At 36.2% G+C, this 131,066-nt stretch overlaps 12 protein-coding genes across 25 annotated transcripts in view; 5 read left to right on the top strand and 7 right to left on the bottom strand.

Moving 5' to 3' along the window:
* Positions 1 to 499: 499 nt before the first annotated feature.
* On the bottom strand, positions 500 to 7,876 carry LOC113067557 (sterile alpha motif domain-containing protein 3-like). Its single transcript, XM_026239929.1, has 9 exons — positions 7,722 to 7,876; positions 6,887 to 6,977; positions 3,924 to 4,053; positions 3,563 to 3,751; positions 2,810 to 2,897; positions 2,265 to 2,408; positions 1,147 to 1,344; positions 890 to 1,052; positions 500 to 660 (listed from the first exon to the last, which is right to left on the bottom strand). Exons 2-9 carry the CDS (start codon positions 6,972 to 6,974, stop codon positions 500 to 502), a joined length of 1,161 nt encoding a protein of 386 aa, XP_026095714.1. The 5' UTR covers positions 6,975 to 6,977; positions 7,722 to 7,876.
* Positions 7,877 to 9,940: 2,064 nt separating this feature from the next.
* LOC113067786 (uncharacterized) lies at positions 9,941 to 18,876 on the bottom strand. The gene is made up of 11 exons (XM_026240250.1): positions 18,774 to 18,876; positions 18,402 to 18,437; positions 17,718 to 17,990; positions 17,520 to 17,648; positions 17,190 to 17,294; positions 16,992 to 17,093; positions 15,480 to 15,545; positions 13,242 to 13,346; positions 12,819 to 12,914; positions 11,444 to 11,539; positions 9,941 to 11,308 (listed from the first exon to the last, which is right to left on the bottom strand). The coding sequence occupies exons 1-11, from the start codon at positions 18,802 to 18,804 to the stop codon at positions 11,211 to 11,213; spliced, it is 1,137 nt and encodes a 378-aa protein (XP_026096035.1). The 5' UTR covers positions 18,805 to 18,876; the 3' UTR covers positions 9,941 to 11,210.
* A 6,368-nt stretch (positions 18,877 to 25,244) lies between these two features.
* Positions 25,245 to 35,218, bottom strand: LOC113067765 (uncharacterized). Of its 7 annotated transcripts, none has more exons than XR_003279439.1 (19): positions 34,934 to 35,216; positions 34,522 to 34,863; positions 34,080 to 34,430; positions 33,587 to 33,694; positions 33,394 to 33,489; positions 33,146 to 33,238; positions 32,499 to 32,573; positions 30,779 to 30,874; positions 30,249 to 30,359; positions 29,896 to 29,976; positions 29,204 to 29,308; positions 28,800 to 28,877; positions 28,388 to 28,456; positions 28,108 to 28,203; positions 27,780 to 27,878; positions 26,643 to 26,766; positions 26,107 to 26,493; positions 25,929 to 25,965; positions 25,245 to 25,846 (listed from the first exon to the last, which is right to left on the bottom strand). XR_003279439.1 is itself a non-coding variant. In XM_026240224.1 (19 exons), exons 1-19 carry the CDS (start codon positions 34,989 to 34,991, stop codon positions 25,790 to 25,792), a joined length of 1,857 nt encoding a protein of 618 aa, XP_026096009.1. In that variant the 5' UTR covers positions 34,992 to 35,215; the 3' UTR covers positions 25,245 to 25,789. The 7 variants fall into 7 exon arrangements, 4 of the variants coding, with proteins under 4 accessions (XP_026096009.1, XP_026096008.1, XP_026096006.1 ...); XR_003279440.1 differs by having other exon boundaries at positions 26,676 to 26,766; XM_026240224.1 differs by lacking the exon at positions 26,643 to 26,766 and having other exon boundaries at positions 26,107 to 26,125; positions 34,522 to 34,593; positions 34,708 to 34,863; positions 34,934 to 35,215.
* Positions 35,219 to 37,542: 2,324 nt separating this feature from the next.
* LOC113067805 (28S ribosomal protein S7, mitochondrial) lies at positions 37,543 to 40,105 on the top strand. The gene is made up of 5 exons (XM_026240274.1): positions 37,543 to 37,699; positions 37,936 to 38,124; positions 38,356 to 38,419; positions 38,917 to 39,084; positions 39,414 to 40,105. Exons 1-5 carry the CDS (start codon positions 37,656 to 37,658, stop codon positions 39,633 to 39,635), a joined length of 687 nt encoding a protein of 228 aa, XP_026096059.1. The 5' UTR covers positions 37,543 to 37,655; the 3' UTR covers positions 39,636 to 40,105.
* A 1,024-nt stretch (positions 40,106 to 41,129) lies between these two features.
* LOC113067793 (MIF4G domain-containing protein B-like) lies at positions 41,130 to 54,600 on the bottom strand. 2 transcript variants are annotated; one of them, XM_026240258.1, is made up of 6 exons: positions 54,219 to 54,600; positions 42,444 to 42,533; positions 42,249 to 42,358; positions 41,947 to 42,102; positions 41,455 to 41,547; positions 41,130 to 41,357 (listed from the first exon to the last, which is right to left on the bottom strand). In XM_026240258.1, exons 1-6 carry the CDS (start codon positions 54,391 to 54,393, stop codon positions 41,130 to 41,132), a joined length of 852 nt encoding a protein of 283 aa, XP_026096043.1. In that variant the 5' UTR covers positions 54,394 to 54,600. The 2 variants fall into 2 exon arrangements, with proteins under 2 accessions (XP_026096043.1, XP_026096044.1); XM_026240259.1 differs by lacking the exon at positions 54,219 to 54,600 and adding an exon at positions 43,333 to 44,360.
* Positions 46,811 to 53,327, bottom strand: LOC113067762 (uncharacterized). The gene is made up of 2 exons (XM_026240218.1): positions 48,450 to 53,327; positions 46,811 to 48,347 (listed from the first exon to the last, which is right to left on the bottom strand). Exon 1 carries the CDS (start codon positions 51,729 to 51,731, stop codon positions 49,107 to 49,109), a length of 2,625 nt encoding a protein of 874 aa, XP_026096003.1. The 5' UTR covers positions 51,732 to 53,327; the 3' UTR covers positions 46,811 to 48,347; positions 48,450 to 49,106.
* Positions 54,601 to 58,828: 4,228 nt separating the features above from the next.
* Positions 58,829 to 72,788, top strand: LOC113067773 (sterile alpha motif domain-containing protein 3-like). Of its 2 annotated transcripts, none has more exons than XM_026240234.1 (7): positions 58,829 to 60,480; positions 60,672 to 60,872; positions 61,954 to 62,960; positions 63,080 to 63,113; positions 63,479 to 63,548; positions 65,345 to 65,522; positions 68,330 to 68,487. In XM_026240234.1, exons 2-7 carry the CDS (start codon positions 60,683 to 60,685, stop codon positions 68,345 to 68,347), a joined length of 1,497 nt encoding a protein of 498 aa, XP_026096019.1. In that variant the 5' UTR covers positions 58,829 to 60,480; positions 60,672 to 60,682; the 3' UTR covers positions 68,348 to 68,487. The 2 variants fall into 2 exon arrangements, with proteins under 2 accessions (XP_026096019.1, XP_026096018.1); XM_026240233.1 differs by lacking the exon at positions 63,080 to 63,113 and adding an exon at positions 72,198 to 72,788 and having other exon boundaries at positions 58,831 to 60,480; positions 68,330 to 68,495.
* A 3,328-nt stretch (positions 72,789 to 76,116) lies between these two features.
* Positions 76,117 to 83,671, bottom strand: LOC113067764 (uncharacterized). The gene is made up of 16 exons (XM_026240220.1): positions 83,488 to 83,671; positions 82,681 to 83,034; positions 82,234 to 82,590; positions 81,589 to 81,690; positions 80,470 to 80,556; positions 80,201 to 80,293; positions 79,935 to 80,003; positions 78,782 to 78,874; positions 78,264 to 78,416; positions 78,053 to 78,133; positions 77,634 to 77,729; positions 77,349 to 77,432; positions 77,029 to 77,124; positions 76,852 to 76,950; positions 76,687 to 76,715; positions 76,117 to 76,546 (listed from the first exon to the last, which is right to left on the bottom strand). Exons 1-16 carry the CDS (start codon positions 83,534 to 83,536, stop codon positions 76,397 to 76,399), a joined length of 1,992 nt encoding a protein of 663 aa, XP_026096005.1. The 5' UTR covers positions 83,537 to 83,671; the 3' UTR covers positions 76,117 to 76,396.
* A 3,938-nt stretch (positions 83,672 to 87,609) lies between these two features.
* Positions 87,610 to 93,800, top strand: LOC113067783 (somatostatin receptor type 5). 2 transcript variants are annotated; one of them, XM_026240247.1, is made up of 4 exons: positions 87,610 to 87,764; positions 87,852 to 88,071; positions 89,792 to 90,940; positions 92,549 to 93,800. In XM_026240247.1, exons 3-4 carry the CDS (start codon positions 89,849 to 89,851, stop codon positions 92,627 to 92,629), a joined length of 1,173 nt encoding a protein of 390 aa, XP_026096032.1. In that variant the 5' UTR covers positions 87,610 to 87,764; positions 87,852 to 88,071; positions 89,792 to 89,848; the 3' UTR covers positions 92,630 to 93,800. The 2 variants fall into 2 exon arrangements, with proteins under 2 accessions (XP_026096032.1, XP_026096031.1); XM_026240246.1 differs by having other exon boundaries at positions 87,610 to 88,071.
* Positions 93,801 to 96,877: 3,077 nt separating this feature from the next.
* LOC113067775 (nuclear factor 7, ovary-like) lies at positions 96,878 to 102,508 on the bottom strand. The gene is made up of 6 exons (XM_026240237.1): positions 102,013 to 102,508; positions 101,790 to 101,885; positions 100,302 to 100,532; positions 100,205 to 100,227; positions 100,006 to 100,127; positions 96,878 to 99,851 (listed from the first exon to the last, which is right to left on the bottom strand). Exons 1-6 carry the CDS (start codon positions 102,406 to 102,408, stop codon positions 99,367 to 99,369), a joined length of 1,353 nt encoding a protein of 450 aa, XP_026096022.1. The 5' UTR covers positions 102,409 to 102,508; the 3' UTR covers positions 96,878 to 99,366.
* A 1,921-nt stretch (positions 102,509 to 104,429) lies between these two features.
* Positions 104,430 to 110,132, top strand: LOC113067808 (lipopolysaccharide-induced tumor necrosis factor-alpha factor homolog). 5 transcript variants are annotated; one of them, XM_026240277.1, is made up of 7 exons: positions 104,430 to 104,578; positions 105,616 to 105,876; positions 106,454 to 106,486; positions 106,571 to 106,603; positions 106,688 to 106,720; positions 107,531 to 107,678; positions 108,830 to 110,132. In XM_026240277.1, the coding sequence occupies exons 2-7, from the start codon at positions 105,627 to 105,629 to the stop codon at positions 108,933 to 108,935; spliced, it is 603 nt and encodes a 200-aa protein (XP_026096062.1). In that variant the 5' UTR covers positions 104,430 to 104,578; positions 105,616 to 105,626; the 3' UTR covers positions 108,936 to 110,132. The 5 variants fall into 5 exon arrangements, with proteins under 5 accessions (XP_026096062.1, XP_026096065.1, XP_026096064.1 ...); XM_026240278.1 differs by having other exon boundaries at positions 104,490 to 104,574; XM_026240280.1 differs by lacking the exon at positions 106,454 to 106,486.
* An 11,155-nt stretch (positions 110,133 to 121,287) lies between these two features.
* LOC113067789 (probable G-protein coupled receptor 139) overlaps positions 121,288 to 131,066 on the top strand; it is a 14,502-nt gene continuing 4,723 nt past the window's right edge. Inside the window, exon 1 of the mRNA XM_026240253.1 lies at positions 121,288 to 121,591. Within this exon, the coding sequence (XP_026096038.1) occupies positions 121,468 to 121,591 (124 nt within the window). The 5' untranslated portion in view covers positions 121,288 to 121,467. The remainder of the gene's footprint in view (positions 121,592 to 131,066) is intronic.

The raw sequence follows: 131,066 nt of genomic DNA, 5'->3' as shown, positions 1-131,066 counted from the left end.
TCGGTGAAGTGCCTAAGGGGAAGTGAGCCCACTAGTGGACACCCAGGGAAACAGAGACTAGACAGCGTGACACAAACATGTGTTTAGGTTGCCAAGAGTGGTTGCTATGGGTGTTGTAGTAATATAGAGAACCATTGGTTGAAGTGTTCATAGCCGTTTTATCGTGCAATAAAACACAGCTATTGACCAATCAGAATCAAGGATTGGAACTAACCGTTTTATAATTATAAAGACATTGATTTTAGCTAATAATACACTTAAACTACACAATGTACCTTTAAAGTAATTAAGTCACAGGTATATGTTTGTTGAGTAATTTACAACGCTTAACCAATCAGAATCAAGGACCGGAACTATCAGTTTTATAATTAATTTTAACTCCTGTCATACAACTGCTCATACTTTTGGCCATTAACTGAAAATTAATGTAATTTTCTCTTAACTTTGACAGCATAGTTTGTGTAGACCAGCAAACAAAAAACTAATGTTTGCATTGAAGTCATTTGCACAGCAAAATGAGCAATAATTGTAGTGCTTTAATTAGACTTGCTTTACACTCAGTCAACTGTTGTTCATGCCTCACCTCAACTTCAAACAGCAACCCCGGGTCCTCCTTAAACAGTGCAGGCAAGAGCAGAATAGCTGCTTCCAACTGTAGTCCTTTAAATAAAACAAGAATTAGGTTAACATAACATGGGTGGATGCTTTTATCTAGTTTTCTTTGTTTTTCAATTAGTTACCAAGACAGTAATTATTACTACCTTTAATAAACTAGAAATTAGTCTTTATTATTACACAAGACAGATACATGCAGGAACGTATGATCTCAGGCAGATATGGGTGTCAGACAGTGATACACAGAAAATCTAAGCAGTGCAGATTTAATTACCTTTTTTCAGTCTGCCATCTTCACAGTCATCAACCACACACCTGAACTTCTCCATCAGGGGACTCCGTGAAACTTGAAGGATTTTAGGTGCCATTACCGAGAGCTGAGAGAGAATCTGTTGGTCCACATCAACGTTGGTACGGTCTCTCAGATCCCAAAGGAGCTTATGTTAAGATGAAGGCAAAGTAGAAAGACAGTCATAACTTGTTAGTCATAAGTCATAACTATGGAGGAAATTAATACACTACTGTACTTACCATTTTGGCCAGTCTGAAACATGGAAATTTAGAGATAATCTCCTCCGTGCTGTGGTTAGACACAAAGTGTCTCCGGTAGATTTTTATCAGCGCCATCCTTTCTTTAAGAAGCTCCAAGTTTGGTCTAAGCTTCTCGGTTTCCTCCTTTATTACTCGGAGATGTTCCCTGATGCTTCTTTCATCTTCTCCTGCATCAACCTATTGGGGTAGTTAAATTGTTACAAACTCTCAAACTACAACATTGGGAGCAGCGACTTTAAAAATATGAGGGGAAAAGGACCAATGGTCATTCTGCATAGACTTATTTATAACTACAAAAAAGCCAAAATATTCTCAGTTGAAATTTACAGTGACCAATCAACTCGTTGGAACCAGGTTCGAGTTAACTGTAAATTTTGGCATGACATTGGCCTGTAGTCACAAATTACACTATATACACAATACAATCATTTCTTTAGTAGAACATAAGATGCATCTTATTATACTATTAGCTTCCCATTTTGGAAAATAACATTTATCAGGGTTTTTGAAGGCCAAAATGATTGTCCTCCTGGAGAGTATTGGAGTCTGGAAAAAGGATGCAGCACAATGCCAAGTTTCTTAATAATAAAGCAATCAGTGAAAGTATGGCCTTTAAGATGCACGTTATGTTTAAATAAGGACTGAATGCAAAAAAAGTTAATTTAATAGGTGGGTATGAATAATTTTTTTATGGCAATACATCGTTAAAATTATTATTTAGTGTTTTTTTCACATTAAAAGAGATAATGCTATAAACAGCCAAATGTTTTCGTAATAGCAGAAGGATCAGGTATAAGCAAATCACAAGTTTTATTTTTCAAAATGTATCACTGTTTTAAGTATAGATAATGCCATTGAATAATACTTTTCATTATGTCTAAATATTGATTTCCATATAATATTGCTTTTCATATTTCATGTGATGTTCATACTGTAAAACTGAATTAATTTCAAGGGCTGAAAATATGAAGACAGGATTTGAACAGATATTTTGCAGGCCTTGCCATTTTTAATCCTTTAAAATGACGATGATGCCCATGGATTAATCGCAGAAATTGCAATTATACAAAGTTTACTGCCAAATTCAAGATTTTTACCATGGTACTTGGATAAGCTTCCGCTGTCTGAAGAGGTCGCTTCCTTCTTGCCCATCTCTCTTTCAGTCGCTGTATTTCATTGTTGGCAACAAGAGGCTGCCTTTCCTTCTTAAACTTATTTCTGAGTGATTCAAGCAGGGCATCCTTGAAACAACAAGAGATTGTAGTTTTTAATGAAACATTTACCTTCATGCTAACAGTCAGCCTCATTGCAAAAACCTATGGAGCAAGTTTATTTTGTTGTATACACAATTATTTGACCAGGTGCATTTTGGGTATATGCATACTTGCAGTATGTTCTTGAAAAGTTTGACTTATAAATTTAAAAGCCTTTTAGAATTTCCTAAACGCATCATGAAAATACAGAGCTTTCTTCCTCATAAAACAGTTTACTGCCATGAAATAAAATACCAAATGGACCTACTAGAAAGTGTATTCTTGACAAAAAAACTGGTATCCCCAATAATTCATTTCTAATTATTATTATTCATTTGAAAAAACTATGAACTCATTTTGAAGAACATTACATACAATTGAAAACTTACATATCCAGACCCAATACTTTCCCTTAGATATGGGTAATCCATTATCACATTTGACAGAAGCTCAATGTATTGAAGATGAGTTGGGTACCTAACATTAGAAGGAGAAAAGCATACTAGTTGTTAGTAACTATACCAGCCATAGCAACTACACACTGAGAATTCTAAGGTAAGGGAACATTGTCACAAATATGCTCTGTCTAGTCTGTACCTGTTCTCATTAGTCACTGATTAGTTAACCTTCATCCACCTGTGTCTGGATAGTTTCCTCATTTCCTCAATTTGCATTTAGGCCATCCTTAAAAATATTATTGCTTGCCGTAACAGGTTCGACCATGTCAAATTTAGTCTGATCGATTAAGTTATTGCATTCAAGTAACTAGTACAAATCCAATAAAGTAATATTAATTTTAATTTAATAAGTATTGAGAATATAAATTGCCTAGGCCTAGATACATACACAGGCAACTTTCTTTCTTTTAAATAAAAACCTGTGGCGTCATCTATGATTATGTTTACAATGTTGGTTTAAACATGACACATAGTATGGCCTGTACGTTCACTTTTTTTCACACTAAATATGCGCAACCAGGCAACCAAGAAAAAAAACAACAACAACAACAGGAGATTTCTACTATTTGTTACATATAACCCTTATGTACGTCTGGCAAGAATCGTGTATTGATATTGTATTTGTTGCAGTGCAATTAATCAAGCATTTATCAAGCTAGAAAGGCACAAGTAGTAGCAACTTACATTGTTTTCTTACTGAGGTGGTCAAAAAGAGACTGGATCAGTAGACTCCGTAGTTTTGTTTTACTTGCACTCTTCAGATCAGAATCTCTTCTGTCTATGGCCATCCTCAGCACTGTTGGAAAAACTAAAGAGGTATCTGGACCGGACTGTGCTTGGCTGGAGTTATCAATGTTTCTTGGAGGGTTCTCTCTACAGAGAAATAAAATTGAGCAAGAAAAGGGAAATTCAATAAGAGACTTATCAAATTCATAGGTGTGATTGGTAAAGGACAAAAAAGCAGGAAAATATACGGCGCACCTACCAATGTAAAAGAGTGGGCACAGTGATTGTGTTTTGGCGTATGGGATACCATTCTGATTACCTGCTCATTGGTGTGCTTTTAAGTTTCTCCAACTGGGTCAGAAACAGACTCTGTTTGCGAATGACCGGAAAGAGCCTCTCAGACATCCTCTCTGAGATAACAGCAAGAGTGGCTCCATCTATCTCATGTTCTAGAATCAAAAAAGCATTTCATTAAGAAGGAGAGGTTCAATAAATAGCAAGCATTGTTATGAATTTACCAATTAGACCTTGCCTTGCTACATTCCAGGAAGTGACAAAATCTTGTGAAAAATGTGTATTCTGTTGATCAATTGCTGCAATCAAAGCTAAATGAAACATGTTGTAGCTTATCAAATTTATAACCTTGCAACTCTCCTTTCAGGAGACCATTGGAAAAATATCATGGTATAGGTTGAGTGGTATTGGTTAATCACAAATTAAAGCTTGACTAGCACATTGCATCGCTAACAACAAGATTCTGATTCTGTTCATCACTGAAATCCAACAAATCATTAGCCTAAATTTAAATCAAGTTGAAATTACAAATAACTTAGTATATCTCACAGGGCGATGAAGCAGTGTGATGAACAGGTTGTCCTCTTGATCTGTGTATGCGTCAAGGGCATGGAAGTCAGTTTCCTCCCCAGGTGTAATGGCCACCCACAATGGAGTTGTTGATCGGACACCATAGGCATGCAGATGCTCAGAGAAGCACCAAGTTTGGTAGAGTCTTCCGCACAATTTCCACTGACTGTGGTACTTAACAATATGTAGAACTTTCAAAAAAACTGGGATTTCCTCAGCATGCACAAGGTCAAGGATCAAGAAGTCTCCAGTGGTGTATTTGACTCTGTCATATATCACTTGTTTGGTTTTCCAGAGTGTATCATTCAGTTCAGCAGAGTCCTCTGCAATAATCTCTCTAAGCTGAGAGGGTAGTGCATTCAAACGTATCTCTATTAAAGAGTACGGGACATCTTCCGAGACATGGTGTCCAGTTGATTGTGCTTCCCAACACTGGCGCATTTGATAGCGCTTTGCCAAAGTCTTTGCAATATTCTGGTAATTGTTTACAATTGATGAAAGGCGTTTAAAGTACAGGTGTTTGGCCTCATACCTGAGACACCAATGTGCTCTTAGTGGACCATGTTGTTTGATTAATCGAGGATAGTGAACCAGAAAGTGAATCTTTGGAGTGAATTTGTCAGGGAAAAGCTTCTGAAAATTCTTCAGAAATTCTGTGATGAGAGCAGACAATGGACTCAACCAACTTGTTTTGATCACAGGTGCCAGTACTATGTCACATATAGATCTAAATAGCAAATAAAGAGCCCAGTAAGTGTTGTCCTGAGGGATGGAGCTTCCAATTAAAAAAGGTAAGAGTCGGAAAAGGGTCAGTTTTTCAACAGCTTTTCCTGGGATGGCACCTTGCTGCAAAGCAGATGGCTTCAGCAAAACAGGCCTGTGAGTTATATCATTTTGTCCAAAGGGGAACTGTTGTAGCTGGTCATTAAACTGTTGCACTGTTACCAGCCTTTCACGGGTAAGATTTAGCAAGACTAATTTCAGAACCTGTGGGATGACACCTTCAAGAATATCATGCATCAAGTCAGGCGGAAAGGATTCAGTAACCTCAAAATGAGGCAGTTTATCAAAAGGGCAGCGTCCAGTAACACCATACAAAGTTTTACCATCTGGCACTTGTTAATGTCTACAGTGTGTGTCAGGAGTCCGGAGAATACACTCACTTTCCTCAGTTTTGTTACCAATGTCACGGTGGTGACATAGACAGAAACGACAGATCCGTCCTTGACTAAAGCAAGTATTGAAACCAGCCAAGGAATGGGCTGATAAATTGTCAGCACAAATGGAAATCACGGAGCCTTTGAAAACACAGGACTTGTCATCAATGTCAACTGATACACCACGGCACTGAAGTTCACAAAGGTCACGAAGAAGAGGATCCAAAATTTGCTCGTAACTATACTTCTGAAGCAATCGGTTTCTGACAAGTACAGCCACATGTATATTTTGAAGACTGGAACGATACTTCAGAGGAATATTTCCAAGAACAAAGTAGACACTATTTTGTGGATCTGCCTTTTGGATCCTAAACAATTTACAATTTCAAATTCATCAGTATATAACTGGAGCCTCAGCTGTGTCTCAGATCCATCAAAAAAGGCGTGCTGCTGAAAAATTAATCCATCTGTGAAGTCTTTAAGTGTTTCACCATCAAAAACTGTGTCTTCCACAACATAAGGAAAAACATCATCTCTTTTCAGAATATTTTTTAAAACTTCCAAAATGGGAATATACTGGAAAGTCTCTTTTCTTCCTGTCGAGTCAAATCCGAGTAAATACTCTACTGGTTCAATTAACCCAAACTCTCTTATACAGTATCTCTCAAACTGAAAGTCTGATGCAATAACATCAAAACACTTCCCAAAAAGGTTGTCTTCAACCAAGGACTTCAAGTTTGAATGATTGTCAATATTGATATTTGTTTCTTCTAAACAGAACTTAAGAAGGTCCTGGGACTGTTCATTAAAAAGTTCAATGAGTATTTTCACTTCATGAGTAATAGTATGCCGAACAGTTTTTGGGAGGATGTGCTTTTCTTGAAGTTTTAAACAAAACAATGCAAAATGTCTCTCAATTAGTGATCTGAAACCACATATTTTTTCAGAAAAAGAGATATTTGGTTCTTCAGAATCAAAAGTTTCCTCGAAATCATTAAAAGTAGGTGAGGTGCCTGGAATCTCCTGATTGTTCTCTGAATCCTCTGCGTCTCTCACGATTTTATGATTCCGAAAAACATGGACACGTAAAGAACTTACTCTTTTGTACCTTTTTTGGCACCCATCGTGGCCACATACAACAAAGAAATGTGGCTCATTCTCATGGAAATACTGCAGGTGTTTGAGGTATTTGTTGTAAGAGACTGTTCTTACATGGCAGTTAGGGCACTGGTGCATTGATCACAGACTACTTGAAGCTCACCCTCAAAAGTTTCACAGAATTCCCCCAAGTCAATATCTTTCAACCACTGGCAAACTTGGACAGAAGTCCAACCTGTGAAGTCTGTCATAACCTGAAGAAAGACACAAAATAACAAAACAAACAAATTAAAACACTAGGATGAATGTAAGCCTATTACCCATCTACAGCAGCCCAGTAATGACAAACATTAATAATTAAAAAATTTAAGCATGTTGACAGTATTTTATGATTGGACACGGACATTTGAACCTTATTTGAACATTTTGATAGTTGGTTGCCAATAAAGTCTGAATGTGTATCCCTCAAAATTTTTTATTTGTTTTCCACTGAAGAAATAAAGACATGGATATCTTGAATGACATAGGGGTTAGTAAATTATCAGGACATTTTCATTTTGAGGTGAACTAACTTAATCCTTTAAATGGACTCTACACTATCAGGCGAGACACTAACGTTACAAGACTACACAGTATCCATGGTAACGATGCAGCTAGCGATACAGCCCGCCACTTTTCGCTATTAGTGATTTGAAAAGATATTAAACGGTAGTGTTATAACTTTATATCTGGAGAAAGTCAAGAAAAGAACGACCCCAGTTAACTTACACTTAAGTTACTTAACTTAACATACAGTTCAGTGTTTGTGAAACAACATATTTATTAGCCAACACGGTTGGTCAGGCTCCTCAGTCAACTAACAGTAGACTGATACTAATCTTAGCATTAATGTCACAAAACACGGTAAAACTTTTGCAAAATACAATGAAAAGTTTCCCCTGACAAGTAACTTAACGTTTATTGTATATTTCACTCCCAGTATGCGCTATGACACTCACCTCGAAAGATATCTTCCGTCTCTTTTTAGAAATGTGTTCGTCGTCGTCGTCCTGGTTTTGATTGACGTCGAGTCCAACGGTTTTTCTAGAGTGTTCTTTGAGGAATGCGGCGCTCGCCCTCGCTCACGTGCACCTGAACTGCACAGTGCACGCTATTCGGCGCATACAATATATTTGTTAATTTAATTTAAATGTTATATATATATATATATATATATATATATATATATATATATATATATATATATATATATATATATATATATATAATAAAAATATATATAATATATTATATAATATATTTGTTAATTTAATTTAAATGTTTTATATATATAACATATATTTATGGAAAAAAAAAATATAGTTTTTTTTATTGAACTTAAAAAATTCTTGACACATTTTCACATTTTGTAAGTAGAAATTGAAACACGTTTTTAAACATTACTTCTCACTTATTTTAGGCTAATTATTTGAGGCCTATACCTACACAAACAAAAAGCATTGATGAATATGAATATACGTTTTTGTTGAAGTTTGTGACATAATTTCGGTATATATCTGACTTCACATCCATACCAAAAAAATTTCTGTGGTCAAAAAGTCTTGTGTGGAGGCCTTTGATATGTGCCTTGTGTTCAGGAAAATCACAGTATTTTAATGTAATTTTTCTAATCCTATCACCAACTAAAGCTAAGACACTTAGGATATTAGAGAACTAATATCACTAAGAATTAGGGGCTTAACAGGTTATTTGCATGGCAGTGGTGCCATATAGCACCATATCCACCGCAAAGAACCGCTGAAGAACCGCTGAAAAACCAAACTGGGCTTAACAGGTTCTTTAAATGGTAGTGGTGCTATATAGCACCATATCCACCACAAAGAACCCCTGAAGAACCGCTGAAGAACCATTATTTTTTAGAGTGTACCGTCAGTACCGCCGCTCCGTATATACAGAGAGAGTATACAGTTTGCATAGGGCACCAGCTCCCAGGGAGGCACCATCGCAGTTGATCAAAAACAACAACAACAATTTTTATATTCATATTGACATACTTATACGTAAATAAACATAAACATATCCACAATTATAAAAAAAATGTGTTATATGGTGAAGACTGTAAACAGGCTAAGGACACGTCCACGCCCATGCTCGCTCTCATCTCATGTTTGCGGCTGACAAATGATCATAACTGATGGACACTGTAGTTTTACTGTAGTGTCAAATGTATCTCCATTTATAGAAATCACCCATATGTTAGCCAATCATAGCATCACAGCGTTCAGATCAGAGGTTAAAATCAGGGTAGATCATTTGAAACAATATCTGATGTAATCATACTATAAATGCACCTCAAGAAACATTATCAAATAATTAAAAAAATGCAGTTCATGACCCCTTTAAGTGTACACTGCACCAGCACCATTCTTTGAAAAAGAAGAATGATGCATGTATTTGTGTTAAAACTGATTAGCACTATTTGGACAAATGAATGCATTCATGACAATTTTAGTAAGGATTAAATCAGCTCATAATATTTTTATTAAAATTAGCCTGAGAGGGTGATTTCTGCGTCATTGTGACATGCAAAGTATTTCTATATTCAGTCTCTCAGTGTTATTAATACATGTTTAAAGTATATATATACATTGAACTTGGAATATGGAATAAACTACACTGTTGTTATTATTTAATAAAGAAAAAAAGAAAAGTGTTTTGTTTACTCACCTGTTTTCCGTATCAGTTCAGTCATCAGTGTAACAGAGTTCAATAAAACAACACCAACTGATCCAAACACAAACACAGGGACAATACACTAAAAATCTGCAATGCAAGTTTAATCATTGGATATGAAGTTCAAACAAAAAAATATAAATGATTGCATCAGGTGGCATGACCATTTATAAATATATACCCATTAAAACAAGGTTTTCAAAAAGTTCAAGTTCAGTTCATTTTTTTTTTATACATAGAGACAATGAAGGTCAAAACAGACAAAGAAAAGATCTTAGTGGATCTGTTGAATGACATCATTCAAATCAGTTCGATCTTAATGAGTTTGGTCTTAGCTGAATATATCTACATTGTTGCTTCTGCAGCAGAGAAGAGACTGAGAATGGCTACTGCCAATACATCCACCACCGACATGCAGATGTCAGCATGTGACAAATATTGCTGCTGTACATATATATAAAAAATAACCCCCCCCCCCAAAAAAAAAAAACAGGAGACACAAGAAATGAGAATTACATTTATGCACAAAACAAACCACATACATAGTTGTATGTCAAATACAAAATCATGTAAGTAACTGGTGACAGAAAACCAAACCCCCTTGCTTGTTGAGACTTTGCTCAGCCTAAAAGATCGGTCAGAGTGCAGGATGTGGCTTATTTTGCACAGTCTCATTTCGGTCTCTTTGATTCACCATTATCAGATGAAGACAAATTTTCCATTTCATGAGTCTCATGCTCTCTGTTCAAAACAAGAAATTAGCACGTACATATCTGTACTCTATACTAAGATGACAAACCTTATCCAGCAGATCAGCTGATATATTTTTGCATAACCCTTAGATGATGTCAGTGACTTTCATCTGAATTATATACATTGTGTGCAAATCTGTGTCAATATAACAGGAAAAAACACAATTACATGCCAAATATCCAACCTGTTCTCATGCCAAAAACGTACTTGTGGGAACTTTTTTGCAAGATGCGAAATACATAGCGCCATGTGTGTTTCGTGACATATTCAATGTAAAATGTCCACTGAGTGAACATATACAGTATATGGTGCATTTTATGTGATGTTGGTTTTGTACGTCGACGCAGTTCTGCCATGAAATGTCTGTTAAGTGGCACTATAACTTTAATAGCATTGACGTTTTAAAATAGCGTATCTGCACTACACCTGTCCTAAATCTACCCGATAGTATAAACAAAAGCAAATGTGATGTAAAAACGCAATCACATGGTGTTTTAGCTTGTTTTTTGATCTCTCATCTTTCAGCTCATTCATCGTGAGTCATGTTTTTGACAGGGTTTGGAACCAAGGATTCTGCATCCTAAGTTCAATTCTCTGCTGGCTGAGCTACCAAGCAAGCTTGTTATGTTCAGAAAGCCAAACATATGGAGCTGTAATCATAAACGATTACAAATGCTTGCTGTTTTACCACCTCTAGTGCTCATTTCTGTTGGAAACTGCAGTGATTTATACTTACTGAAAAAGTTCCCGCAGGTACATTTTCATCAGCTATCAATCTACACAGTTTTTTCTAGAGGATAACAGTTTTAAAGAATAAAAAATGGAAATTACTCAGGCCTAATCTTCACTATATGACAGGATGCATTAGAAAGAGAGAGAGAAAAAAAATAAATGCCATGTTACCATATTGTAAAATATTGAATGTCAAAATATTTAGCAAAAAAAAAAACAAAAAAACAAAACAAAAGCTGAGTCTCCATTAAAAAAATATTATAAGATACTTAGAAAGAACGGAAGTTAATTATCCAATATAAAGCCAAAACACATTCACAGGGGAAGACAATGATTCTTAGATCCTTAATGATACGCCCCCCGTTCCCTAAGCATTAAAATAAAAAAAATTACATGAGGATAAAAGGAAGATTCGGACATTTGCAAATAAAATGGTAAAGATTTGTTATAATGTGAAATTGTAAATTTAGTCCAGAGCCTCCAGACAATGTGACAAACTTACATGTTTCCAGGATCAGTTCTGATGACAGTAGTCCAGAGTTCAACAAAACAAGACCAACTGTTCCAGATGCATACATGGTCATATGAGAGGGATGCACTAGAACACAGACGTCAAATGGTTGCACTAATTCATGAAACTATTATGACAAAATTATATTCTTACTACTATACTAGAACTACTATAGAATATTGTAAAACTATTAGTCCTGTTGCATCAATACAACTATTTATATACCTTTTTTTTTTAAATTGTTAAGTCAAGAACATTGAACATTTCTTAAAGTGATTATTTTTAGCAAAGAGTGATTACATGATTTCGATCCTGCCACACTACTAAATGTTCTGCCTCTGTGTGAGAACAAATCTGAAGTGATTCAAAAGTCAAAATGATGAGCAGAATATGCATTTATCCTTGGATTAGAGCACACAACAAAATATAATAAAAACAACTCTGGCTGTCATGAAGTTACTAAGACTGAATATTACTGTCACATAATGTCTTCATTATGGTCTATTAGTTGTTTCATATGTTCAAGTGTTTTGCACACCCCTGTGATAAATGGAATGAGTTGCACCAGTTTGGGCATTTCCTGTGGGCAGCCATTTTAAACAGGAAGTGATGTGGAAAATGTGTAGTGGAAAAGAAAAAAAAATCCTGCATCACAGCTATCTTATTTTCTTTAACTAGTTTGTAGTATAGAGCTGAACAGACTTTCCCAAAAGAAAGCCATTACAAAATGTTCATATGAAATAAATTTTGAATTAGATCTGTACCTGCTATGTAAAAAAATAAGATAATTGTAGTGGCACCTATTTGCTTCTAATTCTTCTGTACAACTTTTTGAAGTCAGTCAAATTATAACCAGTATTTGAAACACGAGCAAACCACGATCTTCATTTGAAATGTTTACTTCCAAAACATAAAATAAATAACGTTACATGGTATGCACGGTCAAAAAACTGTGTTGCTTCCAACGTCTCTAACTTCAAACTAAAACTAAACACATCCAATCGCTTGCATCTACACATTACTAAGTATGCATTTTAAACCAAAATATTTCTTAGGAATTTTAATAAAATATTTTCTTATTAATTTTACTAAATTATTATTTCAGATGAACTAATCTCTATATGGCTCTTACAATAATAATATAAAAATATTTATTTATTTATTTAATTATTTTTTTTCAAACAAGACATATGCCATGATAACATCTTCTCATTGCCCAGGGGTTCTAAAACAAAGATGTTGAAACTGCTGGGAAAAAAAAATATTGTAGTCTGTTTGAATATGGGGGACTTATTCAGACAAGTTTTTGTTATTATGGCTCATGACAGTTTTCAGTTTAACACACTACACACTTAATCTCACTTACCTGATTTGAGAAGGCCACATAAGGAAATGTGTTCGACAAAGAGTGCCAAAGATAGAAAAAATGAAGAGATCCAATTAAACTGCATCCGACCAAATCCTAAAAAAAAAAGCCTTATTACATCTTTTCTAATATTTAAACAACTATTTTGCGAGAACCTTCTGTATGCAAGTGGATATTTATCTAGTGGTAACACTTCAGGTGTATTTGTAATACTACTACTACTACTACTACTACAGTATGTATAATAAATAATAATAATAAAAATTGTTAGGTGAAATATACTTATTGTGTGCACACTGAATGGCATTTCTTCAGCTATTGATACAGGTAAGGTTAGGGACAGGTTTGGAGGTATTAGGTGTCACACTAACATGCGTTAATCTCTTTTCTAAGCCACTATGATAACTAATGAGAAACTCTTACCTCTAAACAGTTTTAGACAGAAGACCGCAACACATCCAAAGCATATTCCAAGAAATAGATGTGCCATGTTCCTAAAATGTGCACTCTTTTCATTGATATAAAAAACTGTCAGAGGAATAAAAAAAGAAGAAAAATAAATATTACTCCACATAAAATAAATATTGTTACTGTGCAAAATAAATAAATAAATAATCAAACTGGAATTACTATGTAATATTTGTCAATGTATTGTTTCAATCAAATGAGGCCAGTTTACATCATGAGAATTAAAGGGATACTCCACCCCAAAATGAAAAATTGTAATAGTCCATCTGCCATCAGTGTTTTAAACATAACATTATGAAGCGACGAGAATACTGTTTGTAAGTGAAGAAAACATAAATAATGACTTTATTCAACAATTCCTCTCATCTGTGTCTCTCCAAATCACTCAGACGGCCTATTCTCTTCTGTGTCAGCCACTCCACAAGGATGCACTGTTTTCTTTCAAATCAAAGCATAAATACAGGTAGAAACAGCGCATCCTTGTGGTGTACCTGATACAGAAGAGCGTACGCAGCATACAGTGATGTGGAGAGACACAGAGGAGACTGTTGACAAAGGAATTGTTGAAAAAAGTTGTTATTTTGTTTTCTTCACTTACAAACAATATTCTCGTCGCTTCATAATGTAATGTTTAAAACACTGATGGCAGATGGACTATTCTGACAATGCTTTTCATACTTTTCCAACTTTGACAGTGCTACTTACTTGGAAGTCTATGGGACAGTCACAAGCCTCCCGATTTTCATCCAAAACATCTTAAATTGTGTTCTGAAGATGAACAGAGCTTTTACAGGTTTTGAACGACATGGGGGTAAATGATTAATGACAAAATTTTCATTTTGGGGTGCCACCAAACTCCCTCACAAAAGAAGAAATCCGATGTGTTTACAACTGTGAGGACGACCGATTATCAGGATCAACTAAACACTGTATTTTGAAATGTATATGAAATATTTAAAGTTCATGGCATAGAATCTTTAAAATATGTCTGAGAGTTTTACATAACGGTCTGTTATTGTGACGACAATTCCACGCCTCGAAACGTGACACAGAACGAAACAAACTCTGATTAGTTGTTTTACATGTCAGTCAAATGGCCTCATGGGCGGGCCTTGACCAATGAAAGCTGCCATGAATTCCAGACCTTCATGATGGTCTGGCTACACAAGACTAAGTTGTCATTGATGTCAGACTGTACAACAGTCAAGGGGAAGTCATGGAGAAGTCATGGTTAGAGAGTCGGGCTCATAACCCTAAGGTTGCAGGTTTGAGTCTCTTACCAGCAGGGATAGTCGGTGGGGGGAGTGAATGTACAGCACTCTCTCTCCCACCTTCAATACCACGACTGAGGTGCCCTTGAGCAAAGCACTGAACCCCCAACTGCTCTCCGGGCGCCGAAGCATAAATTTCTGCCCACTGCTCCGGGTGTGGGTTCACGGTGTGTGTGTGTGTTCACTGCTGTGTGTGTGCACTTTGGATGGGATAAATGCAAACCATTAATTCTGAATATGATTCACCATACTTGGCTTCATGTCATGTCCCTTTCACTTTCAAGACAAGTATTCAAGAAAACTTGTCCAGAGTTTTACCTTATCAACCCATACACGTTCAGTGAGTGAGCTGCATTGCACACGGGGCTGTAATGTTGACTATCATTAAAAGTATATGAATGGCGACAATGCCGGCATATTCAAAAAGAATCGTGTAAACTTCACTACACACCCACATGAAAACAGCGGTGCAACCAGTGTGTATCATAGCAAAAGCAACATATCATATGAATTCAGTGAGCAGAGGATGAGAGCACCAGTGTATATGCAGTTAGAAAAAATCATTATTTCTGATCATGGCTTGTCTTGAAAAATAGAGACAGTTTTATGTTTGTCGTAGGAGAAGTCACACTGCAGGACTGTGCACCAAATCTTCTTCCACTGCCAGAAAAAGGCAGTGGGTTACATATTCATACTAAAAGACAAAAAACTTTCATTTTGATTTCATGGGGACTTTAACAAACAAAAGAGTGATGGTAAGTAACTTTAACCAAGTGAAATCACCCAGTCTCACAGTTTCAGCTAAAAATCTTCTTCTGTACTACATCTTGGATGGCCTGGCTTGAGTAAATTAATTATTTTTAGGTGAATTCTCCATTTATTATCCCCCCGAAAAAAGAAGAAGAAGAAAACCTTTACATACCTGTAAGATACATAACAGGTCTCAGAATATAAAGAGCACAGCAAGTGATTATCTCACTATCAAATCCTGGAACATAGCATTCAAATTTTGGATATAAGATGACATGACAAAAAATTGTGTGGTGATGGTGATGAAGAATTACATCAAGAGAGAATAAACAAACACAACATATCAACGCAGTAATATTAAAGGGTTAGTTCATCTAAAACTACGACTTTATTCAGCATTGTCTTCTCTTCCGTGTCTGTTGTAAGACAGTTAAAAACAAAGCAGTTTGTGATATCCGGTTCGCGAACTAATCATTCGATGTAACCGGATCTTTTTGAACCAGTTCACCAAAACGAACTGAATCGTTTTAAACGGTTTGCATCTCCAATACGCATTAATCCACAAATGAATTAAGCTGTTAACTTTTTTAATGTGGCTGACACTCCCTCTGAGTTCAAACAAACCAATATCTGGAGTAATGCATTTACTCAAACAGTACACTGACTGAACTGCTGTGAAGAAAGAACTGAAGATGAACACCGAGCCGAACAATAGACTGACTCGTTCTCGAGTCAAGAACTGGTTGCATCAGTTTTCGTTTCACCAGTAGTTCTTTCGGACAGTTCGATTCAATAAACCGGTTGAAGAAAATGGTTCACCGGTTCTTTTGCGCTCGACGTAATGACGTCATTTGCGATGATTGCCCTTGATTCAAGCCTTCGGTTTACCCGCGCTCATAACACTAGCACAGAATCAGTTCAGAATCAATCACCAAAAGAATCAGTTCAGTTCAGACGCTCTGTGTGTCGGACTGCTTCACGCTGAATCACACATGTGCAGTATCATCAGCTCCTCGGTTCACGAATTAGACGTGTCTGACAGAAATGGTTCATGACTCAAGAACGAGTCAGTCTTTTGTTCGTCATCTGGCTCGGCTCGGTGTTCATCAAAGTTAACAGCTTAAGTCATTTGTGGATTAATGCGTATTGGAGATGCAAACCGTTTAAAACGATTCCGTTCATTTGGTTCCAAAAGATCCGGTTACATTGAATGATTCGTTCACGAACCGGATATCACAAACTGCTTTGTTTTGAACTCTCTTACAACACACACGAAAGAGAAGACAATGCTGAATAAACTCATAGTGTTTGCTATTTTTGGACCAAGATGTATTTTCAATGCTTCAAAATATTCTAACTGACCCTCTGATGTCACATGGGCTACTTCGGAGATGTTTTTCTTACCTTTCTGGACATGGACAGTATACCGTACACACAGCTTCAATGGAGGGACTGAGAGCTCTCGGACTAAATCTAAAATATCTTAAACTGTGTTCAGAAGATAAACAAGTCTTACTGGTTTGGAACGACATGAGGGTGAGTTATTAATAACATTATTTTGATTTTTCGATGAACTAACCCTTTTAAGTCAGTGATGAAAAACTCTTGCATAATACAAAGAAAAAGAAATACTATTGTGCTTTAGTAATTTCATTTTTGTAAATGTATGAACTACGAAACTTACCTTTAGAAAGACCCCAGAAGATGAAGGCAAAAAACATGCAGATGTTTGGACAAAAGACAAGTGAAACCTGAATTGTCCAGAAGTTTGTTCTGCTTGAGAAAGCTGTGCAAGCAATGAGCAAAACACTTACAGTAACACATGCTGAATTTATTACAGGAAATATGAAGTATGGAAATATGGCTCTTCTTATAAACACACCTGTGCTATTTGATGGGCAGTAGATCAGACAGCAGAACAGAAGCACAGCTCCAAATGCAGAAACAATGCAGAGAACCAACACCATTATTTTCAAGAAAGAAAAATCTGTCAAAAACAGTTAATCAGTTACATCTGGTATTAAGTCAGATTGTTATTTTTGTTTTTTTTCTAAAATAATTAGAAAACAATAATTTTTAATTGACGCAATTGATTCTTTAATGGATTATCTACATTCTTCTTTTTTTTTTTCTTTTTTTTTTTTTACTCTGTAAAATATTTTATGAAACCAGTTCATCCAGATAATACCACTTGAAACACATTATATCTTACTTGATGAAACAGTACACCAGCTGAATGTCCAGCCTGTAGAGGAGCCTTTAACCTTACAGATCAGAGTCACCGGATCTCCTTCAGGCAACCACTTCTGTGGAGAACCACTTAAAACTGCCTCGGGTCTATCTGAAATAGACACATCACTCATTAACATGTTAAACTTGTTTGTGTATGTGAAGAGATGATCAAACTCACCAGATACTGTCAGTGTAACTGCATCACTCTGTTGTGATCTCAGTGATCCTTCTCTCTCTGCTCCATCACAGGAGTATTTACCTGCGTCAGACTCAGTAACAAAACTGAATGTTTGTTCCTGTAGTTCACTGAAAACACTGTCTGAACCGTCTTTATACCAGCTGTACTTCCAGCTAGAGACTCCTTCACCATCAATGTCACATCTGAGAGTGACTGTCTCTCCTCTGAACACATGATGATCAGGTTTAATGCTCACTTTGGCTTTTGGTTTTTCTGTACAATGACAACAATTCACAATGAAATTTTAATGTGCTGGTGCTTTTACTTTCTAGATGAACACAGTGACTTGATTGTAAAACATAAATCAGATGAGGCTGAAGTGTTGTGCTCTATAACTGTTATAGTCATTTATGAAAGAGCTGTCAATGTACAATCAATGGGAATTTGAAAACATGAGTTGTTTATGTTTTTCAACAAGTCTTCCAGCAGAAGATCTTGTTTCTCTCTGTAAAATCTAAATGATTACAGAGTGAATGTAATACATATATATGTTGTTTTTGATAGACTTATGTTTTTTGGTGGGGTTTTTTTTCACACCTCCTTATAATCATAATTAAGTTGGTTTGTAACAGTTACTGTAGAATCAGTCGTATGTGATGAAATACATGAATCAAATTCACTCACGTTCAGTTTGTTCAGAGTGGATGTTTGAAATCAGCACTAAAACACAAAGAGAAAACTCATTACAGTGTGAACATGGTCAAATGTGTATATTACAGCATCTTATAACTGATCTAGAGTTGATGACTGAACAAATACACTGATCTACAACACAACAGAGTGTATTCCTCTTCTCAAACAGCACTAACTGCACACTTCCTGTCTCAAAATCATCTCTCACTCTTACAGTATATCTTTGAATAGATCTGGGTTTGAAACTCGTATAGCAGCGAGAGAAAAAAAATCCAGAAACACTAAATAACTTGATCCTTTTTATAATATAATAGTAATCACCATATTAAAATACATGAAATAGATAGATATAATAATACTCACAGAGCACAAGAGAAAGTTGCCTGAGCTCCATACTGACTGAATGATGACAGACAGGTAAAGACACAGACTGTGTTCAAGCCTCAAGACTTCCTGAAACCTGCGGTCAGATCTTTAGAAACAACAGCACAGATTAAAGGCATAAAATGTGCATCATGTGTGACAGAAAAACTTTCGATGTTTTTGATCATTTTGTAGCATGTTTTCACTAAATGTCCAACTTTTTCTAATGATTTTCAACAGAAATGTTGTAAAGATTCAGTATCAAATTGAACAATATTAATTGCCATTATGAAAAATAAAATTCTGGTGTGTTTTTAATTGTAAATTTTGATTTTAAATAATAATGACTAATTTTGTTTTTATCATATTTTATATATAATAGTGTATAATTAAGTGTATCACAATTATCTAACTTATGCTTTTTTCCAACAGCATTTTAATAAAATATGAATATTTTTCATTCAAACAAGACATATGCCATGAAAACATCTAATTTTCCAGGAGTTCTTAAACATAGATGCTGAATTTGTTGGGGAAAAAAATAGTATTTTTAAATATGGGAGACTTACAGTATTCAGACAGGTTTTGTTATTATGGCTTATGACAGTTTTCAGTTTAACACACATTTAATGTGACCTGAAGGCCAAATGGACACCGCCACATCGTTTCACATGGTTCCTGTACACTTCCTGGTTGTTATCTGCCCATAACAACACTGATAAACCTCTGTACACACGAAATATCCGAATAATAAACCCGCGATAACGATAGTAAAGCTTGGTATGAGATTTTCTTGAAATCTGGGGCATTTTTATAAAAAATATAAGAAATTTACATCTGAAATGCTAACTCGTACAGCAATGTAAAAGGCTATAAATAGCATATTTTTACAACAGTAAACAACCAAATTCCACCTGTGATCGCAAAAGGATGTTATTGCAAACACTCGATTGGGGATGAAAGTGAGTTTTGAGTAAAAGTGTACTAATAATTTCATAAATTGTCTGATGTAGCTTGATGCTAACGTTGGCTCTAATGCTACTAATAGCAGGTGCATTTCTTCTTCATAATGCATTTCTGTCACAATAATTCACGTAAGGTCATAAGAAAATGTTCTGTTTAATTTTTATAGTAAGACTTTTGATAAGCCTTTGATTAGCCTCTAAAAACGAAGGCTTTGGTAGACTTGTGGCTTTAGCTACACTGTGTTTCTAAAATAACATCCTACATCAACAAATTTTTTTTACCACATTTAAAAAATATGTTTTTAATATTTGTATTTTTGTTTTTATGTTTGAGCTTATATATCTCTATTATCATAACAGTCTGAGTAATTCTGATTCCTGAACAGTAAACTTTGAAGTGTCAGCTTTGTGAACAAATGTTGATTATGTATCTAGTCAGAAAGAAAAATGAGCAGAAACCTTTTTATTTTGGGTATGTCATTTCTTTCTCCATGCCAAAATGGGGGGTGACTGGTAAGGGGTTAAAACCTCAACAGCAGACTTTTGGTCACATGGGCTAGTTCCAGTGCTGTAGTTGTGCATTTGTGGCCACACATTGTTGTTTTCTGTTTTTCAAGGCAAACTTGGGAATAAAACAAATGACAATAGGGGATTTTTTTTAAAACGTAAAAAAAAACATACATTAAGCTATTAATGACATCATTTGGATTTTCGGGTAAACTATCCCTTTAATGAAAAAAAAAACATTAAAAGCTTAGAAGCTTTTTGTGTGTGTGTGTGTGTGTGTGTGTGTGTGTTTTATTTATTTATTTATTTATTTATTTTTTGCTCATAACTATAACACATAAAACAAAAATAGACGCCATTATTTAGTTTCTCCAGATGAAAAATAGCCCAAAATCACTATAATCCATCATTATCTAAAGATATTCCTCATGAATTTATAACACGCATAAAACTACACAGGAGACATAAGTTTAGCAAAAATAAAGAAATAATAAATAATAATAATGATCTAAGGTATCTGTAATGGCGATTTTGTTCGTAACCTCATGAAACACCATATTTCAGAGGTTTTCAGAGGTTGCACACCTGCCGTTTTAGCTCGTAACGTCGCCAAACATGCATATATCTTGAAAAATGGATGGATGGATCATAGATGGATATTATAGTGCGGCATGATAACAATGATTTGGCCATTTTCCCTAAGAATAATACATTCTCAAGGGCTAAACAAAACTACAAAAGTTAGAGTAACCATTTCCCCTAATATTTTTGACGAATTTTTTGAGTTTTCTACTGATATAGGCTATGATGCAACCTTATTAGTCTTTACCGGACGGATACCCAAAATGTATTTAATAAAATAAAATCAATAATAAAAAGCTTAAAGAAATAGGAAAGTGGACTGCATGACAAATCTAAAAATCCATTTATGGCCACTCAAATCTTATGATAGCTTATGATGCTGCATCCACACTGATAGATGCCAATATAATATACTAAACCTTTAATGTGAAGTTATAGGTCTCCTGATATAGCAGGTTAATTTATTAAATATGATTTTAATAAATATGATACTAACCTGACATGGTTGAAGACGTCTCCATCCCTGTGTGTATTCAGAAATAGTATAAAAATAAATTTACAGGATTTGATATCAGAAATCATTGATCTCAATCAAAAAAATTTACAGTGAATGACCACACACACAGAGAGAGAGAGAGAGAGAGAGAGAGAGAGAGACCTTTAACACACCTTTATTTGTAAATACATTATATAGACATACCTCAACCAATATTCACTTATAACAAATAAATAATAAAATAAATTTAAAACTCATACAGTACATATATTCCTTTTTCCCAATACACATGCATATATACCCACACAATAACCTTAAAAAGATTTACTTATGTTAAGCAAATTATTAACATTTTAAAAATATATAATCCTCATTTAAACCACTTTAACAGTCACAGAAATATTTTTTTTTAATGTAATTCCAATTCATTTTCCTAATTCACTGTGCACAAAACATCATTCAAAGCCCAAATTTCAATAAATCGGTCTAGGTTATTAGTCAATTTCAAATGTGCAACGGTTCCTACTTCCCCATTTCCTTTCAATTTTATTTTCCATTTTAACTATATTGCCATCTTTGCAATTCTATACATAATGGTTTTTTCTTCTTCTGCCTGATGCAACATATTTTGGTCCAAAAATTAATTAATTATTAAAATCTAACCCACAGGGACCTCCAGCAGCAACTAGGGGATGAGTCTGGGCCAAACAAATCTGAACACTTTGTCTCTTTGCAATCTTTGAGTACGTTGTAATGCAACACTTACACACAAATATTGTATAGTGCCTTTTTGAAACGGTCTCAAAACCTTCAAGCACAAGAGTCCTGAAATTTAGAATAGACGCTTCCACTGGCTCTTCATCCAAAGACTCCCTCTGTTCTGTTCAAGAACTTCATTTTCCTCTAGGCTTTGTTTGAAGACAGACGGTAAAGCTGAAACAATTACATTATTCTCTGTATAACCCTTATAGACTTGATGCCTGTCATATTGCACATTTCTTCTGGACTTTTCCAGTTTGCACCGTTCTTTAAGTCAGTAATTTCTGTACATTCTGTATGCTCATGGACTCCAATGGCTGTGCTGGTATCAACGGGTTATTAAAAAGAGGTTAATTCTCTGTCCAAATCAAATATTTGAAAGACCCCTCTTAACTTAAAAAAAAAAAAGTTTTTTAAAAGTCTGTGCTCTCAAAACTGTTTTGTAGAATGAGGAGGCATCCCTCAAGTCCATGTCAACCAGTTTAATCAAAAACAGATGCACATCATACTTGAAATCATTTTAATTTAGGGAACTTATAATTTACCCGATTTTCTGTAATGTCTTCTTTAAATCTGGCTTACATGAGCAAATGTAAAAAATCCGAGATGTCAGATAGGTTGCTATAACTTATAGGACTAAGTAGGGATGTGACATGTTATGTTAATCTTGTTAAGGGGGGGGGGGGGGGGGTGAAATGCTCGTTTTCACTCAATCTCCTGTTAATCTTGAGTACATATAGAGTAGTACTGCATCATTCATAACTCCAAAAAGTATTTAGTTTTATTATATTAATAAGAGAAACATAGTCTGTACCGATTTTTCCCGGAAAAACACGACCGGCTGGAGGCGTGACGTGTGGGCGGAGCTAAATAATCACGAGCGCGAATAGGCTTTTGAGTTGAGAGCGTTTGGAAGCTGTGACATTATCGTGAGGAAAAAACCATCATCCAAAACAAACCATGGCTTACAGTCAGATTCAGCCGTTTATTTATGATCCAGAATCAGATCCCGAGGCTGAAACTGAACGAGAGCAGCAGCAGCAACGACTCGCTCCGAGCGGGGCACGAACCCGGGTCTCCGGCATGGGAGGGGACGCACTAACAAGGAGGCAGAGATATTTGAAGCAGTTTTACTCACCGCCTGCAGTTCCAACACACGATCGTGACCCTTTATCGTTGGGATTGCATTATCCTTAAGAAATAAACGATACGCAAATCCGTCGTCAAACTGGGCCTTGTTTGTAAAACAAGCATCTTCGAAATGCAGGGAACAAACACAAACACTTGCACAACTCCGTTGATGCTCTGTAAAAATAAACTCCGTCCACTGGTCCCTTAATGCTGTTTTTTCTTTGATAATCTGTGCAGGGTTGTCTTGCCCTGGCAACCAAAAACACACTTCTTTTGTGACATTTCGCGACGCTCTCGCTCTGATCAGTGAAGTCTGTTGTGCTCTCAGTGCTCTGCTATACGGGAGCGCGCGCTCTTCTGGCAGACGCGCCCTTAGCACCCATATAAGGAAATTCCTCTCCATCTAACGTCACACAGAGCCATACTCGAAAATAACTTTCCGAAACTTGTGACAAACCGGAAGGAGTATTTTTGGAACAAAAATACTCCTTCAAACGTTCAACTTATTTTTTGAAACTTTGTCCATGTTTAGCATGGGAATCCAACTCTTTAACAGTGTAAAAAACTCAGTATGCATGAAATAGCATTTCACCCCCCTTTTAACGATGGTCTTTCTCTATGCAGGCGACTCTTTGACCTTTCACAATGGTCTGAAGTTCCCAACCTTTGACAAGGATCAAGACATTGATGATAACTGTGGCAAAATGCTTTTCAGGAGATTTTCCTATAGAGCCACACGTCACTATACAAACCCCAATGGTGTGTACTGATGGGGAAGAGATGACACTATAGCCAGTATTGGAAATATTTGGTACACCTGGGAGAACAGGTGCTGTCACCATGAAAACCATCAGCATTAAGATCAAACCTGTGTCTTAACATTATTATTATTAATATAATTATTAACCCTATGTGACCATTGAGAAGATTTATGCTTTCTCTTTTATCTGTGCAATAGAATAAATCATGTCAGTCAGAATGACTTGGTAAATCTTTAATAAACTCCAGCATCGAAAGCATTACAGTGCCTATAGAAAGTCTTCAAACCCCGTCATTTATTTTCACATTTTGTTATGTTACGTTAAAATGTTAAACTGCTTTAAATTATTTTCCCCCTCATAAATTTACAACCGAACCAGATTTATCACAACTTTGCAAATTTATTAAAAGGAAACACTTAAAAAATTACATGTCTTCATAACCAAAATTTGCAATTGCTAAAAAGAACATTATTTTGTGTATTTGGTATAATGTAATGTATTTATGTGGTTTAAGTTTAAAAAAAACACATAATTTTTCACATCACATACATTATTGTTGCTCCTCTATGTCCCGTGGGGTGTGCTGTGATTGGCCAGCTATCCAGTGCATTGTGATTGGCTGAATACCTCAAGTGTGTGCAGAAATGTTTTACACCTTAACATATTGTGATGCCGTGTCCCGGTGCGACGAGACAAAAACAATAAAACCCATTACAAACAAGGCATTTGTATCATCCAGTGACCTGTATGAGTGCTAAGTTATTTGGCAACTTGTTTACAGTCTCTTGAATGTTTAAATTGTCAGGACTTTAAAACATGCATCATTATATTGCATGCATTGCCTCTTATAGTGACCGTTCGGTCAACTTCAGTGTCCTTATAATGTTAATCCAAGAAAAAGAAGATGATATAAATCACTGACTGCTCTTTAGCTAGTAGTCTTTTTTCCCTTGTAGAGACTCTCCATAGGCATAATGGTTTTTCTACTGTACTGGTCGTTTATTTTCTTTATATTCCTCACAGGAAACTTTCTGCGTTTTTTGGTTTAAGTCCGCACCAGGATAGAAAACCAGACACAAACACTTTAAACATTGTTCAATTTGTATCTTTGTCTTATTTATATATTTGTGCTGTTTACATGATTGGCCCGCAAACCCCAGCTATGACCCTGCCGGGGCTCAGAAGATAACGTCATGCATCATATATTACTAAGGACATCAAATCAATGTCATTTAACTAAAGTCAAATTAAAGAATTGATAAAGCTTTAGTGGTCTCATGATTTTTATTGTGATATGATGATTATATCTCATAATCTTGGAGACTTCAATAGAAAGCACTCTCGGCATTTATTATTATTGAAATGCACATACAAATAACACAAGCTAAAGCAATTAAGATACCATACAAACTGCTGGAGTGTCTTAAATGTTACATTAATACATTTATATAGATTTAAATGTTGTACAGATCTGTTAAACTTTAATATTAGCTGAAACAGAAAATACGTGGGCTTCAAACCACTAATGCAATAGATTTACTAAACATGTTCAGCTCCCTCTTCTTTAACTGAATACTCAAACATGAATAAACATATATTTTTAATAACACAACACATAATAGCTGTACGTCAATCTGTTTATGAAGAAATGGTTGCGTTTTGTTAATAAGAATTATTAGAAGAAACTTATAACAGCATTTACTTTTGAAAACGTGTACCAGAATGTCACCAAACCCTGTGATTTACAATGTAGTGTTCGGTCTCAGTTTGTTACAGGATAAATGTACACAAGTTGGTTTCTCATATCTGTGTCTGTTAAACGTCAGGATCAGGTGCAGACAGATTCTCCGTTTCATGATCTTCTGTTGTGCTCTGTGTTCAAAACAAGACATTGTTGTTTGGCAACTACACATCTGAACTCCATCATCTGAACCAACATCTATGTAATTATTACCCTGAGATGACTTCTGTGAGGTAAGTTCTGTGTAAATCTGCATTAGAAAAAGAGAAATACAGATTTAACATTGATATATAAACAGTTGCATGTACTGCACACACACACACACACACACACACACACACACACACACACACAGAACATAAATACGGTGTTGAATAAAATCTGAACTTACCCAGTTGTAACAATCTTCCCTGTGTGACAGGAGACATTAGAGAGACTAAGTTGTTAAGACTGTTTGTAATTGGTTCAGTAAAATAAGAACGACTGTATAAAAGGCCAAACTTAAATAATGCAGGCTGCCACTACTGGTCACTTTTTGTTTGTCACTTCGACGTTTACCTCACTTTTAGCAGCACTGACCCTCCTTCACCTCAATAACTGTTTGTATCCAGGGGCGGACTGGCCATCTGTGTGCTCTGGAGAATCACAGAACGGCCGGTACTCCAGGACGGCCGGCCCACCACCCGCCACGCACGCAGTCACCTGTTTTTTACCCACTAATCTGTTTCACACTCCAGTACTGTAGGTGGCAGCAATGCACCTTTAAGTTGGATGCCAGCTGCACTGGCCATGGCCGCCAAGTAAGGAGAAGAAGAAGTGGAAGAGTAGGAAGAAACAAACAGCAAAGACGTTAGATAGAAGAAGCATAGAAACAAACAAACAAACAATATGAATAGATACTGAAGCTGCTTAATGTCGCAAACTAACTGAAATATTTAGCAGCACAGCCAGCAGCAGCACCTCGCAGTTAAATATTAGCAGCAGTGAAGAAGTGAGCCAGACAGCTATGCAGCAACATGCCACCAGTGATGATGAGGGACAGAAAGATGAGCTGGTTCCACATCCAGATCCAGATCCAAGTATGGAACATGAGAGGAGAAAGAGAGGTACTTGTTAGGGATGATGTTAAGAAGTGATATTCAGTTTGCTACATTTTTAATGACTGCAGTAGTTAAAACAGCTAAACTTCAACATTTTCGCTGTAAAATGACACATGCAGTAGCTAATATTAAGAAATATGTTGTGTTTTTACTTTTAAAAATGTTGGTAACGTTACAGTTAATGCTTACAAACTTTGAAGATTTTGAATACAGAAGTTACATTTGTAATGGTGTATTTCCATTTAGATGTCGTATAATTATTTGTGCAGTAAGATTAATTACTGCATAAATTAAGATTATAAAGTAATAAATTCATTTTTAAGACAGCATTTATATGTGAGTATTCTAGTTAATCTAGAATAATATGCTTTTAACACAGCATCTAGTCAACAATAGTGCTATTGCTATAATTTGGATGATATAGTATCATGAGCCACAATTAAAGTTTTGTGACACTCATGCCAGGCGTTATTGTTGTTGTTGTCGAATTTCAGCGCGCCGATTGCTTTGGGCCAGGCCTAGTCAATGTCCAGGGCCGTTTTTTGGTCCCAGTCCATCCCTGTTTGTATCTGTTACAAATCAGCATTATAGATACTTGCAAACAAATCTACCATATTAGGCTAGTACTGATAAAATATTATTATCCACAAACTGATTACAATTGTATGTATTTTGAAAAGGTTCACTGGCTTTTGGCCACTTTTTGACTAAGAACAAAAAAACAAAAAACACCTGCACGCACATGATTCACACAAACAATCCTGAGTTTGACTCATTATTGAAGTCCTTATTTTTAATGTTCACTGCTGGTAGATTTGACATTCATTTAAGTCTCTCTATTCTTTGACAATGATTTTGATCTCTCACTCTCTCTCCCTGAAAATACTGTCACCACCGTACTTGTTTTGTGTAATAAAATAAAAACAATAAATTCCAAACAAAAAAGATTTTAAAAGATACTTACAGTAAGCATGCATTTGTAAAGCCAGCCAATACAAGGCAAAAACACATTCAGAAGGGAAGACAATGACTCCCAGATCATTCAAGACACGCTCACCATTTCCTAAGAATCAAAATGAAAGAATAACATTTAACAGACAGATGCATGGGACACATGAAAGTGAAAATGTACATTTTCAGTATGTTAAACGTAACCATGCTGGGTTTTGTTCATTTTCAGCGAGATCTTTGTGCAAAAGTGCTGTGATGCTACACACATGCACATATAATTATATACACACATATAGAGACAAACCTACAGTTATTTGCAGAAATGGGAAATATCCACTCACGTGCTTTCAGGATCAGTTCTGCAGTCAGTGTAACTGAGCTCAGCAAAATAACACCAACTGCTCCAAACATGTACATGATTTCATTACAGCGGGACACTGTAACACACAGACAGACAAAACAGGCAAACAATCAAATAGTTGCAAATATTATGCAGGACTCTTTTCATAGCAATACTATCAACTGGCTTTATGCCAAAGGGCATAAATACAATAAAGCTTACACTAAATTGTGAGAAATAAAAATATAAATATATATTAGAATTTAGCAGTGAGTAATTACATGAATTTTCTCCTCTGTGGCTCGTTTCAGTTTTTTCTCCTCGTCTCTGGACTACTACACATTCATTCACTGTTAAAACAAAAAACAGACTAGATTTATGGGGTAAAGTTAGCTTTCGTTTTGTGAATTGGTTGTTTAGTCCCACTTCAATGAACACAAATGTGACTTAAGTGTAAGTCTTACGTGTATATCTATGTATTAACTGATTAATAATGTAACTATTTATGCATTTATTTACAAACAGCATGGTGTTATTTCAAAACAAAAAGGTGCTCTATTTTTTTTTATTTGCATCTGTAAGACAAAGCACATCATTTCTACTTCAGCACCATATGTGTATGATCTTTTATAACTACAGTATTGGGTAATAAAAGACATACAGTAGCAAACACAAGACAGAGATGGATAATACCTTGCACATTTGCTTTAAAGATCACGATCAGCTTCAGAACTTCTATAAATAAAATGACACGGATCCATTCCCAGCACTCTGTCAAATAAAATCAAGTCATTTTGATCAGCTCAACATGTCTTACAAAAACAACATTTTGTGTGTATTCTAAAAATGTCAAATTATTAATTTAGTTATTATGTGAGCCATCATTTATCACAATGATCAAGAAAATACACATTACTCACTGTCCCAGGTCAAGATGATAATAAACTAAATAATAGTAATAATAATTGTCCATACATAAAAGACAAATCTGAGCTTTCCCACAACAAATCTACTTAAACTTTTATCTTTACAAATCTATATATGCTTTTTTAACAATGTGTTTTAATATGAAAAAATTAAAGATAAAGGCATCATACCCTTCTCTCTTTCCAATATGGCTCGAAGAACATAAATCAATAGGATGAAATCCAGGAGTGTTATTGTTATTATCCCAAATAATGTTATCCATCTGTGGCGGAGAACTATGAATATAAACATGGTCATCAGCATTCGTTAAATTTCACATCACATACTTAAATTGATCTCAGATATGATACGAATCAATTCATGTTGGCATGAATTTAAAACTAATCCAATTAATGTTCTTAAGAAATGTTTTTGGTGCTCAATTTATTCTTGCATTTCTTTTTGCACTTTTATTTTTACCTCGCAATCTTAAAAGGAAACAAAATGTCATAACTACCTCCTCTTATGAATCACCTGATGTCTATGATACAACATGATATTCTGGGCATGCAGCAGTTAAGCCAAAAGCACGTAGGCCTTTAATCTGGTAAACACAACTCACTTTTCAGAATGCAACCAAAAACCGGTGGATAAAAAATTAAGTCACATCCAATTATTATTATTATTTTTTCACAGTAGTTTCTCTCATAAATACATCACAGTTTGGTAGTAAAATGGGCGACAACTTCTGTTTTATACCAACTTAAGTACCGTACATATTATAAAGTTTGTATTTCTATTCATAAAATGAATATTTTTGAGATTTACTCTTTCCACACCTATACAAATACAATAATAAGAACTTATTTCAGCATGTACTTACATTTGAATTTTGCTTGCAGACGAGGTAAAAAGAATATAAAGATCTGCAGTAGTGACAAAACCATTACCACAATGAGATGTCCTAAAATAAGAGAATAATTAATTAATCCGTTACTTTCCCATCCAAACAAATCACCAGTTAAATATCATTAAAACACATGACATGATTTGCTCAGAACACTGAATGTACTTTTCAAGTTCTACATCAAGGTGAAACTGGCCGAATTATATATCTTTTTAATTTTTATATTAAAAAAATATATTTAAAAAGCATATAATAAAGAGACATTTTTACAAACTACTTTTTGCATATCAGTTTCATAAATTATGAAGGGATCAGTATATAGGTGTTACCTAAAGAGGGATATCCAAATGAGTACATCAGAAACAACTGAAACAACTGAAACAACTGAAAAGGAGAACATAAATAGACGCAAACTAAAATCCACCTTTGGTTTTTAAAACCTAAAGAAGGGAGAGAGAAGAAAGACAAACGTGAATGGAAAATGTATTAGAAGATTCCAGATAGTCTATCACAGTGTGGGATACTTTTGATTAAACTTCTTTCTAGAAGTAATAGTACTTTGCAACTCTAATAACTCATATTGGAGTAAAACACAAAGAATGTGTTCACCACTCTTGACTTGGACGACCTTAAGACATCAACTAGAAATCAAATGTACCAAACACAGTTAGGCCTAAAAGGAAACTGTCTGCATTTTCTGTATGTATTTGATTATATTTTTTTGGTAATTGCAGAATTAAATTTTTTTAAATGAACAAAACCATTGGTAATAAATCACCTTAATAAATCTTTGCTTACATACTTAGCATGTCACATATCTTCAGTAATGTAAGGAATCAAATCATACTGAAGCTCTTACCTCTACTCAAGATGAGACAGAGAAGCACAACAATTCCAAAGTACACTCCACTCCAATCCAAGTGTGCTCTCTTTCTCCAGCCATATGTAAAAATAACTATAGAAATAAATAAACATTATATGTCACACAAGACAGATGATGTCCTGTGCAAAAACAGTACATATGTTAAAGATGTGATGAACTTAACAGTATGCATCAAACAATGTTGCTTGAATTACCTGAGGTCCGTGTAACACTTTGCAGTTCTTTGTTCAATTTGCAACATCAGAATTAACCAAATGAAAAATTGGCTTCAAACTTTAATTTTCCATTTCTTTGGAATAATTCACAAACGGATAATTGTTTCTCTGTTTAATTTTCAATTCAACAAGCTTGGTCTGATTTTTGAACAAACATAAAAAATTACGGTCCGTGTACACTTTGATCATTTCATTTGCTATTTAGAATGCAAATCCCGAGAAATGGAAAAACGTTTTTGAATAAATTCGAGATTTTGGCTCGATTTCCTATTTTTTCATTTGAGGTTTAAAAATCGTTTTATGGCTTCAATATTTCATTCGCACTTGTGGGCGGAGCTGAAACACTGCTTTCATCTGATTGGTCGAATCTCTCCACCTTCAGCTCAGTCTTTTCATTCTTTCGGCAGAATAAGAGTCAGTGCGCGTGCGGCACTGTAATGTCTGAAACCACTGCTCACTGTTAATTAGCATAATATTTGAATCAGATGTAGCTGGACACATAAGTCGCAATGCTGCAACCTGCAAGTGACCCCTTTAAATTATTTCTAGTCTATAGTATTGTATGAATATTGTCCCACTGATAAATAGAGAGCAAATAGTTCTGTCTCCTGGGATAAAAGTGAAGCAGAAATAAAAATCAATAATAGACTGAACAGTTCCATGATAACATGTCTGTAACATTTACCACTCTCGTATTTTAAGTCTAATGCACTGTAGGTGTGTGTGACATTACTTAATAATTGTGAAAATTAATATAGTTAAATTTATTAAATAAATTAGTAATATTAGTTTTATTACATACTAAATTGGTTGATGTTTCTCTTCTTAGTCTTCTTTGTTGGGCTTGAGAAAGCCAACATTTATTTGAACATTATTATTATTAATTATAAGAATAATTGACACCGACTAGAACTTTAATGTTTAACCAAATTCAGCTCAGATCTTCTGACTCCCGTTGCTGTATAACTGGTCAGACTTAACTTCCCAAAAAATCCTAGTGGCTTTTTTTATCTGACCAATGCTGTCCACTAGAGGGGGCGACAGGTTTAAAAAAATTCCAGTCTACTCTTTTTCTGTTTACATCAGTTTAAATGACAAATAAATACATTAATTTATGTGTACGGCCATGAATATGCCATATATTTTAGTATAACATTACTTTTTTATAATTTAAAGAAGAAACCAATCCGATGTATATTTGACATTTGAGGTTTAATACTATAGAAAAGCACTAGAAGTTATTCAGTGTTTTCAGCTTGTTTATTTTCATATAAAAATACGGCATACGGTTGTTTCAAACCATGGTATTAGCATTGTGATAATCGTATTTAATAATCGCAATTACAATTTCAAGGGAACAATCAACAATTATGATTTTTGTCATAATCGTGCAGCCCTATGCGATATTCTAATTTTGTGCTTTAGTTTCGAGGGAAACAAAGCTAATGTCAGAATGTTGCGTGAAATGTGCATTTACTTACCTGAATAAAAAACGACTGTAAAAATAGCAAGCTCTCTGGTTATTTTGAAAAACTTTATCCATGTTTTAAGGATGTCTGTTGACAGAAAGGGTTAAAAACATCAAATTCATATTTTGTAACACACAAATGCACTGTCATGGTATTGATATTGCCATTAGTATATCTGTCTATAAAGAACAGCATTTTCTTACTCCCAACATTAAAAATGAAGCATGGTCGTGCATCACACTGCAGATGCCAAATCCCTCAGATACTTCATAACCAGGTTTCTTAGGCATGCATTCAAAATATTTCTGTTAACAAGATTCATGGCACTATTATGCATCACATATTTCTTCTATTGCTTGTACTCAGCATTTAAACAGTATTATGTTTTGGGTAGGACAAAGTGGATTATTTCACTACAAATCCTACAATGTTCCTGACACATTCAACATTGCTGCCAAAAATATAATTAGAAAATAATCTTGAGGCTGAGTTTGTGGTTTAAAAAAAATGTCATGCTTCATTAATTGACACTTGAAAGGTAAAGGAAGTAATGACTAACAATATTGTAACGTATCGTGTTAATATGTTGCTACAAAATGCATTAACTGATCTCCTTAAAACAAAAAGTAATAAAAAATAAACTTTAAATCCTAACATACCTTGAAGATACTTTAAATAAGGCATGGCCCAAATCAACATAACAGGCCTTAGAAAATAAAGAGCACAGCAAGTGATGGTCTCACTCAGAGATCCTGAAACAGAACAAAAAAAACAGTGTCATGTGAAAGTAGCATACCAACAAGTGTGCTACATTATTGAGATTATATTAATATTACTTTATGTATCAATATTATAATCATTTTATTTTACTATTTACAAATATAACAAAGAACACTAAACCACTCACCTTCAGTAAAGCCCCAGAGGATGAAGGCCAAGAACATACAGATGTTTGGACAAAAGACCAAAGAAAGCTGAAGGTTCCAGATTTTGTTGCTTGTAGCTGGAGAGAAAATGCAGAATAATCACAGTTAAATTAACAAAACACTTATTTTGTGGCATGCAGATTTAAATAACAATATATATAGCCATTCACTTACAAACAGTGTTATTTGATCTGCAGTAGATCAGAGAGAGGAGCAGAAGCACAGCTCCAGAGCCAGCAGTGAAACAGAAGAACAACACGGCTATGTGCCAAGAAGAGAAACCTGTGAAACAAACATCAAATATAACATTTGCATCTGCCCTGAATCAACTTGGTGCATTTAATCATTGATTCTTATATAATTAGGATGTTTGAAATCAAGACAACTCATTCTTTAAATAATCTTATTCAATCATTTTAGCAGTTATTTGCACCTTACACTGTGTGGTTGATACTGTTTAAAACAAGCAGTTTTAACAAGTATCTTGTTTACACCAAGTGCAAATGATGACAGAGGCAATGATTAAATTGTGTCAACAGAACAATATTCAAATTATTTGAAAGGTGGGTGGAGTTTACAAAAAATGTCCATCGCCAACGAAGTTGTCTATTTAAATTTGCCACAAATAGACATTGTTTTACTTCCAACAGTATGTTTGTGGACTCACCCAGTCTCTCCAGTACAACAGTTGCATTGGCTGAAAGTCCTCCAGCAAACACTTTACACATGTAAACTTTTTTATCCTCAGTTCTGACACTCTTCAGTCTGAGAGAGAAGTTTCCTTTGGGGATTTCAGCAGTGAAGAACTCGACTCTGTCTCTGTATCTCTCATGTGATGAATCTGGAAAAGTCTTGTTGTTTTTAAAGAGCAGAACCAGAATACCTCCATCTGTTCTTATCCATGAAACCTTTTCAATGTGTTCAGGTGTGATGTGAGAGTCTACAGAGCAGTTCAGAGTGACGTCCTCATCATCATATGCAGACACAGACCGATCTGATCCGGATACTAGCAAACGCTCTGAAAGAATAAAATATGCCTTAAATTCCATCAGATAAAATAAATTCATGTCTTTAATATTTTCAACAGAATTCAGGTGGCTCTCACTCACCATGCTTTATTTGAACCACAGTTTCTCCAGAATCCTTCTGACTGTAAACTTTACAGGTGTATTTTCCCTCATCTTCAGGCATCAGATTGTCCAGACGGAGAGAGAAGTTTCCATGTTGAATCTGATCAGTAAAGAAATGAGCTCTATCATGATAATCCTGATGCTGGGACTCTGGTCGACTCTTACCATCTTTATACACATGAACCAGAGTCTCTGAGCCTTTTCTTCTCCATTCTACCTCCAGATCCTCCATTGATAAGAGTTCATCAACATAACAGGGCAAAACCACTGAAGATCCCAGAGGAGCAACCAGAGGACCAGAGGGACCGTGAACAATCAACCCTATCAAGAAACAGACTAATTAAGTAATGTGTTAAAAATCGCGTATAAACTTAAAAGTGATCATACTTACCATCAGCGACCATCATAATAAGAAGTGGTCTTAAAATACAGGTAAGAATGTCCATCATGAATTAAAATTAGACAAAGCTATTATTCACGGGAAGAAAGAAACACTTTCGCTTAGTTTAATTATGCGCGCATCAGGACGCGAGATGAACCGATAAGAACGGAAGCTGAAGATACGGTTAAAATATCACTGCCCCGCCTAGAAAATTGGCATCCTTCTATGCTATTGACAGAGCCTTGAAAAACAGAGTTGCGACACTCCCATCGACTGCCATAGGAACTTTGGAATGCGGAAGTAACGCGTGTCGTGGAGCAACCAATAGTTCCAAACACTGATAGTTCCAGCGCTGAACTCAACACATTTTCAATGTTTCTGAAGTACGCTCGCTGGTAAATTGATGAAATTACTGTATTTTCGACATTTTAACGCATTAGCCGACCTCTCATGAATCTATATAATAGTTGTATTTTATGTAGCCAGCTTTATTGATGTTTATAGGAGCCTGAGTAGACTCTTAATCGCTGCTTAAGTAACAAACACTTAACTAATATTAGCTACCATAATCTGATGATGGGCTACATTTACCTCAAATTTTCTTCAAGTTCGTTGGCATACAACGTTTATCGTCGGTTATTAGATTTGTTGTTAAAGTGATTAACACTTGTTTGAGATCGTATTGGTACACCTGATTACAATTAACTTTAGCTAGTTTAACTAGAATTTTTGTTTTTTATTTATTTTTACTTGCTCAACTAGATAACATCGCTAACTTGTATCTTGCAAGGATATGTAGCATAAATGTGGATGATCCCAGCAAATAAAAAGTATAATTGCAAAAAGAAAGATTATTAAATCTATTTTTAAATTGAAGAGGCTGACATGTGAAACCATTTGAGACTGACTGAAGTCATGATTTTAATAGTTGTTATTTATAATACAGTGAAGAATTTCAGCTGCATAACTCATGTTCATGGCTCTTAAATGTTTTGATGAAAGAAGCATATACAGTGCTGCTCTGGAAAATGTATCAAGGAGAATGTATCTACCCTCTCACAGGATGTAATGTTTAATTAAATGTTTTGTTGAATGCAATTGGTTGCTTTGTATATTTTTCACTTTTGACATTTGTTCTTGACTTAAACTGAGCAGCTTCTGGCATTCATTGATATTCACTTGTTGTGCATGTGTATATATTTATGTGAATGTGTCTTAACATAACTTTAGGATGTTAGTAATTATGACCATAGAAGCACAAGAAAAATATATACAGCACATACTGTACATTATTAATTAATCCAAAATTAAACGCACACAAAAATTAATTCAATTCTAGGGGTTTTATTGGCATAAAAGTTTTAAGAACATTTCCAAAGCATCAAAATGAAATTTTAAATACACACAATATATACAGTAATGTTAACATTAACAGAACTGGGTGAGGAACAGCCAAACTCGGCTTTAAAAAAAAAAAAAGACATATACCACGGCAAGACGAAGCAACCAGACTCAAGACGGATGCACTGCTTCAGATGTGCTGCCCAAGCTCTGCTGAAGAAGCACAAAGAAATTGAGGACTGGTCAGCAATGTCACCCAAAGAAACTTACTGCAGCAGATGAAAGGCACATCATGCTTACTTGCATCGCAATCGGAAGATGTCCAGCAGGACCATCAGCTCTGAGCTGCAGAAAACTGGGACCCTAACATCCATCTATCGTCTGGAGAAGTCTGGTCCAAAATGGCTGGCCAATTCCTAAGAAGCAGGTTTTAAGACAAATTTGATTCACTATTTTGATCCATTTCTAATTTCGACTACTCTATATTATATAAACATTTATTTAATTATATGTGTGTGTGTGTGTGTGTGTGTGTGTGTGTGTGTGTGTGTGTGTATACTATACGTGTACACACAAACTCACTATATGTAAAGTATGTGTGTTTATGTAAATATGCATGTGTGGGTGTGTGTATATCTATCTATCTATCTATCTATCTATCTATCTATCTATATATATATATATATATATATATATATATATATATATATCATTTTAAATTAATCTAAAGTTGTCCTAAAACCTTCTTATTAGGACAAATTAGTTCTTAGGAGATAACTTTTTTTTTTTTATGTGACGTTATGTGTATATATATATATTATTAGTATACAGACATACTGTAGGTTATTATTAACAGTACACTTATGTTTAGGGAAGGTTTAGCCTCTGTTTAGGGAAGGATGAAGGGGTTAACCATACCGAAATGAATCCCGTTAACGGTAATGTTATGGATCGTATTTAGGAAAAGAGAACACACTTTAAGTGTAGTAAACATAGTAATCAGTTCATACGCGTTAATATTTGCCGGGAAAATGCTGTAATATAGTCGTTGCTGTAAATGTATTTAGCCGCCCGATCTTCCCTCCAAAATTAATATGGTTAAAATTCCCTCCTTTACAACAAGAAAAACATGTTTACAGCCTGGTGCAAAAAATGATTTTGGTCTCTAAAACTAATTTTTGCCCTTCGTGACATAAAGGGAATGGCATGATTTTACTCAGGCAATATTTTAGGACGCATTCCTTCATCTGAGGTCCTTCACGGTCGCGTCAGAGTGAGTTTGGTTTAACCGCTGATCTGAGATCTGTGTTTGTGTTTGTCCTCTAACCGTGGATATAACAGTTTGGTCATCCAAGCTGATCTGAGACAACCCGATTAAACGGTCCTTAAGATGGCAGCCTCCGTCAGACATTTACTGAAACCTTGGACACCGAGGTACATTTAACTAGTTTTCTGTATTTATTTTTTTGCCAGGAATGTCCGAGATAAGATCTAGGTCACACTAGCTTTGCTGTGTAATTCATAATCTGTATGATTTATCGTTGATTCTATGTTGTTCATCGCAAACTGAACCATGTGCATAAGTGTGTCTCTCAATCCACGACTCTTCTGATTTCTCTGTGTTACAATCATATCGAGTAACGTTCGTCTACTCTGCATCTGTCTCTCAGTCTGTGTTTGGTGAGATGGAGTCGGTATAATCCATACTATCTGGATCCTGATCCCAGTAAAGATGCTGTTGTCCCAGAATCAGAGCTCAGTCCTGAAGATAAAGAGCTGCAGGAACTGAAAACAGTGAGTCCGATCAAAGCAGCTCTGTCCAGCGACACCAGCTCTGCTTTCAGTGACCCTCTGATCAGGTAACATCAGAACGAGCTCAGAAACATTATAGCTCTGTGACCTGAATGTAAACCGAGTGGGGGCCAAAAGATACACTGAAAATCTAGAATATAAAATAATTTAACCAAAACCATTGTATGTTGATTGCTTATATTATGCTTACTATCTGAACGTTGCTGTGGTCCCAATATTTTGGACCCCACTGTATATGGATCTTTCATAAGCACAGATTATCTGTTTTACTTCAACAGTAAGTTCATCAACATGATGATGGAAGATGGAAACAAAATCCTTGCTAGAGGAATCATGACACAGGTTTTTATCAAATCTCATTACATCAAACGTTTGGTGTGATTAGTTTTAACTGCTCATCAAGGCTGCTTTTATTTCACCAAAAATTCTGTAAAAACTGTAATATTGCGAAATATTAGGACCATTTAACATAACTTTTGTTAAAATATATTTTCAAATGTAATTTATTCCTGTGATCAAAGCTGTATTTTCAGCAGCATTCCTCCAGTCTTTAGATTTTTTTATATTTCTGAAGATCATGTGACACTTGAGTAATAATTCTGAAAATTAATCTTTGCATCACAGGAATAAATTACACTCTACAGTATCTGACAGTTAAAGTTATTTTGAATTGTAATCTATATATTGATATATAAGATATAAAATCTTCTAGTTTTTCCATGAATTTTTATTTATAAACAACAGCCTTGTTAGCATAAGAGACATCTTACACAAGTATTCAAAAGTTGTTTGTATGAGTCTCTTGACATAATTTTTGCTTTGATGTTTTGTGTCTTTAGACATTGGAGACCATAAAGAGAAAACAGGTGGAGAAATACCACAAATCTCCAGCAGCTAAGAGAGAAGAGATCGAGTGTAATCCATACACCGTCTTCCAGCAGGCTCTAGAGAACTGCAAACCCATCATTGGACTGGCCAGTGTCCAGAAAGGAGGCAAATCTTATCAGGTCAGTGAACAACCTTTAACATTTATTTCACAACTCTGAGAGGATCTAGTCAGATGTTTGTAGATATGTAACTCAGAATCAGTGTTTAATCAGTGGATTAGCAAATGGCCAACACTTTTTTTCATTTAAAAAAGTGAAAATTATTTATCACCATAAACATTATCATAATAAGCACCATGTTGTTTCAAACCGGTATGTCTTTCTTCTGTAAAACAAAAGTAGTTTTCAAAATCAGATCCTTCTCATAAAACGAACAGTACAGTTGAGCAAGAGGAAACACAAAGCTCTATAAGATAGATGTAATATTTAATCGTACTCCGTTCCTGCAGGTGCCCGTTCCTCTCACAGATAATCGACGGCGTTTTCTGGCCATGAAGTGGCTGATCACAGAATGCAGAGACAACAAGCACCGTCGCACACACATGTACGAGAAACTCTCACAGGAACTGCTGGCCGCCTTCGCTAACGAGGGAAATGTAGTGAAACGCAAACACGACCTTCACAAGATGGCCGAAGCCAACAGGGCATATGCACACTACCGCTGGTGGTAGAGAGAGGACGTCTGCGCTCCTAGTTCACCCACAGACGTGACAGCATCAGGAGTTTGGGATGGATGCGCATCTCAAAAAAGGACATGACAAAGTATCTTATCTCGTCTTCGTGTAAAAGTAAATAAACCTATCAAAAGTCACATTTCCATTTTTGCCAAGGATTTTTTAACAAGTTGAAAAGTGTTACAAAAAAAATCTACAACACTTTTTTTTCCAGTACAGACTCGTAATCTTGTGCTTAAAAATATTTCATTGTTTCTTTATTGAAAACAACTGTACAAGTCACTGGTTTGGCCTGAGGAATCAGTGAGGCCGAAACAGCTGCACAGAAGCTTCATTTTTGACTTTCAAATACAACATTTAGTTATATCACCTGACTACATGTTAACATTTCAGACCAGTGGATCTCATCAGATTGAAGTGAATTAATAATAAGAAAAAATAAATATTAACGTAACTGTTTGAATTTATGCAAGCTTGCCTGTAGAAGTTTTTTTGATATACATTCACTCTTCTTTTAGTAGTATAAAAATATTAGCTTGTAAGGAAACATTATATTTAAATATGACTCTTATAAACCGTTTCTGGTTCATTAAAAACAACAAATATATGAAGTAAAGTAATATTTCTATACAATAGAAACAGCTGTTCTTCTACAGAAGCAAATATAACTTGTTAGCTTATTTAAGAAAATAAAATACTTAAAAAAATATTAAATATATCCCTCCGTCTCTATTAAATCAATCAATCAATCATCTCTAGTGTTTAGATTAAAGCTCTTGACACTAATAGAAGACCTAAATCAAATGAATCATGATTGTAATGCTCCTATTCTGACACTTCAATGATCAAACGGAGATGTACTTCAACTTCATTCACTTTCAAACTGATTAACTACAATGTCTTAAGATCTGTGACCAACGATAACTAAATATACTGTGATTTATAGCCAAAAAAAAAGCTTTAAAAAAGCTTTTTTCTATAACTTTCTACTATTTTTCTACTTGATTAAAAAGTATGTTTAACCATGAGTGAACTGCATTATCGCACATATTATTATTTTGTCCTGGGGAATGCTGGGACATATTTCTAACATTACAACATGGGCTATTATTTGCAGATTGGAAAAAAAACTGCAAGAACTAATTGGGGAAATGCTACCAGCACCCACTGATTAAACCCCAAGTGGCCTTGGGTGTCATTTCAGAGATGATAAAGTTATAAAACTTTGATCTAAATAAATTATGAATTGTGTTTTTTTTCTAATAATATGAATGAATAAAACTATATTAAACCAGGAATGAGTATTAAAAAAGTATTACAAATATGATCAACTTCATGTCACTTCAAGTCAACTTCAAAACCAAAACCCAGTACTGCAACGAACTTTGACAAATCGGGACAAACCTCATGCCTAGCTAATCTCCAAGCCTTCATCAAAGGTAAATATACAAATTTCATCCTGCCTTCTTGTTTCTCTGATTGGCGGAGGCCTCAGTCCGTCACTTCGCTGTAGTAGTATTTCTGAGCCATTTCGTCGAGAGTCCAGCCTCCTGCACGAAACTCAAGGATCTCGAGCAGGAGCAGGCGACCCATGGAGCTCAGGTCCTCCTGCAGGAGAAATCCATCCCTCAGGAGATTGAACAGCTCATCCATGAGCTGCAGGTTCATCTTCTCCAGCTGATCTCCAATACGATGCAACTGTAACACCAGACAGTCCACCTGAGAGACAGAGAGAGGGATTTTGTGATCCATTACTAATTTACTCTATTAAAAGTCTATCCAGTTCGATCAACCAGTAATAATGCTGAAGATTAACCTCCTCCTCGTTCTTCAGGGCATCAGATTGGGCCAGTCTGAACAAACAGTCATAGACGGGGTGCACCAGGGCCATCATGGGCATGTTGTTCACCTGCAGCAAACACAAGAAAGTTCAAAATTAAGCACTTCAAATAAATTTGCATATGCAATTTTATGGATTACGGAAATAACATTTTCAAGTTAGAAACGTCTTAATTATGGATTTGTTTCTTATAAACATGGAGCTTTTCGCTTCCCTAGATTTTAGTTGATGGACTGGATTGGTGTGGATTATTTTGATGTTTTTATCAGTTGTTTTGACTCTCATTCTGACGGCACCCATTCACTGGAGAGCATCCACTGCTGAACAACTGATGTAATGCTAAATTTCTCCAAATCTGTTCTGATGAAGAATCAAACTCCTCTAAATCTTGGTGAATAAATTTTCAGCAAATTTGCATTTTGGGGTAAACTATTCCTTTAAGTTTTAAAACAGAAGGCAGCTATTCACCTTGAGGTAGTCAAAGACGTTGCAGATGAAGGACACAAGGCAAACCCACTCCTGAGTGGATCTCTTCCGAATCTCTTCTCTGGCTTTGAATTCCTGCTGCAGTCGGTTCAGAAGGTTACGCCGAAACACGTTCCCATTGGTCTGTTTGGCCTCTGCCTGAATCAAGTGAGTCAATTGATTACAACTCAATCCTAATAAACTACAAGACAAATGTGAGCATTTTTATACATTGAAGAGAATGCAAAATGCAAACTTTTAAGTGTTCTGTATTAAAAACATGAGCATGTGGTGCATTTATTTACCTGGACAATCGTGTAACAGATGCGTCCGGCCTCTCTGCTGAAGATCAGGTCCTTCAGAGACTGGTCCACTATTACACTGGACACTTTCTCCAGGTCAACTGAACCTGGATCTGAGGGGGGAGAAGCAACAACAACATTCGTGAGCCCAACTGTAAAATACGTCGTGCAAAATCACTGCAGATTAAGAACAATGACCTTTCAAGGCAGTTTTGAGGAGCTTCTGTGTCTCCAAATCAAACGACTGGATCGTGTACTCTTCTTTAGAGGAGTTCTCCATTCTGTTTACTATGGGAAGACAGGGAAATCAATCAACTAATCAATGAATAACCAACCATCACGCACATGAGATGTTTTTCTGTGAAAAGAACTGCAAATATACCAAACAATGTGCATTGTGTGGTTGAACAATAAGGAAGAACTAATTAATTTGAGCTACAATTAACAATCCTGTTACAGACAAATACTGTGTAGTCAAATGTCTTGTCTGCAAACTTTTAGAAAGAATACCAATTTATTTAATGGCAATGCCACTCGCATCTATAACACACGATCTCCACATTGTCACTGTACTCATGTGAAACACGTGATGTGTGAAATATGTGCAGTCATCATCAGTCTTACTCTCAAAGGGAATCAGAGCAGCTCTGTGTTAAACAGGGATAAACGGATTAGGACAAACACCAATGACACTCAACAAACGCAACAACTTCACGATAACCGACTCAAAACTACTGATTATTATGGACCACAAGCACTGTTTTCTAAGAGCGATAGCAACTGTAAGTAAAGTTTACAGTCGATTTTGAAGGCTTAAATATTTACTTTCCCACGTGCTGTCGAAGAGTTAGCGAAGAAATTATGTATTATTATGGTTCAAAGCACATAAAACCACCCAATAAGAAGTAAAACTACATTTAGACAGTCAGCGGCAAACTAAAATATTTATAAACAACAAACCAGGAGCACACCTAACCGTTTACATGCCAGCTTGATACGCTAGAAGCGGATTTCAGACATTCAACAACACTGCGAAATGCATATAAAATGTTTTATACTACTTAAAAAGCGACAGGGGTAATATTACATGTTTAAAAGGACATAAGGCAAATGTTTTTCACATGTCCTCGCTCTTTTCCTGCGGTCTCCCGGGTAAGCGAATCTACGTTGGACGGCTGGTCTTATGAATTTCAATTACGTAATGTGACATGTGACGTTGTCTCGGTTGACGTACCTGAATGGCTGAAGAGAGCTGGTTCTATTTAAAAAAAAAAAAAATTCTTATCACAATAAACAATGCAAATATCTCACAAAAAAGAAGAAAAAATAAAGAATATTACAATCCTCAAAATGTACAATATAAATCTTATTGTATCATAAACTAAGAATCACACCTCCAGCAAATCATCTGAGAAAACATTTTCTATGCTTTTCACATGACAAGGGAGAACAAACTATATTGAAAAACAAAAACAATAAAAAATAAGCTAAAACAAAATAAATAAAAAAAGACAAACAATATAAAAGGGACTCAGCATATCTGAAGTGTAAATGTTTATGCAATTTTTTAGCATGGGCATTCTCAACCTTTATGAGACAGTTTTGGAACCGCAAAAGTTCATTTTTAAGTGCAGACCATGTGGGGGAGGACTTAGCAAATCGACATTTATGTATATAATATTTTGTTGCTATAATTAGATTATTGACCAAAAATTCATCATTTTTATTTTGTAGAATTACACCCATCTGAATGTTTTGATATGAAAAGAAATCTATGTTTATAGATCTGGAGGACAACAGGTTGTGAAGAGATTTCCATAAATTCTGAACCGGTTGACATTCATAAAACAGGTGTTCTGTTGTTTCAACATTAATGTTGCAGATATGACAATTGGCTACCTCAAAATTGAATCTTTTCTTTAAAAATTCATTAGAGGGATATATATTATTTATAGTTTTAAAAAGTACTTCCTTAAATTTAGGAGGAATTGGATATTTTAGGAATTTTGTTCTAATTGAAGATATTTCAGATTTGTTATAACCAAGAAAGAATAGAGTGCTTTTTGTTCTACCCGGGTACAAAATGTTTATAAGAGTTTGCTTAAGGAATTTATTATTACATTTTGTATCTACCAGGTCCACATAATCGGTCCACATAATTAATTTTGTGTAGTCTTGGTGATGCAATGTTTAAAAAATTATTCTTTATTGCTTGAATAAGGACCTTTGGAATGTTCTGTATTACTTTGTTGTAATCCACAATTGAGCAGTTAATATTATATTTAGAATTAAATTCCTCCAATTCAAGAATATTACCATTTTCATCCAATATGTGAACAATTGACCATATTTGCTTTTCCCACCAGTCTTTCAGAAACATAGATTTCCTTCTACACAATATAACTCTGTTGTTCCATAATGGAACATTGTGGGGACTGAAGTTATGTTTAAACATCAGTTTTCACTGTAACAAAACCTGCTGATGAAAAGTTGAAAGTTTTATAGGCAATTTAGATATTTCAAAGTCACATGTTAATAAAAATGTAATACCTCCCACTTTATCAAAGATATATGCCGGTAAGGAGAACCATATCTCTTCACCATTCCTCAAAAAAGATTGGAGCCATTTAATTTTCAATATTCCATTCATAATTTCAAAGTCGATTGCTTTTATACCACCTTCCTCATAATTTTTTAACAGATCCCCTTTTCTTATATAGTGATGTTTATTTTTCCAAATAAAATTAACATTTATTCTATTAATTTCTTTAATTAACTTTGGAGAAATAGCAAGAGAGTAGGATGGATATATCAGTCTGGAAATAGATTCAATCTTGGTCAACATCGTTCTCCCAAATAATGTTAAATCTCTTTGTAGCCAACTGTTTAGTGTTTTTCCACATTTATCAATATTATCTTGGATATTCTTTTTTTCACTTGTTTCTGATAATTTGGTAATCCAAATACCTAGATATCTAATGTCATTTTTGACTGGTATATTATATAGTGAGGATTCAGCGCAGTTATGAATGCTCATCAGTTAACATTTACTCAGATTCAGATATAGGCCCGATGCTTGTGAAAACAGCTCTATTACCTTTACAGCCACTGGTATTTGTTCCTTATTTTGTAAAAACAGAGTTGTATCGTCAGCGAGCTGACTTATGAGTAACTTATGGTTGTTTATCTCTAAACCTTTAATATTCAAATTTTTTACCTCAATTGCTAGTAGTTCAGTCACTGCAATGAATAAAAGAGGAGAAATACTAGAGCCCTGTCTTATTCCCCGTTCAACCTTAAATCTAGGACATGTACCTTCTGAGAGGGAAACACAGCTATTAATATCTGTATGTAACATAGTGATCATATCAAGAAACTTATTTCCAAAGCCAAAGTGTCTCAGGGTGTTAACAATAAATAAATGTTCCACTGAATCGAATGCTTTATGGAAATCCAAAAAAAAGATAAAACCATCTTCCTTAATTAAATAATTATAATCCATAAGATCCAGGACCAGGCGGATGTTATTATGGATGGATCTTCCTTTAAGAAAACCAGATTGTGTTGGGCTGATTAATTTAGATATACCCGTCTTTAATCTTTCTGCCAAAACTGTTGTTAGAATCTTGTGGTCTGTATTCAGTGTAATAGGTCTTAAATTATTTAATATTTTCTTATCTTTTCCAGGTTTTGGAATCAGTTTTATTATTCCTTGTTTCATCATTTCCATCAGTTCTTTTTGATTAATACATTCATTTATAGCCTGAAACAATAGGTGCTTTAAATCTTCCCAAAAGTGTTTATAGAAGTTAGTTGTAATACCGTCTGCTCCTGGCGAACGATCAGACGCCATTTTTTTATAGCATAGTCAAACTCTACAATTTTTAGTTCCTCATCACAAACTTCTTTAAAATTTTCATCAATAATAGGAATCAAGTTGTTAATTTTATCAAAAAAAGATGAGGCATCTTGATCCGAGTAGGAAGATTTATAAAGATTCCTATAAAAACTGAAAACTTCTTTTTCAATGTGTTTGGGTTCTGTACATTCCTCTCCATCAACCGTTAGACTACAAATCGAATTATATTCTTGTCTGCGTTTTTCTAATTTGCAGAAGTATGCAGTATTCTTTTCTCCTTCTTCAATCCACCAGGCCCTGGATCTAATATATGCACCTTTAGCTTTATCTATATACATTCTATCCAATTTGGATTGCAAATTACTTATTTTTTCTTTGTCCTCTTCACTCCAATCAGATTTACTATAAAGTTTCATGAGTTCTTTAACCACTGTTGCTTCTTGTGCTTTCATTTCTTTATTCACTTTTTTACCAAACGTTATTGAATGCTTTCTAATACTAAATTTCAGAAATTCCCATTTTAGTATAGATGTGTCTAATGTATTATCATTTTTTATATCAAAAATATTTTTTTTAATGGAACGACAAAACTCTGAGTTTTTTAGTAACTGAGAGTTAAATTTCCAATAATCTTTCAGTTTGTTATTTTTATTAAATTGGAAATTTGTTTCCAATTTTCAGGTTAATAATACAATGATCACTTAAAGGACAGTTAGCAATTTCTGTTTCTGTGACATTATCTGATACTGAGTTTGATATCAACCAATAATCAATTCGTGATTTGTTTTGACCATTAGGTTTATGCCAGGTAAACTGTTTCACCCCACTATGTAAACTTCTCCAGATGTCTATCAATTGGTTATTATTAGCAAAAGCTTCCAAAATTGTGTTTCTATGTTCTCTCAATAACTTGGAAGGCCATCTATCCATCCACTCATCAGGAGCTAAATTGAAATCCCCTCCAACAATAATATGATCTGTGGGGAATTTGGCTTTTAGTTCTATGATTACTTCTGATATCTGATGTAACAAATTTTTATTTTTCTTATCGTTGTTATAACCATATATGTTAATTAGAATAACGAGATTAGTATCAATTTCCAAAACACAGGTTACCCAATGTCCCTCCTTGTCTGCTTTTTCACCCAGAATCTTAACAGGGCATCTGTTGAAACATATGGCAACTCCAGCCGACCGATTTGTCCCATGACTGAAGAGAATTTTATCTCCCCATTGTTGTGACCAAAACTTAACATCAGATATATCAGAGTGAGTCTCTTGAAGAAAGGTGCAATGTGCTTGTTGCCCTTTGCAAAACAAAAAGATAGCTTTTCGCTTAACGGAGTCTTTAAGTCCCCTTGTATTAAAGAAAATAAAAGAAAAGTCAGTATTTAACTGAAATACAGAACACATGAACAAATGAACTTTTTGTGAAGGAAAAAAAAAATGTAGGGAGGTGGAGTAAAAACGTTGAGGTAGAAGTCCCATCACCTGATCTGTCCACTACGTATTCATTTAAGCTTTAGTCTCAGCCCCTAACTTAAGTGTCCTCCATAATACGCTTGCCTTCGATGAATCCAAACGGGCCCCTGAAGCCTGCAGCCTTTCCTTCCTTTCTAGCCTGGTCGATTTTGGGCCAGAGAGCCTGTCTGGAACGCCAATCCTCTTGAGTCAGATCTTCAGTAAAGCAAATCCCCTCTTCTTTGCAGATTGGAGAAGTTTTTGTTCGCCTCCATATGTCATCTCTCACTGCTCGTCTCACAAATAAAATGATTATTTGTCGTTGCCGGTTGTCAATCAATCTTCCCACTCTGTGGACAACGTCGACCGCTTCATCCATCTTTACCGCCAGGTCCGGTGCAATCCTACGAAGAAGCTCCACCACCTCCGCTCTTATGTTTTCATTGGCCGTTTCTTTTTTCCCTTTGATGCGCAGGCACCACCGTCTTTTGTATCTGTCATTGTTCAATACCCGACCCCTCATGTCTTCATTTTCTTTAGTCAGTGTCTCCACTTTCTTTTCCAGGTGTTTTATTTTCGTTTTACACTCTTTTAGCTCTTCTGCGTTGAACTGCACCGATTTAGCAATAGAAGCTAGCATGGAGCTGTGCTGTTGCAACTGCGTACTAAATTCTTCCATGCGGTCGTCTACACTGTAACTACTCGCTGGTCATTAAACAGTCCATGTTTCCAAAATACTGATGTCCATTTGTTTTATTTATAGATATGGAACACCGTGAAAACTACATACAAACAGAAACACAAAAAATATAGTTTTACACACACATAACAATAAGAAGGACATCAATGCAAATAAAGAAATATACATAAATGAACACTTTTACCGTGTTGGCCTGGTTACCAGCAGTAGAATGGTGAAGAGCTCTAACAGGTGTATCTAAGTTCAAATCTCATCATTCAATTTGCAGCACTTCCAGGTTAAATCTAATCAGGAAGGTCACATGACCTTCAATTTAATAAAACTTAGCAGTACCACAAAATAAGCACATCAGAATTCATGCAATTGACACACATACACAATATTATATTTAAATTGTAAAGTCTTAAAAATGCAAAACCCTGATATTACAAATACCTCATACACAACCCATAAATGACCTATCAGTGTCAGCTACACTCCCACCAAATTACCCTTGATCTATTCAAAAAAAAAAAAAATGCAACAATTTGAATAATCAATGGAAATTTCCAGGCATCAACACAATACATGAAAACAACTAACATGATTCTATCCCCACAATTCATTATTACACATTCTTCAGTTAAAATGAACAAATTGTTCACCATATCACATTGTTTTAATATTAAATGCAGTACAAATCAACATGTGACAAAAATACCAATGCCTACCTGATATCAATACACCTGAATTTGAATAAAGTGATAAGGCAATTTAACTTTTAGTTAAATCACTGCTGCTGTTAACTCTAATCTTGGTATGGAGACAACTTGTGTGGGGACCACTCTCGCTTTCCCCGTGACTAAGGCACAATGTACCTTGGTACACTCACCAGCCTGAAATAGGAGCACTGACCATAACCTTTGCTACTTGCATCAAAAAGGTGTTGCAACTCAGTTCTCAAGATCTTCCTGAAGTTTGAAGATGTTAAACCTATTGGTATCTGTACCTTTTCTAGATTAGACAAATCCTTCAACCAGCTCTCCCACCTTGATCTCAATTCAAGGTGTAGTGGTTCATCCCAACTGATGCCCTTATGACACATCTCTTGCAGCACCTTCTTACCGGATATGATGAATGGAGCCAAGAACCCCAATGTATCATAAATGGAAGCCACAATGGAAAGAATACCACGTTGTGTGGCAGGTTTCTCATCAAGCACAGAATTAAAGGTAAAGGCGTCATTCTCCACGTCCCACCTTACTCCCAGAACATTCTTAACTGGAAGATAATCATTATGGAAATCCACATTTTCCACCTCAACAGCACGGTCACTCTCACTGATGGACGCAAGCACTTTTCTATTGTTGGAAACAAATTTGTGAAGGTGTAGTTTTCCTTTAGCACACCGAGCCTGAGCTTCTTCCACCAGCCTAATTGCCAGCTCAACGGATTCCAGACTTATGAGACTATCATCTATATAGAAATTATTTATGATGAAACTAGCAGCTAAAGGATACTCCCTCTCAATGCTGGCGAGATACTTCAGGCCATAATTGGCGCAACCTGGGGAGGATGATGCTCCAAAGAGATGTACTTTCATTCGATATTCTCTGGGCTCTGTGTTTAGATCACCATTTAACCACCACAGAAAACGCAGGTAATCCTGATCTTCCCTAATGACATGAAGTCTATTAAACATTTTCTCAATGTCACACATGACAACAATTTGATGTTTGCGGAAGCAACAAAGCACTCCAGTCAACCCATTGGTAAGATCGGGCCCAGTCAATAGATAGTCATTCAAAACGGTACCTTTAAACGTGTCCGTACAATCGAAGACTACCCTGATCTTATTTGGTTTCTTTGGGTGATAAACACCTTGGTGTAGAATATAACACAAATTTCCCATATCTAGTTTCTCATCAGCTATTTCTGCATCCCCATCTCTTAAGACACCTTCCATAAACATCCTGTAATCACATTTGAATTGAGGATCCTTGTCCAATTTCCTTTTAAGATGCTTCAGTCGTACTAATGCAAGCTTCTTATTATTTGGAAGTTGGGGACTAGTTTTAAAGGGAAGGGGCATCTCAAGATGGCCACATTCATTATGATAAATGCCTTCCTTTAGAACCTGCAAAAACTGAACATCGTCCTGAGATATGCCCTTTTCTCCTAACAGACTATCCAGCTCCAGGGCTCTAACAGCAGCAGGTGTCACAAGGGGAAGCTCCCTGACTGATATGCGGTGACATATACCAGTCACATCTTTGGAGTTCACACCATTTGGAGTACCTCCTATGATGCTCCAGCCCAGGTCGGTCTTAATGGCATAAGGCTCTTCATCACCTCCATTGATGACCTGTCGAGGTGCCAATGCTCTGGAGCAATCATAGCCGATCAAAAGACCTACTCCACAATCCATTAGTGCAGGCATTTCATCAGCAATGACTTCTAGATGTCTCCACCTTTTAGCAGTCTCACAGGTGGGAATATGGGTGCGCTCAAAAGGAATGAAATCCCTTGTATATACGGGAGGCAGGTAGATAGAGCTGTCTAAAGAAAACCCTCTCACTCGAAGTCCACAGACTCTCTGACTTTCTACAATGGAGTCTTTTCCCATCATCGTGGAAAGCTTTAGTTTTACTGGTTCCATTGATGCCCGCAAACTTTCACACACTTCCTGATCAATAAATGTGTGACTACTTTGAGTGTCTAATAAGGCATAAACAAGGATTTCAGACTCCGAGCCAGAAGACAGCCATACTGGAACAATCATTGATGTTGTACCACCTTCTCCTCCATTCACACAGCATGATAGAGAGGATGTACTCTCTTCAGCCTGCAAAACCATCTGTGAATGTAACTCATTTACTGGCTGACGATCTTCATGCAAAAGAGTTGGGTGGCGCTTCTTACATACAGCACATATGGACCGATTTCTACAATCTTTGGAGCCATGTCCCCTTCTTAAGCATGCAAAGCACAACTTATTCCCCCTATCAAACAGTCTCCTTTCCTCCACAGGCTCTTCCATTAATTTTTGACAGTCATGAACTGAATGACTCTCTCCACAGAACATACATTTAACTAAAGTTGTGCCATGCACCAGTGTGCTCTTCAAATTACTAGACTCTTTAGTCTTGCAGTCAATAATATTGCTGGTATTACCCATAGCACATGCTGCATCTAAATCGTTCACTGTGGTTGCCAACGTATTTACTCTTAAACGCTTGATCTCCTTGAAGGGCTTTTCTTCAGAGATCTTCAATGCATACAACGATGACACCGGATTGCACGCTATGCGTGCTTCCTTTGAGACAAATGAAGCAAACTCACTAAAGCTTGGATAATCTTTATCTTGATCTAGCTGTTTTGTGATATAACGGTTCCACCTACTCGTCACCCAGTTGGGAAGCTTGACTAGTATCTTCTGATTCTCTTCGCAATCATTCAACACCTGAAGACCCTTGATGTGCGGCATAGCATCACTACATGATTGCAAGAAGTCACTGAACTCTCTTAGCTTAACCTACTCTGATGCACCAATCTTAGGCCACCTATTTAGTTTCTCTCTAAAGGCACGTTGCGCCACAAAGGAGTGACCATATCTAGCATTTAACTTCTCCCAGGCTTGCTGATAGGCTTGTTCATCTTTCCTATAAAAACTACCTTTCAAAACTGATCTTGCTTCACCATCAATATACTTTTGCAAATAGAACAGCCTGTCTGCTGAATTCAGACCCAGTCTCTCTATAAGAGCCTTAAAGGTTGTGCTCCACTCTATAAACTTAAGTGGGTCACCAAAAAATACAAAAGGTTCTGGAACGGGACGTCGAGATAGGGCAATTGACTCTTGCAATGCCTGTACTACGGATACCTCACCTTTTGTGACTTGCGGACTCAAACTTGATGTATTAGGAACCAGGGGACTGGGGTTGCTCACATCACTACATGCTGAACCACACTGCTGACTTCTTACTCTTAACTCCTCCTCAGTATACACTCGAAGCCTTGCTTCCATAACCTCAATGTCTCTTCAATCGCTGCCTTTGTGCATCAATGTCAGCCTCCATTTCCATTTCTGCTTTCTTTGCAGCTAACAACGCGGCAGTCTCTGCTCTTCTAGCGGAAATGCTTGCAGACTCTGAAGAGGGTTTAGAGTGATTACTAAAAACTGTGGCTCTAGAAACTGTGGATCCGTATATGGACCTAGCATACTCACAGTCCAACAACACACGCAATCTTGCCTTCTCAGCTTCAGCATCGAACTCCATGCCATCCTCCACTAAACGTACATTCATTATTTTAATCAAGTCTGCAGTCACAGCTGAACATGCATCTATTTTTCTTCTAATTTCTTGACTTGGTACTGCTTGGAGTCGCATGCTATCATATAGGCCTTTCAATTCAGATTCTTTCTTCTCAACCCCATCCATCATGTCACACAATTCACTTTCAGAACACTCATGTTTTAACTTTAAACGAACCTCTCTGACATGGATCTTCCAACTATTATATGCAGATATGAACTTGCTTTCCCTTTGGACCAGTTCTTGTGCTTTTAACTCCTGCATCTTTGGTGTTAAATGTTTATCACGGGAAGATTTCCTAATTTCATTGGTCTTTAATAAAGTAGAATTAAGCTCTTTAAGTCTTGCCTCAGATTTTTCAGTACATGTGGTACATGATTCATGTCGATTTCTTACAACACACATTTATTAACTTGATTCCCTGGTATATCACCAATAAAGACTGTTTGCTCTTGTAATGGAGATTCATTTTGCTCTGCTAAATCACCCTGAACTGACATTTTCGCTCTTAAAAATGTAACACTTTAAACAACAATACAAAACATAATAAAATAACAGTCAATAACAGTGAAACTCTTAAATAGAGTAATACCACTTAAATGTTTACTTCAAACACTATTTCAATTAAGCAAATTAAGAACCAATTGTCACTAGGACATTTCTTTCTTACATTGTTCTCTAATTATAGGCAGCTTTGTCTTGTAACAATTTTATTTTAACTTCTAAAACCATCCATTTACCAAAGATAACATTTAATATTTTATAGTCTGACCTGCTGATGCACAGATGAATCAGGCTGCGTGAGAAAGTCCTCCATCGGGATGTATCACAACTGTTCGTAAAACCCGCAACAAACCACCGCGGGAAGACGCATAGTTGCACGCTGAAACTTGCAACAATCAGTCCTACGAAATGAGGCACCGGCTGCACGATGAACCCAGTTTGCAACACTCAAGGATCCAGGAATACCGCACTAGAATCGCGCCGAAGACAGCCGCCTCTATCACCGCAGGAAGCAGCCAACCACTCCGAAAGACCCAGATGCTAGAAGCCGCACGCTGAAGCCGAAGTAAACTTTGGTGAAATGGAATTAGGCCACGTTTTCACTGTAACTACTCGCTGGTCATTAAACAGTCCATGTTTCCAAAATACTGATGTCCATTTGTTTTATTTATAGATATGGAACACCGTGAAAACTACATACAAACAGAAACACAAAAAATATAGTTTTACACACACATAACAATAAGAAGGACATCAATGCAAATAAAGAAATATACATAAATGAACACTTTTACCGTGTTGGCCTGGTTACCAGCAGTAGAATGGTGAAGAGCTCTAACAGGTGTATCTAAGTTCAAATCTCATCATTCAATTTGCAGCACTTCCAGGTTAAATCTAATCAGGAAGGTCACATGACCTTCAATTTAATAAAACTTAGCAGTACCACAAAATAAGCACATCAGAATTCATGCAATTGACACACATACACAATATTATATTTAAATTGTAAAGTCTTAAAAATGCAAAACCCTGATATTACAAATACCTCATACACAACCCATAAATGACCTATCAGTGTCAGCTACATACACGTTGACCGAGAGAGTTGATAGCATTCAGTATGGTCTCGGTGTTTGCTTCTTCTTGAGACATACCTTTCGTTTTCTTCTCCGGGTGTGTTTTTTCGGGGGTTTCCGTTGGGGTTGTCGGCCCTCGTTTGTTCTTGCTAACGTTAGCCATATCTGCATAGCCGTGTTCATTCGTCTTCACACAGCTTTCAAATGCGAGATTTTTTTGCGCCGGAGACTTTCCGCTGTTGTTTTTCTTCATTTTCGTGCTGAGAATTGGACAAATGGCAGCTAATAGTGGATTTTTCTTTTTTTGTTAACTATAACATCGGGACTTCTCGAGGAGCTCAGTGAGATGCGACTGCACGGACCGCCATCTTCCCGGTTCCCCGGTTCTATTTTAAATATTGGGCTAGTTGCATATCTCCGCCATCTTGGATTTCCGGTCTTGCGAGTGTGTGCGTAGATATTTCCGGTTGTGCTTAAAGTCAGTGCAGAGAACCGGAGAAGTCCAAATATTACCTTCTATATGTTTACAGGATTTATAATATCACTTCATATGCAAATAAGATATACACTGCTATTATCACTATACTACAAATGTTAACTGAGCCAGTGGATTTGAAACTTGTGTATGTTTGGGTCCGGTGAATGAATTAAATACAATGTTCACTACTGTTCACAAAATGAAAGTTGAACTCACGGTGTGTATACACAGCTATATAATGTATTTTATCTTACCAAATATGTAAATGTACAAATTACTTATTTCTCGAAAATGTTTGCATTATTATTATTATTTTTTATATTGAATATTTACCCCGTGAGACATGGGCTGCGATTTAAATAATTATCTTCAGAAGTATCCATTTCTCAATTGTACACATACATCAGTCTGTTCCATCGTTATTTTCACAACATATTTTATTATTTTACACAGTAAAAAAATACGTGACTAATTTTAATATCTGTTTAATCTGATAATTAATGCAAAACAATAACAATATACATGGCTGCTCATAGACAGATAATGATTTATTCTGCAGATCTTTCACAAAACAAATAAACAGATAAAAACACACATGAATGCAAACAGCGATCTTTTATTTAAGGCAAACCTACCATAATTATATTACGTTTAATTGTACAGTTAGTTATAAATTATGTTATCAAATAAAGTTAATAAAACATGCTTTATCAGAAATCTCTGTGCGTCTTGTTTGACAGTCAGAAACATTTATCTTAAATAACAGAACAAAACCAGCTCTTCGAAAATGAAAAGTATTGCATATTTGAGAGGTATGTGTTTGAAAAAAGAAATCCCTGTGTACCTAACCTGACTGATCCGCATAATCAACAGAAGAATAAAGCAATCTCCGCGTTGTATCTTGATGAATTTCTACATAGAGGTACGCAAAATATAGGGAGTATGTTTCCCCATGTTTTTGATATACCACTATCGGCTGTTAAATTTGAAAATCATTAATTATATACATCTAGCCAAGTTTCGTATGTAAAAGTTTCCCTTACAGACAATGCGATCGTCGCAAGACCGGAAATAAGTACGCACACACTCGCGTCGCTGAAGCTCACCGGCGCCATCTTGTGCACCTAGCCCATTGCGTTATCCTGGACCTGGACCCCATAAAAAGCGTGTGAAGTAACTTTTGTATGACCGTAGTAATATTAATAAGCATTTTATTGAATAGATGAGAAACGACATCACTTTAATTATCCCCTTGCTGATAAAAAGTTGAAACATATTCCCCTTAGTTGTATGGTGAGATATAATTAATTTTTATAATGTTATTTGAATGGGCTCTCATTTGTTTTGTTCACATTGCGAGTTTAAGAAGTAAATGATGTAAATACAACATTCAGTATATATTGGCAGATAGTCCTGTCTTTTTCCTTTTTTATTTCCAGTGTTCTGGACCAGGCAGTCTGTGCTTGTTTGTGTGGTTAAAGGCTTATTAGTTATTCACTTAAATATTAGGAGTCTACTTCATAACATTGATCTTCTTAGAGCATGGCTCTCTTATAACAAATATTTTGTTATTACTTTGTCTGAAACTTGGTTAAATAGTAATGTACGTGATGATGAAGTAAATCTTGATGGTTATAATGTATATAGAGCAGACAGAGGCAGTCGTGGTTGAGGAGTTGCTACTTATGTTTCTACAAGTTTATCTTCGGAACTTATTATTGCAAGTGAAAACCCCATGCATTTTGAATGCTTTTTTGTTAAAATTTGTTTTCATCAAAACAAACGGTTGATTATAGGAAACATATACATACCCCCTAATTCTCCATCCGAATCAATAAATAATATTCTCAGTACTATTAATTCTTTAAATTGTTTTGACGAAATTAAAATATTATATAGAATATAAAATATATATAATATATACAAAATATAATAATTAAAATAAGAGAGGAATCAGTTTGAAAGCCTAAATCTTACTCAATTAATACGAGAGCCTACCAGAGTGGAGGGGAAATCCAGGTCTCTCTTAGACCAAATCTTGGTCATGCATCCCGATAGAATTGTTGATTCAGAAATACCAATACGATTATCTAATAGATTTAGTGACCATTCAGTTATCTTTTATCTGGAAAATAAGGTTACCTCGTCTACCACTTAAAATAATCAAGGTAAGACAATTTAAAAATATGAATAATGATGCATTTACTCAAGATTTGTTATATATTAATTGGAACAGGACGGAATTAATTCCTTATGTTGATGATGCCTGGAATTTCCTATATACTGAGGTATTAAAAGTTATATATAAACATGCTCCATGGGCATCAGTCAGATTGAAGGGTAGACATTTACCATGGATTTCAGGTGACTTAATATATCTATTTAAGCAAAGGCACAAAGCCTGGCAAAAATACCATTTAGCAAAAGAACTTGCAGATTGGATTGAATAAAAGCAATTAAGAAATTTATGTTAAAACAAGAAATGCCAAATCTGACTGTTATAAAAATTCACTATTAATTGATTTTACAAATACAAAACATTTTTGGAAAAAACTTAATTGCCTGTTGAATAAATCTAATAAGAATTCCCTTGTTAAACTAAGAATAAATAATAAAATATAATTTATCTTATCACCAAAGGCCAAATGACAGCTACACTGGTTTCAGTTTGTCTATAAATGTGTCTTTTTTAATTATCCTCTGTATTTGAAGCAAAATTTAGTCCTATATAGGTCAACTTATGGCCTGAGACACCTTGATCATCTCTTTTTTTCTGTCCCAAATATATCTAAAGAAATCTGAAGACGTTCTTTTAAATTTAAAGCCCCCTCTGATTGGAATAGCTTACCTTGTTGCTTAAGGCCCATCTCTTCCTTTCCACTATTTAAGTCAGCCCTTTTAACTTACTTGCAATCCTGTGACAAATGTAAATGTTTCCCTGATGTATGACCTTTATGTAAGAGACTATGTATACTTGTATGTTTGAGAGCATATGTGCATGTATATGTATGTGTACATGTGTATGTATGCATGCATGCATGTTTGTGTGCATATGTGTATGTAGGCATGCATTTTTGCATATGTATGTATATGTAGGTTATATATTTGTTTGTTTTGTGGCTTCGTCAAATATGGTTCTCTCCTGTAAAATCTTAATATCATACTATACTGTTTATGTGAATACGCTTTGGACCGAGTTGGGACTAGTTGAGGTGGTTGGTTGTGAGGAAGAGCTTTGTGTGCAAGTGTGTAAGTGTCTGTTGCTATCTTGAGGGCCCCCTCGAAAATGAGATGTTTTTATCCAATAAAATGAAATGAAAAATATTAATTATATTAATATTAACAACATATTTGAAATCGACCCTTGATTTATTTTAATGCTACATGAGATTGTGTGGTTGAAATTTGTACAAAAATATTAACAATAAAAAAATATATATATTATAATAACATATAATTAGTGGTGGGCCGTTATAGGCGTTAACGTGCTGCATTCTATACTGGGTCTATACTAAGCAAGCTATGATGACTTTCACCTGGATATATAACCATAGACAGTAAAAGAAATGGACACAGCGACCCCATTGGAACTCAACTGAGACAGTTGAAGCCCGTTTTTATCGTTTTTTTAGCACTTCTGTTTCTGACGCGCAGACTCAAACGAAGCTTGACGACGTCAGCAACCTGTCTGACAGATGTAAATCTTCTAGTAGCTGTGCGTGTAAACTGCCATCATTAATCTTGCAGAGATGGCGAGCTTGAGCGGGGAGTTCTTTGTCGTGAGTGAGCAGGAGTAAGTATTCTGATTAATGATTTTGTATAGTATTTTAAAATGTAACACCAGTACGCCATATTAAGTTAATTGCCTGGGAGCTTCTCCTCCTGTCTGTACGGTAATGCGACAGAGAGTCAATTGGTTATGACGCAATCGTTAGCCTATTTTTTACAAAAACTGTTTCTACAGGGCCATAATGTAACATAGAAGGTAATGGAGCCCTTTATACATTGTCGTGTTTCTTTAGAAATAAATAATGGACAAACGGAGTCTTTAAACGCCTCAGATGTGAAGTTATTCGCTGTCAAAGTGACGCCAAAAGAATGGGAGTCAATGGGAATGCTAACGCAAGTGAAGTTCTGCTACAAGATGGCAGCATGCAGCCGACTTCAACTTCCGGTCTACTTCCTTGCCGCCTGTATATAACCGACTGGCTGAGGCCAGCCTACACTGTAAAAAATGGCTGTGAAATCTACAGTTATTTACTGTCGATTTCACAGTAACATTACTGTATAAGATTTTTACAGTAAAATATTGTAAAGTTTACAGTAAGACTGTAAAAATCACAGTAGTCCAAGCATTACAGTTGAAATCACAGTAGTCAAAGCATTACTGTAAAAAAATCACAATTTAGCCACTATAGTACTGTAAATAGTAAAGTAAACTACTGTAATTTTCCTTTTTTTATCATATGTTTCTTTGTACCCCTTTTACATGGACGGCTCCAGATTATTGTTGTTCATAATTCATTACCGGAATATGATGTAAATACTCGATGGTGAGCTTTAAGTAAAAGTGTAATATTAATAAATGAAAATGTGTCATGTAACTTGTACTCTGATGCACCTGCTGCAGGTTTCTATTCCATACAATATATATTTTTTAAAGAATTCACATAAGATTCCGAGAATATTTTTTGTTTGTTTGTTTGTTTGTTTTGTGACTGTAAATGGGTGTTTGGGTGTAAATGGGTGTTAACAGGGCAATAAAATATTTGATAAGCCTTATCTTAAACTTCTCCAAAGTCTCCACTGACATGGTCTAACAATATAGGCTTCATAAACGCATAATTTTTTGAGATATCATCCTCAGATTTGAACTGAAGCATGACCATTGGTTATAGTTGCAATAGTATATTCACATAATTATGTATATTAATATTTAAATATTAATATTTTATACATTTAATAAATATAATCTTAATATTTGTTGTTTTTATTTTTGAGCTTATATATCTCAATATTAATAACATCTGATTAATTTTGAGTTTTAAACTTGAGCCAAAACTCTCAAGCTTTGTAAATATATGTTGGTTATGTGTCTATTCAGAATGACTTATGAGCAGCAGCCTTTTTATTTTGGGTAGGCTATGTCATGTGCATTACTTGCCAAAATTGGGGCTGTCTGGTTAACTCATAAATACGTACCATGGGATTTTTATTTTACAAACATCAGTGTTATATATATTTTTTTCTTCGGAAGCAGGCGAGATAAAGGTGCAAGTTTCCAGAGCTGTTTGGCGAAATCAAAGCGCCAGAGTGGGCGGAGTTTACCCAGTCTAGAACGATCTAGAATCTGTGGGGGAAAAAAGCGCGAAAGAGGCAGCACTTGAATTTCTGACTCGTCGTCAGTGACAGACAAGTTCCGTTAATTCTCAAATCTAAATTTCTTTACACACGGCTTTGTCTTGTATTTATTTTGTTTTCGTCTTTGTGTTGATTTCTTTAACTTTTTTACTGAGAGGAATTCAGCGACAACGTTTCCGTGAGAGCTCCGACGGAGACGTCTTCGCAGCCGTTAACGTTAAGCTCCGTTAATAACAGACTATTACTCAAATTTACGTTTCTTTATACACGGATTTGTCTTGTGGTTGTAAAGTTATTTATTTTGTTTTCGTCTTTGTGTTGATATCTTTCACTTTTTGCCTGAGAGGAATTCAGCGAAAACGTTTCCGTGAGAGATCCGACGGAGACGTTTTCACAGGCTTTAACGTTAATGTATTTTTCCCACCCGTGGCCTCTGCCGGAGTTTTCATCTTGGAATCGCGGATCCTTCACAGACTGCTTATCGGGACTTCCAGAAAATCAGTAAGTAACTTTACCATCACTACTTAGAGCAAAAATAAAAAATAAAATAAAAAAAAGAAAGTTCAGTGCCACACCCTTGTCAGGCTGTGGAAAGCCAACAGCCTGTAGAGAACCTTGCAGATTATTACCCTCTTTCTGTATATAATCAATTTGGTCTTAATCTTGTTGCTCTGCATCATTCTGTGTTTCAGAAGAATGAGTAATGGACTCCATTGAGAAGGCAATACAGGCCGTGCTACCACAGCTAGATGAAGCAAAGCTTGAAACTTTAGTCAATGAGTTGGTGAAAGTAGGTGTTGAAGGACCAGATGATCTGCAGTTTATTCAAGAAGATGACATCAAACATCTGCTTACACCCATTCAGTGCAGAAAAATTATTCATTCCTTGAAAGGTGAGATTAGTTCTTTCAATTAACATATATTAGTTGATCCACTACAATTAATAACTAAATAAATCCGCAATCATTCAATCATAATTTTGTAAAAAAAATAAAATAAATAAAGTGGTTATATGTGGATGTTAGTGTATACCTGGTCCAAGATTCTGTCCCCTTTGGTCAGGCAGGTGACATGTTGATAGAACTTGAGGAGTACAGATTGAGGTTAGAATTATTGAAATCCCCCGCGGCAATAAATGCCCTTCTGGATGTGCAGTTTGCTGTTTGCTAATGGCAGCATATAAAGCCAAATTTGCTTTAAAAAAAAAAAAAAAAAAAAAAAAGATGGTATATACGGGAAAAATAAAAACTATATTCTTGCCTCTGCAATGCTGTCTCTGCACTAGATACAGTTATTCCACGCAAAACTACAGACCCACAGCTTTCCAAAGAGCCTAATCACTTGATTATAGGCCCAAGTATGTAAGAACACTGCAATACAGTACAGAAGGATAGTGGTCGCATTGCAATTGAAAACAGCATTTAAGATATTGCCCATATTCCCCCATCCATGCAGATCACATAGTCATGCATTGCATTTGCTCTTTTTTTATACACATTGATTTTAATATACACCTGCAATGCGGCTGAAAAAAAGCACATCATCAAAAATATTTCAATGTTAACATGTAAAATAATTTTCTTGTTTGCCATCAGTTGACCTCAAATCACCCATCTGGGCTGATTAGTAATTGAGATGAAGCCATGACAACCATTTTTGAAATGACCCTTTTCCCAAGGTCAGATTTAAATACATTTTAGTCTGTTATTTAGTATTTTTTATAGTTTTTATATTTGAACTGTACCAGAATCCAAAAAAAACAAAAAAAAAAAACATTTTATATAAATATTGTTGGTTTAACCCTATATTGACCTACCTATAAGGACTTGACGGCCACCATTTTGATTTTATTTTATTTTTTAAGTTTTAGTTTAAGTACATCTGATACTATTGTAAACCACTAAGAAACCTTTTGTTAGATTTTTTTTTTAGGGTCAAACCTTATTTTCACCTGACTATTCTGTGCTTTCACAGTGTGTAATGCAGGTCCTTCCAATCCCCAGCTGATCCCTTCATCGTCTGAGCCACTGTCAGTTGCCTATTCCAGCACATGCCCCATATCATCTGTAAGCACCATCTCTGCATGGGTGAACAGTTTTGAGGTGCCATGGAACAAAGTGAGGCTGACTCTTAGAAGAGCAGTAGATGCTGGTGAGAGGCCAGCTCCGGATGACCGCAGACACTTGATAAAAGTCACTGTTGATGCGATGAGAGAGCGTTCCTTGAACCCTACTCGCAGAGAGTGTGTGGTAGTGGCTAAAGCTATAACTCAAAAATATCCAAATAGCTTTTTAGACAAAAATGAAGAGGGGGACCTAATTGGATGTGGGTATTTCAGCATTATAAATCAGCTCAAAACCAGAGTAGAATATTTGAATCGAGGCAACTCTCTTTCCCGTCTGAGGAAGCACAAACGCACCCAGAGAGATGATGAGGATGGTGATGATGACCAGCCAGCAGTAGCTACATGTGCAAGAATCGACAGTTATGGGTGTGTTCGTTGGCAGCCAGCGGACTATCCAGATGGGGAAACATCAGCATCATTAGAGGAAAAGAAGCTTGAGATGATTGATATATTCAGCCGAGAGGGACTAAAGGGCGCTGAGAGAGGAAGGGTAGAAGACCTAATGGCAATCACTTATGCCAAACAGCGGGAATACATCAACGCAAAGCCTTCCCCAAGCATTCTGAATGTGGGTAAAGAGTGGCCATTTCTCTTTTCACAGAAGTTTTTATTGTCACACTTCACCACTCTCACCAATGTTGAACTATACACAAGACTGAATGAAGATATGGACAAAAAGGGTAAAAGACTCCTGGATTTCTTCAGTAGTCAGATTACAAAGTGGAGGAAAGAAGTAAGAGCTGTTCTGAAGGAAGCCATAAAGAAAGGCCGAGAAGGATCTGATGGCCTAGCAGCGATGCTTGTGATGTTGGCACACTTCAAAGAGCAAGAGGAGTCACTTTTTCTCATTGCTGATGTAAGTTCCTTAATTATCTTTTATTTGGAGTTTTCAACAATTAATTGTCACATTTATTGTGGAAGAATCATTTTCCCTGATTAGAGTGCCCCCCCCCCCCCCCCCAATTGTTAATGCAGGTTGACGAACCTCCAGTTTTTCAAGTAAATACAGGTTTGTGTCAGGTTTATGTTAATGGTGGTTGAGCACTTTTTCCTTGATAGACCTCACCTCACATTATAACCCACATGGTGCAAGCTTCTATCTCAATTCCTGGGTAAATGCTGGGTAAAGTCACTGTTGTCCACTGTGAGCACAATATTTTAATTAAGAGAAAATTGATGTAGTGTTGTAATTGATAAAGATATTGTGGTACTTAGTTAATTTTTTGTGTAAACCTTTCACAAACCTTCAGAGCAAAAAAAAAAAGGACCATTGCTCATTGCTTCCTTATCAACAAATTTCAAAAAGCTTTTTCTATCCTAGAGATAATATACAGTCTACCTTGTTTCAAGTAACTCTTATCTTTGCTGGCATAGGAGACTACCACTCCCGCAGACGCAGAGGCCCAGCTGTCTCTCCCAGTCACTCCAAGGATCATCATGCTCGGTAAGTTTCACATTCAATGTTAACGAATCCTTTGAATGTATAGGGCACAAGCAAAGCAAAGTTTCTGGAAAACACTAGTGAATGTGTGTTGTGTCATTTTCTGCTTCTGCACCAGTCAGTAACAGCACAGTCACTCCAAATTTAAGTTATGTGGAGTAATCTCTCATCTTTAGTAGCCACCTATAATGTCGTGATTGCTATTTCAGATTGCTTGCTATGCCTGTATCACTCATTGTTTTTCTATCACCAAACCAGTTATTGCTGCTTAAAGGATTAGTTCACCTCAAAATGAAAATTTCCTAATAATTTACTCTCACCCCAATGCCATCCAAGATATCCATGTCTTTCTTTCCTCAGTGGAAGAAAAATTAAGCCTGAGGAAAACATTTCTGGATTTTTCTTTGAATAATGGACTTCAATTGTAACCAACGTTTTGAAGTCCAAATCAATGCAGTTCAATTGTTAGGATTGAGTTGGGAACTAAATCATCACATCGAAAGGTCGCGCTCCATTTCGCCGGCCATCTTTGCGTATTTCCACCGGCGATATCGAGCGCAACCTTTCGACTTGATGTAGTTCCCAGCTCAATCCTAACAATTGTAGTTAAAAAGTATATAAATTATTATTCTTTTTTTTTAGAAAATGACCAATCATTTCGCTAGATAAGACCCTAATCCTCAGCTGGGATCCTGCACAGCCCGTTGAAGCACTTCAAAGATCTTTGAAACTGCATTGATTTAGACTTCAAAACGTTGGTTACAATTGAAGTCCATTATTTGAAGAAAAATCCAGAAATGTTTTACTCAGACTTAATTTCTCTTCCACTGAGGAAAGAAAGACATGGATATCTTGGATGGCATTGGGGTGAGTAAATTATTAGGAAATTTTCATTTTGAGGTGAACTAATCCTTTAAAGGGTTAGTTCAGCCAGAAATAAAAATTATGTCATTAATGACTCACCCTCATGTCGTTCCAAACCTGTAAGACCTCTTCGGAACACAGTTTAAGATATTTTAGGTTTAGTCCGAGAGCTTTCTGACCCTCCATTGAGAATGTATGTACGGTACACTGTCCACGTCCAGAAAGGTAATAAAAACATCATCAAAGTAGTCCATGTGACATCAGAGGGTCCGTCACAATTTGTTGAAGCATCGAATATACATTTTGCTCCAAAAATAAAAAAAATTACGACTTTATTCAGCATTTTCTTCTCTTCCGGGTCTGTTGTGAGCGCGTTCACAACACTGCAGTGACGCCCCTGACATACAATGCTGCTGACGTGTTTTCTTTGTTATTGGTTGCACCAGAAAACACGTCAGCAGCGTCGTACGTCAACAGTCGTGTTCACAACAGACACGGAAGAGAAGACAATCCTGAATAAAGTCGTAATTTTTTTTATTTTTGGAGCAGAATGTATTTTCGATGTTTCAATAAATTCTAACGGACCCTCTGATGTCACATGGACTACTTTGATGATGTTTTTATTACCTTTCTGGACATGGACAGTAGACCGTACACACAGCTTCAATGGAGAGACTGAGAGCTCTCGGACTAAATCTAAAATATCTTAAACTGTGTTCCGAAGATAAATGGAGGTCTTATGGGTTTGGAACGACATGAGGGTGAGTCATTAATGACATAATTTTCATTTTTGGCTGAACTAACCCTTTAATGCACTGCTTCGAAGATATGTATGCTCCCTGCCCTGTTTTTACAATAATTTATGTGGAGAAAATCTTTTATAGAATGTATTGCTATGAAATATAATTTTTGTGATGACTCTTGTCTTTACTAAGGAGAGACAATCCTGACTGCAAAAAAATGGATGCTGTCGATCGAGGGGAGGGTCGTAATCCCACCTGGTGCTCACATGGCAGACTTCACCACTGCCTTGGCCGCTCTTTTCGCCTGTTACTATGTATTCAAGCTAGAGTATCAGGTGGAAGCCAGCACAACACTGGAGTTTGTTCAGAGGTATTTTTTATCTTAAATAGTTTGATTGCAGTGTAAAAGCAAATTGACAATTTAAAAGCTGTTCAAAATCATCTTCTCCCTTTAAAATTAGGGGTGTGAACTGATACTGGTCTCACGGTTCGGTTCGATTGCGATTATCATGTCATCGATTCAGTTCAATTCGATATCACAATGCATCGCGATGCACCGCATTCTCAATTTGACATTTTTCTTCAAAAGTGATGTGTGCGCACGTGTGTGTGCTCGCCTGTTCAAACAGTGACATTCCAGTTGGGAGTAAAGCTTGTTTATGCCATTAAGAAAAGAAAAATCTGTCATATAAATTGTTTTAAAGAAATATTCATTTAAAAGCAGCGTTTATTAATCGGTGTATTATGTTACCATTAAAGATGCACGCATCAACCGTCACTGAGTCCGCTGTTGAAGGTTACGATCATCCATTTATAATCACGCATAACAACACAGAATAATAGTAATTTGAACATCGGGTGCGGATACTTAAGTCAGAGAAAATTGTTGGGGCGGGTGGATGATTTATTTTTGGTTGTGGATTCGGCGTTGGAGCTTGTCCGTGCATCTCTAAAAGCAATCAGACTCTGCCAGGCGTTAACAGCTCGGGGTGAAAACGGCTAACGTGGTTTATCAAGTTAGTGGTATTACCTCCTGCATATTCTATTTGTGCGTGACATGAGCGCACACAGTGCGTCTTCTGCAGGATGTGCTTACCAGGTTGTTCATAAAAGCTGAAATGTGCCCAGATGTAGGCTTTAAAAGTAGTTGGAGCATCTTTAATTACTCGCACTCGCGTCTCGCCTCCCTCTGCCATTGTATGCTACCGCGACAAATGACGTCAGAAAAGTGTCAGTACATTATAATCGGTTATGGTCTATTACTGAGCCGATACCGTATCGCCCTCATCTGCATCGTAGAAACGATAAATTTTGACACCCCTATTTAAAATGTTATGTAATTGGGCTGGGCGATATGGCTGAAAACTGATATTTTTATGACCTATTTAAAATAAGGACCAGGAGAAAAATATATTACATTTAAACATTTTTATTTTAAACTTAAAGGATTAGTTCACCTCAAAATGAAAATTTCTTTCTTTCTTAGTGGAAAAGAAATTTAAGTTTTTTGAGGAAATAATAGCAACCAACTGAGTTATTTGCCATTGAAGTCCATTATATGAAAAAAAAATCCTGAAATGTTTTCTATTGAAGAAAGAAAGACGTGGATATCTTGGATGGCATTGGGGTGAGTAAATGATTAGGAAATTTTCATTTTGGGGTGAACTAATCCTTTAACCTTCCTCTGATTCATAGGTGTGATTGGCAAAGTACAAAAAAGCAGGAAAATATAATGCGCACCTATCATGACGCAGTGACAGCACGTGTGATTATTCCAGTAGTTAGGACATCGCACAAGATTTGTGTTAACACAGAACACATTTCATCACTGGATAGTGTTTGTCGTTTATTTAAAGTGTGGTTTATGTCAGCTGAATGTGCTGAACGCTTTTCAGAGAAGATGAGGCAACGTTATTTTAGTACAATTCACACCCAGCGGTAATTCAGGGAAAAAAATCTCTGAATGCTTCACGTGAAACTTCGGTCTTCTGACCTATCATTGTGTCAGTTCTCAATTGATTTTGATGGTAATATCAATTTTAATTAATATGCGCGAAGAAGGGAGAGAGAGCAAGACAGTTTGAAGACTGTGAGAGTGTGCGCGCGATGTCGGAGGAGGGGCTCTCTTTCTCTCTCTGCTCGTTCTCTCAGTAACATGCGCTTGCCTGTCAGAATTGGCGCAGCAGTCAGTCATCTTATCCACATCACTCACCGATCAAACAAGGCTTTCCACTAATCACTCCACGTTATTGAAGAATCCAACATGAGACAACGATATGGTGCAACTAAACTGTTACATGATTGGCTGGTAGTGTGTTACTCCCTATGTTGCTAGGTTACCAGAGAGTGAGTGCCTTTGTTCATGCAAAGAAAAAGAAAAAAATCAAACGTTTTATCGAACGCATTTTTTATTGATATTGATTACATGTCTATCGCGATACATATTGTTAATGTTTTATGGCCCAGCCCTATTATGTAAAGTATCTGAGTATCTAAATAGTGTAGGTTGAAGCCTCCTAACAACTTGAATGCTTTAGGAGGACTGTTGGGCATGTACACACTATATTTTTTACATAAAACCTTTTGGTAGTAATTAAGCTCTTAATTCTTCATTTTTTTTCAGGCCATCTGATGTTGAGAATATATCTTCTGGTTGAAGAATTGTAGCTTGTTCAGGAGGTTCTTTGTTGTTTTCCACGTCTCAGATCTTTAAAGGAGTATGGTGTTAATGCTTGAGTCGAATAGCCGTAGTTTGGTCTTGAGTGTCAAATGCAGCTCTTGCCTTGCCCATTCTTGTGGTTAACCATCAAGCTGGCCAGTGTCTTTCTGTTTGCACTTTGATCGTTGTGCTAATGTGGAGACCTGTCTCAGCTGACTTCTGTTCTACCCCTCTCAGTTTCTCTTACATTTGTTGGTGTTTTTGGGACAGTAATGTGATATAATCTGCAAAGTCTAGTTGTCAGTGGCTTGCCGCATGATCTAGTCGGCCGCATGATTTGTCGACCTTTGAAGAGGAATGGTAATCGAGAAAGTAGACAGCCTTGACTAACTCCTGTTGAGATGTGAAATGCCTCAGCTGGCCTTTATGTATGATTCTACATTGCTCACTGCACTTACAGTTATTCATTAATGTGCGCATATTGTCCCATCCCCTAATTCCTATACTCATGTTCATAGGTTTTTAGTCAGGATTAATCCTGACTCCAACAAGTGCACTGCCAAGGAGCAGATGAGCAAGACGACTGGGAGAGTGGTGAAGCGGAAGACTTCATACATGAACCCCCATGTCATGTCCTTCATCAGGGACTTCACGGAGTTCTATTTGCTAACTGACTAGATACAGGTGAGGTTCTGATAATAGCTTTAATAATAATTATAATACAATTAATAATATAGGTATCTGTGGGTTTAATATAATCATAATTTGATAATAATAATAATAATTATTAGGAATGCACCAATACTGGTATCGATATCGGGGCCGATACTAAGCTCAATGTTCTCGTAAAAATGATTTTTTTTACTCCGATACCAACAATCGATACCAGGCTTGTAAATAGTGTTTGTGTTTAGAAAAAGAAACACTGACAACAGAGGGTATAATGGGGATAAAAAAGGCAGTATATGAAGTAAATCTATCTTACTAGTGAAATATTAAAAGAAATATAGTAACACACATTGCTTTGGTGCGCGAGCTGATAAGAGAAAAACGTGCTGTGGCTTGAGCGTGCAGCGGGACAGACGCGTGAGCTAGTCGAGCGCATCCATTTATCCAAACATCATTGGAAAGTTTGTAGTTCGGTCAGATGTAAATGGCAAAGAAAGTCAAACAAGACAATGTAGCTTATCAACGTTAACTGACGAGAGAGAGAGACTTGTTGATTGCTCTTGATTGACTAAATCATATATGTAAGTAAAACATAAACTGTTACCTTATTTATTAGGGCTGGGTAAAAAAAATATAGATTTTTATTTTATTTTAATTGATTCTCATTTTTGTAAAACTGATACTGATTCTTAAACATTTTCATCGAGACATCAGTAGCTATATTACTAATATCAGTGATACACGCCTTCATTCATAAAATATTCCATTAACATATAGGGCTGGGTAGGGGTGGGTACCGAAAGCTGGTATTAAACGGGCCCCGGGGCTGAATTTTGAAAGACCGCTGTATCGATAAGCTCGGACGTTATCGGTTCTGCTGTCGGTACTTGGAAAAATACACGTAATGTTATTATTGCTATAAAGACGTTTTATTTCGCCAACCTTTTCTATATACCATAATATTAAACCATTTGTCTGTGATGCATTTTTGCTATTCGCAGTCCGAGAGAGAGAGAGAGATCTCCACAGTGCGCACATGACAGCCCTAATGAGTGACGTTGGAGGACAGAACTAAACATTCAAACATAGCCTGGTTACACTTCAGATTTGTGATTACTCTGATTTTATTTTAGATTTTGGCTTCCAAAGATTATAATAATAATATATTTGAGGTAAAACCATTAAAAACTATAGCTGCATTCTGTATAGCGCAACTTAATTCCCTTTGCAGCAGTAGGCTACGCTCTCATTTTTCCCTACAACTTAAATGTACCGACAGAATCAGATTCAGCATTCAGTGATTGTTGTAAAATGCAGTCTAGCTACTGTTGCTAAATTGCGGGACGTTTTAATAATAAAAAGAGCTATTAATAGCACGAAAATATGCTCATGAGATGCTGTTCCCAAGGTGGCGCACGCAACGAGATGAGCAAATTATACTTTCAGTTTCATGTGCACGTCTTAACTAGCAAATGTACACAAAAATATGTCTAAAATGGACATAGGTATAGAAATAGTTGTCAGAAAATATAGCGCATCAGTCGCCTATTAGATCTGCACTCGGTCTTAAAGGTCAGTGTCTAATAAACATGCTGACGATTGCACCATTACTGTGAATTAAACAAAAAAAAGGCTTAAATGAATAACTTCAGCTTTAAATAAGCATTAATCTATCTATGATAAACTATGCAGCGTTATTTTACATTTGATTGCTTTACTAGAATTCTGTTTAGACCATACCTGAACAGTAGTAGACCTTCCTGAAATTAAAGCACTGTGTAGGCCTATATAATGTGTATCTTTGTTAATTGTTTATCTTTTGTTTTATATATATATATATATATATAATCAAAGAGTACCGACAAGAATACCGTTAAAGTATCGGATCGATCGATCGAAGCCGTATAGGTAAGAGTAGTAATACCATTAAAACCTTAACGATTCAGATGTTCCAATTCGATTTTGATTCGCAAGCTTTCGATTCTTGATTTTAAATTAATAATAAGAAATTAAGAGCCACAAACCTGTATATTAAACTCTTTTTATTTTAGGTACACTTGGGTACATTAAAACAGAACCCAACTCTATATTTCAAATGAATAGAGAGGATTTTTATGCAAGTCAGAACAGTCGCTTGCCTTGATCAAACATCATTTACATACATAAAATCTCACAGCATTAGCTGTAACATGGAGGCTGCAAGCCTATGAACAGTGTAGGAAAACTAATAACGGCTTCTGGGTGATAGATAAATATCAGGGCCTGAATTTCTGTGATATTTTTTTTTTTAGAATTTGTGTGGATTAATATACTCAACCTACAGGCTAAAGTGAAGCAGTGTTTGCAGGAATTTACCGCATTATAAGTGGGAGACCAACAGGAATGATTAAAATGATGCGCATAATACCACGCCGAAATTAGAGCCCTGAATATGGAAAAAAATCGATTCGTGGTCCCTAATAATCGATTTTGAATCGACCACATTTTAAAAAACGATTAATCGATAATAAAAAATTTTTGCCCAGCCCTATTAACATAAAGCCATAAAACTTAAAAATCTGTGTTTCCCACACATAGACTAATTCGTTTCCACATTGCGTTTCATTATTCATTAAAAAAATATATATATTGTTAAAAGAAAATGATTAACTCACCCTCCATTTCTCTCAGCCGCCAAAACAAATTTTTGTCCCGCCAAAGCCATTTGAATGGTGTGATGTAGATGACTGCTGCACTTGTGACAGGGCGCATGTTACTGATAGAACGAGCAGAGAGCCCTGGCAGCGCACGCACTCTCACAGTCGTCAAACTGTCTTGCTCTCTCTCGCTCCCTCAGGCATGTTCCTGTGGCTCAGTGTTGTAGAGCATTGCATTAGCAGCGCAAAAGGTTATGGGTTCAATTCCCAGGAGAACACATGTTAGGAAATAAATGTTAGCCTGAATGCACTGCAAGTCACTTTGGATAAAAGCGTCTGCTAAATGCATAAATGTAAATCTAAATATTAATCAAAATCAATTGAGAATTGACATGATGGTAAAAGATCGGAAGACCGAAGTTCATGTCGAGCATTCAGAGATTTTGTTTCCCCTGAATTACCGCTGGGTGTGAATTGTGCTAAAGAAAACATTGCCTTATGTACTCTGAAAATTGTTCCGCATCAGCTGAAATAAAAACACTTTCAATAAACAAACAAAAAACTATCCAGTGATGAAATGTTTCCTGTGTTGACAAAAATCTTGTGCAATGTCCTAAACTCCCGGGATAATAAAACGCGTGCCATAGTCCGCTACTGACATGTCCGATTCTCGAACTAATGACTCTTTTGAACCGATTACATTTAATGAATGGTTAAAACAACTGATCTGTCCAACACTGAACTCGCGAGTCGTCTGAATCGGTGTATAACAAATTGGTAACACTTATACAATAGTAACTAATACAATATGGTTCCATTTATTAAACTGGTTAACTACATTAGTTAACATTAACTAATAATAAACTGCACTTCTACAGCATTTATAAATCTTTCTAAATGTTAATTTCACTATTTACTAGTAGCCTACATTATTAAAATAAAAAGTTGTATTTGTTAAAAGAACAGTCCACTTTTTTTTGGAAATAGGCTCATTTTACAACTCCCCCAGAGTTAAACAGTTGAGTTTTACCATTTTCGAAACCATTCAGCTGATCTAATGTGTTTTCTTCTTTAATTTCAGGGCTCCAACTAGGATTCTAGGTCTCCAAGGTCAGGGCATGCAAGAGGCCATATAGTGGCAGGGGAAGTTTATTTTCCTTTCTGTTTTAAATGTTCATGCAAATGTTAAATATTTAATTTTTTTTTAATGTTCAATATTTTATTTTATTTCAGTATTGCCATAGTGTTATTTATTACTCTTTAGAATGTGGTAATAATCAGTTATTTGCACAGCTTCAAAGTAGTTAAATTTTTTGACCGTGTTGTATCAATTTGCGTTATTGTTCTGCCATAGCAACCAGTCATGTGGAATTAGTGAATGAACTTGAAATGAAATAGCCTCATTTTGTAAAATTTTCTTAAGTCAGTAATTAAATTTAGCAACAGTAGAATACGCAGATAATAGACTTCACGCCATTAAAAATTACAAACACAGAATGTTCGTTAACTTTGGATGGCATAATGGCATGTTGTCCAATGTCAATTATCCCTTTATGTTGTACCTGTTTTGTCATTCCTGTTCACCAAATGTTTTTAAATAAATAACTGTTAACAATTTTCTTATTGTCTGCAGTTGATTGCAGGGTTTTAGAATATGGGTGATTCTTTTAATGATGGCTAATATTAAATCACAGTGATACAGTATTTAAATTGTACAGTGAGAAACTGAATTTACAGTGATTAACTGTTATCTACTGCTTATAGTACTGTATTGCATACAATACATAAAAACAGTGCTTAACTGTTTTTTGTATGTAAATACAACTAAAATCACAGTATTTAATTGTTTTTGATTTCACAGTGAATACACAAAATACTGTAAATGGAAGTACAGTACCCTTACTGTGAAACATATTCACAGTAACTTACTGGCAACAATTAGCCAGTAAGTTACTGTAAATACAACTAAAATCACAGTATTTAATTGTGTTTGATTTCACAGTGTATTCATAAAATACTGTAAATAGAATTACAGTACCCTTACTGTAAAACGTATTCACAGTAACTTACTGGCTAATTGTTGCCAGTAAGTTACTGTAAATTTTACGGTACATTTTTTACAGTGTAACGGACAGCGACACAGGAACAAACAAATACAAATCGCAGCTTGAAACAAACAACAAGATGTAAAAGAGCCCGATTCAGTGCTCGTTGTGTTTTGGTGTTCAGGGCTCACGGAGAAGAAAGGCGTCTCGAGACGCTAAAAATAAGCGTTTTCAAGCGTTTTGATCAAAAAACTTGAACATCGAATTTGCTTATTATTGCTCTAGTGCCGACAAATACATACGAGATGTGTCAAAATATCCACCTTGGAAATTATGCTCGAAAAAACTGTCAGTTATTTCTTAAGTGAAAGTAAACAGTTGAGGAAAAAATGGCATGTGTAATATTGGATGCGTTCATCGTCTCTTAAAGTGACCGCGCCTAATTAAGCGACTGGCTGCTGTAATGTTAATCCAAGAAAATGAAAGAAAATCACTCACTGCTCTTGACTGCATTACTTTGTAGTTTTAACAGTCAAACCAAAAACACCAGATATATTTTTTGATATATATATAGCAAAACTGTAATAATGTGAGAAATGTGTCTGAATAAATGTAGGTTTCATTGTATATTTAATTTTTACATTGAAGACATAAAGAAATAAAAATAAATAAATAAAAATAATAAACAAACATACAAATTAGACAATTTCAAACAGGGCCCACTGGTACAACCTTCACCGGGTCCCCGCTTGTGCAATGTGGAATTAGTTTACAGCTTTTTCAAGCAGTTTGTGATGCATTTTGGAAACAGGAGATGTAAATTTCTAATGCACCACCTAGCTTGATAAACCCTTTCTCAAAGACTCACTGTTTGTCAATTTGATTTGGGTAACACACATATTCTGAATGCCGTCGGCAGAATTTGAATGAGCCATTTTAATCTAGATAAATCTAGATTAATTTCAGGATCACAGTGAGATTAATCTAGATTAAAAAAATTCATCTATGCCCACCTCTACATATAATACATTTAAAAATACTCCTGAATAATAAAACTAAACTGTATATAACACTATCCTGTATAACAAATGTCTTCTTACATTTTAGATGATATTTTACACAATTTCCTCAGAGGCAGAATATCATTAATCTTGTCATATATACAGTAACATCATCTCAGAAGTCAATGTGCATAAACTGAATACAGTTTAAAATTTAACATTCCTACACTAAAATTTAACATTCCTCAATACCCATTTTGATATTACAGAAAAAAATATAATAATGCTGATTACTTTAGTACAGTATTGTTCAAAATAATAGCAGTACAATGTGACTAACCAGAATAATCAAGGTTTTTAGTATATTTTTTATTGCTACGTGGCAAACAAGTTACCAGTAGGTTCAGTAGATTGTCAGAAAACAAACAAGACCCAGCATTCATGATATGCACGCTCTTAAGGCTGTGCAATTGAGCAATTAGTTGAAAGGGGTGTGTTCAAAAAAATAGCAGTGTCTACCTTTGACTGTACAAACTCAAAACTATTTTGTACAAACATTTTTTTTTTCTGGGATTTAGCAATCCTGTGAATCACTAAACTAATATTTAGTTGTATGACCACAGTTTTTTAAAACTGCTTGACATCTGTGTGGCATGGAGTCAACCAACTTGTGGCACCTCTCAGCTGTTATTCCACTCCATGATTCTTTAACAACATTCCACAATTCATTCACATTTCTTGGTTTTGCTTCAGAAACAGCATTTTTGATATCACCCCACAAGTTCTCAATTGGATTAAGGTCTGGAGATTGGGCTGGCCACTCCATAACATTAATTTTGTTGGTTTGGAACCAAGACTTTGCCCGTTTACTAGTGTGTTTTGGGTCATTGTCTTGTTGAAACAACCATTTCAAGGGCATGTCCTCTTCAGCATAGGGCAACATGACCTCTTCAAGTATTTTAACATATGCAAACTGATCCATGATCCCTGGTATGCGATAAATAGGCCCAACACCATAGTAGGAGAAACATGCCCATATCATGATGCTTGCACCTCCATGCTTCACTTTCTTCACTGTGTACTGTGGCTTGAATTCAGAGTTTGGGGGTCGTCTCACAAACTGCCTGTGGCCCTTGGACCCAAAAAGAACAATTTTACTCTCATCAGTCCACAAAATGTCCCTCCATTTCTCTTTAGGCCAGTTGATGCGTTCTTTGGCAAATTGTAACCTCTTCTGCATATGCCTTTTTTTTAACAGAGGGACTTTGCGGGGGATTCTTGAAAATAGATTAGCTTCACACAGACGTCTTCTAACTGTCACAGTACTTACAGGTAACTCCAGACTGTCTTTGATCATCCTGGAGGTGATCATTGGCTGAGCCTTTGCCATTCTGGTTATTCTTCTATCCATTTTGATGGTTGTCTTCCGTTTTCTTCCACGTCTCTCTGGTTTTGCTCTCCATTTTAAGGCATTGGAGATCATTTTAGCTGAACAGCCTATCATTTTTTGCACCTCTTTATAGGTTTTCCCCTCTCTAATCAACTTTTTAATCAAAGTACGCTGTTCTTCTGAACAATGTCTTGAACGACCCATTTTCCTCAGCTTACAAATGCATGTTCAACAAGTGTTGGCTTCATCCTTAAATAGGGGCCACCTGATTCACACCTGTTTCTTCACAAAATTGATGACCTCAGTGATTGAATGCCACACTGCTATTTTTTTGAACACACCCCTTTCAACTAATTCAACTAATTGCCCAATTGCACAGCCTTAAGAGCGTGCATATCATGAATGCTGGGTCTCATTTGTTTTCTGAGAATCTACTGAACCTACTGGTAACTTGTTTGCCACGTAGCAATAAAAAAATATACGAAAAACCTTGATTATTCTGGTTAGTCACATTGTACTGCTATTATTTTGAACAATATGTATATATTGTAGTAAAAAGGAAAGTCAGCAATACCAATATATATTGTTGTATGTATGTAAAATGTAAATATTTAAATGCATTAAATATACAAGTTTCAGAGTATATACATTTTTTCACATCAAAGTATAATTCAATATAGTTTGGCAACCACAAACGACATATCACAACATCAATGGCACAGCATCTTAGACATAAAAAATGCTCCAGCCCAAACCATGATGATGTGCACCAGTCTCTGCTGCTAATAATTATGCAGACAGAATGTTTCATAGCATGTCAGATCTTTTAGAAAGTGCAGTTCATTCATTGTAAGTTAATGTCCTCTTCTTGATGCTCCTCACTGTTCCCAGCTACTTTTCTCAGAGTTTCAATTTCATGGGATTCTCCAGTTGTCTGGTTCATATCTACACTGGTGTGCTTTGTACTAGGAGTCCCGTTATAATCTGTCGGCATCTGCAATTAGAAGAAAAATGCATTTTAAACATTATCTATGTGACATGTTTCTATTGTTTTACTTTGTCCACTTTAAATGACAGTATATTTAAAATTATTGTATGAATTAACCAAATTTATTTGTAATCATAAAACTATACCTGAAAGGACTCTGTTTTGACAGTTTTGCCTGAGGTGTGAGAAAGGTAAAGATTTGAGAAGTAGTGTGAATTTATCAGCCTCAGTTAATGCACAAATGAAGCAAATACAAAAGATAGCATTATGGATGATCCATGCATAGTGATAAAATGCATTTCATTACTCACAGGATGCAAAAACGGATAAAATCAGCAATGCAACAGTGAAGAGCCACTCAGATGGAAAGACAATGATTCTCAAATCTCCCACCAGATATACACCATAAACTGTGGAAGGAGATTAATTTGTATGTTTTGATCCTACATGACTTTAGGAATCTCATATAATGTAATGTGTTCACTCACCTGCTTTCATTATCAGTTCTGTCATCAGTGCAGCCGAGTTCACTAAAATAAGACCAACTGATCCATACAGGAAGACAATTTTCCTCATGCTGAGCTCTGTAGGGCAGAGTTAAACATTTTGTTCGTTCATTAAGTAAATGTGAATGATTGAACAAGTTAATGATTTTATACACAGCAGTAGTTTTCTGATTGGCTGCAGTATAATAAACCCTGGCAGAATCACAACAGTTATTCAGACTTTAAGTTTTCTGGATGAGAATGAAACGGGAGGACTGAAAAAAACAACGCATGAATGAGAAAGAAGCTGATCTGTACTTTACTCTCATAATAGACTGGCACTTCAGAAAACGCAAGCACCCACAAGGCTTGAACAAATCCTGCAACGCAGACCGATCCTGCGTCAACTGTGAACAAAAGAAAAAGTATTTATTACAAAGCAGAAAAGTCTTATTCATTGCTCCTGCTTATAAAAAAATTAAAAATAAACCTACAATTTATCTTATATTCAGCACACAATGTTAAAAATTAGTCTTTACCAAAATTAAATGTACATACTTTTATAACAATTTTTTAAATAACTTTAATTATTAGAGATATATACATACCATCTTTATTTCTCAAGAGCATAATGTAACAATACACCATATCTCCAGTCATCATAATCATCATTGACCTTATTAATATACATTGATAACGTTGATCTGAAAAGATGATATAAACAGTGAAAAACATGGTACAACTCAAGAATAAAACTTTAGTAGAACCAAAAATTGTGATGTATGAAACAGCTGACAGAGATGAAAACACTGAATTTATTTATTTTTTTATTTATTTTTTATTGAGGACCACTTGTAAAAACTTTTATTGATGGTTCAGAGACACAAAACCAGCACTTTAATGTGTACATTCAAAATTATATATAAAAAAGGCCTGATATACATATTTTAATCCTTCATAATATATATCAGTCATCTGATTTATTTCTTCACTCATAACAAAGCAAAATATAATTTCTCATACTTACAGCGTTTATCTGCTCTTTTTGTTCCATTACAAAATAAATTAGACACCCAGTGAAGTATTGGAAGAGCCGCAAAGATGAACACTTAAAAAAAGAGAGAGGCAGTTAGAGTAAAGAATTAAACTGTCAAAATAACTGAATGACAAATCTGACTGTTCCTCAAGCAGTTAATTCTCAACCAGTCTCTGCTCAAGTCTAAAATGTTCTTGCTTACCTGCTTTGGAGGCAAAATGAAAGTAAAGCAGAAGGGAAAGCTGTAATGAAGGCAGCCATGAAAAGCTACAAGTAGCTATAAACAGTCTCATTTTCCTGTATATCCTTCTGCTTAACTCTTGAGAGCATGACAGCAATTTCTCTTCAGCCAATTCTATAAAAAAAAATATACAAAAAAAATAAATAATGTGAATTCAATATCAACACATAACAAATCTAAAACAAATATAGATATTTAGCATTGTTTCAATGTCAGTATTGAACAAATGTTAAATAATCTTCTATGGTCATAATTCATCAAGAACTTTCTGAATGAAGAAGTTGTGTAAATTATGGTAAAATTATTTCAAAAAGGTGAAATATGCAAATTGCACTAGAATGTACTGAGATTAATTGTGAGTTAAAAACTCAAGTTTGCTCTGCAAAACTGATGTTTGAAATAAATAAATAAATAAATATTGTATTAAAAAATGAAATCCTCATCTTGTGGACAATGCTCCATAGTGAACAATTACTCACGTTTAATGAAGAGGAGACAAATCAGGATGAGTAAACCCATGGTGACTGTTCTGATCACTGTGCTCATGTTTTCAAAATGTTCAGCTAAAAGTACTGACACAGATATAAATGATTAATGTACACTTGATGGTAAAATTTACCATGGAGCACTGAAAAAAAACCTCTTAACTTAACTTTTGCATTTAGCCGACACTTTTATCCAAAGCGACTTACAGTTCATTCAGGCTAACATTTTTTTTATCTAAAAAAAGATATATATATATATGTATATACATATGCACAATGCAGTCATGTCCAAAAATATCAGCACCCTTGGTAAATATGATCAAAAAAATATATATATATTACACATTGGTGGCTAAATTTATAACACTAGTATTGTTATAACACTGTTATAAAACACACACACACACACACTATGTATACACAGTGGTGGCCAAAATTATTAGAACAATAGTATTTTCAGCAGCTAAAAATGGTTTTAAGTCAGTTATTTATCTTTTATTGTAGAATCAGTAGGACATTATTTTACATTTCAAAAATTCAATTTGCCATTAATTGTAATACTCCAGTGAGATATTTGTCTGACAGCCAGTGCTGCACACAGAGATCTGATCTCAGCATCATCAGTCTGTCTGGAATAAGATGAAGAAACAGAACAAACTGAGATAGACTCAATCCAGAAGAACTGTGGCAATGTCTCCAAGACACTTCAAGAAATCTGCTTTAAATGCAAAGGATGGCCACACCAAATGTTGATTTAATTTAGTTAATAGAAGTTAACTGATTAAAAAAATCTATTTATGACATTATTTTTGACAGAATCCTCATTTTACAGCATTTTTAACAGTATACTGTAGCTTTGCAGGTGTGCTTCTTGAAGCGTTTTGGAAACATTGCCACAGTTCTTCTGGATTTATTCTTTCTCAGTTTGTTTGGTTTCTTCATCTTATTCCAGACAGACTGATGATGATGATGATGATGAGATTAATTATAACAATTAATGGTAAAATTAATGTTTGGAAATGTAAACCGATATATTGACTCAAAAGATAGAAGTAACTGACGTAAAACCATTTTTTTAGATACTAGTGTTTTATTTTTGGATACCACTATATATATCATTTCCAGATTATTTAAAGTGTGGATTTACCTGAAGACATCACTGTCATAAATGCTGCATGATCAGCATGTGCAGTCATGAGAGACTTCAGGATTTTAGCTGCAAAAAAGTTGTAAAATCATGTAAAGCACAAAAACAATAATAAATCAAATAATTTTTTTTTGTTTTGTCTAATCCCTGTTATCTTTATGTATAGATTATAGATATGACAAATCTCAGTAGACACAGATATTATGTAAAATCTGAATATAAGCAGTATATATATATATATTAAAGCAATTTATTTAAAAACCAACCTGTTAAATCTGAGGCTAATGGTGTTACCCAAAACAACTTCAATGGCCCCAGAATAAAAACCATACAGCAAGAGATGGTCTCATACAGAGAACCTGAAACATATTATTTTGATGGTAGAAAAAAACTTATTACTCAATATACAAATATTTTAAATAATTGGTACAACCAAATCAATTAAGAGACAGATTTTACAAGGATCTGATTTAAGTTGTAAGGTCTATGTTGGATTTATTAATAGATCTCAGATAAAATAGTCCTGATAAAATACCTTCAATAAAACGCCAGATGATTGAAGCCAACAGCATAGTAATAAACGGGCAAAGGAAAAGACAAACTTGAAGACACAGCCTTATTTCTATAATGGAGATACATTCCAACTCCAGTTAGAATTCATGATATATATATACACACACACACACACACAAACAGGTGCATCTCAATAAATTATAATATCGTTGAAAAGTTCATTTATTTCTGTAATTCAACTCAAATTGTAAAACTCCTGTATTCAATAAATTAAATGCACACAGAATGAAGTAGTTTAAGTCTTTGGTTATTTCATTTGTGATGATTTTGGCTCACATTTAACAAAAACCAACCAATTCTCTATCTGGTGACATGCTAATCAGCTTAAAACACCTGCAAAGGTTTCCTGAGCCTTCAAAATGGTCTCTCAGTTTGGTTCACTAGGCTACACAATCATGAGGAAGACTGCTGATCTGACAGTTGTCCAGAAGACAATCATTGACATCCTTCACAAGGAGGGTAAGCCACAAACATTCATTGCCAAAGAAACTGGCTGTTCACAGAGTGCTGTATCCAAGCATGTTAACAGAAAGTTGAGTACTAGGAAAAAGTGTGGAAGAAAAAGATGCACAACCAACCGAGAGAACCGCAGCATTATGAGGATTTTCAAGCAAAATCGACTCAAGAATTTGAGTGAACTTCACAAGGAATGCAGTAATTAAAGCAAAAGGAGTTCCTACCAAGTATTGAGTACATGTAGAGTAAATGAACATATTTTCCAGAAGACCGACAATTCACTAAAATTTTTTTTTTTTTTTATTGGTTTTATTATTATTTTTTTATTATTTTATTATTATTACTAATTTGTTATGATTTGAGTGAATTGGTGGGTTTTTTGTTAAATGGGAGCCAACATCATCACAATTAAAAGAACCAAAGACTAAAACTACTTCAGTCTGTGTGCACTGAATTTATTTAATACACAAGTTTCACAATTTGAGTTGAATTACAGAAATAAATGAACTTTCCACGACTTTCTAGCTTATTGAGATGCACCTGTATATATATATAACTTAAATTTCATACATTGAATAAAGAATATAGAATAAATATTTGAAGATTATTTCTCATATAAGCATACCTTGATTTTCTGATCCGGAATAAACAATCCAGCAAAGCAGAAGTGTAGATACAGGTGCAATAATACAGAGAATCAACACAGTTATGTGTAGCCAAGAGAAACCTATTAAACAAACATCAGTTACACAATGTGTCAAACTGTATGTTACTAAACAGCAAAATGGAACTCAGGTACTGAATTCTGGGTTAAGCCAATATATATATATATATATATATATATATATATATATATATATATATATATATATATATATATATATATGTATATATATATATATAATTTCTGCCATACCACACAAACAAAGTTTGATTAACATTCCAAGTAGAATGTCTCCTCAACTCAACAAGCCATTATGCGTAAAAAAAAAGGTGCTACAAAAAGAAAACATCAACAAAATCCATTACCAGGTTTAGAAGTTAGAATCATTGACTGTTTCCCTAAAATGGGCTATACGTTAGGCTACAAATTACCTTTCAAGTTTATTTGAGTTGCCCTTTGTAAACTATTGTGTAGTGGCTCCTGAAATTGGAACTTTGCAATTTATCCCTTTAGATTTATAAATAAACATTTATTCAAAGATTATAAAATTGTTAAAAGCACAAGTTTGTGTGGTTTGCATTGTTTTCTCATTTATCTACTACTCACCCAGTTGCTCCAGAACTACAGTTACTTTGGCTGAAAGTCCTCCAGAAAACACTTTACACATGTAAACTCCTTTATCCTCAGTTCTGACACTCTTCAGTCTGAGAGAGAAGTTTCCTTTGGGGATTTCTGCAGTGAAGAACTCGACTCTGTCTCTGTATCTCTCATGTGATGAATCTGGAAAAGTCTGATTGTTTTGGTACAGAAGAACTAGAATATCTTCATCTTCATCTGTTTTCTTCCATGAAACCTCTTCAATGTGTTCAGGTGTGATGTGAGAGTCTACAAAGCAGTTCAGAGTGACGTCCTCACCCACAGACGCAGATATGCAGGAACTTGATCCTGATACTAGCAAACGCTCTGAAAAAAAACCACCTGAAATATTACAAAATGAAATATATAGTCTAGTTTTTGTTTTAAACTCTGATATAGAAAATTATTCACACTCACCAACATATTTTATTTCAACTAAAGTTTTGCCTGCAACCTGCTGACTGTAAACCTTACATCTGTAAACCCCTTTGTCTTCAGGCATCAGATTGTCCAGACGGAGGGAGAAGTTTCCATGTTGAATCTGATCAGTAAAGAAATGAGCTCTATCACGATAATCCTGCTGCTGGGCCTCTGGTCGACTCTCACCATCTTGATACAGATGAACCAGAGTCTCTGAGTCTGTTCTTCTCCACACAACTTTCACTTGTTCTGCTACTAAAGGCGTCTCAACATAACAGGGCAAAATAACAGAGCCTCCCAGAGGTACAACCAGAGGACCAGAGGGACCTCGAACAATAAACCCCAGGGTATCTGTATATGTTTGAGAGAGAGAAATAAATATAATTGTTATAAAGTTGCAATAGATCTTCATATAAATATAATTACATTCGTTGTTTTATAATAATTTTAGTAATACTATGATATAATTTCAAAGCATTTAAGACATATAATTTAAGTGGTTTGAGGGGTCTGACCACAATAATTATTTAATATTGAGCCCCTCAGAAAACAATAGGCGTCTTGAGAGTACTTTTAAATACCGTTCAAAACAACAGTCACGCACTGTACCATACCGGAAATAGGACATTTAAATATTTTTACCTTTACTTTCTCTCGTAAATGTTTAAAGGTTAATAAAGGACACGTGATTACCATGGAAAAGGCATTTTACTTTTAAATGTCATATAACTGTTCCAAGAGTAATGTAAAATTAAGCCTTTTTTACTTCCTATACAGCATTAATTCTAAACAAACAATACATACCATCAGATATTACGAAGTTGAGCATCAAAACACACGACAGGAAATGCATCTTGAAATGCAATCTGATGAAACTCTCATTATTTCCAGTGTAAATGATAAGAAACGAGCAATTTTTATATGGATTTTTCAGTGCGACACAAAGCGTGCTTTCTTTTTTTTATTTTCGAAAGAACCTGAGGAAGTGGTTTAGCAGCACATGTGAGTGAGGCTTTGGTTTGAAAACAGTGAGTGTGTTGCGTGTTAAGCTATTAGCACAAAGGAAATATTATATAATTATTGATATTGCGTGTACATCTGTGGTGTTATTATTCTGATAAAGTCAAACATTAAGAAAAACATTAACTCAGATTAATTTTAATTTTTGTCAGTTGTAAAAAGTAGTCTTATAGATCCATCTGGTGGTTAGCAGAGGAGTTGACTCAAAACTTAAAACTTAAAATCGACAGCGACCTAACCTGCATCATTATGTCTATTGTGTGTTGTAAGCCACACAAATGGCCGATATCAAAGATTCAAACAATTAATGTTCCCTTTGAATTTCACATATTTATTAAATAAGTAAAATTCGTTTATGTCAAGAAGAACTCACAAATGACTTCAGATAATGATTTTATTTTTTTTTAAAATAAAGATTCTGTGTTTAAACATGAGCAGTTTGAAGTATTTTATTAGAGGCAATCAAAGAGCTCTCTCATATGTTTTCTTAATAAAACTTGGATGATATTGTATTTTTGTTTTGCAGGGCTTTTTTTTCAGATGTTGTGCATCTAAGTAACAGTACTGCGCATCAGCAGCAGTAAAAGAACAGCCTAGGTGTGAGCTTTACTGTCATAACAATGGCACTTTTCTGAGGTGGGATTGAGTTCATTTAGCCAACATTAGCAGCAGCTAGAGTCCAGAGTGTGGGATGGTGTCATGACAGAAGCAGTGCAGTATCCAATGGGAACATGATATAATGCCATAATAAAACCTGATAAGCTCAGAATGGATCTAAATGAGGTTTTTATGCTTGTGTCAACATGGCCAAAAAACTTGCTTTCTGTCACATCGGAGTAGCAGTGATAGTTTACAGAGAAGAACTGTGTGTGCGTGCGTGTGTGTGCGCATGTGTGAGACCTTGTTTTTATATCCTGCCAGGGATACAAAAGGGGTTTTTACATTTTTAATTACATTTTTAATTAAAAGTATTTATTTTTGTATTTTTTTTTTTTTTTTTTTGTAATGTAAAAATGCAGTGAGGGGTAGGGTTGGGGAAGGGTGTTAGAATATATGGTTTCTGAGTATCCATTACGCCTGTGCAGAATCCCTACAAGGATTGCAAACCAGACACAGTTCCATGAAAGATGCAGAAATGATGTTTTATGCTAATGTTTTGAGAACATCATTAAAGACCAAAGAACATTCTACAGACATTCTGTTAATGTTACTAGAAGAATATTAATAGGTTTGTTATTACTAGAATATATTATTAAGCATTGACATCTTGATGTTACATTTATCATTGACATTTTCTGTAAAGCTGCTTTGAAACAGTCTGTATTGTGACAAGCACAATACAAACAAACTTGACTTGACTGAGAGGCTGTGTTAGTGTTAAAGTGAGTGAAGTAGATCTGTTATCTCCAGCTGACACATGGTCAGTCTCACAGTAGGCTATAGCATTATGTATGCACCTTATACATTCATCAGAACACCAACATACCACAGCCATCAGGATGATGTAGGTGTGGATTCTCTGTCTGTTTGACCTTTTTTTTTTAAGTCTCATGCTGGATAGGAAGGAAACGGCCTCCATTCCCTGCTCCTCCTCTTCCTGTATCTGTGTGTTTCCCTTCTTCTGCCCAGATCATCCTGCACTTTCTTTTTTACAATTTTTATGATGCCCTTTCTCCATTGATCTGTGGAAACTCCACAGATGTGTCTGCCTGTGTTCTACAATAATCAAGACGTACTGAACTATAGTCATTTACTTATCAGAGAAGATAAAAGGAACATTTTGATAATGCAGCTCTGATGAAAAGGGAGAATTCACAACAACAACAGAAAATAATAATAATATTGCATTACATTTGAACAACCTTGCATGGCTTTATTCGTTTTAGAGAAAATAAGTTATGAGAGAATTTTCATTTTAGGGTAAACTACTCCTTTAAGACTTCCATGTCAAGTGCCTACTGATTAGAAACCACAGAAATACCAAAACATTTCCATGATATGAAACTTCCTTTTCCTCCTTAACTTTCTGCTTTTAGACCAAAGTGAACTACTATTGTCCTCAATGGAAGCCTATTTCTGCACATAAAAAAAACAAACAAAGCATAATTATGGAATAAAATGCAATTAAATAAAAAGTATAAATAATGACTTAAGTGGAAATTCTTAATTAGTTAATTTTTACATTTTTGTCATAATTTTCTGAATTTGGACTTTTTATGTCTTAATAATGACATTTATGTCATAATTTAATCTTTTTAGCTCTTATTATTCTTTAAAAATAATATCTATGATTTACTAAATTATTTTTCCTATATGTGGTGGAAATGTACATCTATTCTTGTCAATATAAATGAGATCAAATAAAAAGGAAAGCTGTGTGAGTGATTCAGAACATTGATATTTGTTTAATGTCTTAATATCCTCAAACACATCCAGTTTAAGTCAATCAACATTTCTGACAGACAACATTACACTGTAAAATGTTCTGTGCTTCACAGATGTATCTTGCTTCTGGGGTTTGAGCTCAGTGTGTGACGTTTATTACTTGCCAGTGGTTCCCAACCTGGTTCCTGGAGACACACCCCTCAAACACTACACATTTGGCATCTCTTCTTTGTCCGACACACCGAGCTCAGGTGGAGTCTCTACTAATAACCTGATGAATTGAATCAGATGTTTCGATTAAGGTGACATGGAAAACCCGCAGTGTTGGAGGGCCTCCAGGAACATGGACATAACTACTACTTATGCAATTTATGCACTTTCACGTAAGCCACTGTGATAAGAAAGCTGCACGGATCACTGATGTAACTCACATCCGCGCATGCAGAGACATCACTGGGTGGAAACTGAACGTTAGTGAGAAACATGCTCTTATAAAATCTGCCCAGTCACATAAACACACACATTAGCTTGTTCATTGCCAAGGAAACAGTAAAATAAAAAAAAATAAAACAACAACAACAATGTGTCTATCAGTCATGAGAAGAACATATTTTAAACTATATTTTATACATATTTAAGGCAATATTATAAGCTGTGTTTGAGTGAAATCAGAAATGTCCAAACTGCGAGTACAACAATTAAATATAAATAAATATTCAATTATATTCAACTAGACTTCCACAATGGAGATCCAGGTTCTACCTTTAAATGCTGAAAACCATCCGGAAATTGGCACAAATGTAAAATGTAAAAAAACTTAGTATAATCTTAACTGGCATCTGAGCCTTCTGATCAAATAAAACACAAAGCATTTCTCTTTTACTGCATAGTAAACCTCAATTTGCTATTGGAGCTCTGCAGCTCTATAATGTGAGAGTGGAATGCAGGCATACACACCCTTGCCATTTCTTACATCTGTAAAATATGGCTTTAAAATACTCAAACAAAAGAGTTTTTCGGCGGTTTTGAACACTGGGTTGTTCACCCTGCCAGTAAAGATTAACAATCGAGACATCTGACCCTTTCAAAAAGGACAAATGTCTGGAGAACACACATACTGAACCCTGCAAGAGCACTAAACACTCCGGTAATGCATAGAAAAAACAATTAAAGACACTTCATGGAGAACAAATAAAATCCAATTCGTTTTTAATTTGATACATATAGGCTATGTCTTTTAATTTCTAGTAGCTACAAGAAGAATTAGCACTTTAGAAAATGCAAGTTTGTCTAAGGCACATGTACAGTAGTGTGTTTTTCAAAGGCGTAGTAAAAAAGACCATAAAATGTTACACTGCTGCGTTTTCGTTGTCCGACAGTTTTATGACCTGACACCTGCTTCACCGGGGAATGACACATTTATATACTTCAGTGAAGACTATCAGTAAAATCACCATTAGGAGCTCGGTGCAACGTGCAGATCCATGCATGACTATAGGGATATAGCCTAGGTCAGAAAAACAGAAGCTGGTTTGTGCCTGTGACGTATGAAGTGCTGTGCTCTGGTCCTGTTGCGCGCAGAAGACTATAAAACCGCGCGCGCGTGGAGAGAGCAGCACCTCTCCACCTGAACCGACCTGAATGAGACCGACGCTCAACGGAGGAAAACACTACAAGTACATTTAGACATTTATTAGCTGTACAAATAGTTGCTTAAATGGTTGGCATGATGTGGATGTTATAATCTTGTGGTTTTCTTGAAGAAAAACGATGCGGATTATGCGCGCACCGCAACAAAACGCCTTGTAGTGAACTCATTTAAGCTGGAACCGGGGATGAAGGTGATGTGCTGGCTCTTGATGTTAGATCTTAGACAAAGAGACATTGAGTCATCTAATCTTTATTGATCACAGAAACGGAGAAGAGTCTGATCAATTAGTGGAAGTGCTTCTGAAACCCAGAGGACCGCGCACTGCGTTCGAGGTAGGGTTGCTATAATTAAATAAGAGTGAAGCATAGCTTCATTCTGTGACCGAATTAAGCCTAATACTTTGCATGGCATTTAGTGGAAATAGTCGTGTTATCAACTTTAATTCCAATTGCATTTTTTTATTTCTGTGAAAACTTTACCTATTTCAACAAAGGCATGTGAGCTGTTTTGATTGGTGTGATCATCTACTGCAAATAAGAGAGCTAAATTTACACTTTGATTAATGCTAGTTTAAACATATAAAAATGTTGTTAGTTTGCCCATAAATGCAGTAAATCACAGTGACTTTCTAGAGCTGAATTTCTACATAGATATTTCATAATTAACCATTATATTACATTTATATTTAAAAAAATGCGAAAAGAAGTTCTGTAAGGAATTTCCATGAGTAATTTTAGGGGTGAAGTGACTCGAGCTACAGCTATCGATTGATTGATTGATTGATATATAAACTCTATTAAAAATGACAATGCTTGAATGCAATGGTTATTCCCTCAGCGAACTGTTAAGTGAAAATTCGCACCCAGTAATTCGTAACTATTAAAATGTTTGAAATCGTATATTAGCCTATATATAGGCCTAATTGGCGAATAGGACCACCCTGCACAAAGAGATCTGCACGTGCACCATAGATGATTCGCAAGCTGAGCAAGGGCTCGTGATTAAATAGACCGTCTACCGTACTATTTTACAGCTGGCCCAAAGATGCGAAGCGTGTGGCACAGAAGACAAGTTAACTATTCACCTGTGTGGGGAAATGCGGACAGGTCATATTAATTAGTGTCCACTGGACTGTTTGTACTCATAACAGTGACATCGTTACCCTTTGTTTCGATTTAAGGTCCAGCGCATTTCTGAGGCTGTTCTTTATTTGTGCAACACATTTGTGTCGCTCTGCTCACTTTGCACGTCTCATATCCAGCGCGAGGGCCACTTAAAAGTCAAGGTCATGCAACCCATAAACAACAACTACATTGTTCATGCAATGACAATGCGATATGAATATACATGTTTTTGAAACACGAAAAAATTCCAAATAACTGGGGAAAAGCCTTTGACATTTTTGTTGGGGTTGTTGTTGGGGTAACAAACTTTTATTCTAATGTCTATGGGGGAAAAAAAGAAAGAAAAAAAGGGGTACAAGTAGAAGTGCTGCATGTCAGAAAATAGGCTAAAATTCTACAACCAAATGCCTTAGAAGAAAAAAAAAGGTGCTTATTTTCTAGATCTTCATAAAACCATTAATGCACTCTACAATATGCTGATCTGACGTGAAAAAAAAAAATATCTCTAAAAAATCATCTTTTACCCCAAAGAACCATTGATGAACCTTTATTGTTAGGATTGAAAATCTTGTTGAGCCTCCGTCTTATTCTTATGAACTATACTGAATTTGGAAGGTATTTCCAAGTCAACATTCTCTCAGAATTGTTCAATTCAAGTTTTAATCATGTTTTATGATTTTTCTGTGCACTAATAACATCTGTACAAATGCAGCTCAGTGCATTGTGTTTGAAGGAATTTTCCATATAGATTTTCCCATATTTCGATTCAAGCATTGCATTGTGTTAAAGGAATATAATTGATAAACTTATCACATAATCTCTTTTTTTTTTTTGTATGGATTTTTAGTCAAACAAGCAAGTTTAATTTCTTATTTTAAACATCATGGTGCTGAGATAAACCACTTTTTGTTCATTTTGTTCTTTATAGCCCTTTGGTGACTCAAAAATCAGCGGTTCCTTGCCAAATCGGTGCCTGTATCTAAATATGGCAACCCAGGGGTCCATGTGCAACACCTCGATCTCAGACTACGCAAACCAGTCCAATGAATTCAATAATACTTTTCACCAACTGAATGGGAGCTCGATGGCCGAGGAGGACAGCACAAAGATTCTGGCCGTTATCTACCTCGTGGTGTTCGTCGTGGGTTTGACGGGCAACTCTCTGGCCATTTTCGTGGTCCTGCGCTACACCAAAATGAAAACGGTCACAAACATGTACATTTTAAACCTGGCAGTGGCCGACGAGCTGTACATCCTGGGACTTCCATTTCTCACCGCCCACAACATGCTCGGTTACTGGCCCTTTGGCAACTTCCTCTGTCGTATTCTGATGTGGACAGACTCCATCAGTCAATTTACTAGCACATTCTGTCTGACAGTAATGAGCATTGATCGCTATATGGCTGTGGTGCATCCTATCCGCAGCGCGCGGTGGCGGCGGCCCAGAGTTGCCAAGGTGATAAATAGCATGGTATGGGCACTGTCCTGTCTGCTAACGCTGCCAGTCATCATTTACTGTGACGTTCAGCCGGAGCTCAACACCTGCAACCTGAGCTGGCCCGAACCGCGTGATGTGTGGTCGACCGCTTTCATCCTCTACACCGCCATGCTAGGTTTCTTCTTCCCACTTATGGTTATCTGTCTTTGCTACCTGCTCATTGTAATCAAGGTAAAGTCAGCTAGTGCGCGAGCGGGACTCTCCAAACGCGGCAGGTCTGAGAAGAAAGTGACGAGAATGGTGGTGATCATCGTGGTGGTGTTTGTCCTGTGCTGGCTGCCGTTTTTCATCATCAACATCCTCAACCTGATCAGCACCCTCCCGGAGAACAGCCTCATGACCGGCATCTACTTTCTCACCGTCATCCTGACCTACGTCAACAGCTGCGCCAATCCTCTGCTCTACAGCTTTCTGTCGGACAACTTCAAGCGGAGCTTCCAGCAAGTGTTGTGCATCCACAAGGTCAACGGGGTCAGCAACGGTCACCCTGGTCGTGAGCACCTCAGCAGGAACCAACAGAACGAGGCCTTCTTCCCTCCAAGGAGCTTTGATTTCAACAACCATGTCCAGACCTATCAGGTAAGGGCCTTTGATTATTAAACACATCCTTAGAATCCTCTTTGAAACAATGGAGCCACTTAGAATGAAGACCAGGGTCAATGTCAGTGTTAAAAAAGGTCATTGCGAATGTTTATCTCACAATTCTGACTTTATAACTCATTTATGTGAGAGGATTTTTTTCTTCTCAGATTCTAATAGGAAAACTCTCAATTCTAGCTTTATTTCTCAGAATTGCAAGTTTACACCTCAAAATGTTGATTTATTTTTATTTTTTATATGGGACATACACTGGCAATTGCGAGAAATATAGTCGAAATTGTGAGATGCAATTGTGAGATGCAAAACAACCCAGAATTGTGAGATACAAACACATTGTTGTGTTATAAAGTCAGAATTGTGAGACATAAATTTGCAATTCTCTGAGAAAATAGTCAGTTTTTGGAAATTTGGATTTCATAACTGACAATTGTGAATTTATATTCACAATTCGGAGAAAACAATTTCGTATTGCAAAATATAAGCTTAGGATTGTGAGTTTGTATCTCGCAGTTTCAACTATTTTTTTCGCAATTGCAAGTGCATATCCCGTAATTCGTACTCATGATTGCGAGTTTATCACACAATTATAAAAAAACAAAAAAACAAAGAAAAAATTTAATTCACATGTAAATTCAAAATTGTGTGGGGGAAAAGTCAGAATTGTGGAATAAAAAAAAAAATTGCAATTACTTTGTGGCAGAAATGGGCTTATTTAAACAAACGACTAAAAATGAAATAAAAATAAAGCTAACAGAAATATTTACAGAAACCAATAAAAAAGTAACAAAGCACATAACATTACAACCAATTACTAAATTGAAATCAATTTTAATTTAATTCATATTTAAATTAATTTGGAATTGGCTACTCTAACAATGAAGTTTTTTGAATTTCCAATTAAAATGTTCACGTCTTTACTCATCTGCCTATGAATTTGATGCTGATTATTTTTTGCAATGTATTTGTAACCTTCACTGACAAACCAGCATTCAGTAGTTTCTCTAAGGCCTTCATTTTATCACATATAGCACTATGACAAAAGAGGGAAGGATGTTCATCTATAATGGTCATAAATGTCAGGCTTATCAGAGCAAACAGCAGAGAACATCAAATCACTAAATCTTCTCCAATCAAACAGGTCTGGCCCAACACACCTCAGTCATCAGATTATGAAACCTTGTCCTCAAAGAAGTGATATAGATCATAAACACAAAACAACCAGGTACATGTTCCTTTCTCAGGCAGCGTCAACATTCCAAACATTCTAATTAGAAAACATTTAGAATGTTGAGAAACATGGAGGTTTTGAATGCTGGTATATGTCATAGCCTTATAAAACAACATTTCTATTAAATGTTCATATTGCATAATGGACTCTAGAACACTGCTGGAGGCATGTAGATCTCAACTGGTTGTTCTGTGCAAAAATGCCCCTTAAAAGTAGATCTGAAGGAAAACAAATACTCAGATTACACCTGAACTGCATTTGAAGAATAGATTCTTAGAACTGTTGCTGCAAGGCTTAAGGCTTTATTCCTTCTATTGTTTTTGCTTTCTGAAATCCTATACCTACCTTTTCCTTTTCAGTCCATTGGATTGAAGGCTGAAGCCTGCGATAAATTGGAAAACCACCGACCTGGACCACAGCCAAGCAGCCAGTCCATATAAATTAAGAAAGTTGGATGGATTTTTTTCCCCCTTTTAACACACATATTCTTTTTGTTCTGAGTTGGTCGTCCAATCAAAAGTCATTATGACATGGTCAAAATATATGGCTTTATATAAAGTAATTGTTGTCTATGCCTAGAGCAAACACAATACATTTCCATATAAATATCACTCTGTGATGAGAAGATATCAGTGATGTTATATATAACTGTAAATATGTATAATAATGGCAAATGGTTCATCATTTTGTTCCGCATGACTGAATGAAACTGGGAAACTGTTCATCCTCCACATTTGGATCAATTTGGACAATTGAGAGAGAAAGAGGCTTCTGCTGTTACATTTTGATGGACATTGCTAATCCGGTGGTGGTTCTGAACATTTTCCCTTTCGAACAAGTTCTCCTGGTGGTTTTCTGCATTTCAAAGCTGGGTGAAACACAAGGTTTGGTGGAAATGCCTAACAGCCTGTTTATTAAAGGCAGAATGTCTAATTTATGATGGATGAAGATTCTTGAACCTAAAGCAATGGCCAAAACATCCTGAGAGTAGCAACAAGCTGCTAAGGCAGATATCAAGATTTGTATTTTTTTCTTTAGTCTGGGTTGATAAGATGTACCTGTGTTATGTTACCTTCGTCTTGATGTTGTTTGTATCATTCCTAATAAACCTGGATTTACAGGATTACGATAAGTTTCAAATGGAAACAGGGGAATCTTGTAATAATTCTGTAGTAAAAGACATGTATGTTATTAGATTATTATGTGCTGTATATAGTAAACAATACTGTAAAGTGAATTACTTTAAATAGAGGTCCAGGCAAAATGGTTTATATTAACCTGCTAATCACACTTTCAGAGTTCTACAAGTATAAACAGCTGCTTACAAGTACATTAAACAGTGTATTAAACAGCTGCTTACAAGTACATTAAACAGTGTATTAAACAGCTGCTTACAAGTACATTAAACAGTGTATTAAACAGCTGCTTACAAGTACATTAAACAGTGTATTAAACAGCTGCTTACAAGTACATTAAACAGTGTATTAAACAGCTGCTTACAAGTACATTAAATAGTGTATTAAACAGCTGCTTACAAGTACATTAAATAGTGTATTAAACAGCTGCTTACAAGTACATTAAATAGTGTATTAAACAGCTGCTTACAAAGATTAAAAAAAAAACTTTTAACATTTCATGACTTGTTTATTTATATATAATATTTTATTTGACAAGTCACCTTTACATCATCAGATTCCTTATTTGTGTCCAGGGCCAGAAGGTCAGCAGATTTTCCATACTATATTGGCTTTAGATTTACAGAGTCTGTACTCATTAATAGACACTTCTGGGTCAGTTTAGCCAATTATCAACTATAGCCCCCAGAAGAAAAACAAAGAGGCACGCAGAAGGGACAATACTCAAAACGAGATAAGTATGCAGACAAAATGTTACATAGACAAGACTGTCAGCTTAGACAAAATTATGTTTCTTCATCAGAACAGATTTGGAGAAATTTAGCATTACATCAGCAGTGGATCCTCTGCAGTGAATGGGTGCCGTCAGAATTAGAGTCCAAACATCTGATAACTCACCACTCCATCAGTTAACATCCTGTGATTAGAAAAGCTGCATGTCTATAAGAAATCATTTTAACATCTAAACCATTGCTTTTGACCCCCCCAAAAATAAAAGTTTATCATCCATTTTCTAGTGAAAAATGTTATCCCCTCTGGTTCTCTCATATCAAAATCCACCAACATATTTGTTTAAACTCCTTTGGACTGTTATTTCTTTTCTTTTCTTTTTTCTTTTTTGCATGTAATGAGTTTTCGATCTTCTATTTCAGACAAAATTATTTTTCACTAGAGAAAGCAATAAATATGAATAGAGGACTTTTTGCCCAAAAGCAACAGTTTGAAGTAAAAAAAAAAAAAAAAAAACATCTTGATGGATTTGTCTCTTACAAACATGCAGCTTTTCTCTTCACCAGACTAAATGATGGACTGGAGTGCTATGGGTTAATTGTGGATTATTGTGATAATTTTATCAGCTGTTTGGACTCTCATTCTGACGGCACCCATTCACTGCAGATGAACTATTGCTGAGCAGGAGATGGAATGATAAATTTCTTCAAATCTGTTCCAATAAACAAACTCATCTACATCTTTGATGGCCTGAGGGTGAGGATATTTTGAGCAAAATTACATTCAGAGGGTGTATTTCTCCGACTAAAAAAATGAGTCCGCTGCAAGATCAGTTCTGGTTTTACATGACATCTTTATCCAGTCAGCAAAAAGATCCAAAAAAGACCAGTTCCCTTCTTTCCACTGCTTTTCTAAAATGCTATGGTGAAGTAAGAAGGTTTAACAAATGCAAAACATTTCTATTAAATGGTTACTGTTGTACTTTGGACTATATAAATACCATGCCCTTTCTGGCATGCAGGCAAACCTATAGATCATCCCGTCTTTACAAGTGCACCATTTACTCTTTCATTTTTTCCTTCTCTTAAAATGTTTCATTATGCCGAACAATAATCCTTATAATCACTGTTTATTGTTGGTGTATTATCAACAGGTTCTGGCTGTTAGTTTTTCAGGTCATATGCGTTCAGTGTTTGTTTTGAGTTCAGTCACTCATTTGCCACTAGCTGTAGTGGACTTGTCAATGTTAGAACCAGACACAGCCTTGACAAACCAGTTTCAACACAGTGTCGTTCCACTCTCTATCTCTTTGTCAACATGCCCCCTTTTCTCTCCGTTTTGCCGTCTCTACCCGCATGTTGATGTTGTTTACTGACAACCCATCTCTCAGGGTGCAGGAGGTTACAAACTCTCAATGTCAAAGCAGAGGACTCAGCATGCACTGAAAAAAAAAGTGCTTTAAATTGAAATAATTGTAATCAGTAAAGATGTATCAACATCATTATTCCTCCTAGTCTTCAGTAAAATGATTCTTTCAGAACATTTGTTCCCATTTATTTAATGTAATGAAGTAAAATATTTAAAGTGACCAAATTGGTGATTCTATGCATGCACATGATTCACATGCTCATTTTTACCTGACCCCCGCAAGCCTGCTAAGTAATAACACACAGCAGCATACTAAGCAGTCATTCCCTAATGATTGAGTTAGAAAATCTCCTACTGTTCAATATCTCCCATTTCTCAAAAACACATACAATAACATTTAAATCTAATATTGAATTTACATTCAACATTCACTCTCGCCATTGATTCCCATGCAAAGCATGCTGGGAATTATGCATCCCCTGGCCAGTTTCAGTTCAAAATCAAAATGATACATCTAGTCCAAACACAAACTGATTACTGTGGGCTGAATGCAAATTAATTATGTTTAATTTGACAAAATGTAAGGGTTGTGCTAGCTTATTTTCTGAAGAAGAAAAAAAAAAATGTAAGTGCACTCAACTGGTGCTACGTGAAACGAAGTCGAATGAAATACAGTAAAACAATATACAAAATACTCCAAATATAAATGTGTCAAGTACATATAGTAAAACAAATCTAAACAGAAGGAATTTCCCTTTGCTTAATGTCTGTGTGAAGTGTTGTTGTTGGTTAGTCCTGTGGTGACGTGTTGCTGAGTGAAGCAAAGCAGAGAGACTGTGTTGTTCACAACCTAAAGTACTACCAAACAATTTGTCAATCTCAAAAACACTGTAGAAAATCAGATTTAAGAAGTAGTTCACTCAAAAATAAAGGCCTGCTGAAAATGTACTCACTATCACAAGTCATTAATCAGAACAGATTTGAAGAAATTTGCCATTACATCATTCACTCACGAATGGATGCTCTGCAGTGAATGGGTGCCGTCAGAATGAGAGTCCAAACAGCTGATAAAAACACATTTTCTTACAAACATGCAGCTTTTCACTTCACAAGACATTATCTGATGGACTGTTTGGTCTCTCATTCTGACGGCACCCATTCACTGCAAATATATTTTCAGCAAATTTAGCTTTTTTGGGGGGTGAACTATTCCTTTAAGCATTTTTAAGAATTGTGAATTAATGCAAACAGAAGAGGCTTGTTACATAACTGTGAACATAATTGTTACATAAAGAAAGTGAAAAAAAAAAAAAAATCTGAAGCTAACAGACCAATTATCCTGGTCAATTTGAACTCTTTTAAAGTAATAGTGGAACCGCCCTGCAAGAGAAAACTGAGTTTCGTCACCTGAGCTCTCTCTGAGCACACAAAGGCGGATATGGGAGTGAACATAGTTTTCCAATCTCCTTTAAACCCAGTTGTTTTTAAATTGGCTAATTTAGCGAAGCCCCACTGATAATACAATCTCAAGTACCATTCAGCAAATAAGACTTTTTACCTTCCCTTCATGTGATTTGAAAAGAAATGGGATTGTAGGTTATTTTGGGAAGCTGTTAGCAAATAGCATTTGCCTGAATGGATGGAATCGGAAAACCGCTTGAGCCATCCAACATCTGGCCTTTCCCAAAATCACATTTGGCATTCATTCTCATGCTGAACTTTACCTGAAGGTCAGAAGACTGAATATATGCGTCTCAGGTTTCTGTTTCAGTATTGTAAAGAATATCTGATAAATGCTTTTTTGACTCCACTAATCAAAGCAAAAGTTCAAAGTGTTTTGAAGACCGTTAAAGCAAATCGTTCTGAGAAATCATTGCTATTTTCCAAGCAGAGTTTGAACCTGTTAATGACAAAGTGCCAAATACCAGGAGGTCATACATCAATAAGCATGTCCATCAAGAGCCGTGGCACTTCCTGGAAACAATTTTCCCCTCGTAGGAAATAATCCCATTACATTTTGTCAAGCACTATTTGGTAAGTGCATTAAGGTCTACATACATGTGATTATAATGTTGTGGAAAATGACTGCTGTGAAGACTTCGAGGACTTTAAAATAGAGCATTATAGAGGGGGAAAAAATGATTAAATTACTGAGTGCAACAAGAGGTGGGAGCACTTCAGATGAAGGGACAGGATGCATTTAATCCTGGACTGAACGGTCTGACATGAAAAACAACAGGAAAAAAAAAACGAATTTGACCATTTCTGTTTTCATCTCAACAAGAACTGAAACATAACATGCCACTGTTTTTCCTCAAATAAAACGTATTCAAGCAAGCAAATGTGTTAACATCCAACTGCAAGTCAAAATACACCTCTGTTTACCACACTCACTATTTACACTGTAATGGAGCCTATATAAATGTAAGCAGAAAAAATGTTGTATGTAAACATAACTATCTTTTCATGCACTCAAACAGGCAACATCTGTTTGATTTTATGTTCGTTTTGTATTGTAAGAAAAGTGATGCATTATTTGTGGTGTAAAAAGTTTTAGATGTAGAAAATAAAGACAAAAATAAATGTTTTCATTTATTTAAATGATTAAAATAATTCTGTGGTACTGTTGTGTGCCCTTATACTATTTAATTTAATGTTATGCAATGTAATTTAATTGAAAATTGTAAGCTAAATGTATAATTAATTATTCTGAATTAAACTGAAGGGTTTCAAGTGAGCAAGTGAAAGCTGTATGTACAATTAATAACTCTGGATTTAATTTAATCTGTGGTATTGTTGTGTGCCCGAATTTAATTTAATTTAATTTAATTTAATTTAATTTAATTTAATTTAATTTAATTTAATTTAATTTAATTTAATTTAATTTAATTTAATTTAATTTAAAGTGAGCACTGTAAAAGGGCATGCATACTTATAATAAACCTTGGCAGCTCACAGTAATTATCTGACAGTGACATCTAGTGGCCATCAAAAGACTAACTGTCAAAGCAAACATATTTTAGTCAGCTTCTTAGTGAAGATGAAGAATACTGTCATTTTCTCAGTTACTTAGTTGCCAGCCATGATTAAAGTAACAAAATCAGAGACAGCAAGGTCATCAGATGGCCAATGAGTCTACTGACTTCTTAACTCTGACGTCACAACATTGAAACTGAACAATCACTGTCAGACACATTCAATTGATTTCAAAGAATTCATGGAAGATGCTTTTCTTCCACAATGTTTAGTTTCTATGATAGCTTTTCATCTTTTTGCACAAAGTACCAGGGCAACTGAATATCAAGCCTGATTATCCTCATGTGCTCATATCATACACTTCATAATATTCATGCACATTATACAGTACTGGATTGAATAGCGGTATCATACAATGTCAGTGTTGTAAACTATGTAAATTCCGTTTCATCTTGCATTGTGTAAAATGCCATGAAACAATGTTACTGACAGGACTGGAATATATTAATTATGGCTGACAGTGACATCTAGTGGTTAGAAGTGCAAACATTTCAATTTATGCTTGCACCTATTTTGCATCTACATTAATATGACTAACAGATACTAACACTGTTGCTGGTAGCTACCATACGTTATTTGATCAGTTTGATCATCAGTGTCACTGAATGGATGATAAGAAGAGGTATAATCCATGTAAGAAGCCTGTTGAGCCACATTATTATAACAAACTCAGCCGGGAGGAAGTAAACCAAGGGCGCCAGATTAATCACTCACACAATTATTAGCCACCAAGTTTTGGTTAAAAGAGTCCTCTGATGCTTTGATCCTTTAAATTAAAACAACCATAGTTTGATAGTGTTGATGTTCAGATCAACAGCACTCTTTCTCATGTCATGAGATATGGATTCAATATTGGAAACATGGTGACTGGAAAAGATGAAAGCAGGAAGATCCAGGTGTAACTTTTACTACATTTTGAACGGCAAGACTCTGAGAGAGGAAGCGGTTTCGAAGAAAGGAAAGACCGTGTCGGTGAAGGTGGTTGTGAATGTGTGTAGACGTGTGTTAGTTACAGGATCGGAGAACAACACCATTCCTCTGTCATAGTCCAGATACACTCTCACACACTCAAGACCCTGTTCAACAGGAAAACCGGACCTTATATAAAGTCCATACTGCACACTCCACACGTCCGTGTCAAAGAACTCACGTCCCTTCCTTTGGTTCGATGCTGTCGTTACTCCAAGAATCCAGTAGGAATTCCCTTCAACCTCCACGTCCCAGCAGTGTGTTCCCGAGTTAAACCCCTCCGAACCCAGAACACAGGGATAGCTGTCCAATCTCTCTGGGTTATCAGGAAGCGGTTGTTTGTTCCAGCGGTCTTTCACACTGGTCAGATCATCAGAGAGGACGAGAGATGGATGAGCCGTGTTTGGATCCAGAATCACAGGAGCTGATGAGACACAGAACAATCAACAGATGCTTTGAATCTGATGTTCATGTAATGATCAAGAGGGAACCAAACACAGATTATTATGAATTAAATGATATTGATATTCCAGAATGTGTCATGTCCAGTGTAGACTACAGATGGTCTCCAGACTCACTGTATTGGATGATGTCCTTCATCTTCTTCCAGACTCTGAAGGGAAGGTTCCCCAAGTATCGTGGCACATGAATCAAGGCTCCAGAAGGAGTCTGTGGATCCGGCTCTGATGGGATCTGGACTCTGGAAGAACATTCAGGATCAGAACTGACCTTTGACTTCAGAAGCAGAGAGACCAGAGACACCAGGAGATCACTCACCTTTCCATTGAGACTGGAAACTCCTGCAGAACAAACACACCATTGATCAGCAACAACTCAATCAATCAATCAATCAATCAATGATCTGAAGTCAGACCTGTAGAAAGGAGATGTCATTGGCTTCCATCATCTCCTCTGTGTCTTTGATTGTGTGTGAAAGAGCTGAGATATGTCTGTTGATCTCCTCCAGCTTCTCCTTCATCATCTGCTTCTTCTGCTCCTCTTCCTCCCTCAGTGCAGCGATTGCATCTTCTTCTTCATCTCTGAGAAACTGATGAAGCGTCTCAAACTGCAGTTTAATCTGATGCTCTGTGTGCTCAGCTTGAGACTGAAATCAAACCACATTCTCTTCAATCATCTCAGTCTAAGGATTTGTTTTACACCAAGATTTTCAAGATATTTGAGTTGCTATAGACTCCCATTTGTTGTACTTCATAGGTTCGGGTTATTTAACAGTGTAGATAACAGTCATTTCTTGCATTTCTTCTTTATTTGGCTGTAGGGTTGCAGAACCTCAGAGACTTTAATCTACATTTCTTTTTTTTTTTAAATCTTCCCGGAATTTCTGGAAGGTTTCAGTAAAATGTTTTGGACATTTTCCACCCCTTTGCAACCCTTGTTGTGAGCATGTTTCGCCTTCACATTTGCTACATCTTGACCACTTCCTTCCCTTCAATTGTTTCACTCAGAATGGTTACGCGTAGAATACAATGTTCTGTGTGAATGAAAAATAGATTTTCATATTTATGTATGGCATCATTTTAAATGTCTCCGGTCAACAATCTTTTCATCCCACAGTAGTAAGCTGAAAGGTAATACAGATTTAAGCATTTAGGAATACTGAACCAGCTTTCCAAGATGTAAACTTCCAAATTCTAGGATCCTGTTCAGTGCCAAATCCAGTTGTTGAATGTTTTGTTATGGTCTGGGTATTTAAGGCTCAGGGTCTTTCTGTAAACATATGAGTCTTTAGCATTTAGCATGTGTGTTTCACACACATTCAACACTATGTGTTTTTTTCATGTTAGGTGTGCATCTTCTCTTTTTTTTGTCAAGAACAGCAAATGTAGTTCAGCCCCCCATCCCATTTTTCCTGAATACATTTCCTTAAACACTGACAAAAGTAAAAATCTTCAGCAAACTTTGCATGTCAGCTTTTTTATCTTATGCCTAATTTAATGCTGTAGCCTATTATTGAGAAGCGGAGGATGTTAAATCCATATATGAGATATATATCTGAGTAAAAAAGAAAATATGTGACATACATTAACATTTCTGATATGAGCTAATATTTTGTGGCGTAGGTGACTGGCCTACAGAAGTAAACATGTCTAGGCTTGCCCTGGTCAAATCATTCACTGAGAAACAACTGATGACGGCACGCTTTAATATTTGGTTGCACAACTGGCAGAAAAGGGCGTTTCAATATTTATTTGAGCTGCTTATGTGTTTTCAACTGAGCTGAGTTATTGCTTTAATCTTGTTTTTTTTTTTTTTAAAGAAAATAAAAGTGGTTGTTTTCTTATTTTTTACAGGATACCCCATGCACTCCTTGTTTAAATAATTGATTAGACTGTTTCCTCACCTTGATGTGTTGAACTGTTTTCATAAATTCCCCTCTAATGTTCTCTTTGTGTTTAAGTTTCGCTTGTAAGGATTTCAGTGCTATATTTAGCTTCTCCTAGAATTCAAGGAAATGAAAACACAAAACGGATCAGCTGCTGAGAAAACACATGAATATGATAACACATTATATGGGATCGAAAGCTAAGCCTATACTCAAATAAAGAAATGTGCATTTCTCCTACCTTATACGATGAAACCTCTTCACTGATGGGTCTGAATTTGTGGTTGTCGTGTGTTTGTGAATCTCTACACACTAAACACACCGGCTGTTTGTCCTCCAGACAGAAGAGTTTGAGTTTCTCACCGTGTGAACTGCAGATCCCCTCAGATCCTGACGAACACTTCTCGTTCCTCTCCTTCAGAAACGACTCACACACGTTTCTTAACACAAGATTAGTTGGAGGATCATCCCTCGAGGATCTTCTCCTGCAGACAGGACACTCCTGAGCGTCCCTGGTTCTCCAGAACCGTTGAAGACACTCTTTACAGAAACTGTGACTACATGATAAAACCACAGGATCCTTAAAGATTTCATAACACACAGGACAGTTAAGTTCTTCCACAAATAGTGAATCCATCTTTACTCTTTCTTCAACAATCGAACCTTTACTTTCACTTTCGGAATGATGCGTTTAAAAAAGGAATGACCACGAGACAAGTCAGAGAAAAAGACTTCTCAAAAATCCCTTTGTAAGGGTTTCACTTCCTTATCAACTAATCACTGATACTTTGTTGCTCTAGTCAAGACAATAGGGTCTGTGTGGCAGAAAAGAGTCAAAATAAGTGTACCACAGGTCAGAAACGTCAGCATTTCTTCAGGTTAATGTGATTAAAATATATTCAGAGAGAATATATGATGATTAAAAAAAACTCAAGGCACTTTATTTGCTATTATTTGTTATGCAATTTAGCATTAGGTGGTGAAAGCCCTTTCTGAAACGAGATGACTAATAAATCATTGACTCAAATGATTCATCTAAAACAGTGAGTCGTTCAGGACCTATCCAATGGATGTGAATGGAAAAAAGTTGTTTATGTAGAAGATTAGCATAGCAAATATACCCAGGCTTAGCTAGCTCACTTTACTAGAGAGTCTGTTCATTTTAGACTGCAGCATGCACATTTATGACTTATGAATAAAGTGTAAGTGGGACTGTAAAATGAACTAACTCTCTCCTACAGTTTAAGTTTAAGCTCAGCAGGACTGTGGCTCTCTGGGAACAGAGTTTGACGTCCCTGGTGAAATCTGTTGTTTGCTCTTTTGCTCCCCTTGCTGCTCAAACTCCTCCATCACAACCTTTTTTCTTCCTGGATTTACTGCTTGATCATGTTTCAAGACTATGTTCTTTTGGTAGCTCTGGTATCTGGTAACCAAATTCAGTGTATTCAAGCTGCACAGATACATTGTGATCTTAACTAAGGAAATATTAAAATCAGGAGAGACTTGGTTACGAAATAGGAAATACATATAAACAAACATATCACACTTCCTTTATGTTGTTAAAGTCAGTTAAACTTGGCATTGCACTACTGCTTTCATGAATACCGTCATAAATTACAGAATCAGTATGAAATGTGATGAATGATTTCTATTCAGAATTCATAATAACAAAAAAAATGACATCTTGTGTTTATGAGAAAGTGACAGACATGGCTATTCTGTAATACAACGGAAACCTAACAGATCATTAAAAACTAACAGATCTCCCCTTATTTATATTAATCCTGTGCAAAAACACATGAAATAACTCAACATTACTCCTAGCGGCTGAAACAAAGCATGCTGGGAACTAAAAAACAAGCTTGACAAATTGGTCCTCAAAACTAATTATAATTAGACTAATTAAGTCTACTTAAATTTAGTCATCTTATCTATCTATCTATCTACACTGAGAAAAAAGATATTCTCAAAAAGATATTTTTAAGGTAAGTGCTTGAAATCAATTTATTTTAGCTACATTTAAATAAACAAATTTTGCAGAAAGTTAGTCAACTAAATTTGTTTATTTAAATGTAGCTAAAATAAAATGATTGCAAGCACTTACCTTAAAGAAAAAAAACTGAGTATAATTTTTTCTGTTTATCTGGGCACACAGGCACATAGGTGAAATGTGTGAAAATAGTACACTAATACATATAAAGGCTATAAAAATGACTCATAATACCGTATATTTTTCATAAGATCACTAATTACTGCATTCGCTGCTTTTGGCAATTCTATGTCATCAACCAGTTTGTGAATGCAAAGATATTCAAACAACTCTTGCAAAACTAATGGCACGACAAGGCTCAAGAAAACCAAACTAACGCATATAAGCATGAATACATAGCCTCAAAACATAGGCAGGTCATTTAAAGCCAACATGACTAAAGTAAGACAGAAGAAGCAACTTTAAATCTAAATAAACAACATAAAAACCAAGAAACAGATGATGCACAAAAATGTGTCTGTATGTGTGACAGAGTCCTTCTGGATGAAATTCACTACTATATGCTTTTTTTTTTTTGTACCTAACAACATTAACCTAGATCAAGTCTTATGGTTTGAATGAATCTATTTAGCCACCAATCTCAGAAGATGAAGTCGTCATCCGAAGGTTAAAAATCTCCTCCCTTTTTGCTTCCTTTCTTCACCCTCCTCTAGAACTCATACACACCCTTTTCTCCTTTTCCTGAACTCAGTCTCATCTGGTCTCCAAGGACATACAACATCCAATCTCAAGTCTCACTGACCTCTCATTCTTGTAGGTAAGTTGGAAAGGAAGTAGATTGAATCAGTGTGAGAAAGAGACAAAGAGACAGGAGAGAGATATCAAGGCGATCAGATATAATCTAATGATCAAGAGTTCACAGATATGACAGTGATAATCAATGATTACTATCACTATTGCATTGCCAGTTATTCTTCATATAATTATACATATAGCACAAGTTGCGTTCAAATCAGAAAAGCTCTGTTTTCTGCCTCTGTTTGCATCATGTTAGTGTGAAGGACAAAAGAGTCGCGCTGCTGAATTCTTGGGCAAGTCTAATGGAAGTTGATTCATGACTTTAAAACATGAGAATCTCAGTCTATACGACTCATTGTTTGGCATCAGAGTCCATTAAAAATGCATTTTTAATTAGTTATTTCGTAGCTTGCCTGTCCAACACTAAATGGAAATTGGTTATTGCGTTGACGTCAGCGCTCTAGAGCACCCAGATCTCTCAAAAACTCATCGTTCTCATTCAGATCTCCGTCTTTTTTCACTCATCAAATTTATAACACTTAAGTCTCATTTTCTTTATCATTTTCTTTGGGATGCTGATTCTAGAAATAGTGCTCACAACATTTCATAACATGTGGAACAACATTTTAATTGATTATTTGAACTGAGCATCCTCAAATTGGGTAATATTATATTTTTTAAAGAAAAAAAATATATATATTTAAGATGTAATATATCTAACATATTTGTTATTTGCGACTTAGCAACCTTTCATAATTGTAAATGTAAACTTCTTAAATGACACCTTAAATTCCTGGTATTGAGGTTGCAGTGGAAAATAAAGTCTGTTTCCATGACTAAAAGGAAAAGCCGTGCAAAATACTTCACAAACAGAGCATTTCCATGTCGGAAAAAAATTTGGATGCACTGTAGAGATTTGAATGAGTCTTGTCAACATTTTTTTGCTGCCATTTGCATTGGGACTCGATAAGTCCTCACACCTAAAACGACTGAAAGCCTCACTCTGGACTCTTCCTCTGCGTGCTTCTGTTATGTTCTGTTGTTTTTTGGTTTAAGGAGCTTAGACTATGGATAAGGCCGGAGAAGCTGATTTGGATGATCTGGAAACGGTGGAATATCTGGAGGATATGGAGGATATGGAGGATATAGAGGCTATGAAAGCCATCGAAGCTTACGAATCTGCTCCACCCTACCCAGGCCTTCCAGCAGATTACATGGGAAAGGAAAACCCAGGATACAATTCACCTCCATATCCGAACATTAATATGGCATACACCTCATACCCAGAGCCGGGAGTTAATCCAAACTTTCAGGGAGGTACGTTTCTTCTGATAAACCTCAGCTGAATAGGTTGCATGTTCATGTCATTCAGACCCAGAGAGGATTTTCTATTTCCTGAAAATGATAGTTAATGTCATCACGTTGCACGTTGACTTTGCTCACACAGGATATAACTTCCTGCAAACACCTTTATTTTAACACATATTTTTAAACCTTTTTGAGATTTTCTCCCCACCTTGTCACACTTGTGTTGTTCCTGGTCAAAAATGACTGGCCAAGAAGATATTGCTTATAAAGGTCTTATTATGCAATATTATTACCAAATTGGTGATAATATAGATTCTGTTATTTAAGACAGCAAATGAATGAATGAATGAATGAATTTCTCAGACACAGATAAATGTGAACCTCCATGGATTAAAAATGAGAACAATAAATGTTTTCATGTTGTAAAATTATTATAAGCATGCACTCAAATTTTACTCAAAATATCGCCTGAATCACATGATATGTGGCATGTTGACAGCTGAGGTTAATTATGCTTGTTTGAATTTTGCAAGACATTATGTACTGTCATTGACAGCATTTACTGCTTCACAATCTTTTCCTAAAGCTCCCAATCAAGGGATGTATCCTCAAATGAACAGTAAGTAGCGGTTTTTAACGATCAAAGAGAATAATTAATTAATACCAATTATTGCAATGAAACTCTTTTTACATTTTTTCAAAGGTCCAAACCCTGGGATGTATCCTCAAGCTAACCGTAAGTACAGTTTTCAATTATCAATTTAAAATTGAAAGTTATATAATCCCCAAAATGGCTCAATATTCAATACTTTTTCCGAAGGTCCAAACCCAGGGATGTATCCTCAAACTACCAGTAAGTTACAATGTTCAACTATCGACCTCAGACACTCGTTCAATAACAACCAAAAATGACGTTTCTGAAATCAGTCACTCACTCACTCACTTTCATGTTGGTATAAACACATTTAACTTTGGTTTAAAAAATTAAGACATTTTTATGAAGCCTGAGAGGGTCTGTCCAACCAAACAAGTCCAGGCAACCAAGACTTATAAGCTCCAAAAAGGACATAAAGGCATAATAAAACCAATAAAGCAGTTTAATCCAAGTCTTTCGAATACATGTGTTTACTTTATACAATTAATAGATGTAACTTTTATCCACATGCTTTTTAGAGAGATCATATTTCTTCATAAGCCTTGGATTAAACCACTCATAACTCATTTCATAATTCACTTTGCCATACCTTTCTGACTTTTAAGATCACGTTTTGGTTACTTGGATTTTCAACGAAGGGACAGAAAGCTCTCAGGTTTCTTTAAAAATATTTTTTAAAAAATTCTTATTTGTTTGGAAAGATATGAGAGTGGATAAATTATAATTTTTGGGTGAACTCACTCCTTAATACTAATACTACACTCCGTTGGAAGTCATATGCGAGTTATTCAACTTGAGATCTCAGACTTAAGAAAGCAATTCTACTGCCAGATTTTCAAATAATGACAGAGAAAAAATGTAAATGGCAAAGCTTCTGTTCAGTTTGTTCAGCTGTCAATACAGTTTCTCCTAGCAATCAAAAGGAGAAGGATAAATGATGCTACACAATAGCAGAATGGTAGCTTTTCTTTGTATCTGGATCATGTGTTGTGTTTCTGTGCATTACAGCCGTATCAACCACAGTGATGCTTCCCAGTCTGCGTGATTTACCCGCTCAGACCATGTGCCCTCACTGTAAGCACCAGGTGATCACCATAACAGATCACTACTCTGGACTCATGGCCTGGATGGCCTGTGGCTGTCTTGCCCTCATCGGGTAAACATTTCCTTAAACTTGACTATTACACACTCCATAGAACCCTTTCATTACTCAAAAGCTTCTTTATAGTGGAAAAAAGGTTCTTTGAACTAAAGAACACTTAGAACTTTTCTTCACACTAAAAAAACAACATTATTTTTCGGGCTATAAGTCGCACCTGAGTATAAGTCGTATCAGTCCAAAAATACGTCATGATGAGGAAAAAATCATATATAAGTTGCACCGGACTATAAGTCGCCTTTATTTAGAACCAAGAGAAAACATTATCGTCTCCAGCCGCCAGAGGGCGCTCTATGTCTTCGGTGTAGACTACAGGAGAACTGAGCAGCATAGAGCGCCCTCTCACGGCTGGAGACGGTAATGTTTTCTCTTGGTCCATTTCTCTTGGTTCATGTCAAATTAATTTTTATAAATAAGTTGCACCTGACTATAAGTCATAGGACCAGCCAAACTATGAAAAAAAGTGTGACTTATAGTCCGGAAAATACGGTAAACAAAAAAAATCTGTTCATTAAAAAAGATTCCAAACCTACTTTGGACACTTTATTTTTTTAAGTGCCTTCTATAGGCTAAGTTAAGACTGCTCTGTGCCTGCTTAAAATCTAGTGTAAATATGCAATAGACTAAATAATGCCAAGTATGACCCACTTCAATACTTAGCATCAAAGTATACATTTGTGACTGCTTTGTATATCTGTTTATGCCTCTTCTGAGAGTGTGTGAAGACACCTGAATGCAACTTCAGAAACACTTCTGTGGCACCTTTACACTGTAAATTTGCCATTTGAAATAAAATATTTTTTCAAGGTTGTAAATAAATAAATACAAATAAATTGGAGTACATTTTACAATAAAATACAAACAGAATAATTTACTTTCTGATTAAGTATTAATTGCTATTTTCGGTAATTAATTGTGAAATGTACTAACAATTTCAAAGTGGAAATTGTTCCACACATCCCTTTGTTTTCAGTGTAGGCTTGTTGAGTTTCAATGGCACATGTAAATGTAAATAAAAAGTTATGTAAATCATATTTTGTCTTGTAATGCTGCAAGCAGACAGCACGAGCCTGAGAGTATAAGAGAAGGGGTGAGTGGAAGTCAATGGGGCAGACAGTGACTGATTGAGCCTGATGTCTCTTTTGCAGGTGCTGGCCGTGCTGTCTAGCACCTTTCTGGATGGATTCATGTAAAGATGTTGAGCACCGCTGCCCAAACTGCAACAAGATCTTGTCTTTCTACAAGCGCCTGTGATCTGGATTCAAACATGTCCCTCTTGAGCTCTGATTTGGATGGGATCTAATGGGTATAAGACAAAAGGAAAGTGTCTATGCAACATTACATTCTAACACAGCAGGTGATTTCAAGTAATTTCCCACAAATAATTATCACTTAACCACATGCAACTATTACGACTCGTGTAGTAAGACTATGGTAAGTGTTTACATTGTATGTAATATTTATTACTGTATGAAATAGAATATTTAATAACTGTTTTAAAGCTTTCCGTTCAGCTTCTTTCAGAGCTCTGCCTGTAAATGTAGATCACAGTCTTGTACTGACTTAATATTTTAATGTAACTTTTAAAGTAAACTGAAGTTAACTAACGCAGCTTTGATGTCAGTCTGATGTTAATGTTAATAAATGTGGAACATTTACAAGCTCATAATGTAACACTGTTTTGCAATGGCACCCAGTTCTCTTCACCTCTTAGCGTCAACATTTCATTAATGAAGGGTTACAGGGTTAACAACTGTTATTTTCATTACGTGATGCTTGATAGATGGTTCAAAGAAATTAAACTAAATATAGTGAATTAAACTGTTCCTAGAATTAATTAGTGAACCTTATTGACATGTTCCTATGGCTCAGTGGTGAAGTGCATTTTATTAGCAGCAAAAAAGGTTGTGGGTTCAATTCCCAGGGGAAAAAAAAACACTTACTGGTAAAAAATTCTGACTACTCTGTAAGTCGCTTTGGATAAAAGCGTCTGCTAAATGCATAAATGTATTGAAGTTATCAGCCCAGCAGTCATTTTGATTCTGACCAATTATCTGTTGTTCAGTTTCCTGTAATTTAGACTCTTTCCCCCGGAGAGAGTTACAGGGCAGCTTTAATGATTCATTTGATCACATTCACATTATACATTCTTAATGTACTTTCACAGAGAAATTAATGAATGTTTCTTGATTTCAAGAGGCTGAAATGCTTTGTAAATTGTTTTAATTATTGATTTATTTATTTTTTTGTGAAATTGTGGAACTACTGTTAACTTGAATCTAATTTGTACATTTTATTCTGTTAATCCTACAACCAGCGAGAATAATTTATCAGCAGTGTAGTATCTAAAAAATTTTTAGATTCTATATTAAAATATATATATTTTACAACTGTGTGTCTGCAATCTGTACAAGAACCAATAGAGGGCATAATAAACTACTTTAAACAGAATGGAAACAGATTGTTACCATATTCATTTAATTTAATAATATTAATAAAAAACGTAATGTCTCATGTTGCTGTAGTGTTGTTACTGTTAACTTAAACTAAAATTATTTAAAATATTTTGTTAAAGTGGAAATAAAATACAAATCGGATAAAAACTAACAAACAAACAAATAAAATAAAAATAAATTTTGCTGTGGGAGCTAACAAAATAAATGTTTTAAATTGAAGTATAATAAAATCACTAAATAAGTTGACAGAAGTTGAAGTAACAAAATCACTAGATAAATAAAATATTCATTATAGAAATATTTAAATAATAAAAGAAACTAAATAAGCACATTATTTAAAAAGAGAATTAATTCAAAATATTAATAAATACTGGTAAAATAACAAAAACAAGGCGGCAGATTTTAAACAGGGTTTGTATCACACACACACACACACACACACACACACACACACAATAAAACAATACCTTTTGTCTCCAAATAAAGCCAGGTTTTGCTCAGTCGCAGGTTTTGCTCAAAGTTAGACCTAAAGATATTCAGACTTGATTTCTAAAAAAAAAAAAAAAAAAAAAAAAAAAAAAAAAAAAAAAAAAAAGAATTTCACTTACATTTCTTTTACATAGTATGATGAGCCCAAAGTGTGTACACAAATGAGAGTGTTTTCTATTGAACCATGCAGTGCATACAGACAGCATATCTATTTAATGCAATTCAATAATAAACCACAGTCTGTTATGGTTTATTAAGCCCAATAAGCCATACTGTGATTTCAATATTATTTCAATTAATTGCCTGTCAAGAATGTACGTTGCACAATAAGTGACTACAATTTCAACACTGGCTCTGTAGTGCAACTAACTGTATTAGAATGAATTATAAATTATGATGAGCCTCTCATCAACAGCTCTGAATCTGACTGTCTTCAAATCCCAATCTACGAGGATGGCTAAAAAATGAAGTTATCGTCTTCATTACTGTTCTTTTTCATTATTACTGTGCATAGTCCGCAAGGATGTTTTATCACCCGTTTTGGTGCCCCATAAAACCATTATGATGGAAGGAGTGAAAGAGAAATGGCGAGGAGAGGCTGTGTGTGTGTTTGAGCCGTAAGGGGAATGGTGGCCACCACTCTGCCGCTTGCAATACTAATTAATCAAACTGTGTCAGGCAGAGAGGTGCAGAAAGATGTGAGGTGAGAGAGATTACTGTGCCAGCAGACTCACTCTGCTGAACCCAGTGAACCAGACTCACGCCCACCGAAGCCGGACGAGCTGAAGATGGAGCACAGGTGGCGCTAACACACATAAACAGGAGCGCTGGACACCCTAAAGAGGTACTGTAGCCCAAGGGAGGACAACAACGTGCCATAGTCTTCCTGTGGCAGATATATTTTTGAAACTTATTTAGCATAGCCTATCTATATTTTAATAAAAGAAAGCTTATTTGGTGTTGATAGTTCCATGAAAAACCTTTGAAATCCTTTGATCTTTTCATGAAAGGTTCATTAGAATGAAAACATTATTTAATTATTTAAAAAAAAATGGTTCTTCCATGGCATCAGTATGAAAAACCCCCTTTTGGAGATTTTAGAAAGTACAAACAACAGCAACTACTCACATCTTCCGACGTTTTTTGTCATAGGAGTTTTTCGTTTCATTTATTTTCTACACACAGACTTCGAAAAGTCTCCATCTTCTCCGATTTTGTTCTTCTGAGAAATAAAATCCAGTACCCCACTCTGCCTCCTCTAGACTTTCAGAAGAAATCTCAAAATGTGCTCAGATTTACCAAGATGATAAAGTCTGCCATCAAAAGTCAGAGATTACATCATCATATACTTCGGAAACAAATGTCTATTTGTTTTAAAGCACTAATCACTGTAACAAATCAATCCATTAAAAAATTAATTACCAGGACATTATACATTAATTTTACAGACATTTCTGTTAACACTAAACCACAGCAAAATGCAGTATACATATTTACTTTAAAACAGCTTTAACTTAGAAATTGCACTAAATTGCACAAATAATTGCAAAAAATGCTGAAAAATCTTATTTTATTATGATTTTTTTTTTTTTTTTTTTTTTTTGTATAGTGCACTTTTGCTTAAATTTTAGGAAAAAAACATCTGAGGCAAAGTTACCTACATGAAACAGAACTATTAAGTCTGCTGAGCTATCGGTGAACAAATGAGCAATAAACGTTCCTCCAGGTGAGCTCACAGGTGTCCATGCATCTGCTGCACGTGTTCACCGGCAGACAGGTGCTGCACACTCACCGCGGGGAACAGAAGGGAGAGCACTTCTGACTGATATCCCATCAATGAACATCCATTTGTGTCTCCCGATTCAGAAAATGAATCAAAGGAAAAGCTGGAGGGGGAGACATTCAGGGCTCTGCTTAGAGCTTCAAATCTGTCTGACAAGCCCCACACCACTTCACTCTGTAGGAAAGACAAAGGTAAAAACAGCCCATTTATCTTTCATTAGTGGTGTTATGCATTGCTATTGATATTGCTCCGAGCAAGGATTTGAACACATCTATTTAAAATGATGCATTTTGTGCCAATTTACCAAGCTAGATTGGATGTTCAAGCTATAACATCAACAACAAAAGATAAGTGACATGTTTTTTCCCTCCCTTTTAAAGCAAGACACTACAAGTGAAACGGTTTTCATGCAGTAGTCTATTTTGTCGATTTTGATCTACTTTGCTTGTATAAGTGTTCATTTTATTACAGTTTATCAGCTCGTGTCTGTATTTAAATTACGTTACATACCTTTAAATACCATTTTCTATAAATAAATAAATAAAATATATATATATATATATATATATATATATATATATTTTTTTTTTTTTTTTTTTTTTTTTTTTTTTTTTTTTTTATGCAAAACCCAAGGAATCCAAAAATCTTTATCTCTGATATTTCAGCAAAAATGAAATAAGAAATTTGTACCTGGCTAATTAGATAATTCCTCATTTGTGTCAATTGATTTAAATTAAAATGCATATAATTTAACTCTTATAAGTAAGCAATAATTTTGGCTTCATCCAGGGCTCACATTTCTGTTCTAAAATTAATGCAAATTAGAGCGTATTTAAATAGAAAATACATTTGCATAATTAAACATGACAGTTCAGAAAACTTTTAATACAAAACTATTTTTTTATGTACTGTATGGTACTGGAGAAAGTATGCTGATATCGATTTAGTTTTTTTACCCCACATCTCTAGGGTCTTGCCTTAAGCATTGATCAGCTTATTTATTTTGCTTATACTATAACATTTGCATTTAGTCCTGGGTGTATTGGCTGTATTTTTTTCCAAGGAAGATAAGAAACTACAATGAGGTGAGCCAAAAAATGACTTGCAGTAAGGAAATGAAAGTGACCTGGCACTCCTCTCTTCCCTTTTAATAAATATTACATGTCCTTTTCTTCCTCCATCCCTCGCTCTGTCTTTGATGTTAAACCGGACCTTGAAAACAAGGGTCCTTTAAAACAAACGCCTTTCATGCCTGGCTAGTGTCAGATATAATCACTTTATAATCAAGCCTTATTTCATCCCTCAAAGTGTTGCATTGCCTGGGCCTTGCGTGTGGCCAGAGGAGCCCGCTGCTCAAAGAAAGCCCCCCGGGGGACATGAAACGCTGCATACAGAGCTGCACTGTTTTAACTGTAACATCCTCACATGTGGGAGGCAGTGACCTTTAGCTTGCTCCTTTCGTAGAGAGCGATGAGGGGCAACACAGAGGTCTACTGCAACTGTAAACAACAACCACATGATAAAACACATGCACAATACTACCTTTACATGTACTGTACTGTACAGGTGCTGAGATAATATTATGCAAGACGGAAATTTAATTCGGACAAAGCCATTTGTGCTAATATAAGTACATGAGCAACACTCCAACAACTCTTCATGTAATTTTAAATTTGCACTTATTATGCAATATGTCAATACAAGTAATTCATATTGTAGCACACATTGTACAGTAGTATAGAAAATTTATCAAATACTACATACTGTATAAAAAAAGAAAAAAATGATACCCTAGGCGAAATCCCTATTGACTCCCAGATTGGTTGCAACATTAATTTGTGGAGATTCAGTGCATTATGAGTTCCACAAATTTGAATGCATTATTTGTAAATTAACTGTTAAGATAAAGGTTTTGCACAGTTTATTTATTATCTGTAATATCATTGTGTTGCCTCTAGCCCTATGCCCTATGTAACAATCACTAGCTTAGACATTGCAAATAGTTGCACATAAATCACATATAAATTAATTTTATTACTTTTGGATTTTGATACACGTTTACATAATAGCTACTTTTTGTATTTATTTGTTTTTGTTCAATTGTTTTGTTGTTGTTGCTTAAAACATTGCTTTAAAGTGTCAGTTTTTGCTTTATTATTTCCACAACCCTATGAAACCCTCTGTTACCCCAAACTACATATAAATGCCTGATCAGTGGCATATAAGTAATCAATGCAGTTACTTAAACCTTTGCTACTCATTAACATGTGACGTTCCCCTTTAAATAATGTGACGCTGTTCCCATTAAGTGCTGTTAGAAGTGTTTTAACTGATTCAGCATTTCAACACCTCTATAAGGATGCATTATACTCCTTAAATCAGTTTAACAAAGGATGTATTGATCTAACAAATTAGCAAATTTTACTATACTAATATTTTTTAATTGGCTGTTAAAATTGGCTCGGCTATGCCTAAAAACCATTAGCCAATTAAAAAAGAAACTGCAAATGATTATAAGACAGGACTTCAAAATAGTCCAAAACACAACATATATTAACAATCTCAGATCTCTATTTTGAGCCTCTGGATATGGTTTTGTAACCTCATTCAGCCTGCTACTCACTAACATTAGCAAGTAGTAAATCATCGAGCCATTTCATTCTGAGGCAATCTGACCATCCAAACCTAGAGAGATCAAGCCTAAGGGTTTCAAAATCAGATATAATCAGACAAGAGCTCTGAAGAGTAAACAAAGCTGCTTCTATAACCTTGTGGCTCCGACCTTTTTAATGCCTCACTCTGAACCCCATTAAACCAGAAGATTTGATGTGGAAGACTACAGCAAATAGAAGAAGTGAGACAAGAGATAAGTCAAAGATAAATGCAAATACAGCTTGTAATTAAGGGATAATGTAGATTTAGAGATAATATTTGCCTCAGAGATCTGATTTACAGATTTTCATTACATCGTCTATGAACGTTTTACTAAGTAGTGTTGCCAAGTCTGTGGTTGTACAGTTCAGTTGTGCTACCTTTACTCAATATCCATGTATTGTTTTTCAGTTTGGAAGATGAAGCGATCTCCCCTCCCCCCAAAACACGATTTTGGCTGCAGGGGAAACTGTGAGAAAAGTGCTACTGGACTAGATTTGATTTGCAATTGGGCTTGTTTTGTTTCAAAGACCTGGCAACACTGCTACTAACGTTTCTAACACAAATAAAAAGAGTTCAGATTAAAATTCTGTCCTTTTACACTGCACACAACCCAGGGTTCATGTTTTTTAACATAAAAAAAAAAATTCACCATTTTGAAATTCGGGTTGTCATAATTTTTAACCCGTTTATGGGACGTTAACCCCAAATTGCATTGCCATTGGTAAATGTGTGAGATAATGCAGCATTAGGGCTGTTCACACAGAACACATATTTGCATCTAAAAACATGAGACGCAACAATCAGGAATGTGTCTTTTTTTTTTTTTTTTTTAAGTACAGCGCAGAATGCCTCCTTTGCCATGTTGCCATCAAGTTAAACAGTTGCTTTGCCAACTTACTACTGTAAACCAAAAACTTCTTCTTACTGGTCCACTGTTTTGGAATTGAGATGGAGAGCATCACTGCACTTAACTTAAACTCAAAAGGTCGTGAGACAAAAGACATCTCTCAACAATAATTTTCTGAAGCTACAAGCCTTTTTAACATTGTCCTTGTGTTTTTAGGCCTTAAATGTGGTAGTTCCCTTGCTGTCTATAGAGGGTCAAGCTCTTGGATTTCATCAAAAACATCTTCATTTATTTTCCAAAGATGAACGAATGTCTTTGGGTTTGGAAAGACATGAAAGTGAGAAATGAATGATCATTTGAATTTTTGGGTGAACAATTCCTTTAACACCACTTGCCTTATTATTCATTCATTTTCTGTCTACAATCACATAAACTTTGAGAAGTGTTAACTGAAGTGGAGAACAGATTTAGTATTATAGTTATGGTCTAAAAAGTGTTTTCAGTGGTGCAGTTTGAAATCTGAATACGCAGGATTAATAAACAGTGTAAAACATAAAAAAAAAAAAAAAGAATAACCCAAGATTATTTAAATTCATGGTTTAGAATGACCTGGGGTTAAGAAATGTAAATAATAATTTTAAAAAATCTGTTTTGTCAAATGCACAAATACATGCACTCTCTCAGTCTCTCTTTGAAGGTTTATTGGTGGCCTTCACTCAGGTTCAATAAATGTCAGCTTCACTTTGTTGTTTTGTAGATGCATTCTCAGATTAAGCAGTTTTTGTCCAGGGTGTTAAAACACTGTGTTTATTCAGGCAACTCGCACAGATCAAGGCCGCAGGGAGAGAGACGTGCAGGACAGAGCCAGAGAGAGACAGAATACATTAAACAATCATTAATACCGCACTAACTAGCAATAAAGGGAGATGTGAGGAGATGAATGGTTTAATAAACACTTCTGAAGGCTTAGGGATTAAGGTTTGATGTTTCTCCTTTTTAATAAAGGGAAATAAAAGCTGTCCAACCCTTCCTAGGGTTTTTGATGCTTTTAAGAGAATGGTATTAATGAGAGAAGCAGATGGGAAAGTGTTTGAAGTGCAAAGCTGGTCGTGATCACGTCACACGGACTCAACAAAATGGAGCTCTTAATTTCTCTCTGCATATTCATGCAGTGTACTGCTTTTGAAATTGATATGTGAATCAGGAAGAGCCCTGGAAATCCCTAAATATGCATCGACACAACCATGAGGAATTAATGTGCAGTTGCAGTGTCTGACAAATGCCTAACAAGTCTTTTGAAACAACATGGTCCCTGTCTCGACACTGCAGACTGAACCCAAAGAACACAAAGTCCCAACAAATGCAGTTGAGCTGTGTACTCAACTTATTATAAATATTCATAATAACCCTGGTCATCTAAGAATGTGAAGCAAAAATCAATTACATGAGCTCACATTATCTGTTCATTTCTTTCTTTAATCAAGTAGTCCAGAAGGGGCTTGAATAGAGCTTGCACCCCTTTCATTATTTACATCTACATCTAAGCATTTGTCAAATGCTTATATCCATACCAACTTATGCTGCATTGAAGGCATAGCCTACATTTTGTCAATGCATGCATCTCATGGGGATTAAACCAATAACCTTGCCATTACCAGTGTTTACACTTGAAATAAACAAACTGAATATATGATTTCCCCATACTGTAGAAACGTCTGGATAAACAAATGGCCAAACAAATATAACAGTCTTGGCATTTTAGATTCATGATAATATAACCTAAATTAATGCATTTCCTTGAATGTGTGCAACAAAAATAAATCATGATGCACCAACTAGCATACAAACAGCGGTATTAGCAGTACAGCGGCATACTTGACCCCAAAAGAACTAGTTAATTATAGACCAATCTCAAATCTCCCCTTTCTGTCCAAGATACTATAAAAGGTAATATCCTCGCAATTATATTCCTTCTTAGAGGAAAATGGTATCTGTGAGGATTTCCATTCAGGATTTAGACCGTATCATAGTACCGAGACTGCTCTCCTCAGAGTTACAAATGACCTGCTCTTATCATCTGATTGTGGTTGTATCTCTCTATTAATGCTATTGGATCTTAGTGTTGCATTCGACACTATTGGCCACAACATTCTTTTGCATAGACTAGAACACTTTGTTGGCATTAATGAAAGTGCATTAGCATGGTTTAAATCATACTTATATGACCGCCATCAATTTGTAGCAGTGAACGAAGAGGTATTATATGGACAGTATGGAGTACCTCAAGGCTCAGTACTAGGGCCGCTCATGTCTCTATTTGTTTCTCTGTTTTTGACATCCCGTGGTAATTAGGATTTACACAAACTGGATCCAGAACACCAGAGAAGAGATGATGCCAACCCCTCATAGGACCTCAGATGATGCCAACCCTGAGACAACACACACAACTAACAAATTTTGCTATAAGTTTGATTGCAAAATATAATAATTGCTGTTGATAGTGTTCATTGTCTGTTTGATTACGTCTTTAATTTATATGTCCATACATCTCTGCCATTTGTATATTAACTGACAGTCACCATTGATAAGCTACTACTAAATTGTAGAAACTTAATTTTCTGTAAAGTTGCTTTGCAATGATTTGTATTGTGAAAAGTACTATACAAATAAACTTGAATTGAATATAACAAAACAATTTGGTTTTTCTTTTTATCTCTCTATTTAAATCGGTTCAGATCATCTTGGATTTTTCTTCATCGAACAGGTTTTTTTTTTTTTTTTTAATTGGATGGAAATGCTGCCTTAATGTTAAACAAGATGTGTAGTATAATTACATTAACTACTTTTGGCACAACATTTGAGGGCCTGTAAAGCCTTAAAATGTTGCCTACATAGGCACCTCACTAGATTTTGCCGCAGAGCATGAGTATCAATCTGGGATTCTGACAGGTTCAGACACACGTCTGTTTTTTATGAGATTACACAGAGATATTGAGTGAGAAAGTCTTCGCTCTGCTGATTCTTCACACTACTTTAACACAGTAACAGGTGTGATGTTCTCCTCCCTGTCTAGTTTGCATTCACCCACTTTTGTCATTTTCTACACACAGAACTTATTTCTTTACTGACTCCTTTCAGCCCACATCTTTCACTTATGAGGAAGAATGTAAGCGAGAGAGAGAGAGACGGCAGGGAAATGAAAAAGCACATATGAACTCTTTCACCCCTTTACCAAAATCAAACATCTAATTTAACAGTTACGCTATGCATACCGGGCTGCTATTAAAGCTTTCGATTCATTATTAATATAGTCTGTCGCTTAGAGCCGAGCTGATGGATAATGCTGTTAGAGATGGAATCTCTTTCTATGTCTTTCTCAAATGAACTCGTGCCATTAAAATGGAGCTTTGTTAGAGTGATCCAACACAGTCTATTCTAGTGAGTAATAGTCAAATCAGTATTAAATTAATAAATTCATACCAGTTACTATTGTTTTTAAAGATCTGTTCTGCAGTCAAAGAAGCAATGAGTATCAGTAAAGTAGATCACTGAGTGCAGAGCGGTGTGTGTGTGTGTGTGTGTGTGCTTTATAGCCTCAGGCCTGTGTGTGAACATGAGGAAAGACCTGCCATTCTGTCGCTCTCGGTAATCAATGCGAGCCAGTGAGCTATATTTTATTAAACGGCCGTATTCTCTCTATCACTTTACACTCATTTACTGAGCTGTAGGAAAATGACTTTACGAGAAGGACGGCATGGAGAAAATCAGCCTTTTCCCTTCCACATCACACATATGACTGATCAAGTATGCAAAGTAAACAGGTGCCGCAGAAATGCACTCTGTGACCCACAGCAACGGAGAGAGTGTGCTTTCCATCAATGTCATGTAATTACTGCTGTGTTTGATTTGTAACTAAATTATTATTTATGCAAAAAAAAATGATAGGGATTTAACATTTTGTCTTATTGTCCTCAAATAATGTATATTGAAAATTAATGAGAAACCATCAGACTTATTTTTCAAAGTGGACAATAAAATAGGTTAAAAAAGCATATCTAGAAAATAAAGTACAGTAATAAACCACCAATAAATCATCTTGAAAACTCCAAAAACCACATAGTGATTCACTCACAACGCATACTGTAGTACCATGTAGCATCACAAAAATAGAATATATACACGTGGGCACAGATTTGGATTATTTATAAGACTAATTATTATTATGATTTTTTTTTTTTTCATTTTTGTGATAAAGCAAAAGAAAAAACACATTTGAATTTTAAATGAATACAAATAATTGCCTATATATCTAATATTTATATTAAAAAATACTAATTAATAATAAATTAATAATTAATTCATTAATTATAAATAAATAATTAATGAGTAAATTAATTACTAATTTAATTATTAATTACTAAATTAATTAATTGGGAAAAAAGAGGTATCGGAAAAATTGTAAATTGTTTATTATTTTACTTGTTTTGGGAAGAAGGGGTATTGGAACATTTTACTAATTTTTTTTAAAAAGACAGGAAAGTACAGGAAAAGTAATAGAAGCTCGTCCTATGCATTAGAACTAGCATTTTTTTTATTATTTATTTATATTAAAATAAATATGCAGTTAAATAACAGAGTAATCGTATCAGCAAGTACATAAAGAGTACTGAAAAAATAAACTGGTATCGAGACATCTCTAATTATCATACTAATTATTATCATTATTATTCTATTATTTTAGGATAAAACGTGCGATAAAATTAACAGTAGAACTAGCAGAAGCTTCTATAATACATCTTAACAAGCTTAATTGAGCATGAAAATGACTAAAGGAAACATCTATTTCCAAAAAAATAAATGTAAATTCTATTATTATTATTAATAATAATAATAAATAAATATATATATATATATATATATATATATATATATATATATATATATATATATATATATATATATATATAGGATTCTTTTAATTTAGGATGCTTTTAAGATAATGACAAAATTCATAAATGCAAAAATGCTAAATAGCTAGCACCCGTGTCCACTATGTGCGCCCTGGACGTACTGTACTGTAACTGGTGTGAACTAGTCGAGTCATGCTAGAGCTCTTATTTACTTCTGGGTCGCCCTTCAGACATACAAGTGTGTGAGCAGCACAGAAATCACCTCTCAACACCAATCGTCTCTTTCTCACTTAACGCCTCTCGCTCTCCCAATGTTCCTCTCCTTCACACCCCCCTCCCCTCTCATCACTTATTTTCACCCTTTTTGCGTTCATGCCTCCCCAGATTTCCTTCCCACCAGCTTGCCCCTACCCCCCTCCCTCTCTCGCCCTCTCTCTCTCTCTCTCACACACACACACACACTCTTCCTCACATCCCTGCCTCTCTTCCCATCACATCGCCGGCTTCATCGCCTTTCATCGTCTGTGTCTCTGCCGCGCAGTCATCCTCCAGTTCCCACACGTGTCAGCCGGCTCTTCCTCTGCATGTCTGTCGGTCCAGCTGTGGTTCATCTTCTCTCTGGAGCTTGAAGGAGGGCAGAGAGGCCATGGAGCACAGCCACATCTTCACCGTGCTGTCCACCAACTCCAGTTCCTGGAGTCCTCGCGGTTGCCCTCTCGGACAGTTTCCTGTCATCTACTACAGTTCCTTGCTGTGCCTCGGCCTGCCTGGTAAGAAGGATACAAGAAAAAATTTCTGCACTAATAGTGCAACAGTGCATGTGTTCATGCATGACTTTGTGTATTCATGAAGTGCATATGAGTGAGTGCATTGCCACAAATATTCACATTTGTGGTCAGTTTGTACAGATTCTTTTTGTGCAGATTGTTAATATCTTGACTATTTAGTGCTTTTATGCATGAATTTGTGCATTTGTGAAGTTCATAGGGGTGAGAGCAGTGCATTATCTCAAATATTCACATTTGTACATATTAACACAGGTTTTTCACAAGATTCTTAACATCTTGATTATTTAATGCACAATCCATGTTTTTATGCATGGCTATGTGTAATCATGAACTGACAGGAGTGCATCACCCTTAATATTTACATTTGTGCTCAATGCCCATCATGGACTTTTGTGCTGATTCGTAAAATATTGATTATTTAGAGCACAATGCATTTTTTTAATGCATGATTTTGTGCTTATGTGAAGTGAATAAGGGTCAGAGGAGTGCAATTGTGGCAATCAGTACAGTTTCTTAAATGCTTGATTATTTAGTACTAAATGAGCTGAGGCGAGTGCATTATCTTCAGACTTTACATTTGTGGTCAAATCAATGCAAGTACAGTATTTCATTGTAGATTCTTAAAATGCTGCCTTGGGTCCGACTTAATCTTGATTATTTTGTGCACAATGGATGTTTTTATTCATGACTTTGTATATTAATGCCTGAAGTGCATCGGGGCGAGAGAAGTGCATTACCCCAAATATTCATTTTTTCATGCATATTCTTAAAACATCATTTAGTTACAATGCATGTTTTATTGCATGACTTTGTCTGTATATTTATGAATACACAGGACTGAAGTGAATGCATCATCCCAGTATTATTGTCTGTGGCCCATAAGTAGAGATTTTTCATGTAGATTATTAAAATTTTATCGTGACCCACTTAATCTTGATTATTTAGTAGCACACTTGACCAAATGGTCTGTAACCTTGTGAGACACAGCCATATTGGCATCAGAACTGAGGAAAAACACTGTTTCCAAAGGTCATCGGTGACATTCAGAATTAAGTCTCTCACATCATTTATCAGCAAGAAATACCAGTTATTCCACAGATGCTGAAATTAGATCCGGTTCTAACTGGAATGACCTGGGGAGCAAGACAGATGATACATTAGATGTCTTGAGTAGCCCTCCTATTAATTGGCCTCAAGCGTTTAATATCAATGCTCCTGGACACTAAAATTATATTTTGTCCCTGCACAATTGGAGGTTGATTGCTCATTTATGACCAATGGTATTATCTGCAGGTGTGCTGAACGTTTTAATCGAAGCTTTTGTCTCAGGTCAGCCGCCATGTGGCACAGTTTCAGTGGAATGATTCGTTGTCAGATTGAGATAAATCGCCGTGCCCTTGAGCAAAGCACTCAGCCTAAGCAGTTTACACAAATATTTTCATCTGCTTTCGAAGGCAGGCAGTCTTCTTGCTGCTCGATTGCTAAATAGCAGCTTGAATTTCAACTCGACACGGTTTGGTGGGACAAATAGGGGCGTGATGAGATGAGATTTGAGTCTTTATTCAACACTGTGTGAAAGTCATCACACCTGGCAGTGATTCGGGTAGATGGAGGTGATAAAACGCACAGAAACGGAGAGGAGGTGAAGAAGCGAAACCTCTCAAAGGCATTGTACACAGAAAGTGAGAAAAGCATAGAGAATGGATGGAAAGAGAATAAAGAGAGAGGTTGACTAAAAGCAGTTGTGATTGAAGAGGGAAAAGGTGAAGAGTGATACTATTTGTATGTATTTTTTATATTAGCTGAAAAAATATCTTTATGACAATGAATGAATATTATATACATATGTACATACAGTCATGGTGTTTTTAAAATGCAAATATTCCAATTGTAAAATGTCATGCAAATGATTATTTAAAAAAAAAATTAAAAAAAAATTTTTTATGCAAATAATTATTTAAAAAAAAATTTAGGGGGGGGGGTGAAAAAAATAGTTTAAAAATGCTTTAGTTTAACAGTAAAAGTATAGCAGTAGGTTTGTTGTTAAACAAAACAAATGAAATGTTAAATGCACATAACAAAATGCATTTGTGTAGTTGCAAAATACCGTAAATAGGCTATTCAGCAACATTCACTGTCAGTTGTTATAAGCTAGGTAATTAGCCACATGTCAACAGGAACAAGTAGCTTGACGTCCTTAAACAAAAACAAGGGGGAAGAACACAAAATAAAAGAAAAAACAACCAAGATATTAAATAAAACAAACAAAAAATTATGCATTTTTATGAATTACTTTGACATTTCATATTCACAGCTGTGAACTGCGTGGCAACTTGTAAAAACCTGCTATTCACAGCTTAATGAAATTGGAAGAAGAAAATTGTTGTATCATTGTATATTTCGAATTTGGCTAAATCAGAAAATAAGAGTAGAAACCACAGAAACGAGTGTGTTAAGATGAGCTCATGCCCGTTCGATCGATCGCTGGAGGTTAAGCTCATTAAGGTCACTAATTGGAAGAGGTTGGTCTCATTTCATTGGCTTCTCGCACTGAAGGCTGTACTTTGAAGGACTGTTGGATTTATGTGTTTCGGTTTAATTGAAGATGAAGGGTTTTCATCCAGAAACTGACTGTAACGTCACGTGTTTTGGAAGGTCACAGATCCGCTGTAACGATCCTCTCACCACCTCTACATTACCCTGGTGGTGTTATTCACCAGTTAAGAGGTGGAACCAATGATTTTCAATTTAGGTAAATGATCCAGGGCACTCACAGAGCTCACCGCTTCTGGGAGGAAAGTGTTTGTGAGCGTTTTCGTGTTTGTTTCAGGATGATCAGCAAGTCAGGCAAAACTTTTAGGGTGAGAGTTGCAGAACTCAGAGAAAAACTTTTTGTAGGCTTCGTTGCAGTATCTTGTCAGATTTTGAGACACTGCTAAGATCTCAAACTCCAGAGAGACACAGAGTTTATTGAAGCTTAAACTCAGTTAAAAAACTGAGGAGCTGGAGACTTCAGTATAGTCTCTTTATACTGTCAATGGGAGGTGACTTTAGAAAACTGCCATCGATTTTTTTTACTAGCTATGAAACTCAATGTGCAAAAAAAAAAAAAAAAAAAAAAATTCCAAGAAAAAAACAAAGAGATAGTATAGAGATCTCATTGGTAATATGTACAATTAAGCTGTATGCAATATGCATACTGTGCACAGTTAAAATCGTTTTATTGTCCCATTATTTATTTTAATTGAGAAAAATTTGGAAAATGTCACAAGATCATGTGGCAACAATGTAGTATACAATGGTTTTAAATGGTTGCCAAATATGGTATATACTATTTTATGAAAAATAGCATGCAGAATGCATACATGCTGTAAACAAAACACACAAACATGTGGTTTCAAGGCAAACTGAGCCATTACAATTGGTTGCTCCTGTTCTGGGCCTCAGAGACCTGTACAAAGACAAGAGTCAAGTGAAATCAATATGCTTATGTTGACCACAGCTAAATGGAAATGTCAGGAAATGTACAACCTCCATGCAGCAATGGATTCCTTTTGTTTGTCTAAATAAAGTACGTTCTCAGCGGGGCAGCTGGAGAGATTAATCCAGTGAAAGAGAAACAAAAGTGGAATGGACAGTGGAGTATGAAAAAGAAGAATAAAGAGGATAAGGAAAGTAAAACCAAGGGAGTTGGGAGTGGGATTTGGTGAATCTGGATTTTGTGTTGGACTCCAGTCTTAGTGAGACTCTGATGCACATGAACACACTTACATACGAAGTCTGCAAGACCTAAAACTGATCCACACAGCCAAGGACACACACAAACCACTAGCAGAACTCATTCTCAAACAGATAACCAATAACATTAAGGCTAACCCGAAATAATCTTAGCAATTGAACAAATACTACGACATTAACAAAGCATCTAAAACTGACAATGCTAGGGAACTGATTATGTGTAAGTTTGATTTAGTTATTGTAATTAGATTATATTTCATTTTAAAATACTCATAATCAGACTAGTTAGTTTTATATTGATTACATGATTACATTAAATTATTCACACAAGTCTTTGTCTATGGAAAACTTTTGTCTTCCAATCTAAAAAAATAGTCTGATTACGTTACCTAAAATGTGTAATGTAATGGATCTACTACAGTTTGTCTGATGTAATTTGGAATCAGTAATGGACTACCATTACTATGAAAAGAAACAATCAATAGTAATCTGAAGAAGAAATCAGAGAATTCAGTTCAGCTGTAATAGAGTTCAGGCTGTTGTCACTGAACTAAGACACAAAAATAACCTTCATTATCCTGTTAGTGATCCTAAACAAAAAAACCACAGAGTTTGACAGTGGAAAGCTTGTTTTGTGCAGCCCGTAGGAAAGACAAATCTAAAATGAGATCTCAATTGTTTCTTTTAGAAAGCAATGGCATCAAAAGGAGACATTTGGTACCTCTGGATTGTCTTTTGCTAAAAAGACCCCAGTAATCTCATACTGTTGTGAGGATGGGTTTGGGACGAACTCAGATGCAGACAGGATGTACTGAACACAAGATTTATTATACAAAAAGGGGAAAAACAAAACCCACGAGGGGGAAAACAAGGGCTAGGGTGAACACTAAAAGAATTCTACAAAACACAATAAACAAGGTAAACAAAGACTCTGAACATTAAACACTAACAAACACTCACTGCAAGACAAAGACTTCTTCGAGGGGTTTCTAGGACAAGGTATCTCAGGAGAATGACTTGTAGGAACACATAAGTAGAACAATGAACCGACGAAAGACAGAGCACACTAGGAGATCTAAATAGGGGAACAATTAAGACACGACAGGTGGCACAGATACGGCAATCACAACAAGACTAGGATAACAAGGGGGGCGGGGCAAGGGAATGAGACAACACAAGCACATGGCCCAAAGACAAGGCCATGTGCTTGTACACAAAACACGGGTCTGTCATGATCCTGCCTCAAGACTAGAGAAAAGTCGGGACATGAAGGCAGAATCATGACAGAACCCCTCCCTTAAGGAGCGGCTTCCAGACGCTCCCCAAGGGAACATCAAACGCGGGACAAGACCGACTGGGACAGAGACAAAAACCAACAAGACATGACAAATAATAACAAAGGCAAACATGAATAGACAATGACGGGGTTAGGGTGACAAATCAAAAAAAACAAACAGGGAAGGGGAGGGGGCGGGACCACAAAGTTCATGGGGGACAGACCAGGGTGGGTGGGTGGGGTAGGAATCTTAGGAGGACAGGACGAAGGCTGACGACGGGGGGTACGGGCAGGTCTGGGTGGTGAGGGGCGGGGAGGGGTCTCGGGACAACTGACAGGGGACATGACAGGAGCAGACACGGGACGCGGGGGGACATCATCTACTGGACACGGGGGGACAACATCTACTGGACACGGGGGGACAACATCTACTGGACACGGGGGAACAACATCTACTGGACACGGGGGGACGACATCTACTGGACACGGGGGGACGACATCTACTGGACACGGGGGGACGACATCTACTGGACACGGGGGGACGACATCTACTGGACACGGGGGGACGACATCTACTGGACACGGGGGGACGACATCTACTGGACACGGGGGGACGACATCTACGGGACACGGGGAGACGACATCTACGGGACACGGGGAGACGACATCTACGGGACACGGGGAGACGACATCTACGGGACACGGGGAGACGACATCTACGGGACACGGGGAGACGACATCTACGGGACACGGGGAGGCAACGACAGGACACTCGGGATTTCTGGGGACAGGGTCCGGGGACAAGACAGGACTGACGGGGACTTCTAAAATCTGAACAAGACGGGACAAATAATCAGAAAAAGACTTTACAGCTATTACAATGGGCATCTCCTTGCGAGATGAGACCGATTGTAGTAAAGCCTTGGCTGCAGAGTCGGCCGCGGCTCTCTCCTCCGCCCTCGTGACTGCTGACTTAGTGACAGTTCTCATCCTTGCCGGCCCGGGCACGCCAGCGCTCACCGCTGCTGGCTCGGGCACAGTCACCGCTGCTGGCTCGGGCACGCTCTCCACTGCTGGCTCGGGCACGCTCTCCGCTGCTGGCACGGGCACGCCAGCGCTCACCGCTGCTGGCTCGGGCACGCTCACCGCTGCTGGCTCGGGCACGCTCACCGCTGCTGGCTCGGGCACGCTCACCGCTGCTGGCTCGGGCACGCTCACCGCTGCTGGCTCGGGCACGCTCACCGCTGCTGGCTCGGGCACGCTCACCGCTGCTGGCTCGGGCACGCCAGCTCTCTCCGCTGCTGGCTCGGGCACGCCAGCTCTCTCCGCTGCTGGCTCGGGCACGCCAGCTCTCTCCGCTGCTGGCTCGGGCACGCCAGCTCTCTCCGCTGCTGGCTCGGGCACGCCAGCTCTCTCCGCTGCTGGCTCGGGCACGCCAGCTCTCTCCGCTGCTGGCTCGGGCACGCCAGCTCTCTCCGCTGCTGGCTCGGGCACGCCAGCTCTCTCCGCTGCTGGCTCGGGCACGCCAGCTCTCTCTGCTGCTGGCTCGGGAGGAGACAGGGTCACAGGACCGGCAGGCCCCTTCTTCCTCCTCTTCCTCCTCGGGCGCGGTGCAGAGGCTACAGCTGGGTCAGAGGCGGGTTGGGGGAGTTTGGTCTCGGGCAGGGCAGCCTCGGACGCCGAAGACTCTGAAGCTGACTCCCATGAAAGCCGTCTCCCTCGCTTCATGGGGAGACTGCTGGCTGAGGAGGGCACCTCAGGACTCTGGGAGGGGCTTGCCTGACCCCCCAGGGTTGCCACGGCCAGGACACGACCCTCCGGGATCGCCGGCAGCTGGGTAGGTGGGGACCTCTGGGGGGTACCCTGCGGCGCCTCCTGGGAGAACTTCTCCCACAGCCGGGCATAATTGTAGAGAACCCACTCGTTCTCAGGCGAGGATGGCAGGGCAACCCTCTTCTTCTCGGCGGGGGACGACATCCAACACTGTTGGCGGAACTCCAATTGGGATTGAGGAGTGGGGGACATCCTGTCTGCTGAGTTCCTATGTGGTCGGTTCATTCTGTTGTGAGGATGGGTTTGGGACGAACTCAGATGCAGACAGGATGTACTGAACACAAGATTTATTATACAAAAAGGGGAAAAACAAAACCCACGAGGGGGAAAACAAGGGCTAGGGTGAACACTAAAAGAATTCTACAAAACACAATAAACAAGGTAAACAAAGACTCTGAACATTAAACACTAACAAACACTCACTGCAAGACAAAGACTTCTTCGAGGGGTTTCTAGGACAAGGTATCTCAGGAGAATGACTTGTAGGAACACATAAGTAGAACAATGAACCGACGAAAGACAGAGCACACTAGGAGATCTAAATAGGGGAACAATTAAGACACGACAGGTGGCACAGATACGGCAATCACAACAAGACTAGGATAACAAGGGGGGCGGGGCAAGGGAATGAGACAACACAAGCACATGGCCCAAAGACAAGGCCATGTGCTTGTACACAAAACACGGGTCTGTCATGATCCTGCCTCAAGACTAGAGAAAAGTCGGGACATGAAGGCAGAATCATGACACATACTGGTTTCAGAACAGCTCTCAATTGTGCTCGGATTTGCTAAGCTACCAAAGTCTGCAATCAAAAGTCATCTCAATAGAAACATTTCTCTCCAAACCAAATGATCTGACTGATCCACATTCATTTTACAGCTCAGTCTAGGTCACTGGAAGGTTCTATACTCTCAAATTCATGGACCATTCATTCGGAACGGTGTCAAATAATTTAACAGTAATAATCTATTATAAAGACCTAAATGATAATTCTGAACCTTATATGCAATTATCTTGTTTTCCTGCGGCGGAGTCCGCACACACAGCCACACACTTCATGTGCAACATTATTCAGAGTAAGCGCCATTCATTTCTGCTACTTCTGCCTTTCCACCAACGGTTGTAACGAATGTTTTATTGAAGCCAGACTGAGTAGTTTACATGGACAACAGTAAACCGATAGAAACAAGAGATTGTTGATTACCTTAGCAGCTAAAGTCTTATTCAAAGTAAACAGAAATCGACTGAAGACGTGAAGTATTCCAATTTAAGTGCAGTATAGACATGAAAACACTTTAATCAAATTATTAACGTTGTGTAGGATTTTTTGCTACATTTTGCATCAGGATCAGGATACACACACGGCAGTCAACCATTTGAAGGAAATTAAAAGAGCTTCAATATATATATATATATATATATATATATATATATATATATATATATATATATATATATATATATATATATATATATATAAAGTAATCAGTATTAATTTACATGCACCTGGAGGAAAAATGGGATCACAGATATTGAGATTCCAAGCTGTAATCACAATCGTAACATGGGAAATAGACATTGCATAAAGTAGCCTAGGTCAAGTGGCTATTCATGCACACAGAAAGTGCACAATATACATACTGTATACGTTAGAAGAAATAAGTGTAGCATGGTGATATGCTATTTTTCTAACCTAAAAAGCCTCCTTAGCTATAAAGACTAACCTCAGAGCATGTTTGTGAGTTCAGCCGAGCGATAGACAGACAGCTTTGTTTGAATTTATAATGTTTGTGTGTGTGTGTGTGTGTGTGTGTGTGTGTGTGTGTTTTGAAAAGCATGCATTTTTTCTTCAAACGTGTTGCAGATGAATCAATCAAACCTATCTCTGTCTGTCTCTCTGTTTGTCAATACATCTTAAAAAGGATGCCTGTGTGCCTGAGATTGCCAGTGTTTATGTAAACGTGCATGTGTGAGTTTGAAGCTGGAGTCTTTGTAATTTGTAATCAGCTGGTGTTCTGAAACTGTGAAGTGTGATTCTCCAGACTCCTGACTGGCATATGTAATCCAATCCCATCATTATAGCAGGCCGAATGACTGACAGACAGGCAGATACACATCATGGGTCTGAAACACTTTTGAGTTTTCATCCAGTATATTGTTCCACTCAGCAGCCCATTGGCTACAGTAAGGCCACAGTAGGAGATTTACAGCAACTTCTGGCGAATTACTTTTTCAGGTTAACATATCCCAGAATGTTTCCTGAGGTCTTTTGTAATGAGGCTTTATCCTCCATTCGTCCCCTACTGCTGTGTTAAATTGTTTGGCTTAAATAAAGGAAGGGCTTTTGTGTGCATGCTCTTTTTATCACAGTGAGGGGTCATGGCAATCGCTGGTCATTTCTTCTGGTCGTACATCTCACGTTGCCTGTGCGTGACCCACAAACAAACAGGTTTGGATGAAAGTAAGGTAATGAAAGGGTCTAGAAGAGGAAAGAGTGGATGCTAGAGGGTTTGTGCATCCTTGGGCCTTTTTCCTGGGTCACTGTGACATGGACGTAGAGCATAAGCACCAGCGATTGGATGTAATTGCACATGTTGCTGCTGCTTG

This window comes from Carassius auratus, linkage group LG28B (assembly GCF_003368295.1).
Source record: "Carassius auratus strain Wakin linkage group LG28B, ASM336829v1, whole genome shotgun sequence".
In the NCBI taxonomy this organism is placed as follows: Eukaryota; Metazoa; Chordata; class Actinopteri; order Cypriniformes; family Cyprinidae; genus Carassius; species Carassius auratus.
Note: the sequence above shows the minus strand (reverse complement) of the source record. Positions and strands in the feature narration are given on the sequence as shown.

Coding starts and splice junctions, on each gene's coding strand:
- LOC113067557 (XM_026239929.1), bottom strand. CDS start 6,974: ATGACAGACTTCACAGGTTGGACTTCTGTCCAAGTTTGCCAGTGGTTG. Junction 2,898..3,562: donor CACCTCAGTAAGAAAACAAT/GTAAGTTGCTAC, acceptor TTCTAATGTTAG/GTACCCAACTCATCTTCAAT. Junction 1,345..2,264: donor AAGCTTATCCAAGTACCATG/GTAAAAATCTTG, acceptor CTACCCCAATAG/GTTGATGCAGGAGAAGATGA.
- LOC113067786 (XM_026240250.1), bottom strand. CDS start 18,804: ATGGAGCTCAGGCAACTTTCTCTTGTGCTCT. Junction 11,540..12,818: donor ATGTGGCCTTCTCAAATCAG/GTAAGTGAGATT, acceptor TCTGTGTTCTAG/TGCATCCCTCTCATATGACC. Junction 11,309..11,443: donor AGAACTGATCCTGGAAACAT/GTAAGTTTGTCA, acceptor TTTAATGCTTAG/GGAACGGGGGGCGTATCATT.
- LOC113067765 (XM_026240221.1), bottom strand. CDS start 34,991: ATGATGGACATTCTTACCTGTATTTTAAGACCACTTCTTATTATGATG. Junction 33,490..33,586: donor CAGATCAAATAACACTGTTT/GTAAGTGAATGG, acceptor TTTTCTCTCCAG/CTACAAGCAACAAAATCTGG. Junction 28,204..28,387: donor CCACAGAGGAGAAAATTCAT/GTAATTACTCAC, acceptor TGTGTGTTACAG/TGTCCCGCTGTAATGAAATC.
- LOC113067805 (XM_026240274.1), top strand. CDS start 37,656: ATGGCAGCCTCCGTCAGACATTTACTGAAACCTTGGACACCGAG. Junction 37,700..37,935: donor CTGAAACCTTGGACACCGAG/GTACATTTAACT, acceptor TCTGTCTCTCAG/TCTGTGTTTGGTGAGATGGA. Junction 38,125..38,355: donor TTCAGTGACCCTCTGATCAG/GTAACATCAGAA, acceptor TTACTTCAACAG/TAAGTTCATCAACATGATGA.
- LOC113067762 (XM_026240218.1), bottom strand. CDS start 51,731: ATGCCGCACATCAAGGGTCTTCAGGTGTTGAATGATTGCGAAGAGAAT.
- LOC113067793 (XM_026240258.1), bottom strand. CDS start 54,393: ATGAAGAAAAACAACAGCGGAAAGTCTCCGGCGCAAAAAAATCTCGCA. Junction 42,534..54,218: donor CCCGGAGAAGAAAACGAAAG/GTATGTCTCAAG, acceptor GTCTTCCCATAG/TAAACAGAATGGAGAACTCC. Junction 42,103..42,248: donor TCTGTTACACGATTGTCCAG/GTAAATAAATGC, acceptor CACTTGATTCAG/GCAGAGGCCAAACAGACCAA.
- LOC113067773 (XM_026240233.1), top strand. CDS start 60,683: ATGGACTCCATTGAGAAGGCAATACAGGCCGTGCTACCACAGCTAGAT. Junction 63,549..65,344: donor TCCAAGGATCATCATGCTCG/GTAAGTTTCACA, acceptor GTCTTTACTAAG/GAGAGACAATCCTGACTGCA. Junction 65,523..68,329: donor ACACTGGAGTTTGTTCAGAG/GTATTTTTTATC, acceptor TCATGTTCATAG/GTTTTTAGTCAGGATTAATC.
- LOC113067764 (XM_026240220.1), bottom strand. CDS start 83,536: ATGCATTTCCTGTCGTGTGTTTTGATGCTCAACTTCGTAATATCTGAT. Junction 78,875..79,934: donor TATGACAGTGATGTCTTCAG/GTAAATCCACAC, acceptor TATCTGTGTCAG/TACTTTTAGCTGAACATTTT. Junction 76,716..76,851: donor TTTATCCGTTTTTGCATCCT/GTGAGTAATGAA, acceptor CTCACACCTCAG/GCAAAACTGTCAAAACAGAG.
- LOC113067783 (XM_026240247.1), top strand. CDS start 89,849: ATGGCAACCCAGGGGTCCATGTGCAACACCTCGATCTCAGACTACGCA. Junction 90,941..92,548: donor ACCATGTCCAGACCTATCAG/GTAAGGGCCTTT, acceptor TTTCCTTTTCAG/TCCATTGGATTGAAGGCTGA.
- LOC113067775 (XM_026240237.1), bottom strand. CDS start 102,408: ATGGATTCACTATTTGTGGAAGAACTTAACTGTCCTGTGTGTTATGAA. Junction 101,886..102,012: donor AAGAGGTTTCATCGTATAAG/GTAGGAGAAATG, acceptor CTTGAATTCTAG/GAGAAGCTAAATATAGCACT. Junction 100,228..100,301: donor ATGACATCTCCTTTCTACAG/GTCTGACTTCAG, acceptor TTTGTTCTGCAG/GAGTTTCCAGTCTCAATGGA.
- LOC113067808 (XM_026240277.1), top strand. CDS start 105,627: ATGGATAAGGCCGGAGAAGCTGATTTGGATGATCTGGAAACGGTGGAA. Junction 106,487..106,570: donor GATGTATCCTCAAATGAACA/GTAAGTAGCGGT, acceptor ATTTTTTCAAAG/GTCCAAACCCTGGGATGTAT. Junction 107,679..108,829: donor GGCTGTCTTGCCCTCATCGG/GTAAACATTTCC, acceptor TCTCTTTTGCAG/GTGCTGGCCGTGCTGTCTAG.